General features: G+C 46.4%; 1 protein-coding gene and 1 long non-coding RNA gene across 2 annotated transcripts; one reads left to right on the top strand and one right to left on the bottom strand.

Moving 5' to 3' along the window:
• Positions 1 to 485: 485 nt before the first annotated feature.
• Positions 486 to 71,004, bottom strand: LOC311522250. Its single transcript, XR_014712088.1, has 6 exons — positions 70,860 to 71,004; positions 39,336 to 39,497; positions 38,694 to 38,771; positions 37,488 to 37,648; positions 33,776 to 34,015; positions 486 to 1,224 (listed from the first exon to the last, which is right to left on the bottom strand). It is a non-coding gene; the product is annotated as an uncharacterized lncRNA (long non-coding RNA).
• LOC311522249 (potassium channel, subfamily K, member 16-like) lies at positions 30,369 to 45,676 on the top strand. The gene is made up of 5 exons (XM_084631361.1): positions 30,369 to 30,580; positions 33,871 to 33,991; positions 37,506 to 37,672; positions 39,397 to 39,565; positions 45,340 to 45,676. Exons 1-5 carry the CDS (start codon positions 30,386 to 30,388, stop codon positions 45,663 to 45,665), a joined length of 978 nt encoding a protein of 325 aa, XP_084487487.1. The 5' UTR covers positions 30,369 to 30,385; the 3' UTR covers positions 45,666 to 45,676.
• Positions 71,005 to 139,012: the final 68,008 nt, after the last annotated feature.

Here is a 139,012-nt window from a genome sequence, read left to right on the forward strand (position 1 = left end):
AGTAACTGATGAACTTTGGTCATTTGTTCAAAGAACAATATTAAAAACAAAGATGTCTAGCATCACTTCATATCTAGAGCCTCTTCAGATACAGAGCTATTTCCAATAGGAATGATATTTATCTAACGAGCAGCAACACTGACACCTACTGGTTGGTAGAAGCATTTGATGGTTTCCTGCACAGTTTCTAAACGGATTACTTTGGTCCATAGGCCCAGCCTTTCAGAAGAGCTCAGGCCAGAGATGGCCCAACCCCAGGGATGACCATTAGATTTCATGGCAATTTATGAGGTTTCAAAATTTGTTTCTGTTCCACACTGGAATGAAACCCAAACCCCTGAGAGATGGAATGATGTCAAAATAGCCGTGGTTGGCTCGAAAAGCTCAGGTTTCCTCCTCTCTCTCTGCCAAAATGCCCGTGGCATGTCTCAGCTTCCATGAAATGGCATATTTTGACAAAAATACATTTCTATGAAAAGGTCCCAACCAGCTCTAGCTCAGGGCCAGATTATCAAGTGCTCTGTACCCAGAGTTGGAGCCAGATTTTCTTAAACTCTCCACACCCAGTGCTCTGCACACTTTTGAAAATCTGGCCCATACCGCGTCAGCCATCTCAGTTCTACCAGCCAGACCTATGCACTCAGCAATGATACTGGCACTGCTTAGCATCCCTCCCTTCCACTCCGCCAGCACCTTCTATGGTACAGCCATTGAAATATGGTACAGAAATTGAACTGTCCTAGGCTCCTCTTGTTTTAATAAAAGTGCAACAGTTCCCTAGCCTAGAGTTTTCAACCTACCGTAATGCACACGGGAGGTTTGAGACCATGTGACAGAGTTGCCATCCCAATGTGCCCCCCTCATGGAGTACAATGGTGATGCCTCAGTTTCCCCACATGGTCTTCAACCTACTTCCACCGTAGATGGGGCTTAGCCTCTGGTCAAATCACTTGAGAGAGTTCAACCTCTTCCAGGGTAACAGAGTCCATCAGTCAAAATCCAACAGACATACCAAATGAAATAATCTTCAGCCCAAATGGCTCAGCTTTCAGCCCCCTTCCTTGCAGGCAGAGTGACCTCTTCCAGCACAACGATCCTGAGCCTCAATCAAACCTATGATCCAGCCAGGCTCACTCTCCTACCCAGGGGCCTGGGCTAGATTAAGAACTCTCGAGGTCCTGGACACAGAATATTCTGAGGCAACCCCACACACAGCCACACATCCTGGTTTAAAAAAAAATAAAATAAAATAAATTTTCCCAATATGATTAAAAACGTGTTATTTAGAGAATGAACAGAATAAGGGAACACCACACACATTAAAACATTAAAAATTCATTTTAGCTCGCAAATAGCATTTCCAGCTAATAGGTTTCCACAGAAGTACTGCCGACTCAATACCACATGTCATCTTAGACACTGGCTACATTTAGCAATTCCATGCAAGCACCAAGAGAGAAAAAAAAGATAGAGGGGCAGAAAGAGAGTGCTTTGGTTTCATGTACAGACTTCTGCTGAAGCCAAATATAGTGGAAAATAGATACAAGACTGTTCACTAAAGTGAAATTTATGATCACTGAAAATTTACTACCCAACTTTTTCACCTTCCCAGTTCTTCTCCAAAACAGAAGACCAAAAATAGGCCTTGATATCAAAACAACTCTGGAACCCAGATAAGCACTATTCTATTGGCTGATATTGGATATAAATGTAATATTTCATATTAACACTCTGTGTGCAACACACAAATTGTAATTTAGCTTATCCTTCAAGCTTTTAACACATATTAAGATTATGTTAAATGATAAAGACATAACAGCAAACAATAGTTGTAGAGAAAAAGCAACTAGTTTTAAACACAAATAACTGTGAAATACAGTAACAAACCTACACAATAGTTAGCATAATGTAGCGAATGGCGTGTCTGATAGGTGCCTAAAACAAATGCTTTTTGCTATGGGCATTTTTCTGAATTTAAAACCAATACAACACCATTAATATCTTTTTATGCAACTGTTTTCTTCCTAATTTTAAGCAAACTAAAGTCAGGGATTAGGTTGTCAAAATTCATTTCTGGGGCCAACTCTGATTCTACTGCCAAGAAGGACAAAGCATTCAAGAGGCTTTGCTGCATTATGGATCTCAGTTCATTTTTTTATCCTCGAAAATGACTGCTGTACTTCACAGTTAGTCCCGGATATGGTAAGAAAAATTTGTAGGGCAAAGTCAACATGAGGAAACGGAGACTGAAGACGACTGTGCTGTAGCATCCCATCGAGCGCACGTGTAGGCTTATCGCTCTCGTTTTGTGCAAAGAACTGAAAGAATCTGTCAGGAAAGTATTTGTGGGTAAACTGCAGCAAGTCTTGCACAGCTGCAAACCTTACTGACATCCAGGGCACCCAGGTTTAAATAGGGCACCATATCAGATTTTGGTGGGGAGAGGACAACTTTAACCCGTGATTCCAGAGGCTACTTGGGCACCTGAAAACTCTTCGTTTTTCGCAGATAATAACTTAGATTCAGTGCTCCTGTCAGATAATAATTTCTAATTCCTATATAAAGAAAATTAAATAAATATTAGACCCACTCAGCTCTAATACTAACTTTTTTTGACATCTTGTGTCAAGTCACTTAAGGGGCACTGGTTAGGTTTAAAATTTTAATGTATATTCTTAATTTGTTACTAACGCTTGACTACAACAATTGAAACAACTGTAGAAAAATCTAGATTTACTTTCTATCACTTTTTTTGCAGTTCATCAAGCTTGGAATAGATCATTTAACTTTTGAAAGCATCCTGTTAGAGCAAGGCCCTGTGAGTTGATACTGCACCTGCCTGGGGCTCTAGGGCTGTTACCCCACTGCAAATAAGAGACTGGAAAATGACTTTAAACAGGAGTGAAACTGACACTTTCAAGTCACTTTCATAGTATTGCCAACCCCAAGTGTTCAAAAATCAAGAATCAGGCTGACCAAAAATCATGAGATTGGCTTTAAAATAATGAGATTATGTAAAAATTATAGATTTGGTGGGTTTTTTATTTACATTCTGCTTTTTGAGCCTTTAAGATGCACTGGCGTCACATTTTGAAGCCTTCTCCACAGCCACAAGAGCTAGAAACTTAATTTTTCTTTAAGAATGAAGGCTGAAATCATCACATATCACTTGACTCCAGGAGCTGGGGCTTTAAGGAAAACAATAATTATCATGAGACTCATGACAAAATCATGAGAGTTGGCAACACTGTTTTTACTTACATTTAAAGCAGGGGGAGGGCAAACTTTTTGGCCTGAAGGCCACATCGGATTTAGTAAATTGTATGGAGGACCGGTTAGGGGAGGGGGTCGTGGCCCAGCCCCCACCTCCTATCCACCCCCGCCCCAGGACTCGTGCCCTATCCACCCCCCTCATTCCCTGATGGCCTCCCCAGGACCCCTGCCCCTAACTGCCCCCCGCCGCCCCATCCAACCCCTCCTCTCATTCCTGACTGCCCCCCCCGGGACCCCTCACCCATCCAACCCCTGTTCCCACCCCAACCCCTATCCACACCCCCACCCTCTAACCACCACCCAACCCCTGTTCTCTATCCAACCCCCCTCCCCCCCGCTCCCTGCCCCCTTACTGCGCTGCCTGGAGCGCTGGTAGCAGTCGGCGCTACAGCCATGCCACCGGGCTGGAGCCGGGCCATGCTGCCAGTGCGCAGCACAGAGCATCGGGTCAGGCCAGGCTCTGCAGCTGTGTTGCCCCAGGAGCTCACAGCCCAGCTGCCCAGAGCATTGCGCCGGTGGCGAGGTGAGGCTGTGGGTGAGGGGCCAGGGGCTAGCCTCCCCAGCCAGGTGTTCAGGGGCCGGGCAGGAGGGTCCTGCGGGCCAGATGTGGCCCGTGAGCCGTCGTTTGCCCACCTCTGGTTTAAAGGCTAGTTACTTTGCAGAAGGTTCTTAAAAACAACACTACAGTGATCGAGTTGCTGTTTTCACAGGAGAATATTTGAAATCAAACACCAAGAAAATTCCATGTTTTAAAGTTGGGGGGGGAAAAATTGAGACTTCTGAGGTATCTCAGGGCCACTGCAGGCAGGAAAGGAAAACAGACAGACACAGGAGCTCTGGGCAGCTCTTCCTTTTGAAAGAAAGTTAGAGGGTCAAATCTTCTCGTCCTTAATCAAGTAAAACTTCTTTTGCCATCAGTGCCTCCACTCATAGATATAAACATCACCAATAACATGTGTTTTCAATAACTATACACTTCATACTTAAATATCTGAGCCATCTTATCCAGAGTGACACATCTTATACGCATTGGCTCAGGGATTACATTTTCTGGAATATTCTGAACAGTGCTGAGCACACAGATAGTGCCCAGTGAATAACACAAATCATGACAATAATCATTGACTTTATGGACTCTGTGGATACAATTTCTCTTCTTCGTTCTGGAATTGGTCTGAATACAGCTGAAACGCTATGGAATTGATGTATGAGTATCAGATGTGATTATATAACACTTTCTCATTCCTTCCTTTTCTCAAACTCAGAACAAAAAATGACAAAACAAAATGGTTTTCAGTTAAATCTAAAATTGCACAGCAGGCACTGCTGTACAACCCAGCCTCAGGCAGAACCTGCCACCCCTTGGCGGTTAAGTGCTCTCCTCTCATCTGACTCTCATTCTCTTTCTTTCTTCATCCTTCCTGATTTTTGTGTTGCTTTTCATACTGTCAACCATGACATCCTTCTCAATCACCTGGGACCAATTGCTGGAGTCTCAGAGAACTGGCCTTCTTGGTTTTTCTCCCATCCATCAGAGGCCTCCTTTTGCACCATTCAGCAGAGAGAAAGGCTGGTCTAGTAGATAGGAGCTAGCCCTGACAGACCTGGGTTCTCTCCCCTGCCCCCTCATGGACTTCCTATATGACCTCAGGTCAGTGCCTTAGGGACAGAGTTTCAAAGGTTTTTAGGCACCCAGAGATGCAGCTAAGCATCTAGTGGGGTTTACAAAGCACCTCACCTCCTATACACTTTTGAAAATCCAAATTGGCACCTAAATACCTTTGAAAACCTGCTTGTTAGTCTCGCTGTGCCTCAGTGCCCCATCTGTACAATGGGGATAACAGCACTGCTCGACCTCACCGAGGGGCTGTGATGTGAGGCGCTCAGATACTATGGTGATGGGGCCACATAAGTACCAGAGGCAGAATGGGAATTTCTCTATGCCACTGCTATCCCTTCCCTGGGTTTTGGCCCCTTCTTTTCACTTATACCCCTCACATCTTCCTCTTTTCTGAATGTAACCTTGGCTCAGAGGGCTTGGCTGTATTTCTTCTGAGTTGTCCCCCCCACCACCCCGTGTTCTCTCTTCAAACTCCCCCTCCCCACACCACCTGCAGAGGGATTCTTGTTTTACTGGTTAATCTAAGGACTTCCAGATCCTTAATTTAATTACCAGTCTTTTCTTATCTTAATCACTCAGGGGGGCGGAGAGGGGAGGCAGGCCTCCACCCTATCTAATTGGCGCCTTTGCACCAAAGCGTTCATACCACGCATTGTAAGCATCCAGTCAGTGATGTAGACAAGCTGTTAGTTTGTCAGTTATGACCAAAAATGTTTCAATGCAAAATTGATGGCTTCCTTCCAGTACTGGCTTGACCTCTTAAGACTCATCCTCAAACTGTTTTCTTTTACAAGGAGGATGCAATTTGTGTTGCTAGTACCGAGAAGTAGCACTGCACATTTTGCACTGAATTCAAAATCCTCAAACTGGTCACGCAACATTGTGACAAATGTTTCCAGGGAGCACAGTAAATTAACAGCAGTTCTTAGATCTATAGGCACCTTAGAGACTAACCAATTTATTTGAGCATAAGTTTTCGTGAGCTACAGCTCACTGCATCACTAGTACTCCTTTTCTTTTTGTGAATACAGACTAACACGGCTGCTACTCTGAAACTCACATCTATGTCCATTTTCTGTAGCTGGATGCTGGTCAGTTTGAGCTGCTGAAGCCCAGTGATCCAAAAGTATGCCATGAAATGGGTCTCCAGGTGGCCCGTTTTCTTCGGAAGAGAAGCTGCATTTAAATGAGTGTCAGGTGCCCAATTTGTATCTTCTGACACGTCTTCCAAGGCTTGTAGAATACTGCTCTAGTTTAGACACAAGGCCTAGGTAGAATCAGCATGACTACAGCATCGCATATCTGACAGAATTGTGAGAGTCAACAATCTCTGTCTAGCGTCAGGGTTTACATTGTGGAAAATAGCTTTCCCTGGACAGAAAGACTATAATGATTGCATAAGTTCCCAAAACTTATGCTTCCAAAACTGATTTCACCCCGGTTTGCACCTCTCTGGTATCTACAACCTGATGAATTGCTCAATTATTTGCCCATCTGAATTGAGAAATTGGAAGATAAATGAGAGATGTTCTACAAACACTACACCTGGCTCTGAATCGACAATACTGAGAAATAGTTAGCTTGCTCCAATTCTCCTGTGATGGTATTTTTAATTCAATTTAATTCAAATAAATTCAATTAATTTATCACATATAGTTGAGGACAAGTCAGAGGGCTTCCTTCCCCTTTGGTCCCAATTTAGCCAGGTGGTCAGACAGAAATTGATCAACCCTGTGATATTAGGTCCAAAATCCCCAAGTAGCTTCTGTTGCTTTTGGATCCTACTACTTCACCCTGGCCCCAGAAGCCAAGCCCATGGGAACTTAAAAAACCCTATAACTGCCATTGCACACTGAAGAACGACTCTCCAGTGTTGCTGCTTTGAATTAAGTTGGCATGCCAAATCAGTCAGGCCTACCAGATGGTGATTTTGTACGTGTTATCCAAGCCAGCTTGCAATTTCAGTGTTCAGTACCTGCCTTGTCTCAGAGAGTCATTCAGGATGTTTCCCATTACTAGTTGGGGTGCAGGTTGTGTTCCTGACTATCCTCCCAGTTGAGGGTAAGGGCCCAGGCAGGGACATGTGCATCCTGGAGATAAATGCACAGCTGTGCAGATGGTATCATTTGGAAAGCTCCGACTTCCTTGACCTAGTATAGCCATTCTTATGTTCTAAGCTACGTTCAAAGGGGGCAGGTGACAAAAACCCACAGGTAAGTATATAAAAGGCAACCTTAACAGAGGGCTAGTTGTTGGGGAGGGGGACGTGGAAAATTACAATAGGATCAAAGAAACAAGAGGGAAATCAGTGAGGGAATCTGTTCAACATCTTAGATGTTTATTTCCCATACTCCTTGAATTTGTGTATAAACAAGAGGAACTGGAAGTGTTAGTCCATAAGCTAAATTATTACTTAATTGGTTGTTCAGGAAGGACAGGCAGGGGAAAAAAAAAAAAAGACAAGATGTTGCGTTATGCATCAGAAAATATACACTTGTTCTGAGGTCCAGAAGGAGGTGGGGAGGCAGTCCAGTTGAAAGTGTCTGGGTAAAGATAAAAGGGGGGAAAATAGGGATGATACGGTAGGGGGCTAATATAGGCCATCAAGAGGTGACACAACCTCTCCCTGGTCTGAATTGCATCCCAAAATGTGACAACTATGTCCAGCTCTGGCACCCACAGTTCAAGAAGAATGTTAATAAATTGGAGAGGGTTCAGAGAAGAGTCATGAGAACGATTAAAGGATTAGAAAACATGCCTTAAAGTGATGCTCAAGGAGCTCAATTTATTTTAAACAAAGAGAAGATTAAGGGGTGACTTGATTGTAGTCTATAAGTATCTACATGGTAAATTAATATTTAATAATGGGCTCCTCAATCTAACAGGAAAAGGTGTAACATGATCCAATGGATGCAAGCTGAAGCTAGACAAATTAAGCCTGGAAAGAAGGCATACATTTTTAATTGTGAAAATCATTAACCATTGGAACAATTTACCAAAGCTCATGGTGGAGTCTCCATCACTGATGATTTTAAAATCAAGATTGGATATTTTCTAGAAGAGCTGCTCTAGGAATTATTTTGGGTACATTCTTGGGCTGGTGCTGTACAGGAGGTCAGACCGGACAATCACAAGATCGTTCTGGCCTGGCAATCTATCAGTCATTGGAGGTTTTTAAGAACAGTTTGGACAAACACCCGGCAAGGATGGTCTAGGCATACTTGGTCCTGCCTCAGCACAGGATGAGCTTGCAAGGTCCCTTTTAGTTCTACATTTCTATGATTCTGTTAAATACGTCTGTAAAAACAGGCCACGTGCCAGAGAACAGAGTGCAAAGCAGTACATGGTTCCAGTAGATGGAGAGTAAATAAGCCAATCATGTGCAACCACTTCCCGGTTGTGCAGATGAAATGAAAAAATTTCTTTAGAAAACATTCTTCTGTTCTCTGTAATTACCCATGCAGAAGTCAGGAAGTTTTCTACATCCATGTGTATACACACAGCTGAACCTTCAGCATCACAAAACTGCCTGTCAGTTTCATCAGGCTTTTCTCCACAGTGCAGGATCTGTAGACACTTGGTCACTGGAAGACAGTTCCCTTTTCTTCTTGCACAGCTTTGAATAGGCTGCTGTATTTCTCAAGTCTTTCCTTCTGCTGCAAATTTTCAACCATTATCAGCTCCAGATGGACCATGTTGTTCCCTTCCCTGTCATCTTTTCAGCTTCTTCATACGTTTTTTAAAACACGCCAAGCTTGAGCTTTGGAATTTTTTCTAGTAAAACTGCTTCTTTTAAAGATTTTTCTTTTTTCTTTCTGTTTCCAGTTAGCACCCTCCACTCAAGTAGCAGCGGTTGGCACACAAAGCCACGATTTGCAAAAGTAACATAGCAGGAACAGCTAGAATGCGTCTTTAACATCAGCATGCATGGCCTGGGCAAGCACACAGTGGTACACGCGTCAATGTGCATATTAACGTCACAGCTCAAGCACGTTGGCGTTCGTCTAAAACCAGTCAAGTCACGTGTCAGAAATACAAAACGGTTTCAAGAGGTATGTTGGGGGGGAGAGGGGGTCCAGTGTTATTAAAGAAAAATGTACAATTGTTCACAGAATTTCCTGCTCTCAGGATCCATGTGAATCTTAGGGCCCTGTACATAAAACAATGGAAGATGAAATATGTAAGATCTTAAGAGGCCCTTAGTCTTCTGAGGGCCTCTGGGACTGGGGCCAATAGGCCTATCTGTGATTATGACCCTGCCAGGGGCTCGGGCAGGCTGCAGACCAATCTCCAGCAGAACTTCTGGTCCCAACACAGGAGCAACCAGTCTGTTCTCCTTCCCTGTCAGGGCTCAGCTGCTGGGCTTCTCTCCTTTTAGGGCCACCTCTCAGGCCAGGTGTAGCAGGGTGGGGCTAATTGAGGCAATGCCTGCTCTTTAACCCCCTCCTGTGGGGTTTATACACACCATCACAGATCCTTACTGTAAAAGAGAGCAAGAGGGGATTGTTGATTTTTAATGAGGGTCCCTCTTTTAGGGTTTTTTTTTGGTCCTCCCCACTAATGTAATTTGCTCCAGAAGGATTGAGAATTCCTAGGTATTGCATCCCGTGCTACTACAAGAGAGAGGCCCCGAGCCAGCGAAGAATTTGAGCACAAGCTGAACTTTAAGCATGGGTTAAAAACCATCCTGATTCAGCACAGCGCAGTCTTGGCAACTGGGGGCTGCATCATTAGTGATACCAGTTGTGCTGTGGTACCAGAGGAGAGAAGTTTTGGAACTTTCATGTGCATGACAGGCGACACTTGGTGTGATCCACATTTGAGCTTCCCTTCCCCCATGGGTGCATGCCAAAAGAATTTCCCCCCTTCTACTAGTAGTCACCAAGTTCTGCCTGGGTCGTTCAGCCAGTCCTTCAATGCAAGTCTTTTCTCTTCCCGCCCAAGATGCTCAACTGCCCGTGCACTCACATTGCAGAATGCAAAACAGGGGAGCCTCCGAAGGCTTTCTCACCAGAAATAACCTAAAATGGTATGAGATGTGCCCTCTCTCAGTAAGATTACCATTATCACCTCACAGGCAGCCTTAGTTCTGGCATTTCCTAGCTTTTGAATGCTTGGCTTTGCAACCTGAAGTTTCCTTTAATATAGGATTTTTAATGTGATAATAATAAAGCAGGTTTAAGGGTACCGTATTAGTCTGTATCCGCAAACAAAAAAAAAAACCAAAAACACACCACACACAAAAAAAAACTACGGGAGTACTTGTGGCACCTTAGAGACTAACATTTATTAGAGCATAAGATTTCGTGCATTACAGCCCACTTCATTGGATACATTGAATAGAAGATATATATTACACACACACAGAAGGTGGAATTTGCCATACCAACTGTAAGAGGCTTATTAATTAAGATGAGCTATTATCAGCAGGAGGAAAAAAAAAAAAAACTTTAGTGATAATGAAGATGGCCCTTTTAGACAGTTGACAAGAAGGCGTGAGGATACTTAACATGGGGAAATAGATTCAATACATGTAGTGAGCTGGAGCTCATGAAAGCTTATGCTCAAATAAATTTGTTAGACTAAGGTGCCACAAGTCCTCCTTTTCTTTTTGCGAATGCCGACTAACACGGCTGCTACTCTGAACCCTGTAATGACCCAGCCACTCCCAGTCTCTAGTCAAACCCAAATTAATGGTATTTAGTTTGCATATTAATTCAAGATCAGCATTTTCTCATTGGAGTCTGTTTTTGAAGCTTTTCTGTTGCAGAATTGCCACCCTTAAATCTTTCACTGAGTGGCCAGGGAGGTTGAAGTGTTCTCCTACCGGTTGTTGAAGGTGATGATTCCTGATGTCAGATTTGAGTCCGTTTATTCCTTTGCGCAGAGACGGTCCGGTCTGGCCAACGTACATGGCAGAAGGGCATTGCTGGCACAGGATGGCATATGTTTAATGCACCAGTATCATTTTTTTTTTTTAATCTGTAGGATGTAAAATAGCAAATGTCCAGCAGGGGGCATGGAAGGAAATGATTCCTCCAACGATGCCAGTGTCAAATCAAGTGCAGGGACAGCACAATGTTTACATGTGCAACACCAAAGACAATTTAAAAAGGCAAGTGAAGAATTAAGAATGGGTTTGGTATTCTCAGCATTCAAAGATCACGTTGAATAAACCTGTTTTAATGAAAAGCTGCTTTCTAAATCCTTCTCTCTACTCAGTCTACTCCTCACTGTATTTTCCACTTTATGCATCCTATGCAGTGAGCTGTAGCTCACAAAAGCTTATGCTCAAATAAATTGGTTAGTCTCTAAGGTGCCACCAGTACTCCTTTTCTTTCAGTCTTTACTGGGACTATGTGAATTCCGGGTGAGGAGCAGATGCATATTTGTGAAGTCCTATTTCCTTTAAAACAGCCAAAAAAGTAATTATGTTTTTGATGCCCCAGTTACTATGGTGACTGGGGCTCTATGGATAACCCTGAACGGCTGCAAAGACTTGGTGCCCCTGAGACTAATTATTATTTTCATTTCAGTCTAACACAGAAAAACAATGTAATTGTTAAAATTTGAAAGCCACCCTCTTCCCCAATCACAGAGCATGTGATGTAGTGTATAGTAAATGTCCCTTGCAGGTCAGGGATGAGGGATGTTGGAGGGGAAGGATGGGGAATGTACCTAAGCAATGGATAAATAGAAGACTCCAGTCTCTAGCGCTGCAGTATGACACCTTTTGCAGAAATCCAAGAGCCACATTGCAAATGACCTACCATGAGGTAGTCACAGCCTCCACATTCCCACTGCTTCTTCCAGCCATCCTGAGGAGAACTCGTCATCCCAATGGACTGCATCTACTCCACGTCGGCCCACAAAGCCTCCATGTACTCCAGGAGGAGAGCATGCCTTCCCCAGGCATCACTCGAGCCGCCGTGGGGCTGCAGCACACTTACTCAGGAATGTGCCTTCAGTGGACAGCTAGACTCAAGGCTGCCACTACTCATGATTTCATCACAAATCTCACAATATTTAGTGGTTTTCTTGAAGGCCCAGCGCCTGGCCTCCTGTCAGGAGGGGAGAGGCTCAGCTTTCATTTTTAAACGGGTACATTTCTAGCCAGCCTGGTTACAGAGAAAAGCCCGAAAGCGTGAGCCATGAGCACTCAGAAACCAGGAAACACTTAGAAAGAACAGAATTATTTTTTGTAATCTCATGATTTTAAGCTGCTCTCCTGAATTGTGAAGACTGACTCAGGATATTTTGAACTCTGGGGACTGGCAGTCCTGCAGCCTGTGCTTAAAGCATTAGGGCTGGGATTTGCAAAGAGCTAAGGCAGTTCAGCACCCAAATACCTTTGAAAAGCCCAGCCTAAAAACTCACATACATACACCCACACACACATCATCATTAAAACATGTTGAATAGCTTGAGGTGCAGATGTGCTCCCTTGGGCGCTGTAACCAGGCTCAGACTCACCCGGCAGCGCCTCCTGCTGGTCGTCTCGGAGAATTAGAGTTCCAGCCTCCAGAGCCCCCTCTGCCGTCTGGTGATCCGCCTGTCACTGGCCCACCGTGTCCCTCCAAGACCTGGTGCCCTTTTGTCTGGGGTGCTGCCCCTCTGGCAGTAACCCCTCAGTCTTGGGGTCTCCCCACCCACAGGAACCCCCCACCCACTATCTCCACTTCACCTCAGTCTTGGCTACTGCCAGTCCTTACTTAGCCCCGCTCCCTGGGCAGACTGCAGTGTATCAGCCACTCATCACAGACGAAGAGGTTTGGACCTGCTGCCTCTGCCTACCCGTGGGCTTCCCCCTGCAATCCCAGGGCCTATCTGGCCTGCAGGGTTTCCAGGCCGGAGCTCCCCAGCCCCTCTGGCCTTCCCCCAGCCCAGCTCCACCTCAAGTACTCTCTCAAGCACCACAGCAGCCAGGCCCTATCTCCTCTAAAGGCAGAGAGAGTGTGAGTGTGTGTGTTACTACTCCTGGCTGCCCTGGCCTTCTTATACAGGGCAGCTGCGGCCCGATTGGGGCGTGGCCCAGCTGCGGCTACTCCCCCAATCAGCCCAGCTTCTAGCCCACAGACCCAGCCCACTCCAAGGGCTGGCTTTTGAGCCCTTCAGGGCAGGAGCGGGTGTCTACCCCGCTACACCTGCACTCCATGCATCAGCATGTGCAAAACACACCCCTTTGTGCTGAGCAGTGGTGAGCTGTATATGGTATAGGCACTGCAAACACAGTTACCTATTAATGCACACCGACAGAACGCCGCAGGTCCCTTTGCAGAAATGTACCCATTGTATGTACCCACTGGTGACACTTTTCAGGGTTAACCCAGGTCAGTTGCGACCACCTGCTCACCAAGGAAAACTCTCTCCACAGATTGCTGTAGGCCCGGCTTGACATGGGTGACTGGACATGGATGAGGCCTCACTTCTTGGGAGACAGAATTAGGGAGTAAAGGGAATCAGCAGACTGGAAACAGAATGTCTGGACTAGCAAAGACAAGGGGGGACACTCAGGGAACCATTTACAGTGGACAAGATAACAATGGATAAGATAAGCCCACAATATAAGATGAGGTAAAGAGGAAGTTGTGCGTGCTGCACAGCAATTGGTTCCTACAAAGTGACCAAGCCAATCACAGAGCGTGTGATGTAGTGTATAGTAAATGCAATGTCATGGGTAAGTGTGTATAAAGGAAAAGGTTTGCCATGTAACTTTGGACGTGCGGTACGTCCTATACCGATCCCCTATGTATGAGTCTGAGCAACTCAGTGTAGCTGTAACAGAGTTCTTGGTGGGTTAGGTAGCCTAGTGGTTAGTGTACATAGTGCCCCTTCTCAGTGGGTAGGTCTTGCAGTCCCGGTCTTCCTTTCATGAGTGTTCTGGTGAGATAGGCAGGTGGTTTGGGTCCCTCCTGTAGTGCCAGGGGATCCCGGGTCCACCCACTCCATCATATTCCGATCCAGGGCCCAAGGAGGGTTAACAGAGTCTGGTCCCCAAAGGTGCCCTGTGAGTGACGCTTCCTGGATCACTTCCTACTGCTGCTTTCCTCTCCCAGCATCCAGGCAAAGAAAAGAAAAGAAAAGATAAGGCAGCCAAACCATCAGCCCCAACTAGGTCCAGTATATAGTCGCATTCCTTCAAGGACACTCCTCCGGCACCCTTGTCAGGAGCCGTCAGGATAGGTCTTCCCACCTCCCCCTTCTGAGCTGGGCTGCTCCCTTTTCAACCTCTTTTCCAGCTGGAGCATGCTCTGCAGTGTTGCAGGGGCAGGGCTAGCTGGTCCCAGTACTGTTCTTTAATGCCCTACAGCCCAGCGTAGGGTTTATATAGGCCAACACGGTAGCTTTGCTGTGATGAACCTGAATCATAAGACTGGAGTCCAACTGAGTTCTTATGGAACCCCGTGGATGAGATCTCAGGGGAACGCCAACAGTTGACTGCTGGCAACACCTGTGCTCCACTCCAGGCTTTGTGAGTGCCGTTATTTCCCTTTACAGCCTGGCAATTAGCACACCTCTTCTTACACTTGAGTGCCCAGTCCCTGATCTCCCGGACATCCAAAATGTACACCTATCTCCTGCCTCCATGGAAACAGAGCACCCCAGCTTACTGGTTTGTTTCACCTCAGTGCAACTCTCTCCTGAGCACAAGGCACTTAGCTATGTCTATAGTAAAACCAAATTGAAATTTATTTAACAGAGCTTGAGAGAAAGATTCAAATAAAAGGAAGGATTTGGAAACAATGATATAGGTAAAAGAAAAATGTAACTCACAATCTGTAGCCTATATGCAGTGGTGAGCTGGAGCTGGTTCGCACCGGTTCACTAGAACCGGTTGTTAAATTTAGAAGCCCTTTTAGCACCGGTTGTTCCGCGAGGGACGACCGGTTCTAAAAGGGCTTCTAGCTTTAACTGGCCAAAAGTGGCGCCTTAGGCACCGACTCCACGGGTGCTGCAGCCCTGGAGTACCCAAGGGGAAAATTTGGTGGGTGCAGAGCACCCACCGGCAGCTCCCCGCCCCACCCCCGGCCCCACCTCACCTCCGCTCCGCCTCCTCCCCTGAACGCGCCGCCCCGCTCTGCTTCTCCGCCCCTGCAGGCTTCTCGCAAATCAGCTGTTCACGCAGGAAGCCGGGGTGGGCTGAGAAGCAAGCGGCAGCTTCCCACTCAGGCCCAGAGAGGCAGAGCGGAGGTGAGCTTGGGCGAGGGGGGGGTGAGGAGGGCTGCCCGCGCCGCAGCAGGTAACCTGGGGTGGGTGGGGCGCGCAGGGGAACCGCTCCCCACCCCAGCTCACCTCCGCCACCCTCGGCCTGAGCGGGAAGCCGCGGCCTGCTTCTCAGCTCTCCCCGGGTTCCCGTCAAACAGCTGATTCGTGGGAAGCCGGGGGAGGGGCGGAGAAGCAGAGCGGGGCGGTGAGTTCAGGGGAGAAAGTGGAGGCGGAGAGGAGATGAGGTGAGCTGGGGCCGGGGGTGGGGCAGGGAACTGCTGGTGGGTGCTCTGCACCCACCAATTTTCCCCATGGGTGCTCCAGTCCCAGAGCACCCAGGAAGTCAGCGCCTAAGGCGCCATTTTTGATGTGATCAGTGGGAGAGCGGCCACTCCCCCTGCTCCCCCCCCCAGCTATGCTCCCCCACCCCTAGGAGCCAGAAGGACCTGCCAGATGCTTCCTGGGAGCTTCCCCAGGTAAGCACCACCGGAACTCCCCACCTCGCCCCCCGGCAGGTGCCTCTGGCTCTTAGGGTAGGGTGGGCATCCACTACGGTGGCCCACGAGACCCTTCTGCCCAGTTCTGGGAGCAGTCAGGGGACAGGGGTGGATGGGGCAGGGGTCCTGGGGGCGGGTCAGTGAACACTGGGGGTTGGATGGGGCAGGAGTCCTGGGTGGCGGGGGTGGGCAATGACCCCCTTGTGGGGTGAGGAGGGAATGCATTAAGATTTTGGCAGCTCATCACTGCCTATATGTATTAACAAGTAGCTTTCCTGTCCAATAATGTATTTCTCACCCAGTGGTCAGACCTTTCAGTGCTTGTCCAGTCCAGAGAGCCGAGACACTCAAATTGGCAGAGTATGTCCTCCATAATGGGTAACATTTGTGCCCTCTTTTCTTTTACGTGTAATCCATCTGCCAGTTGGAGTCAGCAGCAACCAGGGCCGGGTTCAATACCTAGGGGTTCCTCTTCAGCACAGAACTGGCTCAAGCCCCCACCCAGTATCCTGGGACAATTACACACCACCCCTGGGTGCCTCTAAGAGGCAATACTTCCCCTCTTGCAAGCACTGAGTCTGAGTGTAGAAAGAAACTTTTAATAAAAGGAGGGAAGTCACCCGACATTAATTTGGGGAAATGCTGCAAGCAGGATTCATAAACATAAAACCACAAGCAAAAGACAACAGTCAACAGTGTGCCCTTGTGCCAAGAAGGCCAATGGCATTTTGGGATGTATAAGTAGGGGCAAAGCCAGCAGATTGAGGGACGTGATCGTTCCCCTCTATTCGACATTGGTGAGGCCTCATCTGGAGTACTGTGTCCAGTTTTGGGCCCCACACTACAAGAAGGATGTGGAAAAATTGGAGAGAGTTCAGCGAAGGGCAACAAAAATTATTAGGGGTCTGGAACACATGACTTATGAGAAGAGGCTGAGGGAACTGGGATTGTTCAGTCTGCAGAAGAGAAGAATGAGGGGGGATTTGATAGCTGCTTTCAACTACCTGAGAGGTGGTTCCAAAGAGGATGGTTCTAGACTATTCTCAGTGGTAGAAGATAACAGGACAAGAGTAATGGTTTCAAGTTGCAGTGGGGGAAGTTTAAGTTGGATATTAGGAAAAACTTTTTCACTAGGAGGGTGGTGAAACACTGGAATGCATTACCTAGGGAGGTGGTAGAATCTCCTTCCTTAGAAGTTTTTAAGGTCAGGCTTGACAAAGCCCTGGCTGGGATGATTTAATTGGGGATTGGTCCTGCTTTGAGCAGGGGGTTGGGCTAGATGACCTCCTGAGGTCCCTTCCAACCCTGATATTCTATGATTCTAAGACCCACCCCAGAGTAGGCTGGGTAGTATCCTTTTGCCTCAGGTTCTTAAGTCCAGCAACCAAAAGTTCCTTTAACATGCCCCTCCCTTCTCCCTCCACCCCACCTCACCCCACTCCACTCCACTCACAGTTGTTGTCCTTGGTCAATGAAGACCCAGAGTTCAGAGGTGCATCTGCGTGACCTCACCTCCCACCCACCTTGCTCACTTTGCTGTCCAGGTGCTCACTGTGGCATCAGTTGCCCTGCCAGCCACTCACGGCTCCACCCTATGGGATGTCTTGAGGTCCCACCACTTATCACAGCTGTCAGTAGGGAAGCCTCACTACTAGAGCAGACTGGGCAGCCTTATGCATCAGAGACACCGTCCCTAATGCTTACACCTGGTTATCCATGATTTCAGCTCTATAGTCATGTAACAAGACCCTCAACTGAGTCTTAATCAGCACTACTATTATACCATAGAGGGAGAGGAGAAAATAGATTAAACAGTACTTATGACCAAACCCACCACAGACAAACGCCTACCTCCACCCTCTCTCAACTTCACTGGGCTGTGGCACCCTTGTCCCCTACCTAGCAAGTGCTATTTAGTTGAGGGTGATTCCCTCAATCAGGGCATGCCAAGCAGAGTTCTGCTGCCCTTGATTCACATAACAAGGATAATAACCCTTTAGTACTCCTGCCCCAATAACAAAGTGATTTGTGATCCAACACCAGCCAAAAGTGATCATTTGGGCAAAGCAATCTCATCAGGCAGCGTGGGTGTGTCCATGCAAACAAGGTCGGCTCCTGCAGTCGTCTTCCCCAGCTCCTCACTAGATGTCAGGGGAAAGCTCATTCAGACCCTGCTTACATACAGTTACAGACTATTGTCTCTCAGCCCAGGGGGCCCCCCCGACTCAGAGACTTTTCTTCAGGTTCTTTTGACTTCGTAAATGCTCAAGTCTGCTTCTGCCCAAGACTATAAACACAGGGCTCCGCTGGGGCAAAGGATGTAGATTGTTCTCAGTGTTGACTGATTCAGCTTTGAGACTCGCCCATTTCAGGGGCCTATTTCACTTCTAACAGTTTTGGAACGCAATCACCTGCATGTTCCATGGCTCTAAAATTGTCTCGCCTACTACAGGTGCCGACTTTCTGATTTCTCTGGGGGTGCTCAACCCCTGCTCTGCCCCAGGTCCCGCTCACAGTCCACCCCTACCCACAAAGCCCCACCACACTTCTTCCCACCCCTACTCCACCCCCTCCCCTGAGCATGCCCCACCCTCACTCTGCCTCTTCCTGCCCCACTTCTCCCTCTCCCCCCACAGCACCTCCTGCCTGCTGCTGAACAGCTGATCAACAGCAGGCTGGAGGCACTGGGGAGGAGGGAGAGGAGCTGATCGGCGGGGCCCGCTTTTTTTTTGTGGGTGCTGCAGCCCTGGAGCACCCACAGAGTCGGCGCCCTTGTCGCCTACAACCGTCTTGCAATAACCGTCACAATCAGCTAGTCCTTAGCTTTCGGCAGAGACCACACACAGCCTCCTTCAGTGAAATGTTGAGAAGATGGTCAGACGCACGGGCTTGGGCATGTCTGTGCCACACCATTCTCTCTCAGTTAGTCTATTCTAAGGCTTCTCTCAGCAGCATGTAGCGTACATACATGGATAGTCCCCCAGCACAGGTATACATAGCGGTGTTGGCACTGTTTAGGCAAGTAAAGACACGCGTGAGGGACCTGCCTATGCAGCTCTCTACTAAGCGGTGCCTCTCCAGCCACACTGTTTTTAGCAGAGTCCCACTGCTTCCCGAGCCCATCCCCCATTGCAGGGAAAGGCTCCAGTGGGAGGAAAAGCTCTGGCAGGGGCTGAGCCTTTCCCTGCTGCCTCCCCCGTGCCAGAGCCTTTCACTAACACGTGGCTACACACTGCAGTATGGACGCAGCCTGCTTTCCACTGCAGCGGGTGGCGACGTGTACCCTACGCACCATTGCCAGGGGGGTCAGCTTAGACGTCCCCGATGTGTGTTCCAAGGCAGTAGGTCTGCTGATACCGTGCAATCCAATTTGGTTTAAACAAAGGTTGAAAGGCACAATGCTAGGCCCTCCTGGCCATAGCAGAGGAAAGGAGCACAGCCCAGCACGGTGAAAGTGACTCCAAAGTGTCTGAGAAACGTTTCCAAATAGCTGAGCAAGAAGGCAAAGTGGGGTTTTCCCTTCTCCCCACCCTCCAGCTTTCTTTTGTGATCATTACAGAGCTTCTAGGGGTGAGCCAATACTTTGCTGCCTCTCCACGATGACTTCTTTTTATTAGCAGACATCCCCCTCCCCATGTAAATGACGCGATGTTATTGGATGTAACATTGTGCCAAGCCAACGTTTTGCAGCTTTTAAAGAATCTCAGGCTGGTGTGAAGAAACATGCCGGGAAAGAATAATGCATCTGTACTATACATAATCTATTGCCAGAGCCGGGGGAGGATGAATGTCACATGCCATCAGGCTGCTCGTATTCCGGGGCTGCTCAATTTGCTTCTTCTACAGAGTCTCCTATACACACATTAGATCTGCTTTCTCAGCATCAGAGCTGGTGGTGACGAATTCCGTTAATCACCCAGAGAAAGGGAATCCATCCCTCAGTGGAAACAGCAAGGGAAAGATATGGTTTCCTGGGGCTTTAACCCCCAGGAGTGAAATCCTGACCCCATTGAAGTCAAAGACAAAACTCACAATTATCTTCAAGGCAGCCAGGATTTCACCCCATTCCTTTCTTCAGCCACTTTGAGGAAAAAAATCCATACAGACCTACTTGCGCTACACTGATGACATCTTCATCATCTGGACCCACGGAAAAGAAGCCCTTGAGGAATTCCACCATGATTTCAACAGTTTCCATCCCACCATCAACCTCAGCCTGGACCAGTCCACACAAGAGATCCACTTCCTGGACACTATGGTGCTAATAAGCAATGGTCACATAAACACCACCCTATACCGGAAACCTACTGACCGCTATTCCTACCTACATGCCTCCAGCTTTCATCCAAACCACACCACATGATCCATTGTCTACAGCCAAGCTCTACAATACAACTGCATTTGCTCCAACCCCCCAGACAGAGACAAACACCTACAAGATCTCTATCAAGCATTCTTAGAACTACAACACCCACCTGCTGAAGTGAAGAAACAGATTGACAGAGCCAGAAGAGTACCCAGATGTCACCTACTACAGGACAGGCCCGGCAAAGAAAATAACAGAACGCCACTAGCCATCACCTTCAGCCCCCAACTAAAACCTCTCCAACGCATCATCAAGGATCTACAACCTATCCTGAAGGATGAGCCATCACTCTCACGGATCTTGGGAGACAGGCCAGTCCTTGCTTACAGACAGCTCCCCAACCTGAAGCAAATACTCACGAGCAACCACACACCACACAACAGAACCACTAACCCAGGAACCTATCCTTGCAACAAAGCCCGTTGCCAACTGTGTCCACATATCTATTCAGGGGACACCATCATAGGGCTTAATCACATCAGCCACACTATCAGAGGCTCGTTCACCTGCACATCTACCAATGTGATATATGCCATCCTGTGCCAGCAATGGCCCTCTGCCATGTACATTGGCCAAACTGGACAGTCTCTACATAAAAGAATAAATGGACACAAATCAGATGTCAAGAATTATAACATTCAAAAACCAGTTGGAGAACACTTCAATCTTTTTGGTCCCTCGATTACAGACCTAAACGTGGCAATTCTTCAACAAAAAAACTTCAAAAACAGACTCCAAGGAGAGACTGCTGAATTGGAATTAATTTGCAAACTGGATACAATTAACATAGGCTTGAATAGAGACTGGGAGTGGATGGGTCATTACACAAAGTAAAACTGTTTCCCCCTTCCCCCCCCACTGTTCCTCAGACGTTCTTGTCAACTGCTGGAAATGACACACCTTGATTATCACTACAAAAGGTTTTTCCCCCCTCACCCGCTCTCCTGCTGGTAATAGCTCACCTTAAGTGATCACTCTCATTACAGTGTGTATGGTAACACCCATTGTTTCATGTTCTCTATGTATATAAATCTCCCCACTTATTTTCCACTTAATGCATCCGATGAAGTGAGCTGTAGCTCATGAAAGCTTATGCTCAAATAAATTTGTTAGTCTCTAAGGTGCCACAAGTACTCCTTTTCTTTTGCGAATACAGACTAACACGGCTGCTACTCTGAATACAGACCCATATTTATGATTTGTATGACATTGGTGTCTCAAAGCTCCAATCAAGATTGGGGCCCCACTGTGCAAGGGACCCCATTGGCAGCTTGTCTTCACAGATGGAAGGATAATGGGGGGTTCATCTGCACCCCAGATACAGTTCCAACAGTTCATTGTCTTACTCTGAGACAGGAACCCCCCTGCTGCTTTCTTTTCCTCTAGCCCCCACAATCAATTGATCAACATTTTACTCAGACCGTACTTGGGCATGCCTTGGGAACCATACAATCCTTAATTTGCACAGGACCAGCCAGAGAGAGGCAAATGTTTCTTCCCCTTTCTCTGCCAGAAGTATGTGGCTTGCCTTTTGGTGACCTGTCTGACCTCACAGATCTTAGAGAACATAATTTGTAGTATGTATACATAACTCTTCACATATTCTCCACCCATGCATCTCAAAATGATTGCGATGACCAGTGTGAAACAGGCTTTCATTAGAGACCTTACATGACCCTTTGGGTGGCTAGTATGTAGATACCAGACCCAGGGGATCCAGGTAACTCCTATGTACCCCCATGCCTTCTACCCAGTTGGCATAAGAGGTCCTTGGGTCACAGGGCTGTACACACACAGGGTAAGAGATACCCTTTCTCCCACAGAGCTCACCATCTAAGCTGAAAAGGCAGACGAAGGAAGTGCTATTATCCCCATTTTACAGAGACGGAAGTAAGGCACACAGAGACTAAGAGATTTGCTCAAAGATCATAGCAGGGAATTGAACGCAGATCCCCTGCGTCCAAGGCCAGCACCTTCACCACAACACCCTCATTAATACAGAATGGCTCACTTGTACAGTATACAAGTCAGCACCTGTCTGCTTCGATTATTGTTTGCATTTTTCATTGCTATTAGTTGTTGCCGTGATGGTCAAATGCACCCCACGTGTCTCCTCTCATCTGTTAGTTTAACCATTTTCAGACTGTCTCATGTGACAGATTTTGGACCGCTTTATTTGTGTTGTTCTCATCTATGTGGGACCAGATACTGAGTGCTCAACATCTCCTAGGATTTGGCATGGAGGCATTTTTGAAGCTACTTAGCAATGCTTCCTTGCTGGCATATGTCGGATTGGAATCAGGCCCTTGGTGGGTATGTCTGTGTATGTAAAAGCACGGTATTTGGGTGCAGATCAGAAACCTGCACCTGCTGGTCATTCAAAGTGCTTTAAAGCAGACCAGTAAAGGAAAAGAAAAATGGGTTTTCATCCCTGTGTCGTTTCTATATGATGGCTACAGAAGGCTACAAGGTTGGCTGACTAAATGGGTGCTTTGTTTTTTTCAAAGATTTTAGTTTTGGCTTGTTTTTTTACATGAGAAATCAGGCCTGTCTGGGCAGGAGGGAGCAGGTCTACAGCTGGCGTAATGCATTGCTATTGGAGGCAATGGAGCTAGGACAAGATACACCAGCTGACGATCCACCTCAGTGAAGACGAGTGGGCAAGTGAAGTGATGACATCACAAGAGCCGAAAGAGCGAAATCTGAGCAAATGAGAGAAGGGTTTTCTTAGTGAGTTTAAAAGAATGTTGGCTAAATTGTGGCTTTGCTAGGCTAGGTCCCATGCATGGAACAGATTGGGAAGAAAATCAAGACTCAGAGAATCACAATCTGTCTCTTGCCCCCCACCCTACAGCTTTCCATGTGGACTGTTCCTGGGCCATCCCTATAATTGGGGCAATGTACATTGGCCAGTGCACTGGTCCAGTTAAGAACATAAGAATGGCCACACTGGGTCAGACCAAAGGTCCATCCAGCCCAGTATCCTGTCTACCGACAGTGGCCAATGCCAGGTGCCCCAGAGGGAGTGAACTTAACAGGTAATGATCTAGTGATCTCTCTCCTGCCATCCACCTCCACTCTCTGACAAACAGAGGCTAGGGACACCATTTCTTAGCCATCCTGGCTAATAGCCATTAATGGACTTAACCTCCATGAATTTATCCAGTTCTCTTTTAAACCCTGTTATAGTCCCTAGCCTTCACAACCTCCTCAGGCAAGGAGTGCCACAGGTCGACTGTGCGCTGAGTGAAGAAGAACTGCCTTTTATTTGTTTTAAACCTGCTGCCCATTAATTTCATTTGGTGGCCCCTTGTTCTTATATTATGGGAACAAGTCAATAACTTTTCCTTATTTACTTTCTCTACACCACTCATGATTTTATATACCTCTACCATATCCCCCCCTTAGTCTCCTCTTTTCCAAGCTGAAAAGTCCTAGCCTCTTTAATCTCTCCTCATCTCTCCATTCCAAACCCCTAATCATTTTAGTTGTCCTTTTCTGAACCTTTTCTAATGCCAGTATATCTTTTTTGAGATGAGGGAACCATATCTGTACACAGTATTCAAGATGAGGGTGTACCAGGCATTTATATAAGGGCAATAAGATATTCTACGTCTTATTCTCTACCCTTTTTTGTGCTGGCCCAAATACTAGTAGGGGCTATGGGGAGCCCTAGCCTCTGCACACTCCTTATCCACCTGCATGGAAAGCTTTAGGCCTCTTTACTAATACCCCAGAGGTGGCCCTTAGCCTTTAGTTTACACTTATTAAACTCCAAGGCCTAATTAGCATTTTGGATAAAGAGAGTCTTTGTTCAAGATTTATCACCCATGCACCTTCAGTTAAAGTGTTAGAGTTTATCGCAAACATTGCTGAGACCTCCCAGAGAGGTCCCGGAAAAACCATGGAAGACTCAATTTGGCATTCCTGATACTAGGCTGCCAATGTGCAGAGCCCACTGCTGCTCAATATTGTCTCATTGTTTCTTGGTAAGCCTCTGTCAGTCTGTCTGTATCCATTTGCTGTCTCTTGTCTTGTACTTAGCTTGTAAGCTCATCAGGGGCAGGGACTGTCTTTGTGTGGTGCCTAGCACAATGGGGTCCTGCTCTGTGACTAGGGCCTCTGGGCACTTATCATAAATATAAAGGGAAAGGGTAACCACCTTTCCGTATACAGTGCTATAAAACCCTCTTGGCCAGAGGCAAAATCCTTTCACCTGTTAAGGGTTAAGAAGCTAAGGTAACCTCGCTGGCACCTGACCCAAAATGACCAACAAGGGGAAAAGATACTTTCAAATCTGGAGGGGGGGAAAAAGGCTTTTGTCTGTCTGTGTGATACCTTTGCCGGGAACAGATCAAGGATGCAAGCCCTCCAAATCCTGTAAAATTAGTAAGTAATCTAGCTAGAAAATGCATTAGGTTTTCTTTGTTTTGACTTGTAAATTCGCTGTGCTGGAGGAAATGTGTATTTCTGTTTTTGTTTCTTTTTGTAACTTAAGGTTTTGCCTAGAGGGATTCTCTATGTTTTGAATCTGACTGTCTGTGAGATTATCTTCCATTCTGATTTTACAGAGTGTTTCGTTTATCTTTGTTTTGTTCTTCTAATAAAGTTCTATTTTTTAAGAATTTGATTGGTTTTTTTGGGTCTTAAAAATCCAAGGCTGGTTTGTGCTCATCTTGTTTATTCTCAAGCCTCCCCAGGAAAGGGGATGTAAGGGCTTGGGGGGATATTTTGGGGGAAGACGTCTCCAAGTGGTCTCTTTCCAGATTCTTCGTTAAATCGCTTGGTGGTGGCAGCGTACCAGGTTTTAATCTAAGCTGGTTCCCAAGGCAAGGAAGAAATCTGTGCCTTGGGGAAGTTTTAACCTAAGCTGGTAAGAATAAGCTTAGGGGGTCTTTCATGTGGGTCCCCACATCTGTACCCTAGCATTCAGAGTGGGGAAGGAACCTTGACAGCACTACATTAATATAAATCAATAATTAATAATAATATTGCCAAGGTAAAAACAGAGGGGAAAATATCTGAAAAACAAAACCTCAGGCATTCTTTATACACCCTAAAGATGAAAAAGGTCAACTAGCCCTATGTTTTCCCTAATCCCTTACAGGCCACCTTTAAAAAACCATGGCATTTTGCAAGCCCTTCAAAGAAAGCCATCTCCATTCACAGTTTTCCTGTTTTTCTGTTCTGTCCAGAGTCAGCTGCAGGTTTCTGTGTTAAAGGACAATCAGCACTCCACAGACGATAGCCCGTCTGTCACTTCTTGTTTATCCCACTGAACTGGAAGCAAGCCCAGAGTCTTTGCATTTCTCAAATTCACTGAAAACATGGGGCCTTGGAGAGCAGAACCGGACAGCATGCTTAAATCCTTCATCAGCAGCTGATTTACTTTTATGATTTTAAGACAAAAACAGAACAGCCGCCTAGCAGCCAAAGAGCTTGTGCACACTCAGCCATCAAGGTTGTAAATCTTAAGACTCAGCAACTTCACTTGAAACGTCTCTAAGGATGTACATGATACATGGGTTGGCTTAGCCTAGCCAAATTCTCTTCTGTCCTGCTGTCCAAGGACAATGCCTGCCTTCAGGGGCTTTCCCCTCCCAGTCAGCAAGTTCTCAAGTACAGCAGAACTCCCAGTGACTTTGGTAGGAACAGATTCTGACCCTCTAAGCACAATTCCACATTCTTCACTTATGCTGGTGAGCACTGAATGCATGTGAATAGTCCCTCTGAAGTCAACAGAAACTCCTTGCATAACTGTGTGCTAATCAATGGGAGTACAGGTTACACAGTCAGGCCCTTATCATTTTTTCAAGGGAATCTAAGCTTATCTTCCATATGAGTGCTAAAGGATGGGGCAGGTGAGCAGAGGGTGAGTATATCAATGACCTCATAGAGACCTAGGGGGACAGTTAAGCAGCCCCACCAAATACAGGGGGTGACTATAGCAGTGACCTCACAGAGGCCATGGGGCAGCTAAGCAGCCCCACCTAATACAAAGGTGAAGGAGCAGTAGCCCAGCTGTCAGATACAAGGAGTGGAGCCGTGAGTGTAACAGAGGGGCCGCTCTGGACACAGGGAGAGGAACGGTGAGTGTGCGCCCAGGCAGAAGACTGCAAGGGTCAGTGAAATACCAATTCCACCCTTGCTTTAAAACAGAGAGGCCACTGAGTGCAGGGGGATGGGGGGAAATGAAGCAATGATCCCACTGCCAGATACACAGAGAGGGTCAGTTAATATGATGTGCAACAAGTGAGAAAGTACTAAAGAGGCTGCCAAGGTCTACATAACTGTCGGGCGGTACAGACGCTGCACAGAATGCTGTTGGGAGAAGCAAATCATCACACGTTTGGCTTTGGAAACATTGTTTTCCAGATCACTACTTATGAATCAATCACGTCCCACGTGAATATTGCTTTGCCAGCCAATAATAGTAGCAGCAGGATTAGCAACTAATTTTGTCCTTCATCTAATAATACACCATCTTCAGGAAACATTCCTCCTCTGATGGTGTAAAAAAAGAGCATCATGGGAGTGAAATGCATTAAGAAATAATAGGCCTAAAGCAAACCGTCAGGGCGACCAGATATCACTGGCTATTTAGAGAACACCTCGCCGGTTGTGTTAAGTGAATAAGTCTTTTGCCAAGCCAGCTCCGAGCTGGAGTACTTTCAAAACCTTAAAAACAGCTGCTATAATACTGTGGGTCTGATCTATTGAGAGAGAGAGAGATTCCCACTAAAATCAATGGGAGTTTTGCCTGCGTAAGGTCTGGAATTGGGCCCACAGACTCTGATTCAACAAAGAACTTAAGCTTAAGCACATGCAGAGTTCAAAGGGACTTCAATGTGTTTTAAAGCTAAGCCCCTGCTTAAGTGTTTTGCTGAATCGGGATGGATCTAGGCATGTGCTTAAAGCTGAGCATGTGCTGAAGTAGCTGAATCAGAGTCATCATAAAGCTGGGGTTCTGGGCAGGGTAGGAGAATAGGAAAGGTTGGTGAAAGAACCCAGCTAGAAGAGAATAGGGTGCAAGGTGAAGAGGGGATCCCCGGTAGGTTTTTAACAGAAGACGTTGTCTCCAGGAGGCCCAAAGGTCATCCGGCCATCTCTAACATGGGGAATGCACAGCACAGGTGCCCAGGTACTCGGGAACAGAGCAGGGCTGGATGAATCTTTTGTGGGCCTGGCGCCAAACATATTTGTGGGCCCCCCTGGGGGCAGTGGAGCATGGCGTGGGGAGGTCGGTCCCCAGAGCGAGGGGCCGTCCAGGGGAATGGGGCATGGCGTGGCGGGGGCAGTCCCACTCCGCCCAGCACGAGGGCACAGTTTACAAACTGGCAGATGCCAGATGGACACTGGCCCCCGGCCCTGTTCTGCGCATGTGCCCCTTCCCTTTGGGGTCGGGTCCATGCCACGCCACATAGGCCCCCCCCACCCAGCACCCCCCAGCCCTGCTATGTCCAGCACTCGCGCCCCACAAATGCACAGTGCCCTGCACACCAGCACCCCTGCCCAGAGCCTCCTGCCCACAGCTTCCCCACAACTGCCCAGAACCCCACACAGAACCTCCACTCCCTAGCACCCCAACGCACACAGATCTCCCCCACCCCCACTGCCCTTCCCCACAGCCCCACCACAACTACACAGCACCCCTCTAACAGACCCCTACCGCCTAGCATCCCAAAACACACAAACCTCCCCCACTGCCCAGCATACCCCGCCACAGACCCACTCCCCCATGCCCTGTCCCCTGGCCCTGCTGAGCCAGTGCAGAGCAGGGATCCCCCATCCCAGCACAGTGCGAGGGGGCAGGACAGCTGAAGCTCGGGACCACAGAGTGGCCCCGTCTCCCAGGGCCCCACCCAGCCCTACCCGCCTGGTGCTGGTGGTGCCCGTGACGGAGAAGGCATTTCCTTGCATGGGTGTGGGGGGAGGCAGGCGCCAACTTCCCCAGCCTGCTGCTCTTGCGCAAAGTGGCAGGGAGAGGACTGCCCCCGGGGAGCGGACGGTCACAGGTCTGCAGGGCTGGGGGCTCCTCTCTGCCCTCAGCTCCGCTGGCGGCTGCCTGTTGGTGATGGGGGCAGAGAGGAGCCCTCAGCTGGCTGCCATGCCGGCTGATAGGAGCAAGCAGTGGGCAGGCGGGAGCAGCCAAGGGGCAGGGAGGAGCCGGAGAGCGGGGCCGGGGGTTGAAAGGAGCCCTGGGCCAGCAGTCCAGCCGGCTAAAATGAGTGAGCAGTGGGGGTGGAGGAGTTGGGGGGTAGAGAGGAGCCAGCTGCTCCGAGCACAGCGCAAGTGGAGTGGGCCAGGCCAGGGCCTGTTTTGAGCGTGGGCCCAGCACCATGGTGCCATTGTAAACCCGGTACTGGAACGGAGTGCAATGAGAACGCTAGATACACTGATATGCAGAGCTAGGGTATGTCTACACTGCCTTGTAAATCTGGGGCTGTGGGAGCCGCACTTGTTTCTAAGCCCACGTTCGAGCATTCACAGTGCGTTGTAAACCTGGGCTTAAAATTGCTGGACCCAGGTCTCAGAGACATGCTAACACATTCATATTGCACTACACAGACCTCCTGAGTTGGGTCTGTGGCTTGAGCTACTTCCACACTGGGAAGCCCCACCCAGGCACAGACCCCTAAATTCTGCTGCTGTTCCCCCAAAAACCTTTCACAGAAGCACCATGACACATCACCAACTCTCACAATTTTATCATGAGTCCCATGCCATTTGGTGCTTTTCTTAAAGCCTCAGCTCCTGGAGCCATGTGATTACATGAGAATCTCAGCTTTCATTTGAAATAAAAATTTACGTTTCTAGCCCTCCAGGCTTCGGAAGAAAAGCCAGAAAATGTGACCCCTTAAAGGTTCAAAAACAAGATGACAAATAAAAAAGAGAGGGGCTTGGACCTTTGTCACACCAGGACTCGGACTCAACCCCCACCTCCTGCCCGCCTCCAGGTGGATCCATGGGTTCAGGTCCGAAGGGCTTTCTGACCCAGTCAGAAAGATTTGTGTGTGGATGGTCGGGCTTAAACTTGAGTCTGATCCTGAGTTACCAGTGCAGCGTGACCATGCCTTCACGTGGCACTCAGTCGAGTGCAAAAGGCAGGGCAGGGAGCACTCCGCTACGAGTTGGTGTGAATGTCTATGTACGGGGCTGAAACATCTTGTAGTTCTGTGGGGTAAAACATAAATGAAGGTGCTGCACAATAGCGAGATTAGAAGGGTTCAGAGGGACATAATTTCAAGGTCTTGTATGTGAACAAGACACACAGAGCAGCAGGGCCATCTGTGGCATTCCAGGAAGCCCACTGCTCTGGGGACAGGGCCACTGCCTCCTTCACCCCCCTTGTTGGGACTCTTCACCTGCCCCCAAGCCTCTGTGAAGTCACTGATGTAATCACCTACTGCTGGCAAGGCTGCGTAGCTAGGGAAGTGCTGGAGATTGGGCTTGTGGACATAATTTCTGAGGAGGTCTGACTGAGCTAACATCAATTGGCTGAGTGGAGACTCTGTTACATGCTAGTTCTCCTCGAAACAAATGGGGAGATGGCCAGGAGCACCGTGCGAACGTAGGGCAGGTCCTAATATGTAACACACGGGCAAAGTGCGTGTCATATCCCCCTCTAACAGATGGCCCACAGACAATAACAACCAGGTACTGCTCCCAATGAAAGGAATACCTGGTTTAGCTCATGTGGCAGAACCATGTCCTTTTGGGGATGAAGGCCCTACTTTCTTTTCCCCGCTCGGAGCCTGTGGTGGTGAGATCATTACAAAGTGACTGCCGGGCTGGGAATTTGAGCTCTGCTTGACTTCAGACAGTTGGAACGAGCTTCTCCTGACAGCCAGTTTGTTACCTCATGTCCAACAATCAGGCTTCCCCATCACCAAGCATCTCCCTTTGGCCACAGGGTCTGGTGTTGTGGAAACTCAGGCTTGTGCGGCAGTGTTTTGATCAACAGCTCACCGAACCGAAGTACGTGGAGTGAGAACCTTGTAGTCTCAACAAGGTCAAAGACAATTACCATGAGGTGCAACGCATTGATCTATTATTGTGGGTATTGTTTTCACCTGCTCCCTTTCCTCTCCATCCCCCGCACCTCCCCAGCACCATTTCAGCAGAAGGAGGTGGCATCCAGCCAGTCCGCTTCCTGCACTCTGACCCACTTTCTGAGAACTCAGCAAGGCAAAGTTTCACAGACTGCAGACTAGCGCTACATCAAGGGAGCTGGAGATTTTCTCTCCCCCTAAATGGTTTCAACAGCTTGCTGTCTGTGTCTGCGTGTGATCCCCAGGGAAACTCTCGCGGCTGGGCGGGGCCCGGACTCCCGGGCTCTGATCTACGGGGAGTTTACATTAGAGAGTTATGTGCAAATAGAGACCATTCCCCATCCTCCCTCACATTTGCCTGCAGAGTACCATGTGCGGTGGCAGAATCCACACCGGTTTGCTGGTGGTCAGCTACGCCACCTACCTACTCTTGGGTACAATCGGATTCTGGGCTCTGGAGAAGAATGCCGAGAAAGAACTGAAAATGGCAGTAATCCAAATGAAGGAGGCGTTCCTGCAGAACTTCACCCACCTCACTGTGGCAGAGGTTGAGCAGTTTGTGAAGGTAAGGGATGCTGCAGCAGCGTAGGCTGGTGGCCTTTCTGGCCGTCCATGCAACCCAGCCTCTGCTTTTCACTTACGTGGTGTTTTCTGTGCCGCATGCAGGTAACGAGTGTTGTGCCTTTTCTTGTGCATCCGTTGGGGAGATTTAATTTAACCACTGATGGGTGAATCCTGAGCCCAGCGTACAGTCTGCGTAGACAGGCCAGACACTGGGCAGCTGGCCAGAGCAGCAACGGCTCCCGTCCCCAGAAGGACTGGGGCATCTGCATAGCAGTGGCTTCTCTGACCCCATTCTTACAGGGGCCTGCTCCCACCCACCCCTGGGCATGCTGCCATGCACAAAAAGCTGGGCTCGCAGCCCCAGCATGGATCCCTAAATTCTGCTGCGGCTCCCCACAAAACCTTCCACAGAAGCACCACCCCGCATCACCAACTCTCACAATTTTATCATGAATCCCGTGCCATTTGGTGCATTTCTTAAAGCCCCAGACCTGGAGTCATGTGATTACATGAGAATCTCAGCTTTCATTTGAAATAAAAATGTAAGTTTCTAGCCCTCCAGGCTTGGGAAGAAAAGCCAGAAAATGTGACCCCTTAAAGGTTCAAAACCAAGACGACAAATAAAAACAAATAAAAACCACCTCTGCCATTCCTGACTCTTGGGGACAGGGGAGCGAAGCCATGGTGTGAGATCATTCTGGTGCAATTGATTGGATCTTGTGTCTAGCCTCTGGCCAGTCTCATCTCTGGAATGTATCTAGGCTTGTGTCTGTATCAAATCAGTCATAGAGCAAGTTGTCCAGCCCTGCTTCCCAAGGCTGCTAAGGGCAGGCTCAGCTAGAGGCAGCTTTTGTTTAAAGCTTTATCTTAAAAGATGCACCTCACTTAGCATTAGAACAGAGAAAGACGGAAGGTGTCAGAAAACTCATCTTTGAAAATATCCTGTGTGTGTTTCGCGGGGGGAGGGGGATATTCATGGAACCATAGAAATGTAGGGCTGGAGCTTTCTGGGACCTTAAGAGGTCATCTAAGCTATCCCTCTGCGCTGAGGCAGGATCAACTAAACCGCTTAGACCATCCCTGACAGGGGTTTGTCCAACCTGTTCTTCAAAAAACCCTCCAATGACAGGGATTCCACAGCCTCCATGGGAAACCTATTCTAGTACTTAACCATCGATACAGCTAGAAAGTTTTCCCTAATATCTAACCTAAAACTCTCTCGCTGCAGATTAAGCCCATTCCTTCTTGTCCTACCTTCAGCGGACATGGAGAACAATTAATAATGGGATAGTATGACACACTTTGGGCTAGTCTCCGATTGCGATCACACCACTGTACATCTAGATACATTTCACCAAAGTCAATGGCGTTCCTCTGGATTTATATTGGGGTAAAAAAGCAGAATCTGGCCCTTTGCCTTAAAATAAAATTTTGCTAAGTGGATATCATACAGAGCCAAATGTGTCCCTGATGTAAGCTCATGTATGTCAAAGTAGGAATTAAATTGAGCCTTTCTGTTGCTTTGTCAGGTAGGGGATTGCAAAATACATTTGAAGAGTGGTGTATATTGATTTGCATGAATACAGAGGTTACTAGCTTTCTATTTGTATGGATGCCCTAAGAATAAAGTATATTATTGTTGTTACTTTATGACTAGGAAAACCTTTTCCTTCCTAAGTATTTTTGAATGAACAAGAGATACAATTTCCATATTCTGCTCTCACACCCATGTCCGCACACAACTGAGTTCAGTGGGACTGCTTGGATATAACAGTGCACAGAATTTAACAGAGTGGCCCTGAGTCTCACTGATGATGCAGTGGTCTTATTTCATTCTGGTGGTGCACAGCAACCATAAAGCTGGCTTAGTTCTCCTTCAGATTCTCGGTGTACAATGGGAATCCCTAAATGATATAGGCCTAGCAGAACAGCTCTGCACTTCCTAGCATAGAATTGTGGCTGGATGAGAGGAGCAAGGCCAGAGAGTTTGCTCTGGCAATCCTGGGTTGCTGGAACTGCCCTTTTGGGCCACTGGCAGCTAGGCATAACTTAGAGCAGTTTTGAGGCTGTTCTAAGTTTCGCCATGGCCTGAATTGGACATAAGCTGGGACCATGATCAGGGATCCACAAACGTGGCATAAAGCCACCTTTATTTCTGGTCCTGCCCTGAGAGCAGCTCAGCTGGATCAGAAAATCGGAGACAGTATATTTTGCATCTGCCTGTGTTGTTTTGCATTGGCCCAGGATATTTTACAGGCCCAAAGTGAGGATTTCTCGTTACATGTTGTTTCGTTTTAAATGATCAGGGTTGGTGTTTGAAAACCTGGCTGTACACTTAAAGGATTCACAGTGTTCAAATTTATCTTCACAAAATAGAGTATGTTTGCAGGCAGGTTATTTACAAATAGTAAGTAAAATGTAAACCTGGGAGATCACATGAAAAAAACCTCACGTTCAGGAGAAATCCCATGTGATAAATTCTCTCCCTTTATTTTTCTAGTGTGAAAGTCAACAAGGTTTCCAAAGCGCTGGTGAGCCTTGAACCATAATTGTCATCACCCTATGGTTTTAACAACTGCTGTCTCCATTTCTTTTGGCAGACTAGCTACAATCCCTAATGAGTACTGAACAGTTAGAATCTGGAAGGGAGGGAAAACATACAGCTAGTAGGCCATCAATTTTTTTTTTTTTTTTGCTTTGGTCTCCTAAAATAAAGTCAAAGAATTCAGAGGAATGATTGAGGTGCTGGGGAGTGTTCCTTACAATTGCACCATGGAGAACCATATCTCCCAAACTGCCAGGGCCCAGCTATGGGACACAAGGAGGAAGAACCAACCAAAGAGACCAAGGGATGGAAAATAACAGGGCAGTAATGTAAAAATGCAGCAGGTTGAATTGCTTTAGCCTACACAAGCCTTTTACATGATTCTGCATTTCTGATGCAAATAATTTAGGATAAAACACTATAATGCTAGGTCAGTGGCAGTAAACTTAGTTCTAAAAAACCCAAGTGATCTCTCATAGGGCCCATTCCAGCTCCCACCTAAACGATCAGGTAAGTACATGGCACTATCTGAAATGCTGATTGGTTGCTGGTGAGTCGGTGGCCTCCTTGGAAGCAGGAGTGCTACTCGTACTGGCAGCAGAGTTTGCCTATAACTTTGCATACTGATGCATACGATCTATGGATACTCACAGGAAAAGGGTCGTGGCGGGCTGATTCCTCTGTTTTATCACAATGGACTGTGAGAACAGGGAGGTGTTCATATCAAACGTGGGTTTCGCTCGCAGAACCTGACTGACGCTGTGCAGAGAGGAATATATCCCGTCGGAAACGAATCACAGACTGAGGTCAGCAACTGGGATTTGAGTAACTCCTTCTTCTTTGTGGGCGCAGTGGTATCCACCATAGGTAGGTTTGGTGCTTTTTTCCCCTCTGCCAAATATTGTTATTATTGCTCTAAGTGACTGTGCTTTAGACGAATTCAGACTGGAAATAAAACATATGTTTTTAACAGTGAGAGTAATTAATCATTGGAACAATTTACCCAGGGTGGCGGTGGATTCTCCATCAGTGACAATTTTACAATCAAAACGGGATGTTTTTCTAAAAGCTCTGCTCTAGGGATTATTTTGGGGACGTTCTCTGGCCTATGCTACACAGGCAGATGATCACGATAGATTATCATGGCCTTGCAAGCCATGGCTATGAATTACCACTTTTCATGGGCCAGGATGAGAAGCAGCAACTGACTTGGCCTTGAGGCCTTACAGCTGCACAATTCATCGTTCACAGTATTATTTTAGTTTATAACGTGACAACGACCTTTTACATCTCAACCTCCCCTTCCCTCTCTGTCTGTTTCTTTCTAGCCATAGAATCATCTGTTAAAACCTTAGCTGAGCCGCCAGTCATAGGACTTGACTTTCCCTGGTTTTCATTGTTAGGTCAAACTAACTGTAAATCTTTTCCAAGGCAGCTGTAAGGCAACAAAGAATGATAGGAAACAACTGAACGCAGCTGGGCTGTAGAAGGCCATTACTATAGTACATACTGCACCAGCATACTCACAATTTTCACTGCTGCCAGGAGAAAAGATGGGGGAGGGACAAGGTGAATACCATCATGGCCAATTCAAGCACAGTGTTGTCCTTAAAGCTAACAGAAATTGAGGCTGCTGGACTTGGAGACAAAAAACAAATAGTGTCCAAAATCGCATGTGGCCAAGAGGTTTCCACCAACCTGGTAGAACCATCTTGTGACCCAGGATATCACAGACAGTTAGAGAGAGAGGCCTGGTCAGTGCTTAACTAGGAAGTAGGGATGTAAAAGGTTAAACGGTTAACCGGGTAAGCATTAGGCTTACTGTTAATGGACCTTAACGGTTAACCCGGCCGGAGGGGCCCCAGCCCCGGTTGCACTGGGCTGGCAGGAGGAACCCTGGCCGTACTGGTCGGCTAGAGGAACTCCAGCCCTGTCCACGCTGGGCCAGCCAGCCAGCAGGACCCCAGCCTCAGCCAGGCCAGAGCAGCCCAGGCACCAGCTGGCCACAGGGACCCCAGCCCTGGCTGCCCTGAGCTGGCTGGCCGGAGGGTCCCCAGCCCCAACCTCTGCCCTGCCAGGCTGGCTGGAGTGACCTTGGTTAACAGTTAACCAGTTAAACAATACAATTTTAATCGTTTAACTGGTTAACTTTTTTAACCGATGTTTACATCCTTATTATGAAGGTGTTTGATCTGGATGAAAGAGGCCAAAAGTGCAGTGAGATGAAGACAAATAGCTCTGTCTCATCCAAACGGAGAATGCAACAACCTTCTGGTAACACAGGCAGACAATAGTGAAAGTTCCCATGGCCTAAAGGCCAATGAACTAGGGCACTGTCTTATTTTCTTTCCCCCGTAAATAGGACCATTGTATTATCAGTCAGAGATTGACTTGTGCTGGAACAGCGCCACTTCTCAGGGACACTGACACACTAAGGACACAAACAAAACCTGGGACTATCCCTATATGACACACGCCTTGCAGCAGCTGAATGGCTATGGGGGAGGGGACATGCTACAGTAAATTCTTAGAGTTATGCAGCCATTGTCTCATTTTTCAGGTATTGCTCCCCTTTAAAAACACCTGATAGCAAATTCAACCCTGGTGTAAATAAATTCTTTATCTTTAAAGGCCTGGTCTACACACCGATTTCATACCGCTACAACTATGTCAGGAAGGTGTGGGTTTTTTTTTTTAAACGGATGTAGTTATAGCAGTACAAACCCTCGTGTGGATGCATTTATACTGGCATAACAATGCCTTTCACCTGCAGAGCTTATTCTCCTTCCCGCATAGACCTGCACCGCTGTAGCGTTTCTAGTGTAGACATACCCTCATGCTGATATAACTGTGTCCACAGTAGAGGGATTGTACCACTGTAACTCAGCTGCTCAGGCCGTAGTTCATTGGATCTGAGTTAACTGGGTGGGTTTGATGCGTGGCTACGTTTGTCCACTCTTCCCCATTAAAATGGTGCTGCATTCTCGGTGACGTCAGCGGAACACCAGGAACATGTTGGATCCCAGGTGTTGCTCGCTTGTTTATATTAATGGCTGTGTGTTTATTCCCAGCAGCCCATTCCATTCCAGGCTTCGGTTCATCAGATCTCACAAGCTGAGCACGGTCCCCTTTCCCTCAAGGAAAACCCACTGTGCTACAGAATGGGATGCTGTACATTCCCTAGGTGGCATGCTTCCCTCCGACCTGTACTTGAGCCAGTACTTTAGTATGGTGCTATTGTAACCCACACACCTCCTGGGTGTGGGGTTCTGTCCCATCTAGTGGCACCGAGACCACTTAGAGAGAGAAAATGAGTCTGCTCTACAACCTTAGCTAAGAGGCTTTTAGCTCACGCGGTAGAGGCTCATGCACTAAGCTCTAGAAGCCCCAGGTTCGATCCCGCCTGCAGAAGGCTGGGGTCTGTCGGCCTTACACTCAGGCGGGGGTGGGAGGAGGCCTGTGATGTTGGAATGTCCCATTTTTCTAATGAAACTTAAGGTTAAAGTCCTGGCCATTTATAACCATTAAGGTTCTTTTGCAGAGGGTTATTAGCCCCGGTGTCCTGGCCAAATTCCACTTTCTGCCTATGTAATTGATCTCTGTGTTTTCAATTGGATACAAGAGGTGGCTGCACTTCAGTGGTGGGGGGAAGTGACACCTATACATGGCATGTTTACAATCCCTTGGGATGAAGGGCGTTGTTATAAGGTGATACTATATTATGTACAGCTGTTAAAGAGTTGGGATTCCCAGAGCCATTGAAATAAGAGGGAAGTTGTGGGACTGCAAATTTTAGAGTCACTAAATTAAGAGAAGGCACAGGATTTTGATGCCAGTTCCACATATTCCAAAATTATCAGTGGGTTTCTTAGTGCAGTGCTGTACGCTGATCCTTGAGGGATGGCGTGACAAGAAATTAGATGGGAGTTAAGATTCAGGAATGGGGCTTATCTGATCCTTGAGCGGCAAACAGCCCAAACTCCAGCCTTGACATCTTCCAGATCCCCTAACTTCTGGTTTCTCTCTTTCCATGTTGTATCTACTTGCATACTTGTAGCAGTGGATAGTGTGTTTTTGTAGATTGCTTTCAGATTATAATGTAGTTCAAATGAAGGCCAGGCTGGAGCCAAACACAGCACTCTCTGAACCCTAAGAATATGCAGAACATGTCATTTAATCAGTCTCTCTGCTTTGATTGGAAAGAGCGTGAGTCTGACTTTGGAGCACGAGGAATGCTCGTGATGTGCTAAAGCTGTGTTGGCATGAATGCAAGAAGTGGGACACGTGTGAATGTGTCTATATGTGTGACCTGATTAGAAGCCCAAGCTCTAAGGACAAGGCTCACTGGAATGCTCCCTGTCACCTTTTTGTCTTTCAATAGGCTATGGTACCCTGTGTCCTAAAACGTCTGCTGGCCAGATCTTCTGTGTCTTTTTTGCTTCATTTGGAATCCCTTTTAATATCGTTTTCCTGCACCGGGTCAGTAAGATGCTTTCTCTGCTGTGTGAAAGGCTTGGGAGATGGCTGTATGAGAAAGGAATGAAAAAGGTAATCAGTTTCATTCTCTCCAGGATTGTTTGTATGCTGGCTATTGGGTTTTCTTCCAGATATATCTGAGTTACTTTATATGCTACTTATGCACCCAAGCGGTGTTAGGCACTGTACAAATGCATATGAAGAGAGAGTCCCTGCTTTAAACATTTTATACTCTAAAGAGATGAGACAAGGGTGTGGGGAAAAAGACATACATGCAAAATATCTTCCACACCTACAAAAATATGAGAAATTTGAGCAAAATATCTGGGGTGATGCAAGGTGCACTGCACGGCTTGTTAGTTCCAAGATTCCAAGTACCCCACCCCTCTCCTCCTGTATCCTAATGGCCTAAACTGCCTGCTGCCACACCACGAGCCAGCCGCTCCACGGGGTCAGAGACAAAGAACGAACAGCCCACCAGAAGAGGGCCATTCTAGTCAACGTGTTGAAAGATGGGAATGGGTCTCTCGGAGTTGGAGGCAAGGGCTCTCAAGGCTGATTGTGCCCCAGAGGATAAGTCTGCATTGCAGCCGGGTGCGAGCCTTCCACTCCAGGCAGACAGGCTTGTCCTAGCAGGGCTCACACTACAGCACTACAAAGAGCTGCCTGGTGGTTGTGGCACCCCAGTGGAGGCTCAGGCTAGCCACCCGGGCTCAAGCCTGCCCCACCCCCCTCGTCAGAGCTCAGGTGGCCAGCCTGAGCCTCTGCCGGGGCAGCAATGCCCACCCAGTGATTTTAGCATGTTAGCCCAAGCTCCGTTACCACAAGGAGGCTCGATCCCAGCTGCAGTGTAGACATACCCTGAGTCTCTAGCAGCTCCTATTGCTCTCCCCGCTGCTTTTGAGGTGGTGGGAGTTATTCTTCTGGGGCTAATGAGTAATCTGAGTTCTTCCATAAAAAGCGGTATCAGCACTAAAGCCAATTCCCTTCATCCTTCAAACAGATACACCTCCCTCCCCAGGCCTGCAAAAATTCCATAGACATGGAATGGAAGGATTGCACCAACCAGGGATCTGGGGAGTACACAGCTCACCTCGCTCTCTCCAGTGTGGGTACCACGGTTGTCCGGTTTCCTTTCCTTTAGCCCAATTTCTACTTGTAAATGTCATACCTACAAAAAGAAAAGAGAAATTTTAGCATATACCAAACCCAGCGAGGCCCCCCCATTCTTGACTGCAAAGAGAAGGGATGGTGCCGAAGCTGCTGCACTGTCTCTCCACCACCAGAAGTTCCCCCAGCCTTGGGGTGCTCCCCCAATGGAAAGCCAGCGCCACCCAGCCCAGGGTCTGGGCCTTAATGACAGTTATTTGGGCTGGTTGGAAATTTTCCATGGAAAATTTAAATTTTTTTGGGTCAAACAACTGAACACCCAGAATCCAACTAAATCTGAAATATTTTGGCTGAAAACAAACATTTTGATTCTGAAATGTCAGCACGATGCCTCATGGGAGTTGTAGTTCAAGTGTTTCATGCTGTCATTCATCTCTGGGGCTGGACTTCATCTCCCATGATGCACCGTGGCTATGAAATGGCTATAATAGGTGACCTCTCCTCACCACAGAGTGAGGCCATGGTGCCTCATGGGAAATATAGTCCTTTTGTGTGACTGTGTCAACCTTTAACTCCTGCAGACCTGGGAGAAATTCCTGTCCAGCTATTCATCCAAAATACTCACGTTGTGTAGGATTTCCTCATGTGTCCAAGTGGACCGCAATTTGTGTTGGTTTATTTTTCAGAAGAAGATCAAGTTTCTGACCCTTCTCTTCTTCCTGGTGATGGGCATTCTAGTGTTCCTGTGTCTGCCGTCATTTGTCTTCCAGGTGGTGGAGGGCTGGTCCTACAGTGAAGGAGTTTATTTTGCATTTATCACCCTGAGCACCATTGGCTTTGGAGACTACGTAGTAGGTAAAGACAACAGTACTTCTCTCTGAATTAAAAGGTGGCAGAATTACCATGGTCGTGACTAAAAGGAGATGGGACAAAGCACAAGCGAACGCACTTTAGGAAGCAATGCTGCATTCAGTGGTCTTTCCCAGCTCTAGCTTTTGTAATTCTAGGAGGAATGACCAGTTTCCTGGGGGTAGCCCAGAATGGCTCAGGGTGCCCAAATGCCTAGACACTATGAAACATGGTGCTTTATCCATGGTTGGCGGGGGGAGGAAGTTGGGGAGCAAGAAAGGAGACTCGGGGGTGTCCCAACTACAAAATCTTATGTGCATATCTGACTCATGTGTTTTAGTTAGTGAAGAAATAATCAGGGCTTGTTTTAAAATGCCTAATTTTTAAGCAACGTTCTTCACAGCTTCAGTTTTTGATGAAGAGTGAGCAATAGAAAGCTTATCCTGGGGATGGAGACCTATTCCTCCACTAACATGAGTCACCATAGAAATTAACTCCTGGGATCCCCTATGTGTCATTAGACCCTCCTGGACATCACACAAGTTCAAAAGTTCTCCTGAAGTTAAACCCTATAAAACACAGCCTAGCTAGGCAAAGTCATTCTACAAACACCTTCAGGTATTTCTCACCAAAATATTCTCTCTCTGTTTGCTTTTGGAATGAACCCCTCAAGAGGCCCCGCACAAGAGAACTCCAGAGTCCAAACCACTGTCAGCAGAAATGATCCAATATTTGGATTTTGTCAAAGTGAACAGATTCCTCCACAGTGCCTGTCCTGGTAATATGTTGGCAACCAGACGTCCTCTCCACAGAGAAATGACAAGTAAACAGCATTTGCATTGGTACTAGAAGATCTGTGGCTTAAGTGCATTGAGTCTGGAGGTCTCACTCCAGTTCTCAGTGGACAGGCCATTCACAGCACAAAAAGACCACCTCTGCCGGCAAGCTTAAATTCAGCCAAGAACTGAAGGGCATGGAGACTGACTGTCTTTCCTTCTCACCCATTGTGAGGACTCCCTCCAGGTCAGGGCTGAGGTGTGTTGGCAGAATGGTGTGGGGAAACTTGCACTGACATTGCCTATATTCTACCTCTTTTGTGAGTAAATAAACTCCTGTCTCTGGGGCTGACAATCCAGCTTCTTTCACAAGCCCTTAATTCCGCCCCCACCCCCAAAATAAAAAAAAAAAAGAGAGAGAGGGAGAGGAAGAGAGAGAGAGAATTCTGATTGGAACATCAAAGTCAGTGTGGGGTTGAGAATATTCCGCACCTCACAAGATAAAGGGCTAAGGCACAGGCAGCAACAGAACTGGCTGTGACATCTGCCCCGGTCCAAATTAAATGGGTACTTTAAAATAACTGAATGCCTGGTCGAAAACGGACCCTGGCAGCTCTGGTTGGCTCCGCTGACTGGGGCATTAAAAGTCTGGTCAGCGGCGAAGTGGGGACCCGGGGCTAAGGTAGACTCCCTACCTGCCCTGCCTCTGTGCAGCTCCCGGAAGCAGCCGCCAGGTCTATGCGGCCCCTAGGCACAGGGTGGCTCCGTGCTCTGCCCCCACCCTGTACTGGCTCCGCAGCTCCCATTGGCTGGGAACCGTGACGAATGGGAGCTGTGAAGGCAGTGCCTGCAGGTGTGAGGGCAGCGTGCGGAGCCTCCCTGGCTGTCCATGCAACTTGGGGCTGCAGGGACCTGGCAGCTGCTTCCTGGGAGTTGTGGTTAGTCGGGACCCCACACCCCAAACACCCTCCCACACCCCAACCCCCTCCCAGAGCCTGTACCCTACACCTCCCCACCCAACTCCCTGCCCCAGCCCTGAGCCTCCTCCTGCATCCCAAACCACTCATCTCCTGCCCCAGAGGCCGCACCCCCAGTCGGAGCCCTCACACACACCCCCGCACCCCAACCCCCTGCTCCAGCCCAGAGCCCTCTCTTGCACCCTGAACCCCTCATTTCTGGCCCTACCCCAGAGCCCACACCCGCAGCTGGAGCCCTCACCCCACCCTGTACCCCAACCCTCTGCCCCAGCCCGGAGTCCCCTCCCGCACCCAAACTCTCTCCTGGAGCTTGCACCCCCAACCCCCTGCCCCAACCCTGAGCCCCCTCCTGCACCCCAAACCCCTCATTTCTGGTCCCACCCCAGAGGCCACACCCCCAGTCGGAGCCCTCACACACACCCCCGCACCCCAACCCCCTGCTCCAGCCCGGAGCCCTCTCCCGCACCTTGAACCCCTCATTTCTGGCCCTACCCCAGAGCCTACACCCTCAGTCAGAGCCCTTATGCCCCCCCAACCCAGCCCTGAGCCCCCTCCTGCACCCCAAACCCCTCATCCCTGCCACACCAAAGCCCTCACCCCCTCTCCCCCGCATCCCAACCCCCTGCCCCAGCCCGGAGTCCCCTCCCGCACCCAAACTCTCTCCTGGAGCTTGCACCCCCAACCCCCTTCCCCAGCCCTGAGCCCCCTCCTGCACCCCAAACCCCTCATTTCTGGTCCCACCCCAGAGGCCACACCCCCAGTCGGAGCCCTCACACTCACCCCCACACCCCAACCCCCTGCTCCAGCCCAGAGCCCTCTCCCGCACCTTGAACCCCTCATTTCTGGCCCTACCCCAGAGCCTACACCCTCAGCCAGAGCCCTTATGCCCCCCTCTGCCCCAGCCCTGAGCCCCCTCCTGCACCCCAAACCCCTCATCCCTGCCACACCAAAGCCCTCAGCCCCCCTCCCCCGCACCCCAACCCCCTGCCCCAGCCCGGAGTCCCCCTCCCGCACCCAAACTCTCTCCTGGAGCTTGCACCCCCAACCCCCTGCCCCAGCCCTGAGCCCCCTCCTTCACCCCAAATCCCTCATCCCTGCCACACCAAAGCCCTCACCCCCCCCTCCCCCACACCCCAACCCCTTGCCCCAGCCCAGTGAAAGTGAGTGAGGGTGGGGGAGAGCGAGCGACTGAGGGAAGGGGGATGGAGCGAGTGGGGGCGAGAAGAAGCATGACAGGGGCAGGGCCTCAAGGAAGGTTCCCTCCATCCTGCCCCTCTCCAGTTTCATAATGGTTAGGGCTCCTCCACACCCATGCAGGCTTCCACTCCAGGGGCTACTCTTACTCTCTCCATTCCACCCACATGGAATTATCCATGAAAAATGATCCTCGGAGTAAATCCCAGTACTCAGAGCTACACTTCCCTTCTGAACAATGTTTTCAGGCAGACATCAGGGCCATAACTGCACAGCTACTTAGGACCTGGGACAAGAACAGAAAGGCAAACTTTTGCACGTTTCTCCTGCTTTGTCACATGTCTGCAGGGCCATATTTGTCCCAGAGAAAAGATAAACAGAAACTGCGATGGGCCTCCCAGGGTGCAACCTGGAACTGGGGTACTGCTGAACCCTCTGTTTTACCAATCTGGGTTCCCTCTCACATTTTGCCCTCTGAACTCTCCAGCCTGGGCTGTCTCTCACAATGCCTTACTAGTGACAAGCAGCAAGCCCCTCCAGGTGCGGTGATCACTCAGCACAACAACATGTGGAGCCCCACACCCGGCTAGATTGCATGAATGCTCCCAGAGCCACTCATGAACTAACAAGAGAGAGGCTTCAACCAAAATACCCCCAGCTCCCCAGCCGAGGACCCTGGAGCTGTACTGTCCTGACCAATATGGATTTATTACCTAGTCCACCACTTCTACAAAGGAAAGTGGACATGCACCAACTCTCATTGCTGAGCTGAGATTTCTCGCCAAGCACGTCACTCAAACCACACTGTTTTAGGTAAAATAAAGAGCAGATTTATTAACTACAGAAAGATAGATTTTTAGTGATTATAAGGGATAGCAAACAGATCGAAGTAGATTACCTAGCAAATAAATAAAAACTCAATCTAAGCCTAATATACTAGATAGGATTTGAATTAAGCAGTGTCTCACCCTGTTACATAGTGTAAACAGTCCACATACACAGACTTCCTTCTTTCCTGCCTGGGACCAGCAATTCATCCAGTTCAGTCTTTGTTCCTCAGGTGTTTCCAGGTGTTCTCTTGTGTGGGGAGTGAGGCCAATTGGTGATCTCACATCCCCCTTTTATAGCTTCTTCCATGTGGCGGGAACCCCTTTGTTCCAAGCCAAGTTCCTAGTCCAGTTTGTGGAAAAATACAGGAACCAAAATGGAGTTCAGTATCATGTGATCTAGTCAAATGCCCTTGCATGCTTTGGTGAGTCATGGTAGCTATTATGCAGAGGCTGACTGAAGCGTCCCCAGGACAGTTCATCAGGCGAAGATAAGCTTTCCCCATGACTCATTGTCTTTGTTGATAGGCCATTCAACTAGAATAGGCCATTCACACTGCACTGGCAGACGGCAGCGCTTTAATGTGGCTGTATAATCACACCCCCACCCCCACAAGGGGAGTAGCTACCAGTGCTGGGAACGCGGTTCCCAGGGCTGGTGCACCATCTACCCTGCCACTTTACAGCGCTGAAACTTGCATCACTCAGGGAGGCGTTTTTTCACACCCCTGAGCGCGAAGGTTTCAGTGCTGTAAAGTGGCAGTGTAAACAAGGCCTAAAAATTTGCGAGTGTTACCCAAGTGCAAGTACATTTGAAATACAAATACAGTCAATACTGATAACTCCAGATACAAAAATGATACATTCATACAAATAGGATAATCATAGTCAGCAAACCATAACTTCTATAGACACCTCACATGACATACCTCGTACAAGATGCATCATAATTATATAATAATCATATCATAATCGTATTACTATGGTGAATATGGGGTGCAGAGTGTCACAGATACCCAAACCCCTACCCAAATCCACCCCCTTTAATTTTGCTACAAAAATGTAGCAAAACAGCAGAGTTTTGAGTGCCAAGGTTTTGGATTCACACAATGTAAACTGCACACGGTGCAGTTACACTTACAGAGTCGAGGCCTGTTACTCTGAAGATTCCATGCTGATGTTTTGACCTTATGTGTTAGCCAAGCAGAAGTTTACATTTCAGTGAGCCGTCTTGGCTGCATTGTACTATTAAGGTTACACGTGACTAAACAGAGTGGGAACAAAGCTTCACTTGTTGGAGGATTGCTTATGTCTGAGAAGCCAAACTAAATGACCTGTGTAGAACAGCAGGTGGAGAACTCCCAGTGATGTTAAAAGGTTTAGACTGCATGAAATACACATCAATCCAGTGGTTTCAAATGCGGAAAGTTGTGCCTTCAGTTTTCAGTATGTGGTAGAGAGTTTTCAACAGTTGCTTTCATTGCATTTCATTCTTTTTTAGCGGAGTAGGCCCTGCAGCAAGTAACGTATGAATTATAGGTTTCTCCTATACATGCAAGGTTGTCTGCTATTTGTGACAGCTATTTATTAGGTCACAATCACACTTTGCTCGGTAAGTCTATGGAGATGGCATAAGTTGGTAGACATGGTACATTTCAGCTTCACTCCTCCAGTTGCACTCTGTCCTTGTGCTTGCTACTAAAACATATCCTGGAGTATCTTAATTCTAATATAATATGGTTACATTGTGGTATATCACTGCAAATTATTGGGTTTGCCTGTGTTAGCTCCTACACACCAATCCAGTAAAGCATTTCTCCAGTGGAAAATGTAGCACAGTTCCATTCCTTTTGGAAAGATGAGGCAACGCACTACATCTTAGTGTCCTTTTCAAAGTATTCAACATGAAATATTCTGACCAATACACTAGCTCAACCAATTGTAGTCAGGCAAATTGAATTCAACTTCTTAATTGATTCTTCTCTATTTTTTCTCCTTGTATTCAGGTAAACAGCCTGACAGGAATTATCCTTCCTATTACCGATCTTTGGTTGCCATTTGGATTATCTTTGGCCTGGCCTGGATTGCTCTTCTGTTCAATTTATTGACAACATTATTGGAAGACACTGAAAAAAAAATTGCTCGGGATCTTCACAAAATGAGAAAGGCAGGTAAAGACAACGAGGAAAACCAGAAAAGATATCAGCCCACTGGATTTGTTTCTGCAGAAGAACCATCATTACTGGGTTCTGGAGGAGATGCACAGAAGACAATGTCTCTAGCAACACATCTTGGAGATGCTAAACAAGGGGAAACTATTTTTTCCTTATAGCAAAATATTATAATCACCCACTGGGATCAGAGTTGTTTATTGCAGATTACACTGGTCCAGTATTGTAAGAACTAGACCGAAAGGAGAAAGTCCTGTGGAAATATCATTTCTCTTGCATCCCACACTGAGATGTGATTTTCCCTACACTCTAGCTCAAAAGTGATACAAACCAGGAGTAACAGTGATGATAAAACTGCTCTCCCAGCTGTTTTATCTGCAGCAGACCCACGATGACATGATTTACATCATATCCCCCGCCACACATACTGTTGGCAAAATTCTGCCTGTCCCAAGTGTCAAACATTCTCTAGCTTCTTTGAGTCACTGCTAGCTGATGTAGTGCCTTTGGATAAAGATCACAAATGGCTAGATTTCAGTGGCTGCCTGATATGAACCAAAATGCCATAATGAGCTGGCTGACTTTAAAAAAGGAGTGACAAGATCAAAGGTCACATAAGAAGCAAATCACTGGGGTAGGAGAACATTATATGAGCAGGATTAGAAAAGGTGTTGGTCCTGTTTGAAAATGGGTTATTCTACCTGTCTCATGCAAAGCTGGGGGCGGTTCCTCCTCCCAACCCTTTGGTTTAGGAGAGCTTTACAGTTCTGGCTTACTGAGTACATCACCACTGATTTGATTCAGTTTCTTGCTGTAAAAGGAAGTGGGTGGCTTTTCATGAGGAAACGTTGCTGTTTGAAATGGAGGTGTCATCAAGCACCATGCATGCTAGATGTACACGTGGGCCTACCTGGCCCATTTAGGTTCTGCAGAAGCATTTGTGCCCCTCCTGGGTGCCAGGAGAACCTTCCAAATTTGATCTGAGTCTACAGGATGCAGCCTGGTCCTCTCAAGCCTGCAAGCAAACAGTGAAAACACTGTCTTGGTGGAGTCTGGACTCCCTAACCTGCCCCGATTGAGAACAGCCACCAGACTGATTAGAAGGCCTGTCTTCCAATTTTTTAATGTTTGAGCTCCTTGAGTCTATCGGCTTAGCTTAACAAAGAGAATTGTTAAGGGATGGTGATCACAGTCCATAAGTATTGATACGGGGCACAGGAATTTGATAACAGAGGGCTCTTCAATCTAGCAGACAAAGGTATAACAAGATCCAATGGCTTGAAGTTGAACCTAGACAAATTCAGACTAGAAATAGGGGGCAAGTTCCCTCTGTTGTGTTTACCTTGTTGTGGTGGAGGGGCTTGCATGTTCCGACGAACCCACTATGCCACCTGGAGCCTAGTGCACCTGGTAGGGTCACCCGAGGCAAATAGTTTGGGGAAGGTTCCAGCCTAAAAAGGATCCACCTCAAGACCCTCATGAAAGCCCAAAAATGACCATGCAAACCTTGCCTGGACTAGCAATACTGGGACCTTCTCCTGGGGGTGGTGTCAGGCGAGCGTCTGGTGTTCAGGCTACTCACGTAACCTGGCTGGGCCAAGCCCGAAAAGGTGATCCTCTGGATCGAGAGGAGCCAGTTGGAGGTGGTTTGGGCATCTGGTTAGGATGCCCCCTGGGATGCTTCTGTTGGAATGCTACTGGGCACATCCCACTGGGCGGAGGCCCTGAGGCCGACCCAGGAAAATACTGGAGGGATTATATCCCCCAGCTGGCCTGGGAACACTGGGAAATCCCCCAGGAGGAGCTGGAACCTGTTGCGGAGGAAAGGGCGGTCTGATTCTCCCTACTCTCCATGCTGCCGCTGCGACCCTCACCAGGAAAAGCGGCATAAAGGAAGAAGAAGAAATAGGGTACAAGTTTTTAACAGTGATGGTGGTCAACCACTGGAAAAACTCACCAAGCTTTGTGGTAGATTCTCTGTCACTGGCAATTTTAGGTTTGGAAGTTTTTTTCCCTAAAAAATATACTTTTGTTAAAATAAGAACTAATTCAGGGGAGTCCTACAGCCTGTATTATCAGGCTAGATGATCACAAGGTCTCTTTTGGCTTTATAATCTATGCATTATTTGTTGACCCTAAAGCCCAACGATGACAGTTATGATGTCAACATTAACTATTTAATTGCTGTGTGCGTTTTTGCAGCTGAAAAGGGGAAGGGGGAGGAGTCAAGTGTCTGGAAGATGGATGGGTGGGAATAGCTGCAAGGAAGAAACTGCTCTTTTCCTCCCTGTGCATTAAGGCAGACAGAGAAGAGAGAGAAATGAGGATGGGGAGGAAAGAGAAATAAAGGGCAGAAACAGCAGAGGTATAAAAAGGGATGCTGAATGAGACAGTGAAATACTGAGAGTTTACTTACGGCACTAAGACTTTTTACCCTTGCTCTTTGTGCAAACACCTCTGTGAGCTCATGGGAGTTCCACTGGGGCTGAATGGGAATGTGGAGTTTGACGTGTACAGCTCAACCCACAGGCTGTGATTGACAGCAGAGTTCGGCCCACTCTGTAGAATCAGTGTGACTCTGCTGGTTTAAAACAAGAAAAGAAAAACCCTCCAAACCACACGACACAGCCAAAGCCCTGGGTCAGGAGAGCCCATTTCAGGGAATTTCACAGCTAGTTGAACTTTGTGGGTTCAAAGCGCTTGTCAACAGAAGCAAAACTTTGGGTAGTTTTTGTTCATTTAAGCTACACATCCCCTGGGTACAGGGGATGGCCAGGGCCTCAGGAACTTCAAACTTTTGGGAGCCTTGAACTGGGTTTTTGTCTTTAGTGAGGCCTGGTCAACGCTTAGAAGTTAGGTCAACATTCATAGAATAGAATCATAGAATATCAGGGTTGGAAGGGACCTCAGGAGGTCATCTAGTCCAACCCCCTGCTCAAAGCAGGGCCAATCCCCAATTTTTGCCCCAGATCCCTAAATGGCCCCCTCAAGGATTGAACTCACAACCCTGGGTTTAGCAGGCCAATGCTCAAACCACTGAGCACCCCTCCCGCCCGACTGATGTAGCAATGCCAACCTAACCCGCAGTGTAGACACAGCTATATAACAGAAGAATGCTTCTGTCAACCTAGCTACCATCGTATGGGGGAGGCGGCGTTCTGACACTGATCGAAAAACCCCTTCTGTTGGTGAGGCTGCATCTGAATGATGGGATTATGCCAGCATTACTACGGCAACACAGCTATGCCGGCATAGCCTCTGTAGTGCAGCCATACCCTAAGAACGGGCTTGTTACCACACATACTAGTTGTGCCACTTTAATAATAGCAGTCAAGTTAAAGCAGTAGGAACCCCCACCCCTGCAGTGCGGATGCAGTTGTGTGGGTATAAATATCCTTTAGAAGTGTTACGAGCTCTAGCTGTACAAGGCACCCTTATACTAGTATTACTGTGTCCACACTAGGGATTGTACAGTGTGACCACTTCAGTTAAAAAAAAAATCACACCCCTAACCCAAGTAATTATACTGGTTCAAAACCTGTGCGTAGACTAGGCTACAAATGGAGTTTGTCTCTCCCCCGAATGCCCCCCCCTCAGTAAATTAAATCACTATTTAGCCCCCAAGTATGACTGAAGTTTAAAAAAACATTTTGCATTTCTAATGGGAAGTCTGTGCTATGTATTAGAGAAAGAAATACCCTCAGAACCTTGGATCTCTACATCTCTCTGCTCTATTTCCCAAGTCTTTCCTCTGTGGAACATTGCCAGTGCAGCTGGGTTAATCATGCTATACTTATTACCATGATTGCTATTAGCCCCATTTTACAGATGGGGAACTGGTGCACAGAGAGATTAAGTGACTTGGTGGAAGTCACTCAAGAAGCCTGTAACAGAGCAGAGAATTGAACATGGGTCTCCTAAGTCCTAAGGAAGCCCTCTAACCAATAGACCATCCTTCCTCCCTTGGGCCATGTTTATTTAGGTGACGTTGCTGAATGTTTATTCCTTTCTGCTTATCATTGGATTCCCCCAAATCCTGGCCTGCTCAGGATGTTATCTGACAAAAAGATTGCTGTGGGCATAATAAGAATTTCTCAAAAGGGAATTATAACAAATATCTCAGAAAAATGTAGTTCTCATAAGCCACTATAGGGCTGTACTGTGGCTTCTTTGAGCTACCTCTTGGTATTTCATCCTCCCCCCCTTGCACCTTCTTGTGGCTGTGTGCTGCTAGTCCCACAGTACCTTTATCATCAGGAAATTACCCCTCTTCCCTGTTTCTATCCAGGTAAATTATACTGCCCTCATCCCCTCACAGTCATTAATGGATTTCATCCTCATAACACCCCTGGGAGATGGGAGGACCTGACCCCTATCTTGCAGTTGGGTAACAGACCCATCTGCCCTTCCGCTGTTCAGGAATCAAGTGGATCACAATAAATAGCCCTTGGAGTCTTGCGATATTTCCTTCTGACAGCAAATCTTACTCAAAATCAAAACTAGACCTAGGCTTCGCCTCAGTGCCACAGGCTTTTTGAAACAGTCCTGAAATATTAAACAAATGCAATCCAGATTCCACTATTAAAGCAGCTTCTACTGAAGGGACCTACCTGCCCAAAGCCCGGAAAGCAGGAATCAAATCCATCCTAAAAACCAATCATGCGAGGCAGCAGGAGTTCCCCAGGCGACCAGTAGAGTGGTTTCTCCACTGAGGGATCTCTGCTGGCTGGAGTGGTGGCAAAGAACAGTTCAAAAATCTCCTTACCAACCCGATGCCCCAGCACAGCTAATGGAATCCAATTTTCATAGGCAAGCCTCCCATGCAATTTCCAGCTCTCCCACTGCTGCTCAGTTTCAAAGGGAAGCATTTCTAACTACTTCCCCATCCATGAAATCAGTTCCAGCAATACCCTAGGAGAAGGATCATGAACAATATTATCACAGAGTAAATGGCAACAAGGTCTCACGGCATTGAGTCTATGCTGCAATTACAATTCCCATCTGCCCACCAAGTCTTTGCTGTGTGCTAACACAAACACACTGTGTAATACCTGCACTTGGAAATAAACAAACAGTCCAGACAATACAGTTCCCTGCACATTTTGGAAGCAGCCACCATGTTTTGTTTAATAGATCTTCCTCCTGAGAGACCCAGACCTGCACTTTGAGCAGTTGTAATTAGTACATGGCAGACAAACAGGTGATTGTTTGGGGATCTCATGAGGTCTCATTCAATTAATAGCCTGTTAATTGCTGAGGATTTATTTTCACGTGGAATGGAAGGACTGTTTAAAGCAGTGAAACAGCTGAGATGTGTTCTTTGCTAATGCAACATCACACTCCAAATAGCCAGGGGTATCATTTTTTAACTCCAGGCATTGCGGTTATTTCCAAGTTGAGGCCACACACTCCATCACACTGAGATGTGCATTCTCTGCTGGACTCATGTTAGAAAACATGGAATTCAAAGAGGAAAATCTTTTTTACTTTGGTTTAAAAAACAAACGATATATAAACCCAGCATCCAAGATACCTGCTCCTCATGCCTTTAGGTCACAACCAAAGACATTGAAGGGCCAGATCCTTGGCCTACATTAAGTCCTCCTTGCACCAGTCCAACAGGGCTTAAAGCTGTCCCAGAAATTCCCCTGTTGGCTTTAGGTCAACTGCTCCCAACCCTAAAGAGGCTATTCCAGTGTGGGTCAGTTGTAGGAGCCGGGGGCCTGGCTGGCGCAAAATCGCACTGATCTCCAACTGGCAGAATGGTGCCTATGGGGCTGGCTTAAATTAGAGCAACCTTGGAGCTGCTCCAGTTTGCACCAGCTGGGACTGATCCCTCTGGAACCAAGTTTATCTGTCATCTTCCTTGCAAGTGAAATGTTATATAAAGCGATTGTCCCATCCACAGTTTTACTGCTTGCTATTTTTACATCGAGCTATTGCATGCACGCAATTCATCCATTCAACAGGGCTATTTGCTTCACACCCTGAGACACACTGAATACAGTAGGTTTATCCTTCAGTGGGTTTGAACGGATTTGGGGCTGCTCTTAGTAGGTTCTGAGCACTCAGCTCCCCCTGAAGTCTGGAGGTGAAGATTCCGTCTCGGGTGGATGGACCCACGCTAGCTTTGATTAATCTAGAGCGCTGTGGTGGCGTGGGCTAGCCACTCAAGTACATACTCAGAGTCTCAGATAGGATCATACTCAGGTGCTTAGCCCACCCTACCGTGGTTACACTGCTAGTTTAGGTGCGGTTACTTGATCAAAGCTAGCGCAAGTACCTTTGCAGCTGGAGATGTAATTTCCAGGCGGGTAGTGTAGATGTACCCTCGGGGACGGTCAGCAGCCTGCAGGCTCATGCTCTTAATACTTTGTTTGGCTTAAAAGAATCATTGGCATGAGTGCTTTGATTCGACCAGAAGAAACACGTGGCTGCTGAAATATATTTCACAGTTCGCTCTGGTTTTACTTTGCGACAAGCTTCTCCATTAAACCGAACCACAGCTGGAACAGAGCCTGGGATATTAGAAACACCAAGCAGAGTCATTGCCATCAGCGAAAAAAACTAGAACCAGTCGCCTGCACCCTGGCTATGTTTAGAGATGGGTGCAAACTGTCCGGGGCCTGTTTGCAAAAGAAACCCCTTCTTCAGGGTTAGGGCCCCACTGTTCAAACTTCCATCTGTATCAGGAGGCTACTATATGGCTATCATTATAATTATCATGTACCTTGGCCCTACATGCGGCTCTATTAGGTGGATGCTAAATCTCAGACAATATGTTTGTAATGATCATTTGGGGAAGTCTCACCTGCAGGTTATTCCCCCTGAGAGGGGCTAGAAAACCCAGGAGTTTGAGCTTGCAGAGCATCTATGTGAGAGAGACAAGGTGAGTGAGAAGAAGACGACTTGACCTGAAGAAGAGCTCTGTGGAACTCGAAAGCTTCTCTCTTCCACCAATAGAAGTTGGTCCAATAAAAGACATTACCACACCCACCTTGTCTCTCTCATATCCTGGGACCCACACAACTACAACAACTCTGCAAACAGCAGTTCTACATGGCTGCTCCATTAGATGGCTGCACTCAGCACAGGGCCATGGGAAATCTGCAAAAGATGATGTCTCCACCTGTTTTCTCAACCCCCGACCTATCCCCTCTCAGGGCAGCAAGAGTCAGGTTGCCACTGTGAGTATCCACCTTGTGCAGCAGAGGATTTCTCTGCAATGAGGGAAATTTCATAGGTTAATGATGGCAAGTGTAAGTATTAACTTATGTTTGGATCCCTTGAAGAGTTTGGGGTCACCCTGGAGATCAGGTGTCCCTTTGGCCCCAGCCCTGCCTGCCCCTCACCCACTTACAGAGCCCCTATGGAGGGACAGGTTAATGCAGTTTGGAATTGGCCCTGGCAACTTTGGTACATTACAGGGTTTTAAGATGATTATCGATTCTAGCTTCTGAAATATACTCTTGCCAGAATCTAATCCCGGTGGTTAACTGCACCTTTAACATGGAATGTGAACCAGAACAAATCCATTTAGAAATTCTGAAGCTTTTCTTTCCTGGAGGGTTCTGGACAGTACTGTAGGAATCCTTTACCAAAAACTTCAGAGTGGCTCATTTGAGTTAAAAATCAAGGCAATTACTGCATTCATTTAATTGCCAGTTCAATACAATTTGGGAGCCATGTTTCCTGCAAAATCCTGATTTTTCTTCCAATTGCTCTCACAAATGTGGTTAGAAGACATGGAAGTAGTTTTGCAGCAAGGCAACAGAGCATGAAATAACACCCCCCCCCCTCAGAAAGAGAGCCAATACATTAATTAAGTAGAATGATAAGGAGTAAAAATCACATGCCATTGAAAACTGACGGGAGGTACGACCCATGATTCAGATAACATCTTACATAAGAAGGATTAGACGGAAAGGATGCCAAAAATCGCAGAGAGAACAAATGTTGCTTGAGATGAACCTTGAGTCCCAGACAAAGTAAAGGCTGGTTGTTTGCCAGAGCAAAAGGTTGGAAAAACCATGGCTTTGCTATGGCAAAACACAAAAGTCAGCATTTTAGCTGAAACCCCCTCAAAAGTCACACCACATTTCCCTTCCCTGCCCCAATATATTAGGTTTTTTAAATTTTAAAACTATACTAAAAATAGGAAATTCAACCAATTAGGAGACCTCCATATTAGCTATCTAGCTTAGGGTTTTATACTGCAGCCTATCACTGTAGTGCTGGAGTGTCTTCCGTGTAGTCGATAGCAATAGGACTTCATGGAGACGCTGGCTGTTCTCCCTTTCAGGGGTCAAAATTCTGCTGGGGTAGGAGTTTGGGATTTTTTTTTTTTTTGGGGTGGGGGGGCGGGACTTGTTAAGGTTTTGGAAGTAGAAGAGATTGATTGAATTGGGAGTGTCCCTTATAGTGGAAAGGCTTTTTCAAAGAGGAAGGCTTGGCAATAATTCCTAGAGATGGTCAGATTCTGACTTCATTGGATCTCCAGAAGCCTGTTCCATGGCTGGATCTCCTTGACAGAGCATACTTTGCTCCCAGCTCTCCCAAGTTTCATCCTGAGCTTTGAGATCCGCATCGTCCCAGAGAGCTCAGAGGTTCACATATCAAAATTTGGTCTTTGGCATAGCTGGGGCTTGATCTATTAATTGCTTTGAAAGTGAGGATCAGTGTCAAATTGGGAACAGAAGCTGACTGGGAACCAGTGAAGGGACATGAGCACAGGCCTGCTCCAACCTAAACCATGGAATAGGTGGGTGGTCACATTCTGTACCAGCAAGAGCCTACGCATCATCTTTACATTCAGCTTCAACCACCACCACCACCTCAAACCCCCTCCTAGCACCCTGGGAAAAACTAAATACCTTCCCTGGGCCATACTTAACAGGCCATACTTCCCTGCCCACAAGCATCATGTATGCATATAAAACAAAGACAGATTTATTAGGGGACAAAGGCAATCAGAATTCACTAAGACCGGGAAGCAGAAGAACTAGCCCGAGGAAATGCCCCAGCAGAGAATGGGGAGAGAGGTGTATTCAGCTAAGAGGACGTTTCTGAACACAGGCCGAAAGGGAAAGGTTCAGCCATACTCTGTGCCTGAGAAGTTACTCAAGGACAGACCTGTGAGGTGCAGGAAAGCATCCATCAATCTCCAAAATACCAGGTGAGTTGGGGTCACTTGTACAGATCAAGGGCTCAGTCCAACACCCATTAAAGTCAATGGGAATTGGATCCACACCTCTGGTTAGTTGTTTTAGCATGGGAGCTTGGAAACCAGGCTTGGCAGGGTGCAAGCTCTTTATTTTAAATCCCACTCTAGGGGTGCATACTTTTCTGTGCAAGGAAACTAGTGTGTCAACAGTTGATCATGTGTGAACATACATTGTACACTGTCAGGGTAAACAAGGCTATTGCTATGTCCGGAACATTGTTATGCTTACTTGTGTGATGTGAAATGTGCAATTGGAAGTTTCCACCCCAGCACCTCTCCCTCAGCTAAAGGTGCTTCTGCACCGAATACTGAGAATGGATGGAAGTAGTTTCAATGACTTAATGCTCTGAAACTGTCACCACAAGGATCCCAGGGAGAAACTCCCAGGTTGCAAGTTGAAAGACCATCACACAGTCACCAGAGCTATCTATCAATCAGAGTGATGGAGGGGTGAACAAAGGTTATGTGGAACTGCAATCTGCAAAATCAGTTGAGGAGATGCAGTCTTCCTGAAGTGAATATTGACAGCAGTACACGTCTGTCCTGGGGTCTTTACTGATAAGACATATCCACAGTACAGTGAGCTGCCTTTCAGAGGTGAATGCCGGTGACCCCTCCAAATTTTCATAAGCTCATAACAGGCTGGGTCAGGGGAGCAGTGAGGGTCAGGCAAAGATAGGCAAGCACTAGAGAGGAAAAGTAAGGAATAGGGAGATGAGGAAACCAGAAGAGATCAGGAGAAACTTGAGAGATCTAGATGACATATCAGAGAGGGCCAGAATAGAAACCTTCCATCAGTATTAACCCTAGGTATTTTAGATAAATTTCAGCCCCTACTCTGTGCACCATTCTGTTCCCCTCACCCACTTCCCCCATTTTGGGGCTCATTCTCCTTCCCCTTTTGCCTTCCCTTCCCCCAAGAGTAGGTCTCTCTTTCCTTCTCTCATCCTTTCCCCTCCCCCATCCCAACTGCTTTCTCTGTCCCCCACTGAAGGGCTCACCTCCCATTGCCCCATTTGTGATTTCTCTCTTCTCTGATGGTGCCGATGCTGGTATCACTGTTAAGCAAAAGAGATGTTGTGAGGTAATAGGGGGCAGGGCTGGGTCAGTAAGGAGGAGGGGGAAATCAGGCATTTAAATACTTCAAATCCTCACCCCCTCTGTAGAAATGGAACCCATTTTCCCTGGCATTGGGGCCTGTTTCCATTGATACTGAAAATAATTTTGTCATTGCCTTCAAGGAGCAACAGGCTTGTCCCAGTGTGGAGGATTCTGTATCTAGTTCCACCCATGTATGGTTTGATATAGCACATTTGCTTCTTAGGTATGGTGACCAGATAGCAAGTGTGAAAAATCAGGACGGGGAGTAGAGGGTAATAGGTGCCTATATAAGACAATGCCCCAAATATCAGGACTGTCCCTAGAAAATCGGGACATCTGGTCACCCTATTCTAATGTCTCTTCCAGACAACAAGAGTGATGTAGTCGTGGGAGTCTGCTGTAGACCACCGGACCAGGGGGATGAGGTGGATGAGGCTTTCTTCCGGCAACTCGCAGAAGCTACTAGATCGCACGCCCTGGTTCTCATGGGTGACTTTAATTTTCCTGATATCTGCTGGGAGAGCAATACAGCGGTGCATGGACAATCCAGGAAGTTTTTGGAAAGTGTAGGGGACAATTTCCTGGTGCAAGTGTTAGAGGAGCCAACTACGGAGGGAGCTTTTCTTGACCTGCTGCTCACAAACCGGGAAGAATTAGTGGGGGAAGCAAAAGTGGATGGGAATCTGGGAGGCAGTGACCATGAGTTGGTTGAGTTCAGGATCCTGACACAGGGAAGAAAGGTAAGCAGCAGGATACGGACCCTGGACTTCAGGAAAGCAGACTTCGACTCCCTCAGGGAACGGATGGGTAGGATCCCCTGGGGGACTAACATGAAGGGGAAAGGAGTCCAGGAGAGCTGGCTGTATTTCAAGGAATCCCTGTTGAGGTTACAGGGACAAACCATCCCGATGAGTCGAAAGAATAGTAAATATGGCAGGCGACCAGCTTGGCTTAACGGTGAAATCCTATCGGATCTTAAACATAAAAAAGAAGCTTACAAGAAGTGGAAGGTTGGACATATGACCAGGGAAGAGTATAAAAATATTGCTCGGGCATGTAGGAATGAAATCAGGAGGGCCAAATCGCACCTGGAGCTGCTGCTAGCAAGAGATGTCAAGAGTAACAAGAAGGGTTTCTTCAGGTATGTTGGCAACAAGAAGAAAGCCAAGGGAAGTGTAGGCCCCTTACTGAATGAGGGAGGCAACCTAGTGACAGAGATGGCCAGCCCTCTGTGGAGATAGAGGTGGTTAGGGACTATTTAGAAAAGCTGGACGTGCACAAGTCCATGGGGCCGGACGAGTTGCATCCGAGTGCGCTGAAGGAATTGGCGGCTGTGATTGCAGAGCCATTGACCATTATCTTTGAAAACTCGTGGCGAACCGGGGAAGTCCCAGATGACTGGAAAAAGGCTAATGTAGTGCCAATCTTTAAAAAAGGGAAGAAGGAGGATCCTGGGAACTACAGGCCAGTCAGCCTCACCTCAGTCCCTGGAAAAATCATGGAGCAGGTCCTCAAAGAATCAATCCTGAAGCACTTGCATGAGAGGAAAGTGATCAGGAACAGCCAGCATGGATTCACCAAGGGAAGGTCATGCCTGACTAATCTAATCGCCTTTTATGATGAGATTACTGGTTCTGTGGATGAAGGGAAAGCAGTGGATGTATTGTTTCTTGACTTTAGCAAAGCTTTTGACACGGTCTCCCACAGTATTCTTGTCAGCAAGTTAAGGAAGTATGGGCTGGATGAATGCACTATAAGGTGAGTAGAAAGCTGGCTAGATTGTCGGGCTCAACGGGTAGTGATCAATGGCTCCATATCTAGTTGGCAGCCGGTATCAAGTGGAGTGCCCCAAGGGTTGGTCCTGGGGCCGGTTTTGTTCAATATCTTCATAAATGATCTGGAGGATGGTGTGGATTGCACTCTCAGCAAATTTGCGGATGATACTAAACTGGGAGGAGTGGTAGATACGCTGGAGGGGAGGGATAGGATACAGAAGGACCTAGACAAATTGGAGGATTGGGCCAAAAGAAATCTGATGAGGTTCAATAAGGATAAGTGCAGGGTCCTGCACTTAGGACGGAAGAACCCAATGCACAGCTACAGACTAGGGACCGAATGGCTAGGCAGCAGTTCTGCGGAAAAGGACCTAGGGGTGACAGTGGACGAGAAGCTGGATATGAGTCAGCAGTGTGCCCTTGTTGCCAAGAAGGCCAATGGCATTTTGGGATGTATAAGTAGGGGCATAGCAAGCAGATCGAGGGACGTGATCGTTCCCCTCTATTCGACATTGGTGAGGCCTCATCTGGAGTACTGTGTCCAGTTTTGGGCCCCACACTTCAAGAAGGATGTGGATAAATTGGAGAGAGTCCAGCGAAGGGCAACAAAAATGATTAGGGGACTGGAACACATGAGTTATGAGGAGAGGCTGAGGGAGCTGGGATTGTTTAGCCTGCAGAAGGAAGAGTGAGGGGGGATTTGATAGCTGCTTTCAACTACCTGAAAGGGGGTTCCAAAGAGGATGGCTCTAGACTGTTCTCAGTGGTAGCAGATGACAGAACGAGGAGTAATGGTCTCAAGTTGCAGTGGGGGAGGTTTAGATTGGATATTAGGAAAAACTTTTCACTAAGAGGGTGGTGAAACACTGGAATGCGTTACCTACGGAGGTGGTAGAATCTCCTTCCTTAGAGGTTTTTAAGGTCAGGTTTGACAAAGCCCTGGCTGGGATGATTTAACTGGGAATTGGTCCTGCTTCGAGCAGGGGGTTGGACTAGATGACCTTCTGGGGTCCCTTCCAACCCTGATATTCTATGATTCTATGACAGAGGATGTGGAAAAAGCTAATGTACTCAATGCTTTTTTTGCCTCTGTCTTCACGAACAAGGTCAGCTCCCAGACTGCTGCGCTGGGCATCACAGCATGGGGAGTAGATGGCCAGCCCTCTGTGGAGAAAGAGGTGGTTAGGGACTATTTAGAAAAGCTGGACGTGCACAAGTCCATGGGGCCGGACGAGTTGCATCCGAGAGTGCTAAAGGAATTGGCGGCTGTGATTGCAGAGCCATTGGCCATTATCTTTGAAAACTTGTGGCGAACGGGGGAAATCCCAGATGACTGGAAAAAGGCTAATGTAGTGCCAATCTTTAAAAAAGGGAAGAAGGAGGATCCTGGGAACTACAGGCTAGTCAGCCTCACCTCAGTGCCAAGAAAAATCATGGAGCAGGTCCTCAAAGAATCAATCCTGAAGCACTTACATGAGAGGAAAGTGATCAGGAACAGTCAGCATGGATTCACCAAGGGAAGGTCATGTCTGACTAATCTAATCGCCTTCTATGATGAGATTACTGGTTCTGTGGATGAAGGGAAAGCAGTGGATGTATTGTTTCTTGACTTTAGCAAGCTTTTGACACCGTCTCCCACAGTATTCTCGTCAGCAAGTTAAAGAAGTATGGGCTGGATGAATGGACGATAAGGTGGGTAGAAAGTTGGCTAGATTGTCGGGCTCAACGGGTAGTGATCAATGGCTCCATGTCTAGTTGGCAGCCGGTGTCAAGTGGAGTGCCCCAGGGGTCGGTCCTGAGGCCGGTTTTGTTCAATATCTTCATAAATGATCTGGAGGATGGTGTGGATTGCACTCTCAGCAAATTTGCGGATGATACTAAACTAGGAGGAGTGGTAGATACGCTGGAGGGCAGGAATAGGATACAGAGGGACCTAGACAAATTGGAGGATTGGGCCAAAAGAAATCTGATGAGGTTCAATAAGGATAAGTGCAGGGTCCTGCACTTAGGACGGAAGAACCCAATGCACCGCTACAGACTAGGGACTGAATGGCTAGGTAGCAGTTCTGCGGAAAAGGACCTAGGGGCGACAGTGGACGAGAAGCTGGATATGAGTCAGCAGTGTGCCCTTGATGCCAAGAAGGCCAATGGCATTTTGGGATGTATATGTAGGGGCATAGCAAGCAGATCGAGGGACGTGATTGTCCCCCTCTATTCGACATTGGTGAGGCCTCATCTGGAGTACTGTGTCCAGTTTTGGGCCCCACACTACAAGAAGGATGTGGATAAATTGGAGAGAGTCCAGCGAAGGGCAACAAAAATGATTAGGGGTCTGGAACACATGACTTCTGAGGAGAGGCTGAGGGAACTGGGATTGTTTAGTCTGCAGAAGAGAAGAATGAGGGGGGATTTGATAGCTGCTTTCAACTACCTGAGAGGTGTTTCCAGAGAGGATGGTTCTAGACTATTCTCAGTGGTAGAAGAGGACAGAACAAGGAGTAATGGTCTCAAGTTGCAGTGGGGGAGGTTTAGGTTCGATATTAGGAAAAACTTTTTCACTAGGAGGCTGGTGAAACACTGGAATGCGTTACCTAGGGAGGTGGTAGAATCTCCTTCCTTAGAAGTTTTTAAGGTCAGGCTTGACAAAGCCCTGGCTGGGATGATTTAATTGGGGATTGGTCCTGCTTTGAGCAGGGGGTTGGACTAGATGACCTCCTGAGGTCTCTTCCAACCCTGATATTCTATGATTCTGTGATATGACTTCTAGAGAAAAGAGGGAATTACTGGTTGAGAGAAGGGGGATAATGGTGCTACTTGAATCACTAACAGCTCACACTGGTTCCATTGGAAATCGATCTTGATTACTATGTCTGCCTTAGAGTTGAGTAATAAAAAGGAATACCAGATGGAGTTAAAGTGGCTGCGTCAAAAAGTGACATAACTTTGTGCAAAAAGAAAAGGAGTACTTGTGGCACCTTAGAGACTAACCAATTTATTTGAGCATAAGCTTTCATGAGCTACAGCTCACTTCATCGGATGCATACCATGGAAACTGCAGCAGACTTTATATATACACAGAGAATATGAAACAATACCTCCTCCCACCCCACTGTCCTGCTGGTAATAGCTTATCTAAAGTGATCATCAGGTGGGCCATTTCCAGCACAAATCCAGGTTTTCTCACACTCCACCCCCCCACACAAATTCACTCTCCTGCTGGTGATAGCCCATCCAAAGTGACAACTCTTTACACAATGTGTATGACAATCAAGTTGGGCTATTTCCTGCACAAATCCAGGTTTTCTCACATCCCCCCACCCCCATACACACACAAACTCACTCTCCTGCTGGTAATAGCTCATCCAAACTGACCACTCTCCAAGTTTAAATCCAAGTTAAACCAGAACATCTCTGGGGGGGGGGGTTGGAAAAAACAAGAGGACACAGGCTACCTTGCATAATGACTTAGCCACTCCCAGTCTCTATTTAAGCCTAAATTAATAGTATCCAATTTGCAAATGAATTCCAATTCAGCAGTTTCTCGCTGGAGTCTGGATTTGAAGTTTTTTTGTTTTAAGATAGCGACCTTCATGTCTGTGATTGCGTGACCAGAGAGATTGAAGTGTTCTCGGACTGGTTTATGAATGTTATAATTCTTGACATCTGATTTGTGTCCATTTATTCTTTTACGTAGAGACTGTCCAGTTTGACCAATGTACATGGCAGAGGGGCATTGCTGGCACATGATGGCATATATCACATTGGTGGATGTGCAGGTGAACGAGCCTCTGATAGTGTGGCTGATGTTATTAGGCCCTGTGATGGTGTCCCCTGAATAGATGTGGACACAGTTGGCAACAGGCTTTGTTGCAAGGATAAGTTCCTGGGTTAGTGGTTCTGTTGTGTGGTATGTGGTTGTTGGTGAGTATTTGCTTCAGGTTGCGGGGCTGTCTGTAGGCAAGGACTGGCCTGTCTCCCAAGATTTGTGAGAGTGCTGGGTCATCCTTTAGGATAGGTTGTAGATCCTTAATAATGCGTTGGAGGGGTTTTAGTTGGGGGCTGAAGGTGACGGCTAGTGGCGTTCTGTTATTTTCTTTGTTAGGCCTGTCCTGTAGTAGGTAACTTCTGGGAACTCTTCTGGCTCTATCAATCTGTTTCTTTACTTCTGCAGGTGGGTATTGTAGTTGTAAGAAAGCTTGACAGAGATCTTGTAGGTGTTTGTCTCTGTCTGAGGGGTTGGAGCAAATGCGGTTGTATCGCAGAGCTTGGCTGTAGACGATGGATCGTGTGGTGTGGTCAGGGTGAAAGCTGGAGCCATGCAGGTAGGAATAGCGGTCAGTAGGTTTCCGGTATAGGGTGGTGTTTATGTGACCATTGTTTATTAGCACTGTAGTGTCTAGGAAGTGGATCTCTTGTGTGGACTGGACCAGGCTGAGGTTGGTGGTGGGATGGAAATTGTTGAAATCATGGTGGAATTCCTCAAGGGCTTCTTTTCCATGGGTCCAGATGATGAAGATGTCATCAATATAGCGCGAGTAGAGTAGGGGCTTTAGGGGACGAGAGCTGAGGAAGCGTTGTTCTAAATCAGCCATAAAAATGTTGGCATACTGTGGGGCCATGCGGGTACCCATAGCAGTGCCGCTGATCTGAAGGTATACATTGTCCCCAAATGTGTAATAGTTATGGGTAAGGACAAAGTCACAAAGTTCAGCCACCAGGTTAGCCGTGACATTATCGGGGATAGTGTTCTTGACGGCTTGTAGTCCATCTTTGTGTGGAATGTTGGTGTAGAGGGCTTCTACATCCATAGTGGCCAGGATGGTGTTATCAGGAAGATCACCGATGGATTGAAGTTTCCTCAGGAAGTCAGTGGTGTCTCGAAGGTAGCTGGGAGTGCTGGTAGCGTAGGGCCTGAGGAGGGAGTCTACATAGCCAGACAATCCTGCTCTCAGGGTGCCAATGCCTGAGATGATGGGGCGCCCAGGATTTCCAGGTTTATGGATCTTGGGTAGTAGATAGAATATCCCAGGTCGGGGTTCCAGGGGTGTGTCTGTGCGGATTTGATCTTGTGCTTTTTCAGGAAGTTTCTTGAGCAAATGCTGTAGTTGCTTTTGGTAACTCTCAGTGGGATCATAGGGTAATGGCTTGTAGAAAGTGGTGTTGGAGAGCTGCCGAGCAGCCTCTTGTTCATATTCCGACCTATTCATGATGACGACAGCACCTCCTTTGTCAGCCTTTTTGATTATGATGTCAGAGTTGTTTCTGAGGCTGTGGATGGCATTGCGTTCCGCATGGCTGAGGTTATGGGGCAAGTGATGCTAACAATTTCCATCCCACCACCAACCTCAGCCTGGTCCAGTCCACACAAGAGATCCACTTCCTGGACACTACAGTGCTAATAAACAATGGTCACATAAACACTACCCTATACCGGAAACCTACTGACCGCTATTCCTACCTGCATGCCTCCAGCTTTCACCCTGACCACACCACACGATCCATCGTCTACAGCCAAGCTCTGTGATACAACTGCATTTGCTCCAACCCCTCAGACAGAGACAAACACCTACAAGATCTCTGTCAAGCTTTCTTACAACTACAATATCCACCTGCAGAAGTAAAGAAACAGATTGATAGAGCCAGAAGAGTTCCCAGAAGTTACCTACTACAGGACAGGCCTAACAAAGAAAATAACAGAACGCCACTAGCCGTCACCTTCAGCCCCCAACTAAAACCCCTCCAACGCATTATTAAGGATCTACAACCTATCCTAAAGGATGACCCAGCACTCTCACAAATCTTGGGAGACAGGCCAGTCCTTGCCTACAGACAGCCCCGCAACCTGAAGCAAATACTCACCAACAACCACATACCACACAACAGAACCACTAACCCAGGAACTTATCCTTGCAACAAAGCCCGTTGCCAACTGTGTCCACATATCTATTCAGGGGACACCATCATAGGGCCTAATAACATCAGCCACACTGTCAGAGGCTCGTTCACCTACACATCCACCAATGTGATATATGCCATCATGTGCCAGCAATGCCCCTCTGCCATGTACATTGGTCAAACTGGACAGTCTCTACGTAAAAGAATAAATGGACACAAATCAGATGTCAAGAATTATAACATTCATAAACCAGTCCGAGAACACTTCAATCTCTCTGGTCACGCAATCACAGACATGAAGGTTGCTATCTTAAAACAAAAAAACTTCAAATCCAGACTCCAGCGAGAAACTGCTGAATTGGAATTCATTTGCAAATTGGATACTATTAATTTAGGCTTAAATAGAGACTGGGAGTGGCTAAGTCATTATGCAAGGTAGCCTGTGTCCTCTTGTTTTTTCCTACCCCCCCCCCAGATGTTCTGGTTTAACTTGGATTTAAACTTGGAGAGTGGTCAGTTTGGATGAGCTATTACCAGCAGGAGAGTGAGTTTGTGTGTGTATGGGGGTGGGGGGGATGTGAGAAAACCTGGATTTGTGCAGGAAACAGCCCAACTTGATTGTCATGCACATTGTGTAAAGAGTTGTCACTTTGGATGGGCTATCACCAGCAGGAGAGTGAATTTGTGTGTGGGGGGGTGGAGTGTGAGAAAACCTGGATTTGTGCTGGAAATGGCCCACCTGATGATCACTTTAGATAAGCTATTACCAGCAGGACAGTGGGGTGGGAGGAGGTATTGTTTCATATTCTCTGTGTATATATAAAGTCTGCTGCAGTTTCCACGGTATGCATCCGATGAAGTGAGCTGTAGCTCACGAAAGCTTATGCTCAAATAAATTGGTTAGTCTCTAAGGTGCCACAAATACTCCTTTTCTTTTTGCGAATACAGACTAACACGGCTGTTACTCTGAAACATAACTTTGTGCAGAGACTGGTTTGTTCAACACCCCCATTCACAGATCAGCTGGGATTCAGTTGCACAATGCCACTGCTTTGCCTCTAGATGTCAGTACAGACAAGTAATTGAGAATGAATGTTCTGACATGTAGAATAATTAGACCCCTTTGACTTTTTCTTCTTAAAATTATGCATTACAATTATTGCTATCTGGTTTTGTAATTAATAAATAGATGGCTTCTGATTAACCCAGAAACAATGTTCAGTTCAGACAAAACCATATGGGATACAAGCACACATGCTTTGCTCTGGCTTTTCAGCATAGAAGAACAAGGATATTTTCCAGCAGCCTTACAGGAAAGTGTTTCTAGGCTTTTATAGTTTCAAGCCCCATTTCCAGCTCCATACATTTCTCCCAACACTCACTCCTATTGTGCCATTTAAGAGATGGAGGATGAGCCCAGGGGATAAAGGATTTTAAAGCACAGGGGGAAATATTCTGGGCCAGATCCTCAGCTGGTGCACAGCAGCATAGCTGCGCCGACAGCAATGTAACAATGCCTATTGTCAGCAGCAGATGAACTGGCCTGCTTCTATTTTTACATTTAATCTGGCAAATTTTCACTTTTCATTATTTTTTTTAATGGTAGTGTCAATGTGCATGTTGAAAAGACAAAATCCAAACCTTCCTCCTCCCCCAGGGGTACTGGAATGTGGAGGGGGGGGACTATGCCCTCCCTCTGTTTACTGGGGAGACTGATGGGGGGAGAGGAGAGAAGAGCGAGCTGGGGGCAGGATCTTGGGGGGGGGGTGAGAGGCAGCTTAGGAGTGGGGCCTTGGGATGGAAGGGGTGATGGGAGGGTGGTGCCATGGTTCAGGTGCCAGTGCCCTCCCCCACTTTTAGGGTGTTTCTTCCACCCGTCCTCCCACCCAGTTTTTGGAGGCATTCAAAATTCATTCCAAAAAGTTTATGCAAAATGGGGCTCTTGAGATGAAGGAGCCACTGGTCAAATGGTGAGTACTCCTAGCACCAGGTCTCAATTTACTCGTTTACAATGTGGGAACGTCAGTTCTCTACCTGTCAGGAGAGCTAGGAAGTTAAATTAAATGATATTTGTATGTTTACCTACTTTGTAAAAAGCTTTGAGATTTACTGATGAAAAGTGTGTGATAAGAGCTATATATTTATTATTATAGTAAAAGCTGAGATTTTTATATGAAAAGCTCTGTGAAACTGCAACATGTTATTCTTGGCCCTTTTGGCCCAAGGGTTAGCCTTGCAGGCTTGGTTTCATCAGGATGAGAAATCATGGATACAGTAGAACCTCCGAGTTACAAACACCATAGTTACAAACTGACCAGTCAACCACAAACTGCATTTGGAACCAAAAGTACACAATCAGGCAGCAACAGAGGGTGTGGGGTGGTGGTGGTGGGAATAAAGCAAATACAGTACAGTACTGTGTTAAACGTAAACTACTAAAAAAATTAAGGTAAAGTTTAAAATTTTTTTGATAAGGTAAAGAAACTGTTTCTGTGCTTGTTTCATTTAAATTCAGATGTTTAAAAGCAACATATTCTTCTTCATAGTAAAGTTTCAAAGCTGTATTAAGTCAATGTTCAGTTGTAAGCTTTTGAAAGAACCACCACAACATTTTGTTCAGAGTTACAAACATTTCAGAGTTATGAACAACCTCCATTCGAGGCGTTCGTAACTCTGGGGTTCTACTGTATGTCAGATATATCCTTGGTGTCATCTTGTTTGTTTACAAAAAGTCCACAAAGTCCTCTTTCCCTGAGCACAGCAAAAACAAGCAACAGCCTGGCTCAGAAATCTCTAGGTCTGCCACTCCTGTTCTGTGCCCAAGAAGCAGTGTCCCTGTGCTTCCTCTTAGGGTCACACTCACAACTCCTGCTACTGGCTTTCTGCCTTCATCAACCAGCCCCCTCACTGTGTTTGCAACTAGGGAAACCCGCAAGTCTGCATGACTCAGTTCTGACCCGCCATAGAACCTAATGCCATAGGCAGTCCCCCCAAGGGATGCAGCTGTTTCTATTACATAAAAGGGTTTGATTGCTTCTTCTGTTGAGGCTGCAAAAGAGTGCTTGGCACCCATTGGCGTTAAATGTGGTCTGTGATTAGTCTTTGGATCAGACACATCTGCTGTCAGCCATTAGCACCTTTCGGCATAACATTATTATTGGACCTGCTGATATAAGCAGCAAAGCAATTCAGGAAAATCAGAGGCCATTTGCTGAAATCTCACCGCTCCATTGGAGCATTTTTCACTCAAAAGAAATGAACCACAAAACGTTACACATTTGTACTGGTTTATTAAAGTGCTGGTCCAGACCCACCTAAGAGAATTCCGTTTAGCAAGGCTCAGGCTTTCCAACGGCGACGGGACTGGGAGTGTTAGCTGCGCCACAGCACAAAAGATGAATTGATCCATTTCACCCACAGGTTTTCTGTCACGTCAAGCATTAGTAGCGCCGGATGCTGTCCTAAGAGCACTATTAGCACCAGGATGGAGCTGTTTTTAAGTCCTCTGTGTAAAAGGCCTAATCCTTATATGCCAACGGATCATATCTTCAAGATTCCCTCGAGACGCGGGGAAAAGTGGAAATAAAGAGAAAGAAAATCCCTTATTTCATAATGGTGCAAACAGACGTGTCAGGAGCATTACATCAACATGCAGGGGATGTGAAATTTAATACCGTGCCTAATGCATTTAGAGGAGGCAGAATGCAGAGTCTGTACTGCATCTGGGACTAGTACAGGGAGGAAGCTTTCACCACCAAGAAAGAAGGACTTTCTGCTCATTATGGAATTCGAGCTTTTGTTTTCAAAGCCTTCCTGAGAGAGTCTAAAAAGCTAGTGGTTAAAGTGTGTGTTCCTGGACACAGAGCTATTTTTCCAGAAGGATAGGTCCAATTCTTTTGGTTACGACTGTAAACCAGGAGTAACTCTACTGAAATCAGTGGGGGTTCCTGGGTGTTAAACTGAGGGAAGTGAGAGGAGAATCAGGTCCAGTGTGTCTCAAAAGCCCAGGCTACACAAACAAATATATGCAGGCCAAGAGGTATAGCTCCCTGAGCATCGGTGGAGCTGCACTGTGTCACACCAGCTGAGGATTGGGCCTGTCAGTCTCTCAAAGCACAGAGGTATCTTTGCAGACAGGAAGCCCGACATCTTCTGGCATTGTGTCTGTCAGGCCAAAGATGGAACGTCAGTGAAGCTGAGGGCAGGTTAGGATTTAGTGGAGACGTGGCTCGGATTCAGATGCTAGACAAAGTGCTGACTTTTTTCCTCGTTGCAAATGATCCATGTATGATGCATGAAGCTATCACCAGGCACAGATGGGCTGGGAGTAGAAGTGTTAGTCGGCAGTGACATCAGCCCAGCTCTGGTGGAAAGAACTCAGCAACTCGTTTGCATATTTGACAGAATCTGCATATAATATGCATTAGAGACAGGCCATGATTGAAGGGCCCAACCTGCTCAGCTGCCACTACAATAGCCAGATGTGGCCAAGTAACACGGCCATCCTAGTTTCTAAAAGCTGCAGGCTGGGAGCATGGCGTGCAGAGATCCAGTAGGACGACTGGGCGTTGATCAGGGACTGCCTCCTGCAGAGTTCAGAAGCAGTGTCATAGCTGTGCTGAGGACTTTGATCCAAAGCCCAGTGAAACCAATAGGAATCTTTTCATTGACTGGAATGGGCTGTGGATCAGGCCCTGGTACTCTAACACTCTGGATCTGATTCTGCATTTGCATGCTGGGTTTAGAGGGGTGGAATTCCACTGGCTGCCGTGGAGTTGCTCCTGGCTTACACAGGTGTAAACTAGAGGAGTATTAAGCCCACCAAATTCAGCGATTAGCACATGGCATGGGCTGGAGAAGGATCAGGGGGGTCTCATCCAGCACTGTGTTATAAGAGGGCATTAGCAGATACACCATCCGTTCAGGACACGGATTCATTTTGAATGGCAGCAGGGCTTAAATTAAGCCAGAGCTGTCCGGAGTGGAGCTCTGGTAAATATTTTCAAAGCAGAAGCCCTGAGCCCCGGTGGCGCACTCCTTTCCCCCCACCCCCTCAGGGCAGAAGCCCTGAGCCCTGGCAGCCCACCCCCACAGAAACCCTAATCCCCGGGGGCTTACCCCCCCAGCTCATCTCTCCCACCCCCACCCTGCAGGGCTAAAGCCCTGAGACCCCCAGCCCTGCAGCTGAAGCCCAGAGCTCTGAATGCAGAAGATGTTGGAGGCTCCGGGAAATAATCTCTGAGAATTTAAGCCCCGAGGGGCAGCATTCAAAAGAGAGTAAATTCCACTCATTGAGAACCAGTTATCCTCCTGGCCCTCTGGATGATCCATTGCAGGAGCAGATGTACACTGTAAAAACACTCAATCTGCAACCAGGATATTAAGAGGAATCGTTATGTTTCTTACAAAGCCTGCATGCAGAAGAACAGGTCTCTCTTGGAGTACATGCTCGCTATGTTTCTTGCAGAGCACCATGCACCAGTCTTTGTCAAATTTGACCAGAGTTGCCTGCTCCATCCCTAATATGGTGCAAGACCCTTTGCTGTCCCTGCTGACCCTTGAATAAACGTAGAACCGAACTGAATTAGTCTGGATAGCCACTGTCCCACTGTGAGGCAATGAGGAAAGGCAGAGTGGGCTCAGTACAATTAGCAATACTGCAGGCAGGTCTCAGGCTGTGGGTAGGGTTGCCAACTTTCTACTGACACAAACCAAACCCCTTGCCCCAAGGCCATGCCCCTCCTCTGAGGCCCCGCCCCTGCTCACTCTATCCCCCCTCTCTCTGTCACTCGCTCTCCCCCCCCCACTCACTCGCTCATTTTCACTGGGCTGGCTCATGTGGTTGGGGTCTGGGAGGGGGTGAGGGCTGGAGCCAGAAAAGCCCATCAAGTGTACGAACAGGAACAAATGGAAGCTCACCTGAGCACCTGCCACTCAAGGCTCTTTGATTGCTTCCACCCTCTTCTCCTATCCTAGCCAATTTGTATCTGATACAGGTTCGAACTCCGCGCTCATCACCGGAGTCTCTCCTCAGACTAAGCTCCACCACCGTTCTTTTCCCACTGGCAGGAAAAGACCATCTGCAATCTGCCAATCCCGTCTTCGGTTGCCCATGTTTGAAGAAGGCGAGGAAAAGGTGGCTCCAAACCCTCTTTCTACCTTCCTCAATCCTGGGGCTGCATAGGGGGCAGACCAGCCCCCAGCCAAACTTAGAATAACCTAAGTGTTGCTGTATCTTCCTCTGACCTGTAGGGCCAGGCAATTAGGTGATTATGCCAGTAAGCCAGGCTGTGCTCTCTGATGCTGCCCCCTCCACTCCTGACATGTGCCCTCCCAGCCCTATAACAGGGAGGACCAGGAGTGGCCTGCGTAGAATTAGCTATTCTTACCTTTACTCCAAGCCAAGGATGGCCTCTTGCCAGTGGCATCCTTTGCTGATCATTGAAGGCAGCTTTAAAATCAGTGTGCCATGCCAGTGACACAGCGTGACCTTAGCACGGGCCAGAATCCGGCCCAAGTCTGCCTAACTGTGAGCATTGACAACGCAGTCATCACTCTAGTTATCTTAGGCATTTTAAAGCAGCTCAGCACATCCTATGTAGGAGGTCGGAGCTAACCAATAATACTGGATGCATTCTTCCCTTTTGCTTTCATGGAATGATAACCTTCAACAGGAAGCAGCAACAGGCTATACTCCAATGCCAGGCCGGAACGTCACTGCTAAGGATTCATTATGCTTATTTAATCTCTTGTATCACCCTAGTATCTATGTCTGCTGCAGAGGACATACTTGAACCCACATGCCCCTAACCATTGGGCCCTCCTCCCTCTAAATGGCTACACTGTTTTCTCCGACTTATTCACCGTCTCGGTCATTTAAGCTGAAGAGAGGACGCTCTGCTCTGACTTGCCACCCTCAGAAACGGGGAGAAAAATGGAAGCTGGATCCCAGCCACCCCTAGCTTTGGTTTTGTAAAAACCAGACCTTGACCCCCTCCCCGCCACCCCCACTGCAAGATTTTGCTAAACCAAAATGCAGCCTCCGCAGCCCATTTCTAACGCAAACATTCTCCCCTGGAGAGAACACGTTTGTTTCCTGCAGCATTGAAGTGTACGGCCTCTTCCTCCCTGGTGCTGCAGCTGCGGTGTGCATAGGCCCACGCAGCCCCGCCAGTATTTTTTACAGGCAGCGGGGTTAGGAATATAATGGCGATATTTTATGAATGCTGCCCAGAGCAACATTGCCACTGGGGGTGGACTGTAAAGCTGAGATGAAATGGATCAGAAAGGAGCAGATGGTAAAATGATTAAGATTCCATTTCAGCGTGGAAAGAAAAAGACACACACACACACACCCCTACCTTCATTTCCACCACAGCTCTCTGGAGCTCTGCCACAATGCGCCTGTTCCTCTGTTCATTTCCACAGCTACAGACTCCCAGGCTGGGAGACAAGCGAAAAAAAAAACCCCTGCTCCGGGTCACAGCTTAGGGAAGGGAAAACAAAGCTGGCTTGCTACAAAGCAGAGCAAGCTGCATGCCTCGGACGTAGGCGCTGCAGAGCAAGGCCCTTGCAGGAGCCTGCCTCACAGAGCTATGGCTCGGGAGAGTCAGGGTGTGAAGGGCTACCAGCCCCTGAAATGCCAGCATTGAGGCTTGTCCCCTAGCACAGGCTGAGCACCAAGGCAGGTCGGGTAAATCAATGCAGGGAGGGGGAAACCAGTCAACTGGGAGAAGCCAAATTGCAAAGTGCCGTTCACAACCTCTCCTGGGCTTCCAAACTGCAGCTCCATTAGACAAGCATGACAGCCCAGCTGAGCTATGGGGGCACTCAGACTGCATCTCTGTCCAGGGGGGAGGGGGGGCTGCCCTGGGACTCCCAACCATAGAGACACCAAGGAGTCCCCTCGAACTATGGAGTTTAGCTCCCAATTTTCCTACAGACAGGTGCCATTAGAGCACTGGACACTGTGATGGATAGAGTGGCGCTATGTAGGAAGTCACTCTAGCCATATCTCTATGGCCACAGGGGGCTGGGGGCCATGCTGTAGAGTATCTGTGGTCAGGGAAAACTCAAGGAAGGGTGAGCCAGTTAGAGGGATGGGGTATGGGGCAACTCCAGGAGAGAAACCAGAGAGAAAGAGGGGAAGAATAGGAGAAATCTCTGGGGCACAGACAGAGAGAGGATATATGCCTTGACTTATTTGCAGGGGGTTGGACTAGATGACCTCCTGAGGTCTCTTCCAAACCTAAAATTCTATGAGTCTATTCTAAATATGCACATGAGTGCATTATATCATTTGCACAAACTCTAGAGTTTTGGCCCTACAGGTGTGCTAAGGGTGATGTCGTGTTTCTGGATCCTGAACTCCCCCTCATTCTGGGCCAGCCTGGAGCAGTGCAGCCCAAAGAAATCCCAGAGCCAAGTCAGACTTGTCCGCAGGCTCTGAGGCTTAATTGCAGCCCCTCCAAGCAGGCATCAGGTTCTCCAAACACGCACATCCCAGAACCGATCACTGGCCATTTGAAGAATTCCAGTGTCACCCAAGGAAAGAGCATGCGGTGAGGCACTGAAATAATTTGATCGCTACGTCTGTAAACTGACAAGGGGGTGCAAGAAGTTCAAGGCCAAACATAGAAGCAAATGCAGAAAGCCATTTAGTCTCACACAAAAGGGGCACTAAACACAAGAGCACATTGGCTAAGCTGTAAAGAAAGAACTCCACGTGATCCCTGAATTAGGACGTTTTCCAGCTGATAGCCAGGAAACTAGGGTGGACTCAGTCAAAATACAAAAACAAGGCTCTTCTTCACAAGGAAATTCATGCCAGGGGCCACAGGGAGCAGGCAAAGTGGCACAGGAAGGGTCTAACCTACTCAGAATGTCTAGGAAGAATAATTAAAATCAAAAAGGAGAAGGAAACGTTAATACAAGCCACCCCAAACTGGCCAAGGCGGCACTGCCTCTCGGGCCCAAGTGGAGCTCCGATCTACCTTCCCAGCACACAGGGTCTCCTGTCACAGGATCTTTACTTGCATCTGACAGCTTGGCAACTGAAAGGCAAGGCCTAATCAAGATGGGATATTTTGCCAAGGTTACAAATTCTCCTGGAATGTCGCAGGCCTTCCATTATTTCAGTATATGAAAAGATATGGATCAGATTCTCATTGTTGTTAGGACACAGATCAACCCCAGGAAGTCAGGCATTCCAGCTCTACGATTTCTTCCAAGTTGGCCTAGACCTGGGTCCAAGACCTCCACTATCCTGTTTCAGCTCTGTGTAGCATTATAAAACAAGGTTATCCAAATCTCTGGTAGATCATCCAGCAATATCTCTAACTTCCTTAGTGTAGTACATCTAACCACTCCTTATTCACCGGGAGTTTGATTTAAAAAAAAAAAAAAAAAATCACAATGCTGAACGTAAAACACATGTCAAAGCTGCGTATCATTTCTGTAGCATGACCGTTTTGCTTTTGAAAGCAGTCATGAATATTAATTTCCTCTCTGTGACTAATTTATTTTGTTTGGGTCCTTTATTACTGCGCTGAACTCAAGCACTTAGCACTGTAGTATTGATTTTCAAGTGAACTCATACAGCACAACAGACAAGCCCACAGCATTGGCCATGGCTTTAGATCTAATTGAAAAGGAAGTTTCCTATCCCCAGCCATTGGCTGTAGAGATCACAAAGAGTTTTCAAATCCCTGTTTAAACTGATTAAAGCAATGCGTGTACTACATTAGCACAGAGATCAGATGGCAGATTTGGTCCGTTCTTCTTATGTAGCTGTGTAACCCTTCTGCCCGTCAGAGTTGGCAGCAACAAGGGCCGGGTTCAATATCTAGGGGTTCCATTCCAATAACACAATGCAAACCGGCTCGAGCCCCCACCCAGTGACCTGGGACCAATATATACCACCCCCGCTGGGCGCCTCCAAGAGGCAATACTTCCCCTCTCGCAAGCACCTAGTCTGAGTGTAGCAAAAGTCTTTTAATAACAGAGAGAAACAATGTGGCATTATGTTGGGGAAACACCACCAACAGGATTCATAACACAACCCATGAGCAAAAACAACCCCACCCCAGGCAAATTGGGGCATGCCCTTTTCCCTTTGGTTCTTGAGTCCAGCAACCCCAAATCACCCAAAGTCCCAAAAGTCCAATGCCCCAAAAGTCTCTGTCCCTGGTCAGGGCAGCCCCAGAGTTCGAAAGTTTATCGGCGGAGCTTTACCTCCCAATCTGGGTGGAAATGGGACAGGGGTAAGAGGCACCTTACGTGATCTGAAGCTGACCGCCCCATAGCTCCATAGCGGCGCTCCGCTCCGCCAGCCGCCCCACGAACTCCTTCGCTCAGCTGCGCTCCGCTCCGCCAGCCGCCCCACGAACTCCTTCGCTCAGCTGCGCTCCGCTCCGCCAGCCGCCCCACGAACTCCTTCACTCAGCTCCACAGCCCACAAGCAGCTCCTGCCATCCACACACTGCTCCGCGTCGAACTGCTTCACCAGCCGTCCCGCAAATTGCTCCACAATATATCTTCAGGCTCCCCCACTACTTAACACAACACTCAGTGATTTCAGCTCTTAGGTGAATTCAGCTTATAGTAGGGGAGCCCCAGTGCTGGTGCACTGTCAGCCCAAAGTGAGCTCAGCAGCCTATAACTAGACTTCTAATGAAATCAAAATTAGCTCTGATATTCCACAGTGGAGAGAGGAGGAAGTGCAATCAGCATGTAAGGCCCTCACCAAGGGGCCCATGCTACCAAGTATTAATACTTGTCCCCAGCCTCTCTCCATTCACACAGTTTTGGAACCCATGACCCTTGCCTAGCGAGTGCTACTTAGTTGATGGTGAATCCCTCCATCATAACAAAAGGCCACGTACAGTTCCAAGCACAGTTCCCATAATCAGGGTAATAGCAATTTATTCTTCCTGCCCCAATAACAGAGACACTGGGGATCCCACAGCAGCCAAAGTGACCATTTGGGCAGCTATGGTCTCATTCTAGGCGTGGTGGGTGTGCCTATGCAAATGAGATCGGCCCCTGAAGTTCTTTTCCACAACTTGCCACACCTCACCACCAGATGTCAGGGTGGAGCTCATCCTGACACGGCTTACATCCTCCCCCCAGCCGAGACTTTGTCGTCCCGACAAATCACACTCCCTTTATACCAACTCATTGGTTTCCTCCAAAGGGCCTCAGGAAGCCCACTTTAGCTTCCAGAAGCCTGTGTGCTAAATGTATTGGCTCCTCACTAGTCACCCCAGGTGCATCATAAGTTAACCGTTTCACTGGTCTTATCACCCTGTCTCGTCTATTGAGAATCTCTGTTGCCGAAGTAAGGGGAACATCCTCTTGAGTGACGGATGGAGAGGCTTCCCTGGAGGGTCCCTCGGCTACTGGCGTAGGCCCCTGCACTCCTAGTTCTAACGCTGGAGGGTCCAAGGTGCCCAGGACATCCTCTACCTGACTGTCCCCATTGTCCAATAACCTGTGTTTGTCATCACAGGGGGGTCTCATCAGCAGCACCGGGGTATCAGAAAGGGGCCTAAATAGTTCCGCCAATGGGTTTAGGGCGGAAAAGGGAGAACTCTCGTTTGGTTCAGCTGATCGAGACTGAAATCTTGTCTCCATCCCAGGATACACCAGGGTTGTGTCTTCCTCCTCAGACTCACTCTCAGATGTGCAGAATAGGGGTAAGTTAGCTGCAGGGGGCCCACTGTCTGTGTTGGATGGCGGCTTTGGTCTAGCACCTCTGTTCTGCCCGGCGGCCCTGCCGTGGCCCATCTCACAAGGGGTGCTTACCAATTCCCCCACAGGGAGCAAAAGGTTTCTATGCACCGTCTTTATTTGCCCTGGACCGTCTTCAGGTTTGATCTTGTAGACCGGCAGATCTCCCAGCTTTTCCATCACCAGGTAAGGTATTGCCTTCCATCTGTCAGCTATCTTGTGTTTGCCAGCAATACCCAAATTTCGCAGCAGGACTCTGTCCCCCGGCTGGAGCTCCTGCGAACGCACTCTAGCATCATATCGATGTTTGTTGCGGTCTGCGTTCTTCCGAGCCGCAGCGGTAGCTAAGCGATAAGCATCCCGCAGCTTTTCTCTTAGTCGGGATACATATTGCTGATGAGTTTCATAGCTATCTCCATCCTCTGATACACCAAAGCACAAGTCTATGGGTAATCTTGGTTCTCGCCCAAACATCAAGAGATATGGGGTGACTCCCGTAGCATCGTTCTTTGTGGCATTGTAGGCATGCACCAGAAATGCGACATGCTGGCTCCAGGTTGTCTTCTGCTCTGGTCGCAAAGTTCCCAACATATCTAATAGGGTTCGATTGAACCTCTCTGGCTGAGGATCACCTTGGGGGTGATAAGGCGTTGTCCTAGACTTTTTAATTCCTGCTATCTTCAGCACCTCCTTCAGAAGGTGACTCTCAAAATCCCGCCCCTGATCAGAGTGTATCCGAGCCGGGAATCCATAGACTGAGAAATATTTGTCCCACAATACTCGAGCAACGGTGGTGGCCCTCTGATCACGTGTGGGATATGCTTGTGCATACCGTGTAAAATGGTCAGTCACTACTAGAATGTTTCCAACATTCCTCTTGTCTACCTCTACAGACAAGAAATCAATGCATACCAACTCCAAAGGTTTGTTGCTGGTGATGTTCTTGAGATATGCAGCCCTCGTGGGCAGAGTTTTCCTTTGAACACATCGAGCGCAAGTCTCACATTTCCTGCGAACATCTTCAGCCATTCGGGGCCAATAGAACCTACTACGAATAAGTTCCAGGGTCCTCTCCATCCCTAAATGCCCAAAGTCATCATGCAGGGCCCTCATGGCCAGGGCTCTGTACTTTTTTGGCAGTACTAGTTGTGCTCGTTGTTTTTGTAAAGGGTCAGTGGTCATTCGGTGTAGCACTCCCTGAATCAGTTTTAGTTTGGTCCATTCTCTCAATAGTAGTTTACCCTCCGGGTTAGGTGGGACAACCGCAGTTGGGCTTCGCCCCTCCCTTTTGGCAAGTAGTGTATCACGAATGTCAATATCTTGCCGCTGGGCTTCTTGCCAGTCAGCCGCATTGAGCATGGGCAAAGGAGATTGGTCTAATGCAATATAGTTCACCGAAGCAGAAGGCATGCATTCAGGGGGCAGGCCCAAAGCTTCTGCAACACATCCCTGAAAGTCTTCACGGGCCTCTGGCTCTCGGCGACTCACACTGCAAATAGCTCTCACTCCATCTGTGGGTATCACAGCAACTTCTGGAGCCTGCGGACGCCTGGACAATGCATCTGCATCTACATTGCTTCTCCCTGATCGGTACTGAATGCTGAACTCATAGCTAGCCAAGGCGGCCACCCATCTCTGCCCTGTAGCATCCAGCTTAGCACTTGTTAACACATAAGTCAGTGGATTGTTATCTGTCCACACCTGGAACTGAGCACCATACAAGTAGTCTCGAAATTTCTCAGTGATGGCCCATTTCAAGGCCAAAAACTCCAGCTTGTGGGTGGGATAGCGAGTTTCACTATCAGACAATCCTCGGCTGGCAAAGGCTACAGGTTTACATTTGCCTTCCACTTCCTGGTACAGGACTGCTCCCAGACCCTCCAAACTGGCATCAGTATGCAGGATAAATGGTTTGCTTGGGTCAGCAAAAACTAGGACTGGAGCATGAGTTAGGCAAGTAATGATTTCTTGAAAAGCCCTTTCACATCTCTCATCCCACCGTGGCCCAAATGGTGCAAAGGGGCCATTGTGTCTCTGCACAGGAGGCTTTGGGGACCTCCCCTTATTCTTGGACTTAGATTTGTTCTTGCTGAACTGATGTCCCCTGGTAAGATCATTCAGAGGCTTTACAATCGTAGCATAGTTTTTCACAAATCTGCGGTAGTAGCCACTAAATCCAAGGAAGGTCTTGAGTTCTCTGTAGTTACTTGGACGTGGCCATGTAGTGAGTGCTTCTATTTTATCAGGATCAGTACTCACACCTTCTTGGGACACAATGTGACCCACATACTTCACTGAGGTTCTGCAGAACTGGCATTTGTCAATTGAAAGCTTCAGACCATAATCCTCCAACCTATCAAGCACTTTAAGAAGTCTTTCTTCATGCTCCTCTAAGGTTCTTCCAAACACAATCAGGTCATCCAAATAAACTAACACTTGCAGTAAATTCATGTCTCCCACAACTTTCTCCATGAGACGTTGAAAGGTGGCAGGTGCTCCAGAAATCCCTTGGGGCATGCGTTCAAACTCATAAAACCCTAATGGGCAGATGAAGGCTGTCTTCTCCTTATCTTCTTCTCCCAGAGGGATCTGGTAGTATCCACTTCGAAGATCCAACACAGAGAACCACTGGCTTCCCAGCAAACAGTCTAAGGCGTCTTGCACTCGAGGCATAGTGTACTGGTCGACCACAGTACGGCTGTTTAGGGTGCGGTAGTCAATACACATCCGGATTTTCCCATTCTTTTTGCGGACTACCACAATGGGTGAGGCGTATGGGCTGCGGGACTCTGTAATGATGCCATTCGCAGCCAGCTCCTGAAGATGATGTCGCACATCTTCCATCTCAGAGAGAGCAATCTTCCTAGATCTCTCCCTGAAAGGTCGAGAGTCATGTAGTCTGATATTGTGCTCTACTCCTTTTGCACATCCCACATCCCACTCATGCAGTGAGAACACCTTGGATCTTTCACAAAGTTTCTTCCTCAGGCGATCTTTCCAGTCCTCGGACACTGGTGAATCTCCAAAGTCAAACTTTGCTGGGTCTATTGCCGAAACTGGAGTTTCATACTGGGGTTTTACAATCGACTCAGGCTCAAAGAGGTCTGCTATCTTTTGTCCTTGCTTCACAAAAATATCACGACTCGTTTCATTAGCAATCAATATAGTCACCCTTTCCTGGGCTTCAGCAGGTAGGGTTATGACTCCACTGGGGACCAGCACTCCTTCAGGGAGCTCTCCTCCCATCGGCTGCTCTATCATTGCTAACGTCCCTTTACTGCCTTTCAGACAGGTACTCATGACAAGCACTTCTTGCTCCGTCCTTGCAGGCACTACTAAGGGGGTTGTGCCCGCGTACTTCAGTGCCCCAAGCGGTAGCTCAGATGTGTCCCTTTTAGCGCTCTCAATTTTCCTATAGGCTTCAGCACAAAGCGTATGGATCATCAGGGTATTCAGGTACTGGTCCCCAGCCCGCCTTCTGCAGTAATCCGCGAGTACCTTGAAGAGACTGGAGTTGGTCCCTATCAGCACAGACACATCAGAAGTCCCTTTAGGGTCAGGGCATATTAAGGCAGCTGTGTCTACCTCTTCTCTTACCCCAGCAACCTCCTCTGGGAATTCCAGGTGCACTATGACATACCCTTGATAGGGGTATTCATCCATGCTGAGGCCACATAGGCCAAGGCCAGTCAGTGGCTGTATAGGCAGGTGCCTAAGCATCTGTTGGTAGAATGACTGAAATATAATAGTCACTTGAGATCCAGTGTCAAGCACTGCTTTACACTCCACCCCTTCGATCCTCACCATGACCTCTGCTCGAGGCCCTATCAGTCCTGCAGGGATCCCAGCTGGACAGTCTTTTCTGGGGGAATCTTCAAATCCTGCAGACCTGGGGGGTCCCCGTCCCCAGACCCTCTGGCAGCTACCGGATCTCTCCCAACTGATCCTCAGCTTTCCATACACTAAGGAGGGGTTTTCTTCATTACGGCACTTGGCAGCACTGTGTCCATCCTGACCACATCGGTAGCAGAAGAATTGACCTTTCCCCCTTCGCCTGGGGGGGATGGTGGCTCTAAGTGCGGGCTTCTCAATCGCCACAGTTTGAGGCTTCTTATTCCTAGAAGTCTTAACTCGGTCAACGGTACTTTGCAGCTCAGCTATCCGTTCCGTCAGGACCTGCATTTGTTGGGCAAGTTCCTCTCTGGTGCTCACCATCAGTACACTGGCCATTTGCAGTGGTGTTGTGCTGGCTGGCTCCGATGTTTGGGCTTCCCAAAACTCACTGGCAGCCTGCCTTTCTTCCTCCTCTCGGACCTCTTTTATCAGCTGGGAGTAACTTGGGGGATGTTCCCGTCGTTCTCTTAGCCGGAGATGAAGTAGAATCGGGTTCTGATACTGAGTTCCTCTTACAATTTGAGCCAGTCTGGTCTGATCCATCTGCTCAGCAGTCACTGCTCCCCTCATGACAGCTCTCTGAAGCAGTCTCTCCAGTCTCTGTATGTAGGCTGAAGCCTTCTCGCCCTTTTGTTGTCGGGAATTAAGGAACTTACAGTAGCTGTCTTCAGGGCCCTCTACGCTCCCAAAGTTGTGTTCAAGGGCCTCTAGGCAGTCCTTCACACTGACCCCAGGGTCAATGAGCTTCAGGGTGCGAATCACATCTAATGCTGGGCCGCCAAGGCTCTCTATAAGGCATCTTCGCTTTTCTGCATCTGGTACGGCCCACTCTTGCAGCATTTCAGTGGTATGCTCTAACCAGGGTTCAAACTCCTCCTCCCCAGCAAATAATCTTAACTTACGACAAGAGTCTGACTCAGCATGGGGAAGCACAACCTTTTCCAATATTTGCCCCAGAGCTTTTGTCCAATCATCAGCCGAGGCTGCAGCCTCTGAGCTAGAAGCTGCTGAGCCAGGGCCCAACAAACCTGACATATTAGCCATTATACAAACAGTAATTTCCTCAAAATATAAGCACAAACAAAAAAAAATATAAATTGTTTCCCAATGTAGTGGATCACTCAACAGGTGCTTGCGAGGGGTACTGACCCAGGCGATCCCGGACGAGCCCCCAAAAATGTAACCCTTCTGCCCGTCAGAGTTGGCAGCAACAAGGGCCGGGTTCAATATCTAGGGGTTCCATTCCAATAACACAATGCAAACCGGCTCGAGCCCCCACCCAGTGACCTGGGACCAATATATACCACCCCCGCTGGGCGCCTCCAAGAGGCAATACTTCCCCTCTCGCAAGCACCTAGTCTGAGTGTAGCAAAAGTCTTTTAATAACAGAGAGAAACAATGTGGCATTATGTTGGGGAAACACCACCAACAGGATTCATAACACAACCCATGAGCAAAAACAACCCCACCCCAGGCAAATTGGGGCATGCCCTTTTCCCTTTGGTTCTTGAGTCCAGCAACCCCAAATCACCCAAAGTCCCAAAAGTCCAATGCCCCAAAAGTCTCTGTCCCTGGTCAGGGCAGCCCCAGAGTTCGAAAGTTTATCGGCGGAGCTTTACCTCCCAATCTGGGTGGAAATGGGACAGGGGTAAGAGGCACCTTACGTGATCTGAAGCTGACCGCCCCATAGCTCCATAGCGGCGCTCCGCTCCGCCAGCCGCCCCACGAACTCCTTCGCTCAGCTGCGCTCCGCTCCGCCAGCCGCCCCACGAACTCCTTCGCTCAGCTGCGCTCCGCTCCGCCAGCCGCCCCACGAACTCCTTCACTCAGCTCCACAGCCCACAAGCAGCTCCTGCCATCCACACACTGCTCCGCGTCGAACTGCTTCACCAGCCGTCCCGCAAATTGCTCCACAATATATCTTCAGGCTCCCCCACTACTTAACACAACACTCAGTGATTTCAGCTCTTAGGTGAATTCAGCTTATAGTAGGGGAGCCCCAGTGCTGGTGCACTGTCAGCCCAAAGTGAGCTCAGCAGCCTATAACTAGACTTCTAATGAAATCAAAATTAGCTCTGATATTCCACAGTGGAGAGAGGAGGAAGTGCAATCAGCATGTAAGGCCCTCACCAAGGGGCCCATGCTACCAAGTATTAATACTTGTCCCCAGCCTCTCTCCATTCACACAGTTTTGGAACCCATGACCCTTGCCTAGCGAGTGCTACTTAGTTGATGGTGAATCCCTCCATCATAACAAAAGGCCACGTACAGTTCCAAGCACAGTTCCCATAATCAGGGTAATAGCAATTTATTCTTCCTGCCCCAATAACAGAGACACTGGGGATCCCACAGCAGCCAAAGTGACCATTTGGGCAGCTATGGTCTCATTCTAGGCGTGGTGGGTGTGCCTATGCAAATGAGATCGGCCCCTGAAGTTCTTTTCCACAACTTGCCACACCTCACCACCAGATGTCAGGGTGGAGCTCATCCTGACACTGCTTACAGCTGTAAAACCCATAATGGCCTTGAGCATTTGGGAAATGTGAACTGAGAGAACACTAGGGATTTTGAGAGGACGTGGATGGGGTACTTACTGTCTGGAAGAGTGAGTCCAGAAAATTTCCCCACTCAAACAGTCTGATGCTAGATCTTATCTCCCTATGACAAACAGAACTCAGCAGAAGCACTCTCTTGCTTTTCCAAAAAGCTCCCATTTGTCTACATCATCTCACATTTATTTTTAGCTTTGTGTATTTGGTTAGCAAGGTCAGTGGAGACCAGGCTTAAACATGTTTCAAGCAAATGTTACCCAGATCTGCCAGCGATCTGACTTGCCTTTGGCTATGGAGAGCCTGACGTAGCGTAATAGTCTCTCCCACGATTAGTTATGTTAGCATTTTATGTGAAGAGTTCAAACAACGATGTAACCTAATTTGCTGCGATATATTTTGGGGGCACAAAGAATGTAAAAACAACAATTTTCAATAGGTTGATCCAAAACCATTTGATGAAACTATTTGCCGGCTGAGGCAGCCCATTGCCTTCTCCATTAATTCTGCAATCGGGATTTTATTTACAAAGTTCAGGGCCAAAAAAATAATCTTACTTTTCAGTTCTTAAAAAAAAAAAAAAAAAGATACAGCATTGCAAAGCATTTCTCTGAAACACTGAATCACCAAGTGACTGATTTTTGGAGTACCAAACCCTATCTGCTCCCACTGATTTTGGCCTCTTCTCCATTAGAAAAGGTTTGCCTGTTCAGCTACACCAGCAAATCCTTTTAATGTAGAGGCACCTTATGCTGACCAAAAAAGTGCTTTTGCTGTTATCACTTATACCAGTTCCCTAGTGAAATAAGCTACACCAGCACAAGCACTTTTATGTCAGTTAACCCCCCCCACCCCCCCAGGGCTTTTCTTGATATAAACTGTTGCAAAACAATCACCTCTTTAACCAGCGCTGCTCTAGCAGCAAAAGTTCCCAGCGTACACCTGATTCGACTGCAGCTGAGGATGCTCAGCATTTCTGAAAAGCCCAAACTACTCAGAAGCCGCTAAAATCGAATGCAGCTTTTGTTTACGCCCATAGTGTCGAAAGCTCCTACAAGCTTCATTAGCGCAAAGTCCACGCTTACTGCAGTACAGCCGACAGCATAAGTCCAACAGACTAAATACTGGAAAAAACAGTGTTCATGAACTTTCACTTGAATTCTGAATGGTTCTGAGGTTCAACCATTGTTTGTACCGCCTTTACTATTTGCTAATATGCATATAAATGGAATTTTACGAGGTGTCAATGCTTGGAGAATGGCTGCCCACGGTGCAAATATATTAATTTTGCATGTAAACATGACACCCATGTGTGATCTATGGTACTTGCTAATCATATTCATAATTTACTATTGGTCATTTGTTATTCTCCTCTTAAAAGTTTCAGGCACCAATCAGAAAGCAGAACCTGAGACATGTGACCTAAATTATGATGAGTCCACACACCGCAAATAGTAAAAGATCACCCCACACAGTGAAAAGCTATTCTTCCAAACTGTTCAACAAATACAGAGTCACAGAAATCAGGATTAGTCTGAATGGTCTGGGAACAGAAAAAAAAATGAATAAAATCATCAGACAATTTGACTAGCTCTAATCACAGCAAATCCCTGTATCTGTGGAAAGATGAAATACACATAAAGCCTTCAAGGTCACAGCTTCCTGAGTCTTTAAATCTACATTACTGAAGGCAGGAGGACAGGGTGTAGGTAACCCATACCAACCATCACTTTTAAATATCTTTAAACAGGGATCAGCCAGACCTAATGGAAAGGTGACCAGGAGCAACCAGGCTCTAGAAAGACTTATAGTAGACAGAAAGACAGTGGAGCAAATATAGAACGACTGAAGTGATACAGGATCCAATTTTCAAACATGGGCACTTCAATTGGAGATTCAAAACCCAGAAGGCAAAGAAAAACAACCCAATGTATTATTTTTCAAAACTTACGATTTTTAAAGGCAATCTCATGATCTGCAGGGCCTGACTCATGATCTTTGCATGCTTGGGGTTGGCTATATTTCAGTTTTGTCCTTTTAGTGCTGATTAATGAAGGTGATATTATAACGTTATGCTTGAATAGTGATGCTGTTGCTAGTAAAATACTAGTTAGGCCAAGCAAAGACAAAGACCTATCCCAAAACTTGGGATTTTGAAGTACTGAGGGTGTCTTTCTCTGAGCAGACAGTCAGGACAGATACACCGCAGAAGTTCAGATGCCTGTGTGAACTTCTGAAACTTAGCAGTTTGACCTTCACTACTTCAGTTACTGTCATCATGTAACAGTCAGGAACTGGAGGGAATCTGTCCTGTGCTGGGTTGTGTGCCCTGCAATTTTGTCTACTAGAGATGTTGTTGTTGTGGCTTTTGTTGTTGTTGTGGCTTTTAGCAGCACAGGCAACTTTTGTAAACAGATTCGAAAATTCCCTTTATCATTTTGCTTTATTTCCTGTATGGAAAATATAGGCATCAGTATCACAAGTGCCTATGTTACATCACAATCATCAGGAGACCTCCTTTTGGCAGACTCACTGTTAAACGCACCCACTAAATCACTGCCTCACAATTGCTGCCATCCACATTAGAACTGATCATTTCTTTCATTTTATGTATCTATATTTCAATCGTAATTGAGCCCCTTTTCCCCAGGCCTTATTTAATGCACATCATCCCTTGACTGAACTTTTCTCTGTCTTCTCATTGTTGGGTCTGAGTCCTTCATAGAATCATAGAAAATTAGGGTTGGAAGAGGCTTCAAGAGGTCATCTAGTCCAACCCACGGCTCAAAGCAGGACCAATCCCCAACTAAATTATCCTAGCCAGGGCTTTGTCAAGCCTGACCTTAAAAACCTCTAAGGATGGAGAGTCCACCGCCTCCCTAGGTAACCCATTCTAGTGCTTCACCACCCTCCTAGTGAAATAGTTTTTCCTAATATCCAACCTAAACCTCCCCCACTGCAACATGAGACCATTACTCCTCGTTCTGTCATCTGCTACCACTGAGAACAGCTTAGCTCCATCCTCTTTGGAACCCCCTTTCAGGTAGTTGAAGGCTGCTATTAAATCCCCCCTCACTCTTCTCTTCTGCAGACTAAATAACCCCAGTTTCCTCTCCTCATAAGTCACGTGCTCCAGCCCCCTAATAATTTTCGTTGCCCTCCACTGGACTCTCTCCAGTTTGTCCACATCCTTTCTGTAGTGGGGGCCCCAAAACTGGATGCAGTACTCCAGACGTAGCCTCACTAGTGCTGAACATGAAAGGATTGAATACCTCTGTGATGCAAGGATGGTATTATCTCCATGTTAGAAGATGGGGAACAGAAGCACAGAAAGGATCCAGTTCTCCAGGGTAGTGTTCTAATTCCTTACCCACAGGAGTGCTGGAACAATGTTGATAGTGGAGGTGCCAGTGATGGAAACCATATGTTGGTGTTTGTTACTACTTCAGGCCAGGGGGTGCAGCAGCACCCCCATCACCCCTAGTTCCAGCACCACGGCGTAACCATGTCACCAGCCTTTCTCTTCCTACAATCCTTGCCTCATTTCGCACACACCTTCCAACTTGGGCAACAAATGAGACAGGGGTCCTACAAACAACAGCCTCCTTCTCTACACAATCCAATGTGGTGTTCAGTGATCACGGTGCTTGCAAGAAACTTCCGCATTCTGTGGCTGGTCCCCCCGCGAAGCTCGGCCCTTAAAGACACATCCCCTAATACCACAACCAGAGCCAGCGCTACAAGCCACATTCTTTCTCTCTCTCTCTCTCTTCAAAATTGCTGCTCCCGTGCCCTCAATTCAGGGCCGTCCCTAGGGCGGGTGCAGGGTCCAGGACAAATCAGCCTCCCTGCTAGTCTCCTTGCTGTCCGCCTGGCATGCCTGCCTGGCCACCACTCACCTCCTCACCTTCCCCACTCCCACCCACTCCCCCGCCGCTCTCCTTCTCCGTCCGCCTACCCACCTGCCGCTCGCCTCCCCGTTCGCCTGAATATTGGGACAAATGGGGTCCCGATCGTACATAGGTTGGGACGCGGGACAAAGGGCTAAATATCAGGACCGTTCCAATTTTATCAAAGTGCGGGGCCCCCCAAAGCACAGGGCCCAGGGCAGTTGCTCCGATTCGCCGTACTCAAGGGACAGCTCTGCCTAAACGAATAACTTTTATTCTAAAGCAAGCAACTTTGTACCATCCTCAGTGTCTGATCCCAAAAGTGGTGACTAGATGAAGCAATGTTTTTTAGTTGACCAACCCCCGCCCACAACCCCACAAAAAATCACATGCTTCTACGCAATTAATAAGAAAATAAGAAATACATGTACTTGACTTTTAGTTACAGACGGTACTTGAGCCATCAGAAAAGAGTAAGGACTTCATTTCACACTCAGATCATCAGTCATATCTATTAGTGGTGGGAATCTCCTTCCTTAGATATTTTTAAGGTCAGGCTTGACAAAACCCTGGCTGGGATGATTTAGTTGGGGACTGGTCCTGCTTTGAGCAGGGGATTGGACTAGATGACCTCCTGAGGTCCCTTCCAACCCTGATATTCTATGATTCTATGACTCTATGAAATTGGCAGGCAGTTGAAAGATTGCTGGTTTTGTGGAATTACTAACATGATAGCCTGTTACTCACATCCCCAGAGAAATCATAATAAGAGACACAGACTTTACCACCTTCAGGCAGGAAATTGCTGCCTTTCTAATGCTTCCTAATTGCTTCACGTAAAATTGCTTTGATTTCTTGGCACCGAAACAGTATTTTCAACCTGAATTATTACAGAAAACTTTCCTTTCACCTACTGAGAGCCCAAATTATTCAACATTTGCACCAAAAGGTCTCTCTGAGTACAGTGGAGAATGGAGTGCCATTCGTCTCCAGGTAAATGATATTACAATGCTCATTATGGTGGGACCAATAATAACTTGACGGACCTGCCCCAGTTGACATTAAAATGCTGAGCTCATTCTTTACTTGCAGAAAGCTAATTGTTTTATGACTGTAGGTGCAGCAATCATTCTCGTTAGAACTGACTTGTCCACATCAGCCTTTACAGCAGGAAAGAAATTTCTACTTGATAGGGAATAATTCAAGAAACCTTCCACAGCTACAATGTAACCAAGATTGTTTAAATTATAGCCTTTAAAATGGAACTTGAATCTAAATACATCATCATCAATAAGCTACGGTACTTAAATTGGATAGGATAGAATTGAACTGTATTTTACAGCCACATATTTGCTTCACATTTTGCTTCTTCAGCTACTTCTAAGTGATTCTACAGCTAAACCAGCCCTAAAACTTCTTTTCCTGAATCTTTTTCTGAAATACTCTTCCTGAAACCATAAAACACAACTGTTCTGGTAAGTAATGTTTCATAATCCACAGTCCCTTCTGAGGATTATGAACCACTACAATCCAAGTCTCAGAAGTTCTTTCTCAGCATTAAATCTACATAGGGGAAGGATGTCCTGTGGTCAAGACACTGGAACGGGAATCAAGGGTTGACTACTTACATGAGTGAAGTTACACAAGAGCATAAGGGTGGGATTTGCAAATATGTTCAGTATTGGTGTAGCTCTGACTCTCCCCGCAGCCAATGGGAATTCTCTTTAATCAATCGCTTTCTGGGCTCATTTGGTAGAGAAGCTTTTTCCAAAATTGCACGACAAATTTTGTCCCTTGTGAAGTGAAACAGTCGGGGCCAGAGGCTCCGACTCCATGGGCACTCCGGGGTTGGAGCACCCACAGAAGAAAAAAAGAAGTGGGTGCTCAGCACCCACCAGCCACCCGCCGATCAGCTCTTTGGCGGCAGGTGGGAGGTGTTGGGGGGGGGGGTGGAATGGAGGTGGGAAGAGGCGAAGCAAAGGCGAGGCACTGGGGAGATGGGGGGGAGCAACCCCCCAGAAAAATGAAAGTTGGTGCCTGTGGTCAGGGCTTCCTTCCTCTGCTTGACATGCAAGAGTCAGGAACATGTGCACCATCCTACAATTTGGCTCTGAGGAATATCAGCCGACGAAGTCGTTGAGGCAGTGGCCTTTCCTTAGAAAATAGCTGAAGTATCGAAATGTGAAGCAAATATGTTGATATAAAATAAGTTCCATTCTATTGTATCCAACTTAAATTGTTTCCTAGCAATTAACTGTAACTTCTGGATGGACTGGTGGTGGTTTGGTTTTGTTTTTTAAAAGCCACATCACTTTTTGTTTTTAAAGAAAAATACTCCAAGGGTTACTTCTTAAAAAGTATACGGATTTGCTCATGTAACTTGTTCGAAAAGAAATGGCCTTCCTATGTTCAGAGTCCGAGAGCTATGCTACATACTCACTAAAACCTTATAGTGATGTATAGATATAAATAATTTGTGTGTATTTGTGAACCAAGTACAAGCACACACACACACAAATGATCATGAACACCCTGCCTGTTGCCCTGCTTACACTGCCCCCTCTAGTAATAAACTAGAGAACAATTCTAGAGCAGTAATGGCATTAAGGAAATGTATTCAGAGTCGTCTAACTAAGACCTTGTCTCACTTGATATAAATGCAGGAAATCACAACCAAAGATGTGATAGGGGATCAGTGGGGGAAGAACCCTAGATTTCTTCATGTTAGGGTAAATTTTCAAAGTGTTAAGCAGGAAATGCACGGACAGAAAGCATGCCAGTCTTTGCAGGACCTGGGCAATGTTTTGGAAAACATGCCTGTACTATATTATCTAAAGCAAAAGAAAATGAAATTAAGGGCCAGGTCTTCAGCTGGCATACACTAGTGAACCTCCATTGAAGTCAATGGAGCTATGCTGATCTACCTCAGCTGAGGATCTGGACACTTATCTCTAAAGAAAATGAAATCTGAACAAGAGAATTATCACCGAGTAATCCCAATTCTGATTTAAAGCCTGGACAAAGTTAAAGAAATTCCTTTATGGCAAGATTGTCCTTCATTGAGCCATGGTCTTGGCACAATAAAATGAGAGCACTAAAGAAGTCACCATTATAAAGTCAGACTCCCTCACTCCTATGTTTGGACCCCTTTGGATGCTCATTGTGGTGCCCAGTGATTTAACAGTGAAACTTCCATTCATGGTCGAACAAGTCTCCTGACCAGACCCCACAATCTGTGCATGTTGAGTTTCAACTGAATCATGTTTTTATACATGTGTTATAGGCTCTCGGAAATGGGGATTTGTTAAGGAAATGCTGACTTTGAAGTTCCTGTAGGCGCTGTCTTTAAAGAGAGTGTTAAAATGGGATTGCCTCATTTTTAAAATATATTCCCTCTGATTAGCAGGATTTAGAATTCCCTCTAATCTTGTTTCCTTTGAATTAGTGCTTAAATGACATTAATTGAATACAGTTCAGGAACCCAAATCGGGGAGCAGAGATGGTGTGGAAGTTGAGAGAGAGGGAGAGAGAGAGGAAAAAAAAAAGTCATGGAAAAACAATGGTAAGGTTTGATAAAACAGAAATTATCCTTTGTAAGCATATGGAGCCCAAGTTGCAAAGTTTGGCTCCAAATCTGTATCGAGAGCAAAATGTCCCCTGAGTTGAGAAGATGTTTCAGTTTTGACCCTCAGCTCTAATGGAAATTGCCCCAGATTCTTCTTCCAATAGCTGAGAGTTGAGAACAACAGCTCTTGAGCTATTGCTAAGGAGGTGGAAAGGTAAAAACCAACAAAACCAAACATTAACTAACTTTCTGAATGCTAACACATAGAAATCTTATTCTGACATGTACTGACTTATTTTCTAGACTGTGTCATAAGATGACCCATTAGCTTGTTATGTATATATATGAAAAAAAAATCAACCCCATCCCTTCACAATAAACATTGGCATCTTTCTGATCTTTTCTCCTCTTCATCTCACTTCCTTGACCCTTTACCAGTCTTGTAAGCACTTGATGAAAGACATACATGGTTCATGGCAGGAACTGAAACTTTAAGTTTTGCTTTCAAGCTTCAGAATATTCCCCAAAGATCTCATATCCCTCTCCAGGAAATCCCTTTAAAAACAATCTCTAGTGGGTAATAAAGGAGTCAAACCATCACACATCCGATCTCAAATTTCTGCTAGTAGTTAATGACTGGATCAAATATCTGAGAGGAGGGTAACTTTTATCATCTCTAGATAAATGCGAAGAAGACTGGATATTTCCAGTTTAGAGCCACCTTAATAAAAATATCAATTAGACTGCATTTTAACAGTCTGCTTTTCATTCCCTCTTCAGCTGTTTCCCGCCTCCCCAACTACTGCTAATATGTTCTTTCATGACAATTAGTGCACTATCACTAGAGTTGAGGTTGTCTCAAACACTTAAGTTACAAACTATAGGCCTGGTCTACGCTACAGAGTTAGGCTGACACAAGGCAGTTTACACTGACCTCAGTATGTTAGTGTAGACACTAAAAATTTTATTCCTGCCGACGTAACTGCTTGGCTATGCCAAGTTAACTCCACCTCCACGAGAGGCATAGGGTTTAGGTCAATGTAGTTAGGGCGATGCAGTGTCAGTGTAGACACTGCATTACTTTAGGGTTGCCAATTATCTAATCACACAAACCCAAACACCCTTGCCCTGCTCCCTTCCCTGAGGCCCCTACCCTTCAAATGGCAGCTCACAGCAGACTTGGATGGGATCTGCTCAGAATCTTGGTGCTACCCAACCAGACCACTGGGAAAAGGAGATGATGATGAAGGCTGGTATATTCTAAACAGATAATACAAGTGCAAATGCAACAGAGCAGGGGATTCATCCAGACCTGGGAATTTCCATTTCTCCCAGGAGGCACTGTACACCAATGCAGAGAGTATGTATATGAAGACCCTAAATCAATTTGTGACCGGATACTAGACAAAGCAACTTCAGAGAGAAATGCCACAAGAAGGTAATGTTGGATGTGGGTGTTATTAGAATTTTTATATTTCTGCCTAGTAATAGCAAAAGTAATATTACAACTCCAAAAGTACAACAAATCTAATGCGTGGCGTATAATGGATGGAAGTAATTTAGCATGAGTGCTCTTTAATGTCTCTCTTGTGAGAGAAAGATCTCTATTGTGAAAAATCCAAGTTAATGATCTGGAGGGTTGTTTTAAAAATCAGATCTTTTCAAATCCAGATGGAGGAGCAGGGTTATTGCAGCTGAGCTGGAAGGAGGATATTGATATTTTGAACTATGTGGACATTATTAAAATCCAGAATCTGCTTTAAAATGATTTTTGATGTCATCTTGCCTAAAGGGACATTGTCAGTTTGATTCACATTTGTGTCTGAAAATTGTGTGCCTACTATTAGTACAAATAGCACCTAAGGGACTGGAAGGGAAAGAAGCTAGTGGGGGAAATCATTATATTTTTAATTTGTTTTCATAATATATTTGACAACATTTAACATGGAATTTTCAAAAGCACTGAGCATTGGCCAAGTGTGAAAATCATACCATTGTTGTATACTCATGTTCACATTTCCCCCAGCATAGCTGGATAGGCCTAGATCCTGCAATCAGATTTGCGAAGGTAGACCCTTGTGCTAGCATGAAGCCTCACTGACTTTCAATTTCAGGATTAAGACCTTAGCCAGCTGCTTTCTTCCTTGTTTATAAGGTTTTTTTCAACATCAACAGGAAAGCAGAAAAAACCCTTACATTTGTTTTTAAAGACTTTTTTAAAATTCTAGGACATGCTATTACAGGCAAATAGCGTTCTGTTGACATCGAAATACTTCATGAAACAGTGTTTATTTAGCAAAATTTCATTTCAGGAAATCAATGAAAGTGCTGACAATGTAGAAAGGACCCATTTCAACTTTTTGGAATGAAATGTTTGGCTTTTTAATTTTGAAATGACATATCCGCTTGAATTTTTTAAAATTTTGTATTATAGAATATAAACCAAAAAAGTTGAAATTAAGAGGTTTCAATTTTGTCAAAAATGAAACAGTTCGATCAATCCCAAATTAAATTATTTTTGGAATTGCCCTTCACATAGAATTTTGAAATTTTCAGGCTTTGTTCTGATTTGAAGCAAAGCCAAACTCTGAAATCCTTCAGAAGAACCGGAGCGATCATCCTTTGGCCAGCTCTAATTATTAACTGAATTAAAACCTTCTTGGATTTTTTTTTAAAACTTCCCTCAGTGCTCAGAAAGCAGAGGTGCAGATTCTTGGGGCTGATGAGCAAGAGATAAAATCCTGGAATGGAGGGCAGAACAGTGTCATATTTTTAAAAGAAGACTGGAAGGTCCGGGTTGTATTTCTAACTTAGCCACAGACCTCCTGTGTGCCCTTGGGCAAGTCACTTATATCCACATTTTCAAAAGTGGCTACTATTTTTGGAGGCTGCAAAATTGTGGGTGCCCAGATTTAGTCAGCTCTGGTCTGATTTTCTAAGGTGCTGAGCCTCACGGTTCCTATTTAATTCAACAGGAGCTGTGGTTGCTCGGTACCCATAGGCGCTGGAACTAGGGGAGCTGGGGGTGCTGCCGCAACCCCTGACTTGAAGTGGTTTCCATCACATGCAGGATTTACAGCTTGGTTCAATGGCTCTCAGCACCCCTACTGTACAAATTGTTCCAGCACCTTTGAACTTCAGGCACTAAACCCAACATTCTACAAAAGTGGCCACAGATCTGGGATACCTCAATAGTTGGATGTCTAACTTGAGACACCTTGGGGCTGATTCAAAGAGCCACTGAGCACTTGAATGTCGCCGTAGAAGAATGTATTTACATGGGAAATGTATTAGGATTTGGAGACTTGGAGTGACACTACTATTTCAAGAAAAGGCAGAAGAGCTGCCAGCAACCTAGAGTCAACTTCCTCCTTTCCCATTACAATACTGGGCAAAACACTTCAGGGAATTCAAAGAGACATTTCACCTTCTATGTGGAAGAAACAAAGACCAAGAGTAGATTGTCAACACGCTTTACAGACCCACAAAACTTGTGGGTTATACGCAATGGCCACACCACCTATTACTAAGGCTGCCCAAAGTTTTCCATAAGTCCCTGTCTTCAGTTGTTTATAACTTTACCAAGCTTTAAGTGTTTTGGCTGAAGTTTGCCATACTGTGTCTGCCTCCAGTTGCATGTTTTGAGAAAATCTCAGCCAAAAACAGTTCAGCCATTTCCAAGGTGGTGGCTAGGGAAAAATACTTTGTTTTGCCAGGTAAAAAAGTTCTAATGCCCCCATGTTTTGGATCAGGAGCTTGGGGGCAAGGGGTGGCCTTTGAGTCAGGCTGTGCTTTTTGCCATCCCCATGAAAATCCACCAGCATTTGGCCAAGTTATGAGCCTTTGGGGGGAAAAAAATCACATATCTCACATATTTGGTAAGGACTTCTAAGGTTTTAGCAGCTAAATTCCCCTTAGAGTCTAGCTGCACTGGGCATGCTCCAGCCTGGGACTGAGCAGGACTTTTCCCTGCAATTTCAACTCAAGACTACTCTGGGACATGCATGCTAGGTCCTTGCACCAGAACTGAGATCCTCTCCCTCCTGTGCTCTTAAGTGTCTGCCCCTTGCCCCACATTGGGCCAACTCAAATGCAGAGGGAACAAGAGCCAGACCTGAGGAACAGTGGAGAGTAGAAGCTGGGACTGAAGGCTGGTGGGAAAGGGAAATTGGGATTGGGAGTTGTGGGGAGACTGGCATGGGAAATGGGGGGAGGGACTGACTGGGAGCCAGCCGATGCGGCAGAGACTTGGATGGGATGAGGAGCCATAAGGGACACAAGACTCTGTGCCACAGAGTTCCTGTGGGATACAGGGCAGGTCACTGAAATGGATCTTTTTCCTAGGTGGTCTCACTCTCAGTGGGTGTCCACCTTCAGACCCTGGGGTCTGATTTTCAGAAGTGCCTAGCACTGACAGCTGTAAATGAACCCAGTAGGAGCTGTCCCTGAATCCAGAAAGTGCTATGTCATGCTAAGTACTCGTGGGGAAAAAAATAAATCAGGTTTTAGGCAAATTGAGCATGCAAAATTAGTGGACACTGCTGACTTTAATCTCTCCGTAATTCAGCTCTCCATCCGTCAAATGGGGCTAACATCCCCTCATCTCACAGGTGTTCTGTGGATACGTTTATGGGTGTTTCTGAAGCACTCAAATATTATAGCAAGGAGCACCATAGAAAAGCGATTATGGAAATTAGTCATCCTGTCCTCAGAACAGGGTTTGGACAGTGCACAGTAAATAAGGCCTGGGGTCACACATTGAACATGGAGGAAAAAACAAAATATGTTGCAGTAACTGGTGCACCAGCTGCAGGGAGTTTGGCAGATGATTGCTAAGGTGACTTGGCCCTTCAGCTAAGCCCCAACTTCTGTCACCAAGCCATTGCCTGGTGAGCCACGATAATCTGACCACTGCAGGGGGGACAGGGGGAGGAAGGATGCTAGAGAGATTGTAGGAATATTTATAAAAGGTGTGCCTCAGTATTCAGTTTATCATTATCTATACCCATAGTTATTGTCCCATTTCCCCAGGCGTTCCCTTACCTCTCAGGCAAGCCCACAGTTTCCTGGGGAGGCAGACCCAAGCTGGTGCCCAACTTTCCCCAAACTCAGTACCTCCCCCGATAGGCATTTACTTCTCATTCTGCCACTTTCTGGAACTGCTTCTCCCTCCAACCCCAGCACTCCTTCAGCATACAGACTCTGGGGTTTGGGTGTGGATGCCCACCCCCACTCCCTGAAATGGGGCAGGTCTGGCTTATATAGACCCCAGACCTCTCCCACTCCCAGCAGGCTCTGAGAGGAGTGGTTAATAGGAGTCAGCTGCTTGGGTTTTTTTGTTTTTTTTCTCCTCTCCTCTCCATATAACATTTCACACTGTCAGATGCTCATTGCTCAGTTAATGTCCATTCTGTGTGCTGAATGAGGCAAGGGTCCTTTGGGAGGAAAAGTAGAATGTGATCATGTAATTAAAGACTGTATTATAATGCATATGCACATGGGGGCCAAATTAAAGTTACGCATGCAGCCTAAATTCTGGCATTTCCTAACTTTTGAGAGCTTGACGCTGGAACCTTAATAGGGCTCTTTTAACATGGCTTGTGTGTTTAATATATAAATATGTCACCTATGGGAACATGAACAACAATGCTTCCTAAAGACATGGGGAAAATACATTAACAGAGATATACACATTAAGGAATGCTCATCAACATGGCTTTATGAGTAAGCTTCTCCTGTATTTGCCATTATAAGAGGAAAACTTTTTTTAAGACGTGGTGTCAATACAATAGTTTTTGTACCTAATATTTTACAATGGACTATTGCTGCAGTAAACAGTGAAAATATATCTATATGTGAGCAATACTGGAGAGGTGGAAATCTAAGAAGCTTTTTAATTAATCTGTAATGAGATTGCCACAAGATTATTGTGATAAGTGTGGATCAAATCAGGTGGATAACTGGCTTTAGTCTTCCTACTTATATTTTTTTAGGTTCTCAGTGACGTTGCCTTCCAAGAATGTCTCTCTTTAATAACACATTTATTAGTGACAGTTCAGCTCTTGTCAGCAGTAATTGGGAAAAGGAAGCATCCTGCTCTAACACTTGATACGACAGAGTTTCTGAAATAGTGGGAATAACAACAGTAGACACAGCAATTTAAAACTCACAAGTGACACACAAAATTAAAGGTCACTAAATATAAAGTTTACACTTATAAATAGCTTATAGAGGGTTAAAATGATTAGAGGTTAAAAGCATGTTATAGTCATAAATAGCATATGTTATAGATTATAACACTTCCTACGGATAGGCTCGTAACAGATGGTTCCAAGTTACAGCTACAGACAATATTGTTGGATTCTAACAATTGATTGACCATTTATCAAGACATCCATTACTCCGTTATTAACCATTGAGAAACTGCTTCTAAATGTACTCTTACTGTAAAGTAAAATCCAACTAACAAATACGTAGCTATCTGGCTTCCTTTTATTGCATGTTCAGATACGGCATTCACCAGGTTAAGAAAAAAAGTGGTTTTATAGCTAATTATTAAACAAGATGTTGTCTGGGTTAAATGTTTCCAGAGAAAGCGATCGTTGATAATAGCAAGAAATACAGAAAACACACACAGCAATCTCTCCTTGGAAAAAGAAGAAAGAAAACTAACTCAAGACTGTAGCCAATGACTGTATCCAAAACCTGGACCTTTCAGACCCTGAAATACAACACAGGAACGTAAGTTTGACAAGAGTAACTTCAAAACCTTTCACAGTGGAAAATTCACACATACATACGTTGCATGAACACTTTTTATATTTTTAAATTTTCACTCTCATGTAGGTCCAAAAAATAAAATAAAATATTATTAAAATATAATTCACTTCTTCCTCCCCTCATCTCCAGAACAACATTAAAAAGAAGGAGGGGAAAGGTGTCTTTGCATTGAAATCCTTTAGTTTAGTTCTTGTCACTTTTCATCACCTTCTTTCTCCTCAAGTAAGGTTTTGAAACTTGCTATCACTTTAGCGGTTTTCCTCTCACCTTTTTAAGGACAATAGGCGCCTTTCTGATATTGGGTGTTCTTTGCTGGACAAAGGACATTCAGCAGCTGGTTATCACTGAACCTAGGCAACATGGAAGTGATGTGAGTGGGAAGAGGAAGACCTTCGGAAGAATTTGCCTAATCAGCAACATCTCCCTCTATCAAGGTCATCTGCCCTTGGATTGTTAAATCAATCCGCACCCTGGGTTTTTTGCTTAGATTTCCCATTGCTATCAGAAGTCTAGATAGCCACAGCAGCCAAAACTGCCCACTTCCAGCTGGAAAACCACATCCCATCCTCTTGGGCACAGTCAGTCATGCAGATCCATGCACATGTGACCTCCAGGATTGTTTCCAGACAGGAGTGCCAATGAAATCACATATTCTAAAAAAAAGCTCCGGTCTGTCTGCTTAACAACACAGGTCACCAGTAAACACATCACCCCAGTGCTCTACTCTCTGCATTGGCTCCTGTGGAGTAGAGTGCAGCCTAAGGCCTAGTCCTGATTTTTGACAGGATTGGCCCTATATCTCCCTCCCCAACCATGGCCTCTCATGTTAGCTACACTCCATGGGCTAAGTGAAATGGTCATCTCTCCAGCATGCTCTCCATGAGTGCATGAGACAGGGCCTTCACAGAAGTGAGACCTAAACTACTAGAAGAAGTCTGGTTACTACTCTCACTGGGTTCAGACCCAAATGCAAGACTCATGTCTGACCTAGCTTTTCCCACAAGCACTATAGAGGTCTTTTAAAAAAAAATACATAGGAGGTATTAGATACTGATGGTGCTAGTGTAAACTGCCCAGATAGACAACCAGACAATATCAGGAGTTAAGCTAAGGGAGTGAGGTCAGGAAGCTGCTGAAAAGGACAGAAGGGATCCCCTTCCTCTCTTTGGGTTAGATAAGCAGCCCTCTCCCTCCTTATTGGCTGGTGTAGTTAGAGCTCCTCTTCTTTTTTCATTCTATTTTAACTGCTGGACAATGCCCCCACCCCCCTCCTTTGGAACTTCTCCAGCACCACATCCTTGCTTCTTTCACTATTTCCTTTGTTTGCATCGCTCCACAGGGTGGAAGTTCCAGGCCTTTCTGCAGTAGCTCCCAGCTTCACAAAGAGCAGCTGACTTGGTGCACACCTCATCCCCCTTTGCTTAAGCAGCAAGAGAAAATGCAATTCAATTCAACCTCTTCTACTAGTCAACGTAAGGCTGGTTTTGAATGCTCCCTAGAAGGTTACATAATATTCCCTGCTCTCCCTGCATTTTGGAATGGGTTTTGCAGACATGTCAACTCTCACAAATTGCTTGAGAGAGTCGCGATTTCTGAGTAAACTTAAGCCTTGCTCACGATAGAACTCAAATGTCAGGTAATTCCCCAGCCGCGGCACAGTCTTAAAATGTACTTCCTGTCAAATCTCACCCTAAATAAAGGAATGTGATTTCTCCACCAGACAGTTACTTCCAAAGTACTTTGAAAGACAATGAAAATTCATCTACATGTCAGATAAACAAAGCTATTGAGCTAACAAGGGGGGTGGAGGGGAGAGAAGAGACAGCATGGCTACATCCCAGTAGGAAAGAGAAACTTCATCTGAGATATAAAGAAGGGAGGGAGGGTCTGGTAAACCTCAAAAAAGCAATTGAATAAACTGGAAAAAAATCCTGACATTTGAGAGTTCTAAAAGTGAGGCTTAATTTTACTCAGAAATTCTGTCAGCTCCCCCGGCTGTGGCCAGGTCTCCAGCTGTCAGCCCGTGGCAACTGCTCCCCTGCTAGCCTGAGAAGTGGGAGAGGGGACCCCACTGCAGCCCCCTCAGGAGGGTTGCAACCCTCCAGGATTGGCCTGGAGTCTCCCAGAATCAGCCTTGATCTCCCAGTGACTATTGAAAGCAATCCTGGAGATTTTAATAGGATATTTGCAGAAAATGACTTACGTCACGTTGGGGGGAAAAAAATCTCCCGGTATAGCTTCAGTCAGAGTTGGCAACCCTACCCCTCAGGCCTGGCAAGGGGGAAGAACCCTATGGAGCAGAGGTGAGGCTGGGGGCTGCAGTGAGAAGGGTGATGGCCGATTGGGTAGGGGGGCTGTATTGATGGTGGGTTCTGAGCAGATGGGGTGTGGGAACTGAGGGCGGTGGGGTTCAATGGGGTAGGGGGCTGAACTGGTGGGGGTTGGGGGACTGAACTGAGCAGGGTCTGAATTGAAGGGGGTTGGGTGAAGAGAGAACTGATACGGGTCTGGGGGACAGGGGGACTGGGCCGGATACAGGCAGATGTGGGGGTGAGAGCTCCTGCAGCGGGGGCCAAAATCACCTTATCTAGTTCAGGTGGGAGAGCGGGTGTCACTAATTGTCACATGCACACACCCTGGGATGGGTTAGGGGGAGACTGATCTAAAAATCAAGAGATTGACCTAAAAGCACAATATAATTTTTTTTTAAATGTCATGGTTTTGTGGGGGGGTCCAGCTCATGACTTTTGATCTCTTGAAGCATCCGAGAGTGCTAAAGGAGTTGGCGGATGTGATTGCAGAGCCATTGGCCATTATCTCTGAAAACTCATGGCGATTGGGGGAGGTCCCGGATGACTGGAAAAAGGCTAATGTAGTGCCCATCTTTAAAAAAGGGAAGAAGGAGGATCCTGGGAACTACAGGCCAGTCAGCCTCGCCTCAGTCCCTGGAAAAATCATGGAGCAGATCCTCAAGGAATCAATTCTGAAGCACTTAGAGGAGAGGAAAGTGATCAGGAACAGTCAGCATGGATTCACCAAGGGAAGGTCATGCCTGACTAATCTAATCGCCTACTATGATGAGATTACTGGTTCTGTGGATGAAGGGAAAGCAGTGGATGTATTGTTTCTTGACTTTAGCAAAGCTTTTGACACCGTCTCCCACAGTGTTCTTGCCAGCAAGTGAAAGTAGTATGGGCTGGATAAATGGACTGTAACGTGGATAGAAAGCTGGCTAGATTGTCGGGATCAATGGGTAGTGATAAATGGCTCCATGTCTAGCTGGCAGCCGGTATCAAGTGGAGTGCCCCAAGGGTCGGTCCTGGGGCTGGTTTTGTTCAATATCTTCATTAATGATCTGGAGGATGGTGTGGATTGCACCCTCAGCAAGTTTGCAGATGACACTAAACTGGGAGGAGAGGAAGATATGCTGGAGGGTTAGGATAGGATACAGAGGATCCTAGACAAATTAGAGGATTGGGCCAAAAGAAATCTGATGAGGTTCAACAAGGACAAGTGCAGAGTCCTGCACTTAGGACGGAAGAATCCCATGCACCGCTACAGACTAGGGACTGAATGGCTAGGCAGCAAATTTGCAGAAAAGGACCTAGGGGTTACAGTGGACGAGAAGCTGGATATGAGTCAGCAGTGTGCCCTTGATGCCAAGAAGGCCAATGGCATTTTGGGATGCATAAGTAGGGGCATTGCCAGCAGATCGAGGGACGTGATCATTCCCCTCTATTCGACATTGGTGAGGCCTCATCTGGAGTACTGTGTCCAGTTTTGGGCCCCACACTACAAGAAGGCTGTGAAAAAATTGGAAAGAGTCCAGTGGAGGGCAACAAAAATGATTAGGGGACTGGAACACTTCTGAGGAGAGGCTGAGGGAACTGGGATTGTTTAGTCTGCAGAAGAGAAGAATGAGGGGGGATTTGATAGCTGCTTTCAACTACCTGAAAGGGGGTTCCAAAGAGGATGGAGCTAGACTGTTCTCAGTGGTTGCAGATTACAGAACGAGGAGTAATGGTCTCAAGTTGCAGTGGGGGAGGTTTAGGTTGGATATTAGGAAAAACTTTTTCACTAGGAGGGTGGTGAAGCACTGGAATGCGTTACCTAGGGAGGTGGTGCAGTCTCCTTCCTTTGAGGTTTTTAAGGTCAGGCTTGACAAAGTCCTGGCTGGGATAATTTAGTTGGGGTTGGTCCTGCTTTGAGCAGGGGTTGGACTAGATGACCTCCTTAAGTCCCTTCCAACCCTGATATTCTATGATTCTATGAAGTTGGCAATACTGGTTTTGTGACTAACTAGGGGACAGGAAACATATTAGAGCCATTTGTTCCAGCCAATTTTGACTTTGCTTTGGTGATCTCTGTGTAATCTCATTTAGTAATGCAAACACACTATGCCTTCTTGCACTGGCCCATCACGACAATTATCACAATTCAGAAGCTTTTACAGCACTGATCTTTGTAAATGATTATGGAAAAAAAACGACCTAAAACCTCTTGTATTAGGAATTTTTATTTGGATTTACTTTCATGTATTGTTTTTCCAAACACAAGTTTTCTTGTTGGTGATGCCACAAAACCAGATTGAGTGACCAGTTCATTACTGTTGATTATATCTCATTATTTGATCTAGGTTTCAATTAAACACATCACTGATAAGAAAAATAACCCCACGAAAGCAAGAGATGCATCCAAGCAACACTACATTCTGTACTGTGTCCAACTAGTCTAACACCCAGAAACAAAGGGGGGATTTTTATTACTGTTAACACAATAAAGGAAGGCAAAGTGACCAATTATGGTAATATAATTTAGCAAAATAATGCAGGATTATTAGACTTTCCAGAAAGACTCCAGTTCGCTGTTCCTACCCCACATTCATCTGGGCTATTTTCCCTTTTCCTTTGGGCAAGTATTGCTATGATAGATTTAAAAAAAAAAAAATCACACTTTTCCTTCTGTAAATGAAGCCCTTGTTTGCAACTGCCCTAGGTGCTCATAATTTTATTGGTTCTATACTAAGAAGCTGGGTTTACTCTGAATTCCTGCCTTGTGGCTATCTGGTTTACAAAAGTAAATACATTTCCTGAGCCAGCTAGGCCTCACGGTGCCCAGAATCCCATGTGGAATAAGACAGCCTATAGGAGGAAGCTTTGAAACTCTAGTTTAAAAAAAAATACAAAAAACAGAAAACACGCTTCTGAGGGCAGCAAAACACAAATGTGCTTTTGTGTCATATTTACTGTACATGCTGGACCCAATGCATAAAAGCTGCATTGAACATTTGCTGAGGGGGACGGTCTCCCCCTTAATATGTGTAGGATGCAATGGAAAGTAGATGTGGTTTCTATTTACTAAATCCCTCCATACAGGTGGCTACATAAAGACTAAACACTCAAGGGCAAAGGGAGAAGCAGCCAAGAAAGTAACTTTCCTGGCTCAGATGCACTTATTAAAAAAAAAAAAAAATAAAAATAACATTGCTTGACAGCCCAGCCCCCACCTTCCACACCCCCACTTTCCTGTGTGTTTCAGTCAACTGCTGATCATTAAAAGTCACTGCAGTGTTTAGCATAGCAACCATGGCCAGATACTCTACAGATGTGTCCTCTGACACACAGCTTGTTCTTCTGAAGAGTTTACTTTCTTAAGCAAACACACAGTCATTCTTTAAAGGATTTCTAACATTGTTTCTTAGACACATTTTATTCATTTTTTTTAAAAAAAAATTCAAGTAGAGATGGACCCAAACTAGAACAATAGATCCTGAATCCAGAACTTTGGGGTTCAAATTTAAAGTGCCCCCTAGCTCCAGGAGTCCAGCTGGCTTAAAGTCCTAAGCACTGAGGTTTTGCCCAAGTGAAGCCATCATCCATAGTTCGGCCATACTCTCCCCACCCCCTTCTTGTTCTCTCTGGAAGTCCCCAGAGCAGAAGAGACCCTCAAAGAGACCAGGAGAGGCCACAAGTGTTTCCTGAACAATCCTTCTCTCCCCCCTGATGGAAGAGAAACAAAGAACGGTTTGAAACCCCCCCCTACAACAGGATGTCCTCAGATTTTTGAGGAATTCACCCACCGCTCAGGGCACCCACAGAGAAAAGTGGAAGGTTGCCCAAAGACTTAGCACCTCCACACCACTTACCTGACCCCACCCTCAACAGCCTAACCAGTGGCTGCTCCCCTATACCCAACACCCCCATGTTATCAAGGGGGAAACATAAGAGCAGATGATAACATGGACAGTAGCCATCTCCCCTCCGCCACCACCCTGCCTTCATCCTCACGCTCTGGCAAGCTACCATGGAGAGGGGATGGAGACACTGTCACAGAATCAGGGGAAGGAAAGGAACTACACCGCACCCTTGCTAGAAGGCAGGATTCGGGGATTATTTGGGGAGTATTAAAGCGGGGACTGCGTTAAAATGAATTCCAATTAAAGTAATTAAATTTGGGATCCATGGCCACGACCGCATTATATGCAGATTCACGCTATATAGACATGTGTTCTAGCGAGGGTCCGGTGTATTCTCCTCCTTTGTACCCGTCAGACGGTTTGCAGCAGGTTTGGCTCCTCTCTGCTTTGGAGCGATGTGGCCCAGTAGATCGAACACTGCAGTGGGAGTCAAGATCGGGATTCTCTCCCCAGCTCTGCCAATGACTTGCTGTGACACCAGGAAGCCACGTGCCCTCTATGCTGCAGTTGCCGCATCTGTAAAATGGCTCTAGTGAGGCTAGGAAAAATTTGTGACGTGCTTTGAGATACAGAGTTGAAACCCAAAAAGTTTTTACATGCTGCTCTTCATCACCACAGCTGAGCAACCGTTCTGATGTCTTAGCAGCAAAATACCCTGTTTCTTAAGGTCATTCTAATGAGCTTTCATTTTCTATATATCTCAAGCATTTATTTTTACCATGAGCACCTCAATCTTTATCATATGTATTTAGCCTCATAATACCAATGTGGGGTAGGGAAATACTCATTCCCATTTTATAAAGGGGGAACTAAAGCACACAGTGTAGAGATATTTGTAGAATATAATTTAGAAATGCTCCCCCATAAGGGATGGTATTATGAATGTAGAAATTTGGAGATGTACCCAAATTTGGAGGTGGGGGTTGGAAACACCACATGGCTGTATGCAGCATTTCACCAGAGATGCTCCCCAGTTTGTTTTCGTAAAGTTTTATTCGTTTCTCATTCACCGGTTTGTTATTAATGAACCCCAAGGTCATCACATGGTGTCAGAATTGCTGAATGGGAGGGAAACTGCAGTCATTTTGAAGTTAACTCCTGTGTTTGCAACTGAAAGCAGAGACCAAGGGAGGCACCAGAGAAGCACATGGCAGACCAGGCACAGAGGCTTTTGCATGTATTTAGTGAGCACAATAGTAGTTTGACTAGCTTAAGAAGGGGAAAAAAGCCAAAGATATGTTGCAACCTCCATCCAATCTGCAATTGTCAGGCAATGTTGCAGAGAACTGGAAGACATTCAGACAGATTTGAATTGTATTTAGCAGCTATAGGGGTAGAGAAGAAAAAATGATAAAGTGAAATCATCAATCTTCTTGCATGTTGTTGGGGAGGAAGCACTGGATATTTATAACAACTTTAAGTTTGAAGAAGGTGAAAGCATGAAGTTAAGTAAAATACTGACTAAATTTGAGGACCATTGTATGCCATAAAGGAATGAAACCAGAGAAGACTTTAGAAACAGAGATACATGCCTACATAGTTTTGATTGTAAAGTCAATTCCCATAGCTAACAGGAAACTGCAACAAATAAGAAAGGAAACAGAGAAAGATGAATCACTGGGAATCATTAAAGAAGTGAAAATTAAAGAGAGTACTCACAGCACCCCTCCGGTTTCAGCTCCTTGGCCCCTCTACTTCGTGAATCAGGGACACTTCAGTCTGGTGCCACACCCGTGTTCTTTATTTGTGATCATAGAATCATAGAATATCAGGGTTGGAAGGGACCTCAGGAGATCATCTAGTCCAACCCCCTGCTCAAAGCAGGACCAATCCCCAACTAAATCATCCCAGCCAGGGCTTTGTCAAGCCTGACCTTAAAAATATCTAAGGGAGAAGATTCCACTACCTCCTTAGGTAACGCATTCCAGTATTTCACCACCCTCCTAGTGAAAAAGTTTTTCCTAATATCCAACCTAAACCTCCCCCACTGCAACTTGAGACCATTACTCCTCGTTCTGTCATCTGCTACCACTGAGAACAGTCTAGATCCATCCTCTTTGGAACCCCCTTTCAGGTAGTTGAAAGCAGCTATCAAATCCCCCCTCATTCTTCTCTTCCGCAGACTAAACAATCCCAGTTCCCTCAGCTTCTCCTCAGAAGTCATGTGTTCCAGTGCCCTAATCATTTTTGTTGCCGTCCGCTGGACGTTTTCCAATTTTTCCACATCCTTCTTGTAGTGTGGGGCCCAAAACTGGACACAGTACTCCAGATGAGGCCTCACCAATGTTGAATAAAGGGGAACGATCACGTCCCTCGATCTGCTGGCAATGCCCCTACTTATGCATCCCAAAATGCCATTGGCCTTCTTGGCAACAAGGGCACACTGTTGACTCATTCCAGCTTCTTGTCCACTGTAACGCCTAGGTCCTTTTCTGCAGAACTGCTGCCGAGCCATTCGGTCCCTAGTTTGTAGCGGTGCATGGGGTTCTTCCTTCCTAAGTGCAGGACTCTGCACTTGTCCTTGTTGAACCTCATCAGATTTCTTTTGGCCCAATCCTCTAATTTGTCTAGGTCCCTCTGTATCCTATCCCTACCCTCCAGTGTATCTACCTCTCCTCCCAGTTTAGTGTCATCTGCAAACTTGCTGAGGGTGCAATCCACACTATCCTCCAGATCATTTATGAAGATATTGAACAAAACCGGCCCCAGGACCGACCCTTGGGGCACTCCACTTGATACCGGCTGCCAACTAGACATGGAGCCACTGATCACTACCAGTTCACTATCAGTTTCCCACCACCAGTTTATAACTAGATACAGGCTTTAGAACTGCTTGGCCTACCACAAACCTGGCCAGCAACAGACTAGACGACTCCTACTCCCTCTGAGCTTGACCTCCCACTCTTAGTTTCTGCACCCCTTTCTCTCACTTCCTTCGAGCCTTTATAGCTCCTGCTAATGAGGCTGGCAGGTGCAATCAGTTACCAGGCAAACATAGGGCGGTTCACTCAGCCCCAATCAGGGAGAATGGATTGAGGCTGGAGTGGCAGGAGCTGATTAAGGGATTCTCCAGCAGAACCCTGCCCCCGTGGCCTGAAGAAATAAGCAGTTACTGTCCAAGTATGAGAGACTACTGTAACTGAGACAAGATCTTACTGTGATTTTTCAAGGGCAGTAAGGTTTTAATTCCAACGAGCCTCTGAAAAGAAATGCAACAGAAGATCCATGAGGGTCATTTAGGAATTGAGAAGTGCAAACAATGAGCACGAGAGGTGCTGTATTGGCCATGGATCAATCACAACATTACTAATATGGTAGGAAACTGCTTTTCATGCTTGAAATACAAACCATGCCAACAGGCAGAGCAACTGAGACCTCATCCAGTTCCACAAAGGTCTTATGAGAAGGTCAGCACTGACTTGTTTACAAGGCAATCAAAGGCTTATTTAATAGTCACAGATTATTATTCTCTGTATCCAGAAATTTGCATGCTGCACAGTACTAACAGTAAGTTAGTGATACCCGGCACGAAGGAAATCTTCTCCAGATGTGGAATTCCAGATGAAGTGATAATGGGCCACAATTTTTCAGTGCAGATTTTAGGCAATTTGCCATAGATTGGGATTTTCATCACAAAACATCAAGTCCAAATTACCCCCAATCAAATGGACTTGTGGGAAAGTCGATATAGACAGTAAAGAACCTTACGAAAAAGACTTTTTACAGTGAGGGTGATTTGTATAAAGCGTTACTGATTTACGGAAGTACGCCTTTGGAGAATGGCTTTTCTCCAGCTCAGCTGTTAATGGGAAGAAGGATCAGATCTAATTTACCAATTACTGAGAACCTGCTGAAATTTCATAACAATGAAGCCATACAGAAGATGAAAGAAAATCAGAAGTGGAAATAGAAATATTATTTTGACCAAAGGGCCGGTGATCTTCCATTTCTCAACCTTGGTGAGCGTGCCTGAAGAATCACACCTCTAATACTTGGGACCAAAGGGGTACCACTAAAGAACAGCTATCTCCAAGGTCTTATGTACAGTGGAGTTGCATCTTACGTGGGGTTAGGTTCTAAAGTCAGCGCGTAAGGTTAAAATCGCGTATAGTCAAAATTAACCTTAAAAATCCCTTAAATCGCCCATAAAGTACAGTATACTGTACATGGTTTTGTGTATACAACCCTGTACAGTAATATGTATAAATGTATAATGTATACAGTAATGTACAGTATATAATAAAGAGTACATATGCAAAATATAATTTTACAGTACTGCATTTTTAATTACAGGGGGTAATTACAGAGGGATAATTACAGGGGGTGGGGGTGTCAGGGCTTGATGTCAATCCAGGAGACAGAGGTGACAGAGAGCTTGGGTGACAGATTGCGAGTCATAGACGAAGTGGTTGACTCTGGTTCAGCTCAAGAAGTCGATTGCATAGGCTCATCTGCTGCTGGTTTGTTTTTTTCCTGGAAAAACATGGTGATTGGCAACTGTTGCTGTTGTCTCTTGAGCTGCTCAAACATTTCTTGATATGGTCTCAAATCATCCTTAATACTACGTGTGATTCTGAGGCTTCGTTCCATAGAGGGATCGTATTCAGAAATTAAATCATTCACGTGTTTCGCTGCTTGGAACACTTCAGCAAATTGGGCTTGTCTTTCTGATTTTGAAGTGTAAGTGCGGTTGGGCATTTTTTTCCAGATGACCCCAGTCTCGTCAGCATTAAAAACTTGTTCCAGAAGATAGCCTCCGGAAGATAGCCCTTTTCTTCTAGGATTTTCTGTAACTGTTCGGAGTAGGCTTTTGCTGCCTCTTCATTGGCAGATGCAGCTTCACCAGTAGTCTGCACATTTTTGAGGTTGAAGCGGTTCCTAAAACTGTTAAGCCAACCTTGGCTGGCTTTGAATTCCTTCTCATCAGAAGGCTGTCCCTCTTCGGAGGGAGGTTTGAACAACGCGTAGAGGCTAAGAGCCTTTTCTCGCAACATATTGCCATCGATAGGCACACGTTTACGGTTCATGTCTTCCAGCCATAAGTTTAGTGCCTTTTCAGTCTTCACTAAAGTCTTATCACGTACCTGGCTCGTCACCTTAGCAGTTATTGGAGCACTTGATGCCATGGCTTGACGAATTTCTCTCTCTCGAATCTTGATGGCACAGATGCTAGATTTGTTGCAGCCACATTTACACGCCACGTTGGAGACCGACATACCGTCTCTCATAAATCCAGCACAGCCAGTTTTATCTCCAGCATTGGAACAGATCGCTGTTTCTTCGGTTGAGCACCAGATGAAGTAGTTGGCTTGCGTTTTGGGGCCATGTTGTATGAAAAATATGTACAGTATCTTTAAACACTAGAATCACACTCAGTGCGGCAAGATGCTCGCACTATCAGAGGCACGCAAGAACTGAGACTGACTGAGGGAACAGCAGATTCACGTCTCCCATCTCACGCTCACTCCGGGGCATACGCTCATTGAGTGGAATGGTGGGTGGAACTATTTACAGGTATCTTGTTATTTTTCTTTATTTTTGCCGAGCACATATACTTGAATTAGCGTAAGTTAAATGCGCGTATAATACGACTCACCTGTAGTCCAGACAGACGTAGTCAAAGGGACCTACGAGTAATCCCAGAAAGTTCCAACACATTGACAGTAGATGTGGACTCTCATTTCCCGTCTGACTGATCCTTTATCATCAAAGCACAAAGGAGAAACGGTCAAGGAACAAGAGAACAACTCAGACTCTAATGAAAGGCTGATACTGAGAAGATCAGAGCGTGAGATTACATATCCTGAAAGTCTCATAGAAACCTGTTGACCTGGCTGGAGAAGGGGTATTTGAGGAAAGTGAGTGGGAAAGATTCACTCGAGAGTGATGTGCAGGTAACCTCTCCTCTCTAGGTAGTTGACAGATTGCTTTTATGGAAATGTACTATATGGGTTGAGAATTTAATGCATGTGTTATTAGATAGTTGTTAGCTGTTTATAGATAAAGAGTTAATTTGTTTTTTTAAAGAAGGAAGATGTAGAGATATGTTTGTAGAAGATTATAATTTAGAGATGATCCCTCATAAGGGACGGTATTATGAATATAGGAATTTGGAGATGGGAACACCACATGGCTGTATGCAGCAGTTCACCAGAGATGCTCTCCCGTTTGTTTGATTACTTTCACATTCAGTGGTTTGTTATTTAATGAACCCCCGAGACTGTGACACGCAGTGGCTAAGTGACTTGCCCAGTGTCACACAGGAAGGCTGTGGCAGATTAGGGTATTGAACCCAAGGCTCCTAGAGTGCAATGATGAGGCCCTAACCACTAGACTGTCCTTCCCATCCTTTCAGTTAAAGGTGCTTGTACTACTCAGGTGGCTGTGGCAAGCATTCTAGACAGTGGAGCCTGATTATAAGAAGATTTTTTAAGAATGTGCTTTCCGTGCCATCATTTCATCATTGCTGTGGGAAAGCAGCAACGCTGACATGATTGTCAACACAACAGTTATTACTGTTGCTCTTTCTCTTCTGGAATTTTGCATGTGCTCAAGACACTTCCCAGCTGTTTATACGTTTCTCTATTGTTAGATTTACCAGTTATGCTTATAAGTGCGTGTGCACAGAGAGAGAGAGAGAGAGAGTGCGCCAGGCAGCATAATCAACCCACTATTTTCTGATGTATAATGAAAAGTCCCTGCTGTTTCAGGCTTCTAGAGCTGAAATTAAATTACACATTAGCCACAGCAGAGTGCTGATCAGGACCTGCTGTAAGCTGCAGAACAAATCAAAGCACAGAAAGCTTTGAAATGTACTCTTCATCACCAATGCTCACACCCCGGAAGTTCTCATTTTTTAAAGGCATGAATCCATTTTAACAATAAACAAATGTTCTTCAGATTACAGGGTTATACTGAACTGCTGCAAATGGAATCCTGTTACACTGGGCAAAAATCTATTAATGTGGTGTAGAGAGCAGTCATCTGCATGGCAAGAAGTTAGACTTGGTGACCTAGTTCAGTGGTTCTCAACCAGGGATATGCGTACTCCTGCGGATACGCAGAGGTCTTCCAGGGGGTACATCAACTCATCACTTAATCTCTAATTTGCCTAGTTTTACAACAGGCTACAGAAAAACCACTAGCGAAGTCAGTACAAACAAAAATTTCATACAGACAGTGACTTGTTCATACTGCTTTATATACTATACACTGAAAAATAAGTACAATATTTATATCCAATTGATGTATTTTATAATGACATGGTAAAAATGAGAAAGCAAGCAATTTGTCAGTAATAGCGTACTGTGACACTTGTATTTTTATGGCTAGTTTTGCAAGCAAGTAGTTTTTAAGTGAGGTGAAACTTGGGGGTACGCAAGACAAATCAGACTCCTGAAAGGGGTACAGTAATCTGGAAAGGTTGAGAGCCACTGATCTAGTTTATCTTTTCCACCCCCAGTAGCTGGGACAGTGAATTAAGGTCCTGATCCTGCAAACTCTTAAGCACATACTTAACTTTAAAGAAGTGAACAGTCCCACTATAATCAGGGACTGAAGTCAATGGGGCCAGGATATAATCCATAGGGTATATTTTATAGTGATTTTTCCATTTAAATTACCAAAGACGCTTCAACAATTTCCCTTTGGAGGTGATTGTGCAGTTTTATAGTTCTCACTATTAGTTACCTATATGGATATTTGTTCACTGATATAGTGGAAATTGAACAAATAGAATCTGTTTTCAAGCTTGCTTGAACTAGAGGACCAATGCCTACCTAAATATTTGAATTAGTATTTTATTTTTACCGTTTCCTAGCAAATGCTGGGATTATCCTCCTTGTTTCAAGCACCCTATGGCTAGTAGGAAAAAATTATGACCAATGTGTGCTTGGACTATGTCATTATTGAATTATTTTTAAACACGTAATTTGGCACATGAGGACAGAGGTTTGCTCTGCAACCACTGTAATTCTGCCATAGACCCAGGAACCTCCAAAGGCCATGGGAAAGAAGAGATATTAGTTATCAGCTCTCTCACATTGCTGTTGTAATTATGTCCCTTATGAGCTTACCCAGCACAACAACCAGACCTTTCCAAACACCACTGCAAGTATTACTCATAGTCAGGAGTCAACACTCCTGCTGAGGTTCTTCCTTGGGCCATATTACTGTCTGGGAAGTGTGCAAATGCAATACGAGTTGAGTTTCATGGAGATTATCAATCTAGTCCAGCTGTCTGGCTCTTTATTGTACACTGGGGGAATAGAGCAGTGATCCTATAGCTATGGCCAGAGTCACACATGCTTGGAGAGTCAGACCCTCAGGATGTTCCAGCCGGAGATTTATAGATCTTTGCAAAGAATTATGGTTCTCACTGATGAGCTAAGGCAGCTACAGTAAAACCACTAACTCTACAATGAAAGGGCCTTTATATGCTTAATAACGGTGGCAGTTATGGCTGCCAATTTTGCACAATTCGCTTTCAAGCAGGGGAGCAGCACAAACTGGTTTAAGATGATTTCTGAATGATGAATGGCAATTTGAAAGGTTTCCAGTGCAACATAATTATATTGCATTAATGTGCAATACACAATGGTCTATATGTATCTCAGTAGGGATTTGCGGGCATCATTCCAAGTAGACTCCAATGGGAGCCATGCTCACAAATCCCAGCAGCCTGAAATGCAAATAGATCCCATATTCATTCCTGAATTACTAGCGTACGGAATTGTGTGTCGGAGATTTGGGGTCACATTCACCACTGGCATAAGGCAGAGTAATTGTATTGACTTCAGTGAATAAGGCCCATCTTCTTCTTCCCCTCATTGGTCCACTGTATTTTGCTCTTGCTAATGTAGGCACACCTTAACCTTTAGTTTGCCTCTGGGTGACTAACGAGCTTCCTACAGCTTTATATGAAGACAGCATATTGAATAAAAAAAGAAAAAAATCCACCTTTTTGTTTTAAGCAAGATAGGAGAGCAGAAATGGTGATCAAGAGAAGATTTAATTCAGTTGTGCCAAGCCAAGCCCTGTTCAGTGGCCTCAGGTTTTTTTTCCAACATAAGTCAATCTCATTCGACCCACCAATTCATTGTATTCCTCCAGAATGATTCTTTCTCTGCCTGGACTGCTCTGGCACCTTTACTAAGCAGAGAATCCAACTATTTTTAGTAATAACATCTGAAATAGCAGAGTTAAAATTCACATAATTTTGACCAGTGTTTAACATCCCAAAAATTTAGGGATGTTTGTAAATATTAGACACCCAGACCCCATATTTACGGGCACATTATATGGTGAGATAATTGTACAGTTGTGAGAAATTGTACAGTTCCACAGCCTGGGTCAGATTTCAAACATTGGCCAAAGTTCAATGACATTTGGACCTGCGATTTTCATTTGGGTTCATCTTTAATTTATAGCAAGATTTATACTCGCTCTGTACCAGAGCAATGCTTTTAGGCCTTGTATCATGTCAATCGGCTAGAATTCTCCTCCTGTCAAAGAACATAGACATTGTTATTAAAAATAGCAATAATCTTCTCCTGCTTATGAATGAGGAATACAGATGGCATTTTATTATTGCAGAATCTCTCCCAATTCTTTTAATTCCAGGTTTTATTTCCTATTTCAAATTGTTTCACTGTTTACTAAAGTCCCACTCCGGCTATAAAATTGACTGAACCTCCCCTCCCCGCCCCATAAGATGGTGGAATGCCTGGGCAAAAGAAAGAAAAAGCCAACTGCAGTCAGCAAAGTTTCTTCTTCAAGGGCTAGCACTTATAGCATCCAAGTAAAACAAGTTATGGTAAGAACCAAGTAAGGGATGGTTGTCAGTGACAAGGATGTGGATAGTCATACAAAGTGGTCAGTGCAGGAGTCAGTGTTCAGAAATCAGAGTCAGTGGCCAGCTGCCTGAGCCAAGAGTCAGAGCCAAAGTCACATATCAGAGCGGAGGATCATAGCATGTTACCTGGAATGAAGTAAGGCTGGATCGGAGGCAAGAACAGGGCTAGGAACAAAACAGGAGCAATCCCAGCTGTGGTCAAATGCTTTGAGCAGCCACAGAACTGCTGCTGCTGCTGCACTTGGGTTGAAGAGCTGGTCTGCTGACTCTTCCCACAGGCAGACAGTATAGCCAATCAGGCAGCTTACGACAGGCCAGCTGGGCTCGTTAGGTTGTCCGGAGACTGGCTCTGCTGCAGGCCCTGATGTGACATTCTGTACCTTGGGGGAGCACCCTGTAACTCCCATAGTCCTCATTTTTCTATATAATTGTGATCTTGCATGTAAAGCAGGTCATGTGAGGTATCAGGGGAAAGGTTATGATCTGCTGAAAGTCATTTCTCTATCCATATTTGTATATCCTTAATGCATATGAAGTTATGAGAAGTGTGTTGTACGGTTGTCACTAAAACATGCTGTAAATTTGGGAATCAGCCCAGATATTAGCTCCCCAGAGAGACCAGCAAGGAGAGTAACCAACGCCCAAGCGGGCTGTCAAACAACCCATCAACAGCCATTGTCCAGCAAGGGAGCTACAATGCAGTGACTCACCCGCATGAGGCCACACGAGGGGAATTGCTCAACCTTGCCTGGGGACTCAGCAATGGCCACCAGACATGGACTTGTGTTCTCCAAACACATGGGACTGAGGGTATAAAACAGAACACAGGAGCCCCATGCTTGGTCTTTCTCCTGCCCCCACTTATGCTGCAAGCAACAAGGACACTGAGAAGACTTAACACTCCAACAGAGGGGACTGGCCCAGGTTTCAAGGGTGAAATCTGCGTTCTATGAACTGCAATATCCAGTGGGTAACAAAAACTGCTTAAGCTAGATGTTGCCCAGTCTAATAGGGTTGAAAGTTTAGACTACGGGCTTATATTTTATTTTCCTTTGATAACTAACTCTGACTTCTTGCCTTATAATCCTTAAAATTTATCTTTTGTAGTCAATAAATTTGTTTAACTGTTTGTCATTACCAGTGAGTTTGCCTGAAGTGTTTGGTAATCTTCTCAGTTTTGCAAAAGCTGGTGTATAATCCACTTCCCACTGATGAAGTGGCAAACCAATTAATAAATTTGCACGGCTCAAGATGAGCCGTGCAAAATGGTGTAGCCCTGAGGTACCGTGCTGGGAGCTGGGGGGATTTGGCTGGTGCCTTTCCCTGTGTGATTCATGAGTGGCTCTGGGAGCATTCATGCAATCTATCTGGGAGAGGGGCACCACATGCTGTTGTGCTGAGTGATCACAGCACCTGGAGTGGAGGGGCTTGCTGATTGTCACTAGCAAGGCATTGTGAGAGGCAGCCCAGGCTGGAGAAAGTTAAGGGGGTACAGCGGTCCCACGGTCCCAGGCTGCACCCTGGGGATCCCGTCACACCTAATTCCTGACACTAGTGCCAGTTTTGGAGGAAGACAGATTCATGGCCCAGTTCTCCCTGCCCACTCCCATTGGGGAGTATCGGGTACACACCTCCTGCGCTCACCTGCCCCCGTGACTGCGACGAGGAGGATAGGACAGTGGTTAGAGTGCTAGCCTTTGATGTGGGAGACATGTTAGGGACAAGCTGGCCCCTGGGAAACATGAAAAATGCCCTGTTTGGGGTTCATCCCAGTACTATAACTCCAAGGTGTGGTGCCCAAAGTAGGTAAACTGTGCCTACAGCCCTTCCCCTGAGTACCTGTGGAAGGGAAGGAGGAAGTTGAGCTGGCATTAATCCCTTGTTTACTGGGGACCAAGTTCGTATCCCTGCACCTTCTCTCAAACATTGTGAGTCAGCACCATGTCCTGCTTGCCTTGGTCACATGAGTAGTCCTTCTGGCTTCACTGAGACTGTTTGCCGAGGACAAGCAGCAAGTAGCCTTTGGGTGGTAACAGAACTTATTACTCCTGAAGGATTCTTTTCACAGCCTGTCTCCACTCCATGTTTTGTTTAAAACAATCTCCACCAGGCACTTATTTTCCAGACTGGTCAGAACCCCACCACTGAGACACTGGCCTGAATCGGGGGGTGGGAGGGAGGGTCACACTGGGTTAGCTTGTCTCTCAATGGAATTGATAAGGTAAGGTGACACTGAATTAAAAACAACTTAAAAAAATAATTCCCAAATTCACTCTGAATAGTGCAAAAAACCAATGGTGTTTTTAATCTCTCCACATTTGGGACCAGGAACCACCATCCTCCCTTTTATTTGTCTGCAGAAGAACCAATCAGTATTTCCCAAGTGAGAGTCATCCTGGGAGATGTTAAACCAAGTCCCTGTAGCATCTCTCTGATGGCTGGCCAAAGAAAAGTTAGATATTCCATGGCACTGTGACAAGAAGAGGTAATCTATAATCCTAGTCTTCTGGCCAATATTCTTCCTCTCAATTAAAAAGCTTCTAGTATCCAAAGCTATGAACTACCACTCAGGATATAATGACTACCACATTTGTTTTATATAGCTACTCTAGGCCTAATATTAACTCATTGCTTTGTGAAGTGCTTCAGGATAAAGGGTAGTCTTGATGTTAAGGCAGTGGAGGTCTGAGTTCAATTTCTACCTCTGCACCAGACTTCCTTATGACAGTGGGCGGGTCACTTAATCTCTCTTTGCCTGAGGTCCACACTGAAAATGGAAAAGATAATACTTCCTTTCCCCATCCTTTGCCTGTCTATTTATAGTGTAAGCTCTACAGGGACCATCTCTTACTATGTGTAGGTACAGAATGTAGTACACAATGGGGCCCAGCTCTTAACAGAGGGCTCCTGGAGCTATGGTAATATTAATATCATGTGCGTGCAAGGAGATTTGATTACATTTTCCCTATGATGTTTGTATTGAGCAAAGTAACATAAGCCACTTTGCTCAATACAAACATCATAATAGTAACATAAGCCACTTTTGAGATATTCCTACATCAGTAACACACCATGGCCTTGCTCATGCATCTTTGAACAGTGTTCTGCAAATTTAGTTCCTTGATAGTGATAAAGCCATTCCTTTTAAATGGAGTTCATTCTGCATCAGGCTCACACATACAGGTATGCTTCTGGCTTGTTTAACTCTACAAACTAGTGCTTCCAGGAGGGTAGCGAGGATTAGCAATACACTACAAGAGCTTTGTACTGCCAGCTCACTGCTTCAAATCCTACCCAGGTCACCAGTGACTGTTGGTTACCATCTAATGGCTGTTTGGTGATGTATAGAGGTGGGTGAGTTGGTGGACTCTGACCATGTTTTGTGTGGAGAAGTGCCCACATCACACAAAAAATTGTCATGTTTGGTGCCACTGCTGGAAGACCAAGCAGAGAAGCCGAGGCTTAAATAGGCATGGAGCCTGAAGGCCTTCTCCTTGTGTGCCCTTGTTGCCAAGAAGGCCAATGGCATTTTGGGATGTATAAGTAGGGGCATTGCTAGCAGATCGAGGGACGTGATCGTTCCCCTCTATTCGACATTGGTGAGGCCTCATCTGGAGTACTGTGTCCAGTTTTGGGCCCCACACTACAAGAAGGATGTGGATAAATTGGAGAGAGTCCAGCGAAGGGCAACAAAAATGATTAGGGGTCTAGAACACATGACTTATGAGGAGAAGCTGAGGGAGCTGGGATTGTTTAGTCTGCAGAAGAGAAGAATGAGGGGGGATTTGATAGCTGCTTTCAACTACCTGAAAGGGGGTTCCAAAGAGGATGGCTCTAGACTGTTCTCAATGGTAGCAGATGACAGAACAAGGAGTAATGGTCTCAAGTTGCAGTGGGGGAGGTTTAGGTTGGATATTAGGAAAAACTTTTTCACTAGGAGGGTGGTGAAACACTGGAATGCGTTACCTAGGGAGGTGGTAGAATCTCCTTCCTTAGAAGTTTTTAAGGTCAGGCTTGACAAAGCCCTGGCTGGGATGATTTAACTGGGAATTGGTCCTGCTTCGAGCAGGGGTTGGACTAGATGACCTTCTGGGGTCCCTTCCAACCCTGATATTCTATGATTCTATGATTCCTGCCTAGCAATAGTCCCTTCAGGGCAAGAGTGAGGCACAGTAGTGAAGCTGTCTGGGAAAAACAATTGCTATTGGCCAGACTCTCCTTGTTCTGGAGACGCAGAGAGGACTTCAGGTACCTGTGTTGTCAATCGGGCCCTTCTTACCAGCACAGGACCCATGCTGAGCAACATTTTACTCTGAGTGTAGTGAATGGAACTGCGCCTGGAGTAAAGTACCACTCAACATGAGTTACGGGTAGCAGAATCTGGCCTTAATTTTAAACGCAGAATATAGACTCAAATGCCAAAGACTTGTCATGCCTCAAAGTGTCCTCCACAAGGATAGAGTCTCTATATGGAGTTAAAACAGATGCAGTTTTGGAAAGTCTGCCAACAATGGCTGTGTATTTATCTACCACTGCCAGGAAGCAGCTAAAAAACCCCACATTCAAGAGTCTAAAAAACATTATGCAAGGAAAAATAAATTGCTTTTGGCATGTGCATATCTATGGAGGGCAACAGAGGAAGAGGCTCCTATCGTAGTGGCATGTTAGTGACATGTTTATGTGGACTATTTGGTTACTCAGCTCTTCCCTCCAAACAAACAAACACAACCCTGGATTTGGGGCCAGATGCAATCAATATGAAATTTGGAAAACAGAGCACTCTCTGTTTGAAAAATTGCATTGTGCTTTATTATCTATAATTACACCTCCACCTCTGCCTTGTTAAAAGAGTCCATCTCAAGCATACTAATTCTGCATTTTAAGTCATTAACTATTTTTCACCATGTCTTACATGTCACATGTCTTACATATTTTTGTTTTGCAAACAATGAGTTCATATAAACCGCAATGCAAAAACCTAGGTCAGAGTCTGTCCTCAGCTGCACCTGCATAAATACAGACTAATGCCAGTTAAGTCAATGGAGTTAAATCGGGATTTATACATCAGTATAGTTGAGCTGAATTTGGCCCTTTAACATTTGGTTCCTTAGAAGCAACCCACAAAGGGGAAATTACGTTTGGGTTTGTGCCCTTTTTGTTGTTCTTCTTATAATGTAGGTGGACTTTTTTAAAAAAAAAATACCCTAGCTATGTTATTTTTCTAATATGTCAGAAATATTACATTCTAGCTTGCTGAAAGACTATACAGATTGATGGTTTTTTCAGCCCTTAATTGATTTGGGTACTGCAGCTTTAACGAAGAGGTTTTCTCCCAAAAAAACCAGGAGTACTTGTGGCACCGCAGAGACTAACACATTTATTTGAGCATTAGCTTTTGTGGGCTAAAACCCACTTCATCAGATGCATGCAGTGGAAAATACAGTAGGAAGATTTTATATACACAGAGAACATGAAACAATGGGTGTTACCATACACACTATAATGAGAGTGATCAGTTAAGGTGAGCTATTACTAACAGGAGAGAAAAAAAACCTTTTGTAGTGATAATCAAGGTGAGCCATTTCCAGCAATTGACAAGAACGTGTAAGGAACAGTAGGGGGGAAAAATAAACATGGGGAAATAGTTTTACTTTGTGTAATGACACAAGTATTCTTGCTGTTAACAATCACGCAAACAGTCTGAATAAAAATATTTTCTCCTTGCTTGGCATTTCTGAGGTAATAAAACTACTAGCTGTCCAGTTGTCTATAGAATCTTCCAGGCAACACTGTGTCGAAAAATAATTGAACCTCTAATGACAGGTTTCAGGGTAGCAGCTGTGTTAGTCTGTAGCCGCAAAAAGAACAGGAGGACTTGTGGCACCTTAGAGACTAACCAATTTATTTGAGCATAAGCTTTCGTGAGCTACAGCTCACTTCATCGGATCATGCAGTGGAAAATACAGTGGGGAGATTTATATACATAGAGAACATGAAACAATGAGTGTTACCATACACACTGTAACGAGAGTGATCACTTAAGGTGGGCTATTACAGTGTGTATGGTAACACCCATTGTTTCATGTTCTCTGTGTATATAAATCTTCCCACTGTATTTTCCACGGAATGCATCTGATGAAGTGAGCTGTAGCTCACGAAAGCTTATGCTCAAATAAATTTGTTAGTCTCTAAGGTGCCACAAGTCCTCTTGTTCTTTTTGTGAATCTCTAACGTAAAACCCAAGCAGAAATAAAAGGTGGGCAGGGCCAGGTATAAATAATTTATGGTATAAATCAGCATAGCTCAATTAAAAATCAATCAATATATGCAGGCTTCCCTCCACCCCACCCCCCTCTTTGGTTTTTAGAAAAACTTTTCAGGCCTTCTATATACATCATAAACAAACAAAGACAAGGCCATTCTTTTTCTTTGCAAGTCACCTTTAAGGAATGTTTTCACTCTCACAAATGTGATGTTCACTGCCCATCTGATTACTAAGGTGCTTGTGTCTCCAGTCAAAGGTCATTTTCAACTGCACTCCACTCTAGAGGTCTGATTTTTCAAAGAAACACACCCATTTAATACAACCAGGGCAAAGCCATAAAAGGACAGATTCCCATAGTGCGCTGCAAGGAGGAAGTTTTCTGCATTTTTATATATATATCAGCCCTCTCGCTTTGGTTTAGTGATGTATTTTGAAGTTTTGTCTCCAGCATACACATAGGTGTCAAAGTAACTTTGGATATATAGGAGATATATTCCAAGAATAAGATTTCTCTCCAGTTAGACTGTCTGCAGACAACTCAGACCTCCCACTTACAAAAGATGTGCAGTCTGTTCCAAGTCACACAGCAGTTCAGATCAGAGCATAAGCTATCTGCATAAATTATGGGATCTTGGCATCCGTCAGAAATGTCCAGCACACATGTGGTGACTCTGCTCATTCAAAGGCAGGCGAGGCACACCTGGGATATACTCCGCACACTATGCATTTGCAGAGTGTGTGGAAAGCATTTTGAATTTCACATGCATTCCACAGAGTTCCCTAGGGTCCTGAATGCTTTAATTTACTCACTTTGCAACATGTGCATGTTGTTCTTAAATAACTACACTGTATTACTTTTCCTTTCTTACGTCCAACTGGCTGTGTTCTCAGCTAGCTATCCAGAATCCAGTATAATCTCCTTTAGTTTTCATATCACCTACCAGTTTAGGATCTTTGATCAATTCTCAGTAAAGCCTCTGGACGTAGCCTGCCCAGGTAATTAACCAGGTACTTTTGTACTCCTGGGGGAATTCTGTGGTAAAAAATTTAAAATTTTGCAAAATTCTGCATATTTTAATCAAAATAACACAAAATAATCATGCCAGTTTCGATTATTTTGGAAATTTCAAAACACCTGTGAGCAAGTAGATCTGTAACAACATAGACAACAAAAACTCTACCCCAGGGGTACAGAGTTAAAGAAACCCCTATGCCCACATGGATCAAGGTATGAATTACTGCAGGATCAAGGTATGAATTACCCTAAAGTAGGACAAATGAGGAAGAAGGCAGAAAGCAGTTTAGCCAGTTGAGAGAATGCACTAGCTTAGTAGGGTCTGTCCCCAGTCTTTTCCCAGTGAGAGGGGAAGGTGCTCCCTGCTTCTCAGAGGACAAACGGACCCCAAGACCCATTTAGCTGCTCCTAGCCCCCCACCCTTCTTCAGCTCCCCCTCCCTCAGGATCCTTCCCCCAGGGACTGTTCCCCCTCAGCTGCTCCTCCCGCACTCACTGCCCCCTCCCTCAGGGCACAGCCCTAGGCCCTCAACTCTCCCTTTGCTGGGAGATTAACTCCCCTTTCCCACCCCACTGACACCCCCTCCCACCACTGGGAACCCTCTGCTTCTTCCTCCCACCCCAACCGGGTCCCCTCTGCTCCCGCCCATCTTCACCACGTGGTACCCTATGCTCCCACCACCACCACTGGAGACTCTGTGCTCCCCCCTCACACCCTGACTGACCCCTTCCTTGCTGCTCCACCCCCAGAGGCCCTAGTGCTGCAGAAGAAACTGACCACATGAGCCACAGCCAGAGAACCCCGACTCCTGGAGGAGGGGACCTAGCTGCGCAAAGCTACAGGTAAGAGCTGGGGCTGGGCCGTGCACCACGAGCAGACCTCCAGTGCAAAACCGGGGGTGTGGTCGGGGGGGCAGGCAGGTGCAGTGACAGGGGCAAGGGGCACACACGGGGCCTGCCTCCCAGTGGAGAGCACAGGTCTCTGGCTACACAGAGATGGAGGATCCCCCTGCAACCCGCACACCGCCCGCCAGGACATGGACTCGGTGTGAGGCTGCAACCGACCTTGACGCAGCACAAGGGTCAGGCCTATACCCCATGCTTGCCCCAGAAACACCCTGGGACCCTGTCGTTCCATGCCAGGCAAACCACGATAATGAGTGAGAGGGACAGAGTCTAGTACGCATGCCCAGCCCCCTCACCCGAATTTATGTCTCTCCCGGCTGCTCCTGACACCCGAACCGATGCATCCACTCAGGACCTCTTCCAGGGAGGGGTTCGTGATCCCTTTTGTGGTGACCCTTTGCTTCCCTGTCAGAATCTATTATTCTGCGGGGAAACAAACAAAAAAATCTTCAAGGGACATGAATTCTGCCTGTGTGCAGTATCCCCCCAGGAATACTAGGGGCACCACAGCAGGTCAGGTTGTAACCATCAGGGTGCAATATGCATCTCTGAAAACACCTCTTGTACAAAGGGGTACTTTGGGCTGGCCTAAGGTTCAGTGGAACCTTAAACAGAGTGAAACATGCAGATTCCCGTCTAGCTACCTGCCTGTGACCTAGGCCTCCAATTGCTGCAGGATATTCATGGTGGCTGAATGAAGACTTGATCCTGCTCCCATTAAGGTCAATGACAAAGCTCCTATTTACTAAAAGTGGTGTAGGATGAAAGGCTACTGTAGCGTATGCAAACATTCACCTGGCATTGGCCACTGTCAGAAGACAGGATACTGGGCTAGATGGACCTTTGGTCTGACCCAATAGGGCCATTCTTATGTTCTTATTCCAAGAATGCACCAAAAGAAATGGAGATAGGAGGTATTAGGAACCCTGCAGCACTAGTGCCCACGGATGGACAGGCAAGATGCAGGGTCGATGAGTAAAGAGAAGGGCCTATCACGGGCTGCTGAGAGAGTGGGTGGTCTGACAGCTGCTCTGTTTCTGCTGATGCTCAGCACCTAAACTAGGCAGGGGCCTGGTATGCACAGGACTCTGTGACCACAGAAAGCTATGTCTAAGGCTGCCATTATGAATAGCTCTCATTAAAGGAGGTGTCCTACCCATTCCAAAATCAACAGGAGCAAAGTAGCAGTGCAAGCAGGATCTGTTGCCTCTACAAACAGGCAGGTAAAGCATTTTAAGTTCCCAGCTAGCCAAGAAGTGAGCTGTAGCTCACGAAAGCTCATGCTCAAATAAATTGGTTAGTCTCTAAGGTGCCACAAGTCCTCCTTTTCTTTTTGCGAATACAGACTAACACGGCTGTTACTCTGAAACAACAAAAAGGTCTTTCCTGTTCTGCAGAAAATCACAAATGAGCCGGAACTGGTTTTCCTGTGTGTTGTGGAGAGGAACAAGTTTGGCTTCTCATTTGCTGGCACTGTGTCAGCAAAGGCTGTGCTTGATGTTGCTTCTGTAGAATAGCATTCAATGGAGGTACCTTCAAAACTGCACCCATAATAATGAGCAGCATATGTAATCTCAACAGGTTTGCACTCCCCCTCCACAGGAACCAAGCATCCACAAATAACCAGATGCTTTAAAGAAGAAGTAACAAACAATGTGAAGTCTACTTTTCTCTCCGGCCGAGACGCTGACCTTGCTAAATCAAATGAGTGCCTCAGGGCTCCTGCCACAGGCTTACCATGTAGAGAGAAAAAGGGTTTTCTGCAGCAAGCCGTAGTGGAAACTGGAGACGGTTTAGCAGATCACAAGTCTGCTGTGTTTGAAAAAAGACAGGGAAAGACCTCAGAGGACTTAGCAGTGATTGACATACCCTGAATCTACGAATACTGCAGACATACGCAGACTGACACTGTGTTACTGAAAGGAAAGGACTCTTGGGGAACAGTGGAAGGGGCTGAATAAAAATTGCAGTCTGATGGAACAGGGCCTCGGGGCAGATGGTGGCTGGCCTTGCACGGCTGCATAAGTAGGGGAGAGGGTAAAAGCTGCATCCGCCCATTCAGACTTTTTTTATCTCAGTACAGGGACAAGCCAGAATCCCAGGTCTTGCCTTCTTGGGACCTTATTTCCCCCACTGCAGGATGTGAAGAGCTCCACTGAAGTCAATGAAAGCTACTTGTATCCTATGCCGGGAGATTTGGGTCCCCAAGGACTCAGTATGCCAGTGCCCCCATGAAGGAGCAGTACGGTGAGGGCACGAACTGGACCCCTTTGGGAGGGTTGCCACCTGTCGGGTTTTCACCCGGACACTCTGAGTTTAGATTTGTGTGTCTGGGTGCCATTTGACAAGCCCTGATGTCCATTTATTTTGGTCTGGGGGAAAAGTGGCAACCCTAAGCGGAAGGAAGGGGGCAATGCAGCAGCAACCACAGCAGCCGCCTCTGGGGCTAGGCTGTTTGTGCAGCTCAAGGCAGTGTGTGGCCCTGCGCAGCCCAGTGGCTTCGGCCATGCTGACGAAGACCCTGTGAGCAATGGGGGCGGGGCCTTGGGAAGAGGTGGAGCGGGGTTGGGGCTGCGGGGATCCGGTTACCAGCCATTGGAAAGATGGCAACCCTGCCCCACTGGACACGTGATGAGCAGGGGGTAAGTACACCCTGTTAAAGTGTGTCAACATCGCCCACCCCGGAGTGCATGACCCTCGTGCCCCCTAGAATCATTAGGACTGACTCAGCCAAAATGCTGCCAGGGATACGGCTGGCACACGGCCTCCCAGCACCCCCCATACCCACCACACTGCTTCCAGAATTAACCCCCATTACCCACTAGCTCAGCCCTCGCTGCTCCCAGGCATGGGCTCCAACCTCCCCCTGCACCCAGCAAACCGACCCAGACCCCTTCAATGGAACTCATATCTCCCCCTTGAACCAGGGGGCCAACCCACACAACATTGCTCACTTCTTTTACTTCACAGTCCCCTCTCCCCCAAGTTGCTCACTGCATCGCTTGGAGGACAGGGTCAATGGCCACTACCCACCTCTCCTCTTGAAGTTTTCCTGGCCTGACCAGCCAGACTCCTCCATAGCTTTTCAGGTGGCAGCCATCTTGCCTGCTTCCGCTCCTCCCCTCCCACATCCAACCCCTGTGGGGCTATCAGCATGGTCTGGGCCGCTGCACTTCAAGAAAAGGATCTGTTGGGTTGTGTGGCCTGGTCTCCCTATTCATCTTTCCCCTCCCCCAAGCCTAGATCTCAGAAAAGCCTAACAAACACCTAGTGGACAAGGTTCATTGCCCTACATGGTACTGGACAGCGTTATCCTGGAAAATCCACCTCTCCCGCCCCTTCCCCCTCCAGGGGAAACACTACCCATCACCGTCTATGCCACACAGTGCATCTTGTAGGCAAGCTCCAACGCAGTATGCAGGCTGGCCAGGAGCCCAGGCCCATTTAACTCCTCCCCATCCCTGTTCAGAGTCTCCATGATGAAGAGAAAGCAGCCCAGGCAATTAGTTAAATCATCATTTGAAGATGAAGCTCTATCCATGGCACCGGACGCTGACAAAATTTACCTTCCTGTCAAAAATGGAACAAGGCCTGAGGAAGGGGCGAGGAGGTGGAGCAGGCAGGGGGGACTTAAAAGCTGAAGATGAGGAAGTTAGAAACAAACTACAGGAGAACTATCTGCCAAGAAGCATGGACACTGATGCACAAAGTGCCTGGAGCGTGAGAGAGAAGAGAGCACAGTGATGATATCAAACAGAGCAAGAGAGGAATAAGCAGGAAAACAGGGGGAAAGCCCAGAAGTGCCTCAACCACGAGACCATCCTTCCTCTGTTCCTGCTTCTTGCCTGCCAAGTTTGCAACGGAAGAGGAGCTGGAGACCAGCCTTTAAGTCCCTTTGTCTAGCTGATCAGCCAGCCAAGCGAGAGGGACACTTGCAGCGATTACAATCACCGGAGTATAAAACAGAAGGCTGTGTATAAACACGTGCAGTCAGATGGTGCAGGGCACCAAGTGCAAAGCGACCGAGTTCGGCTGGTGCGTACCGCTGAGCCATTCTCAGAAAGCTGTGGAGTGGAATTGGGATTAGCTTTCAGAGCTCCAGTCACCTGCTTAAGCCCTCTGACTGCACTTGCAAAGAGCGATTAGTTTGAGGGACAGTTTTTCCCATTTCATGCCCTTGACTCACACTGCAAAGAATCAGCATTTCACATCCCAGCCGCACACGGCTTTCTTTTCTAACTAACCCCTCTGTGTTCCCCCTGAAAAGCTACATACTGTGGATGTAAATTTAATGAGACACTCAGTGCCCCATGATGATGAACTGACTGTTTCAAGAAACTATAAACTGATCCGAGATTATTGCGTCTCTAAACCATTTATTTTCAACAACATTGCATATTTTCAATAGCTGTTTGCCACATCCTTACCTTTAAACACAGAGCTTCTTTCAGCAGCTCAGGGGTGGGCGGGAGAAGCAGGAATTCAGATATTATTTCTGAGGGAAATTTCTGACTTGGCTCCAGGGTAACCCAGCTTTTCCTTATTTTTAACCAGCTTTTAAAGTCCATCCAGTGAGTCTATACCAAACCCAGCAATGCTCCATACCATCATAGCATGGTTAGAAGGGTATGCGCACAGTCACTGAATGTGCTGACAAATAATAATCAGTAATAATAATACCCAACTCTTATACAATGCTTCCCCCCTCCCCATAGATCTCAAATGAAAAGGAACAATCCTATAAACTCACTCTGGCCCAAAGGAAAAAAAAAAGAAACTTTCCTTATACATTCTGATAGCTCTCCTTTTGCAACAATGGCCCTCTTCTCTTGTCTCACATTGTACCTCTTCTGCTCCAACCAAGGAGGTCAGCCATGTCTGGTTCTGAGTGGGCTTGACTGCTCCATGTCTTTTTCCACACTACCCCTTAGGTGTTGAACATTCATCTTATCTATCTAAGATATTTATGTGGCCCCCATCACCATAGTATCCATGTGCCTCACAATCTTTAATAGATTTATCTTCGCAACATCCCTGTGAGGTAGGACAGTGCTATTGTTCCCATTTTACAAATGGGGAACTGAAGTGCAGAGAGACTAAGTGAATTGCCCAAAGTCTTCCTGAATGGATCAGTAAAGCCTCTTTCCTCCTTCAAATCCCTCCTCAAGTCCAAACTCTGACCAATCCCATGGTTCCCAACCTGTGTGGGAAATCCTTTGTTTTCGAAAGTGGCCTGTAATTCCAGGTGCCCCAATTAAAGATACCTAGAGTTATTGCCAAGTGTCACTGTTTTATCACAAAGGCAGCAGGAAGTGGTTTTATTCTTACAGCCCCAGCTGCAGGAGTACTGTGAATGTGTGAGAATCCTAACTTTCATTATTTAAAAAGTAAATGTCTAGCCCTTGTTGTGGTGAAAAACATGAACATGAGACCCAAGTGCACTCAAAAGGCTCAAAAACCAGTAGGCAAAGAAGAAGGAACCTAAACAGACAGATATAATTGCTTGATTTTTGCAGCAACACCGCACCAACCATGAGATTTTCATCCCTCTCTTTAAGCAGCCAGGTTAAATAGAGCAGGCTGAATAATGGCAGAACTTAATGTAATGGCTGATGACCAAAGGCCACCATCATGAGGTGTGACAGTACACATAACACTTTGGTGGTGTACGTAGCTTGTAGACATTTGTTGTACCTTTCAATTGAGAGAAGTTGCTCTCCCTGCCAGCAGAGCTGGATGCCATTTTGTGTAGTGATACAGCATGCCACACGGGAGAGACACACAAACACCATGCTCTCTTTTGGAGACCTTCCTTTTGTTCTTCCTTGTTTTGTTCTCCTCAATATAAAATAAAGGTCATTCTCACTGGAAAGGCATGGTTGCCCTGTTTATATGGAAAGACATCATAATAATTTCCTTGAGTTGGAGTAGGTGTCTTACAGGAATTATAAAAAGATCCAGGACAAACATGAACTGAAAAACAAACATTAATATTATTCATCTCAGGTAATGCAAACATTCAATTTTCTAGTAAAAGAAATTAAAAAGCACCTTTAGTAAACATATTTCCTGCTCGATTAATATTCCCCAATGTGATTTTTATTCTCTTCTCTTAAATGATCATCTCTTTCTGAGCAGCAGTGAGAAAAATGAACCTGCCCAATGAGGACACTTGCAGCATTTTCATATACCACAGCAAAATAGAATAGAAGTTCATGTGGCAAGCTAGTATGATACATGCTAAAACATGTAATTCACTTGAACACCAATGCTAGAAACAAAGGCATTCGAAAAATTGCTTTTTCAAAAGCTCAATGGTGCTACAGCACCACGTATACAGAAACAGCTGTCATACTTATTTTTTAAAAAAGGAAAGCAGTAATTTACCACCACATTACTTCATTGTCCGCAGATGCATCTAAGAACCACTTCTTTAAGAGAAGCAGAATTAAAGCAGATTACTTGACCAGCTTGCATTTGCAGCAGGGAATGTAGCGTCAATCTGGTATTTTATTAATATGAAAACGGACCCAGCATATTGTGACAACGAAGGCAATCGCTTTTGCAAAAAAGTGTCACCGAACGTGAGCAGAATTCAGGTGCTAGTTTACAGCGCAAGCCCTTTCATCTCACACTGCCTGGATGTGAAGGTCCCCAGAGAGGTTAGGTGGCTGTAGCCTAATCAGAGTCATCTATGTGTTTCCAAGTGCAAGGACTTTTTTCTGTTAGAGCCTTCAACAAGGTCATTGTTCTGTGCCTGTAATGCATGAATGCACAGCAGCCCCATCAGACCGCTCATTAGTATTCTATACATTACAGGGGCTAAATTTGCCATTTCATTTACAATGCTTCTGTTTGCAATTTTTTCCCCTCTATATCATAGGCCTCCTCAGAAAAACAGGTGCCATTGATAAGATCCGACAGGCATTTAAACATATATTGCAACATATTTACAGTAAAATGGCAGAAAGTGCCTCTTATTAACCTATTAACTTTCCACCAAGCGGTTTATTCTATGTATGGAAAAAATGAAAGGTGAATTTGAAATTAATGCTGCAAAGACATGCAGGAGGATGGAACATCAGAAACAAACATGTTTCTGAAAGGCTGTATCATGTCACATCCATGGGTGGGAAAGAGCAGCTTTGGAGCCAGGCCCAGTTTTATACTCTGACTTCAGTGAATTAGTGCAGACATCCAGTTCATTAGGACTTTACTTTAGCTTACTCTACGGTCAGTTCATTAGGGCCCTGATTCAGCAAAGTAATAAACACACGCTTAAAACCATTCCTATTCAGAAAAGCACTTAAATCATTTCCTAAAAATTTTCTGTTACTTCAGTGGGAGCAGGATCACTCCGCTAGGCCATAATTCAGCAAAGTACTTAAGTATGTCCTTAAATTTAAACACCCCTATTCCTGTTCAGCAAAGCATGCTGCACATGCTTGCACTAAGGTTGCCAGGCGTCCAGTCTTGGTCGAAAATGGATCCTGTCGGTTCTGGTCAACACCGCTGACTAGGCTGTTAAAAGTCTGGTTGGCGGCGTAGCGGGGCTAAGTCAGGCTCCCTGGCTGCCCTGGCTCCACGCAGCTCCCCGAAGCGGCTGGCATGTCCGGCCCCTAGGCGCAGGGATGATCAGGGAAGCTCCAAGTGCTGCCCATGCTCCCAGTGCTGGCTCCACAGCTCCCATTGGCCGGGAACCGTGCCCAATGGGAGCTGTGGGGATGGCGCCTGCATGTGTGAGCAACATACACAGTCACCTGACCGCACCTCCATCTAGCGGCCGGACATGCCGGCTGCTTCTGGGAGTAGTGCGGAGCCAGGGCAGACAGGGAGCCTGCCTTAGCCCTGCTGCGCCACCAACTGGGAGCCGCCTGAGGTAAGTGCTGCCGAGCTGGAGCCCACATCCCAAACCCCCTGCCCCAGGTCGGAGCCCTGTCCCGCACCCTAACTCCCTCCCAGACCCCTCACCCCAACCCCCTGCCCCTGGTTGGAACCCCCTCCTGCACCCTAACTCCCTCCCAGACCCCAGACCCCAACCCCCTGACCCAGGTTGGAGCCCCCTCCCGCACCCTAACTCCCTCCCAGACCCCAGACCCCAACCCCCTGCCCCTGGTTGGAACCTCCTCCCACACCACAACTCCCTTCCCCAGCCCTGAGCCTCCTCCTGCATGCAAATTCCTTCCTGGAGCCCAGAGCCCCCTCCTGCACCCCAAACCTCTCATCCCCAGCCCCACCCCAGAGCCTATACCCCCAGCTGGACCCCTCACGCCCTCCCACACCCAAACCCCCCTATCCCAGCAAAAGCGAGTGAGCGGGGGGAGAGCGAGCGACGGATTGAGGGTACTGGAGTGAGGGGGTGGGGCCTCAGAGAAGGGGCGGGGCAAGGCAAGGGTGTTTGGTTCTGTGCAATTAGAAAGTTACCAACCCTAGCTTGCACATGATTAAGTGCATTGCTGAATTGGAGTTTAGGGGATTCATCTTATTCCCACTGAAGTCCAGGGGAAAAATTAGCATTGATCTGAGCGGTACAAGATCCAGCTGTAGCCGCTTACTCTGGAGCTTATTGGTGATTTTATTGAGGCTTTTATTGACAATATTTAATTGCCGTAGAACCACATCCATTTCGCTATGAGTCCAGTCCTGCAGGATTGGGCTGTCAGACTGCTTTGCTGTTCTTTGTCTTTTCTGGCAGCAAAATTTAATCCATGGTCATATGGAAGTTATTAGAAGGCAGTCTCTTATGTTCCTAGATTATTGTAATAACAGAGAAAATATCTTTCCACACATCAGATATGTTGGGGAGGTAATTACCCATTGGCTGGATTGGTTTTAATAATAAACGTTTTTCTAGTATTTTTAAAATAAAATTCCATGAAAACAAATTCTGATCCCACCACATAAAAAAAAAAAAAAAGAAAAAGAAAAAGAGAGAGAGCGCAAGAGTCTCAAAGCCTCTGAGCATTTCTTACAGTGAACTCCATCAAAAAGCATTCTATGAAAAATAAAGGCAACCAGCTCAGAACACTTTTCCACATAAATGTTGTGGATTGTAACTGGCCTTTAGAGAAGCACAAGTACATGAGAGCTCTCTCTGTAATGCTGAGCACTGATTACAGATCACGCAGCATTTTCAAAATTGTAGCTTTTCATATTGTAGCATTTAAAATTTACATCAAGTGACTGGATCATGTTGTCTCCTACATGGACTGTATCATGCCAAGGAAATTTGCCCTCTCATGGAAGTAGCAGGGGATTCAGCCCCCAAAACAACTGGATCTCAAGGAAAGGATTCCTGCCTTGGCTCTTGCATCTCCTAAATTATACTTCCTGCAGTTTTCATGGAAGCCCTCCTCCTAGATTAGATTAGAACAGGGTATGTCTCTACAAACTGAGGGTACATCCAGACTCTACACTGCAAACAAAGGTGTGTTCTTAACTCAGATTAGCTCATTGGAGTTAGCTAATTTGGGTTAAAATAGCAGTGAAGACACAGTGATGGGGATCCACGCTCCACACTGGCGCCTCCTGCTGGCCATTTTGGGGATTAGCTCCACAGAGCAGTACAGCCTTTCCTGATGGTGCCTCGCCCGCCATCATGTCTGCTCTCAGACCCATGTCACTCCAAGGACCGCAGGGTCCTCTTCATGACACAGCCCTCTGCCCATGTTACACTCTGTGCTCTCCCCTTCCAGAGGCCCTGCAGTCAACTGTCTGGTCACTTCCTCCAATGGTGAGTGGGGGGACCCAGGCCTGCCCACTACTCCTGGTCCCAGCCCAGGGACGCTGTAGGTGTCAACCACGTGCTGTGTCCCCGCCAACCACTCAGTATATTTTCCTGGGCCACTTCCCCGCAGCCCCAATACCTTCTTCGCCCTTACCTCACGGCCTCAGCATGCCAGTCCTAGCAGCCAGCCAGGAGCTCTCTCTTGCTCCACTGCTCTGTCCAGGGTGCTAGCTTCCCTCCACCTGCAAGGCACCCAGTTCTCCCTCCTTGAGCTCTAGGGAGTAACTGCCCCTGCTCTGCCCTGCCCTGCCCATCCCAGATTGGCTGTTCCTTACAGCCTCTCTCCTATTAGCTGCTTCCTGTGCAGTCTCCCTAGGGCTCTATTAATCCCTTATATGTCAGTACAGGGCGAATGCCCCATCACAGACACAACAACTTGGCTTTTAATTTGGCTGAGCAGCTCGAGTTCAACCCCAGACTCCTTTACAGGCTTTGACTCAAAGTAGCTAACCCCAGTTAAAAGCCCAGTTGTGTCTTCACTGCTATTTTAACCCAAGTTGGCTATGTTAGTTAAGAACACATTTTTTCCAGTGCTTTATTCTGCTAAATAGAAGAGTAAAGTATACCGTATGGAATCATTTTCTTTTGGAGTCAAAAAATCAGACCTATGATCATGCAACTGGATCTGTGAACCCACACAGAGGCTCTGTGACTTCACTGGGTCTCTGCACAGGCATAATGGTCCAACCATATAGATTGATCTTTGGATTGGGGCCTGGAAGAGGTTTCTTGACGAGAGGACTTAACCCTCCCCCTCAAAAAAACTGACTGTCCTGTTTGTGGCCCCTGTAATGCAGCTGTAGAACAAATGCATTATCAATCCTGCTACTCCACCAAGACTTGTTTTATGTGCTTGCACCACTGCATAGAAAATAAATACAGTAGAACCTCAGCGTTATGAGCACCTCGGGAATGGAGGTTGTTTGTAACTCTGAAATGTTCATAACTCTGAACAAAATGTTAGGGTTGTTCTTTCAAAAATTTACAACTGAACATCGACTTATACTGCTTTGAAACTTTACTATGCAGAATTAAAAACTGGCCGTTTTTAACCATCTTAATTTAAATGAAATAAGCCCCGAAACAGTTTCCTTACCTTGTCCAATCTTTTTTAAAAAACTTTCCCTTTATTTATTGATTTATTTTGATCTCTGCTGCTGCCTGATTGTGTACTTCCGGTTACCAATGAGGTCTGTGGTTGACTGGTCAGTTCATAACGCTGGTGTTCGTAACTCTGAGGTTCTACTGTAATTTAAAAGGAATCCTTGTGCCAAATCCAAAGGAAATGTTTGTTATGCACCATTTAAAATAAAGGCTGTGACAGCATTGACCTCTGAAGAAAGATTGAACCACAAACACAAAGCTAGCCAGTGCAAATTTTTCCTATTGTTGTGCTCCTGCAAACCACTGAGACCAGCACCTTGCACTATCCAAGCTTAAAGCCCCATTCTGTGAGGTGTGGAGAACCCTCATCTCCTATGTGGACATTAAGGATGGTCACCACCACACAGGGGGCATTCAACTTCCCAGAAGCTTGAGCCCATAGGCATCAAACTGGAATACAAAGGGCCTGATTCTGCTTTCTCTTTTACCAGTGAGAATCAGGAATAACTCTGCTGAAGTCAATGGACTTACACTACCTTAAAACTGATTTAAGTGAGATCAGAACTGGTATCAGAAGCCCAGCAAGAATCTATCTCAACCTGATCTTTGGGTTTTATTTTTTTGATGAGTCCTTCTTTCCAGAATCCTTTTCTTCTATGATGCTTAGACTCAGTTGTTTCACCATCTCAGGGGTCTAGATTCCTCTTGGCTCATATGTATAACAGCTCTTAAGGTTAAGAGAGGAATAATTGCCCACAGTCTTATGCAACCTGCTTTCTTCTGCTATAATTACTTCCTTCCTGTCCAAAGACTTACACTTCATTAACATAGCAGGAGTGATGTTTATGAACTCTACAAAGTAGTTCTTGGATTGTGTGCCTAACCCAAGAAATTAAGCAACAGAGTTATAAAAATAAGGTCCCAAGGATGTGCCCATCTTTAACCATATGAGTAATTCCACTGATGTCAATAAGACTAGGAACTTTGCTGGATTATGGGGTACATGTAAGTCGGCATACCAGGGCCACTGAAAAAGATATGCAACAAAATTCACACATAGAAGTCAAGAGCAAAATTACCCTTGATTTTAACCAGAGGAAAAGTAGGCCCTAAATTCATGTTGAGTACAGAATTAATAGGGTATAGTTCTAAAAAAAGACAAAGAATTTGACTAAGGCAAGAAATTTACCTTTGAATGGAAGTGTGAAGAATGCACTTTATTTGAAGTCTGTTTCTTTGAAGAAGCAGCTATTTAAAAGACTTAGTTTTCCTATAGCCAATATCCAAAATTAAATAGCTTCTACGTGTGTCAATAAAAAGGCATGTGCTTCATTATTTGTCATCTATCTCCCAAAGATAAATTCAGTTCCTGCTTGATAAATGCAATTATCCTTCCAGACATTCGTATGAATTACTGATAAAATGTACACAGCAGGCAAAGAAAATTGTGATGGAATGATATTTGCTAATGCAATATGCATATCCGTGAGAGTGGGAATAAATAAAGGCAGCTTGGATCACTCTTTCTCGGAATCTCTTCATTCTTAAAGTTCAGGATATAGATGGCAGACATTTTTGCAGAACTAACAGGGCTCAGAACAAAATTAAATTCTGTTTGTCTTGCAAATACGAGCTGTAAATGACACCATTTCCTATTCAGCAGTGTTTAATGTCTGTCCTCTAGTATGTACCCTGTGCCATTTCAATTAAAATACTCAGTTCTAGGACTTGATTCAAAGCCCATGAAAAATCAGTGGGGACTGGTTAAGGGTTTTGGCGAGTTCTGGTTGTAATAAACTTGCCCTCTGGCTGATGACTTTCTACATTTTCCATAACAATTTCAGACTCTTTTCAGCTGTTCTCTCCCTTGGTCTGCACAGTTGGCACAAATATCCCCCTCTTTGTTCTCTAAGAAGTTAGAAATGTTATCTATGGGTAACCTTGGAGACTGTTCATGCAGCAAGAAAAATGGAGATCAACTAGTTGTTTCATGCTTGGCGCAGTTATAAGCATGCATTTCTTGGTTAACTTTAGGCAGTCCGTCCAATTTGACTTTTGTTTCTCACTCAATCTTCATAATGTAATAGTTGTTTTTAATTTACTAATAGTGTTCTGTTGAATCCTTCAAATGTCTTTTCATGCTAATGACAGGACAAGAGTCTGAGGACAAAGTCTCAAACAGATGATTGCCACATTCCTATGCGAGTTACGATGGGTCTTTTCCAGAGAGAATGGAAGACCAGACTCTCTGAATACAAAGGCAGTTGCTAGGCCTAGTTTACTGGTTGTTGGATAAACCTCTCTAAGGCCTGGTCTACATTGCCGGGGGTGGTGGGGGGAGGAAGAATCGATCTATGTTACGCAACTTCGGCTATGTGAATAACGTAGCTGAAGTCGACGTACTTAGATCTACTTACCATGGTGTCTTCACTGTGATAAGTCGACAGCTGATGCTCCGCCATTGACTCTGCCTGTGCCTCTCACCCCGGTGGAGTACCGGAGTTGACGGGAGAGCGCTCGGCAGTCGATTAATTGCATCTAGACTAGACATGATAAATCGACCTCCGCTGGATTGATCACTGCCTGTCGATCCAACGGGTAATGTAGTCAAGCCCTAAGTTTAGTGAACTGGTTTATTCTCATCTAAGTCCCTTTAAAAAGTCATAAGGTTTAGCAACGTCAGAGGAGTCCCTAATGAACCCACAACAGTATCCCAGGAAGCTTGTTGGCTTTTAAACCTCTTGAATGGTTTCTCTTCTCCTTTCTTCAAATTTTGAATGGTGGTCACATCTTGAGACCCAGCTCAATACCCTTAGTTTGTTATCACCCTTCCTAGATATCAGATTGCTCACACAGACACACAGATGTCACACAGACCAGGTTTTAATTTGACCCCACTCATGAGCCACTGGTGATAAGCTTTACATTGATCACATACAGTATATGATGAGTTTCCCCAAACTGTCTAGCAGGTCTTGGATCTAGGCTACCCAATGTGGGTCTAGAACATTACGGTTTAATCTTCTGTAACCAAAACAGTCAATAGCCAATCCTCTTTCCATACCACTGGTGAAGCATCCTGGGAACACTTTCTTCCTGTAAGGATCTCGGATGGAGCTTTTGACCTCTCCACAGGAATGGAGTGATCAGTTTGGTGAATGGGGGTGATACCTGTAAGTATCACGTCCATTCACAAACTTGGGACGCACTGTAAGTCCGACTTATCCTTGACAAAATGAACACTCTTCTTGAAGCATTTTGCACAACTTTCCCTGCTGATCCAGTGTCACACAAGTTCATTCTTTCATGGGCCTACACAGCTGGGATGAAAGGCACTGGTACATACACAATGGTGATGAGATGGGGGAGGGCAGAGTGGAGTTTTGACCCAAAACAATGGACGGATCTTTAGCCTTACAAAATTCAGTGCCCACACACAATGGAGAAGGCCTCCATATTGTTTTTAAAATGGCTCTTTTTCAGGGTCTGACACTCAGAATGCGCCATTTATCTACTTCGGAGGGTGAGGTGGAAGGTGGTTAGTTCAGTTCCAAGAGAACAAATTGTGATCTGTGTTAATTGCAGATTTATATAAATGAATTCTGAAGTGGGCGGTTGTATTGGGCCATTGAGGTTGTCAATTGATATGCGACATTGACAATGGCATAATGTTCTATAGAACTTCATGAAACTAGCCATGTTTGCACAGTAAGGAAAGGTGCAAGGCAATTCATTTGGTCCCATTCTGATCTCATTTTCTCCAGTGTGACCCCACTAGAGTGAATTTTCCCAAATTTTCACTTGTGTACCTTAGAACAGAACCAGGCCTGGTATCTTCTGCAGCAATGAGAGAATTAGATTGGAGGAGAAAGGGGGCGGAAAAGTGATGGCTGACAGGGCAATTGATGAGAAACATAAGCATGACAAGCATCCAAAAATCAGGCCTATTTTCAAGGCATGTTAAGAAGTTACTATTACTGTAAAATATTAAGTATCTTCCACCCAAGGAGTTTAAAGCACATTACGGACACTGAGGAATTATAGCTATCTGGGGTTATTCCCATTTTACAGATGAAGAGAACACAGCACAGAGGGAGTAAGACCAGATTTTTCAAAAGCATCCTTGGATGCTGGGTGCTTCCATTGCTTGAGTTGTTTAGGGCCTGATATTTCAGGAGTGCTCAACACCCACAATTCTAGTTGATGCCAATGGGAGCGATGGGTGCTCAGCAGCTCTGAAGATCAGGTCTGAAGTGTTTCAAGTTGGGCACCCAAAAACTGAGTCATCCTAAAACATATCCTCTGAGTATGCTGTCCCTGGACCCACAGGATGTCTGTGACAGCGCTGGGAATGAAGGCCCACTCGGCTGCCTTTGCATAGGTGTAGTAAACTCTATAGAACTTTGCTGGAGGAGCATAGGTTGCAAGAGGGAAGAGTTTGGAAATGGTATAAGGAAATCAGTTTGTGTTAGGGTTGCCAACCCTCCAGGATTGATCTGGCGTCTCCAGGAATTAATGATGAATCTTTAATTAAAGATCATGCCATGTGATGAAGCCTCCAGGAATACATCCAAACAAAACTGGCAACCCTGTTTTGTGTGCACATGTCTAGAAATGCTAAACTGCAGTGAGAGCAGTTCTGTAAGTAGCTGCTTTACTAAAGAGCAAATTTGGTTCAATAGGAATGAAGTCATCTCATGTTATTATCCAGCTCCCAGTCCACAAAACAGTACAAAAGGAAAGGAACAAACTCCTTCTGTAGAAGATTCACTGCTGGCTCCTGTGCAGTATTCCCTGCAGCCAGTAGGGAATACAGGCTCTACAGGGACCAGTTACTGCACAATACATTAGTGTGCTTTAAAAATCATAATTCTGTAGGGTGCACTGCTATTGTATGTAGAAAAGCCCTTATATCAGGACTGGGCGAACTTTTTGGCCTGAGGGCCACATCGGGGTTCCAAAACTGTATGGAGGGCCGGGTAGGGAAGGCTGTGCCTCCCCAAACAGCCTGGCCCCTGCCCCCATCCGACCCCTCCCACTTCCCGCCCCTGACTGACCCCCTCAGAACCCCTGACCCATCCAACCCCCGCCCCCGCTCCTTGTCCCCTGACCACCCCCCCCAGGACCCCCACCCTAATTATTCCCCCTGGGATCCCACCCCCTATCCAAACCCCCCTGCTCCCTGTCCCCTGACTGCCCTGCCCCCTATCCACACCCCTGCCCCCTGACAGGCCCCTTGGGACCCCCACGCCTATCCAACCACCCCGTTCCCCATCCTCTGACACCGCCCCCACCAAACCTCTGCCCCATCCAACCGCCCCCTGCTCTCTGTTCCCTGACTGCCCTCCTGGACCCTCTGCCCCTTATCCAACCCCCTGGCCCCTTTACCATGCTGCTCAGAGCAGTATGTCTGGCAGCCACGCCGTCCGGCCGGAGCCAGACAAACCACTGTGCCGCCCTACATGAGTGTGTAGCCCAGCTGCCCAGAGCGCTTCCCGCGTAGCTACAGGGGAGGGGGGACAGCAGGGGAGGGGCAGGGGGCTAGCCTCCTGGGCCAGGAGCTCAGGGTCCAGGCAGGACAATCCTGCAGGTGGGATGTGGCCCATGGGCTGTAGTTTTCCCACTTCTGCCTTATATCTATACACCTGGATCTAAGATCTGGGTAGTTCATGTAGGGGGCAGTTCTGACTCCCTTTAAGTCCCTACATGGACACTTAGACCTTGTCTACACTACGAAATTAGGTTGAATTTGTAGAAGTTGGTTTTGTAGAAAGCGTTTTTATACAGTCGATTGTGTGTGTCCCCACACAAATGCTCTAAGTGCATGTAGTCGGCGGAGTGTGTCCACAGTACCGAGACAACCGTAGACTTCCAGAGCGTTGCACTGTGGGTAGCTAACCCACAGTTCCCGCAGTCTCCGCCGCCCATTTGAATTCTGGGTAGAACTCCCAATGCCTGATGGGGCTAAAACATTGTTGCGGGTGGTTCTGGGTACATATCGTCAGGCTCCCGTTCCCTCCCTCCCTCCGTGAAAGCAAGGGCAGACAATTGTTTTGCACCTTTTTTCTTGAGTTACCTGTGCGGACACCATACCACGGCAAGCATGGAGCCCGCTCAGCTCGCTGTCACCATACGTCTCCTGGGTGCTGGCAGACATGGTACTGCATTGTTACACAGCAGCAGTTTATTGCCTTTTGGCAGCAGACAGTGCAGTATGACTGGTAGCCATCTTTGACGTAGTCCTGGGTGTTCTTTTAACCGACCTCGATGAGGTCAGGGGCGACTGGGCAAACATGGGAGTGACTCAGCCAGGTCATTTCCCTTTTAAGTTTCATCTCATGGTGATTCAGCCCTACTGGCAGTGCACTGTCTTTTAATCTGCAGCCAGCGGAAGATGATGGCCAGCAGTCACACTGCACCGTCTTCTGCCGAGCACCCAGGAGATGACGATGGCTAGCGGTAGTACTGCACAGTCTGCTGCCAGCAAGATGTATAAAGATAGATGAAGTGGATCAAAACAAAAAATAGACCAGCTTTGTTTTGTATTCTTTTTCTCCTCTCTCCCTCTGTGAAATCAACGGCCTGCTAAACCCAGTTTTGAGTCCTATCCTTGAGGGGGTCATTTTGTTTCTTGCAAAGCCACCCCCTTTGTTGATTTTAATTCCCTGTAAGCCAACCCTGTAAGCCATGTTGTCAGTCGCCCCTCCCTCCGCCAGACAATCGTTTCGCGCCCTTTTCCCTTGATTGCCCGAGCAGGAGCAGACGCCATAGCACAGCAAGCATGGAGCCCGTTCAGCTCACCCCAGCAGTTATGACCATTGTAAACACCTCGTGCATTATCATGCAGTTTATGCAGAACCAGCACCTGAAAAAACAGGCGAGGAGGTGACGGCAACACGGTGATGAGGCCCTGAACACACTTTTCTCTAAAACCGCGTTCCCCCACAATTTGGAGATCATGGTGTTAATGGGCAGGCTCATGCCGTGGAACGCCAATTCTGGGCCCGGGAAACAAGCACAGACTGGTGGGACCACATAGTGTTGCAGGTCTGGGATGATTCCCAGTGGCTGCGAAACTTTCGCATGCGTAAGGGCACTTTAATGGAATTTTGTGACTTGCTTTCCCCTGCCCTGAAGCGCAAGAATACCAAGATGAGAGCAGCCCTCACAGTTCACAAGCGAGTGGCAATAGCCCTGTGGAAGCTTGCAATGCCAGACAGCTACTGGTCAGTCGGGAATCAATTTGGAGAGGGCAAATCTACTGTGTGGGTTGCTGTGATGCAAGTAACCAACGCAATCACTGAGCTGCTGCTATCAAAGGTAGTGACTCTGGGAAATGTGCAGGTCATCCTAGATGGCTTTGCTGCAAATGGGATTCCCTAACTGTGGTGGGGCTATAGACAGAACCCATATCCCTATCTTGGGACCGGACCACCAGGGCAGCCAGTTCATAAACCGCAAGGGGTACTTTTCAATGGTGCTGCAAGCACTGGTGGATCACAAGGGACGTTTCACTGATATCAGCGTGGGATGGCCAGGAAAGGTTCATGACGCTCGCATCTTCAGGAACTCTGGTCTGTTTAAACAGCTGCAGGAAGGGATTTACTTCCCAGACCAGAAAATAACTGTTGGGGATGTTGAAATGCTAATAGTTATCCTTGGGGACCCAGCCTACCCCTTAATGCCCTGGCTCATGAAGCTGTACACAGGCACCCTCGACAGTAGTCAGGAGCTGTTCAACTATAGGCTGAGCAAGTGCAGAATGGTGGTAGTGTTGCATTTGGACATTTAAAGGGTCGCTGGCGCAGTTTACTGACTCGCTCAGACCTCAGCAAAACCAGTATTCCCATTGTTATTGCTGCTTGTTGTGTGCTCCACAATCTTTGTGAGAGAAAGGGGGAGAAGTTTATGGAGGGGTGGGAGATTGATGCAAATCGCCTGGCCGCTGAATATGCACAGCCAGACACCAGGGCAGTTAGAA

The sequence above is a fragment of the Lepidochelys olivacea genome (assembly GCF_965140295.1).
Source record: "Lepidochelys olivacea isolate rLepOli2 genome assembly, chromosome: 6".
In the NCBI taxonomy this organism is placed as follows: Eukaryota; Metazoa; Chordata; order Testudines; family Cheloniidae; genus Lepidochelys; species Lepidochelys olivacea.

Coding starts and splice junctions, on each gene's coding strand:
- LOC311522249 (XM_084631361.1), top strand. CDS start 30,386: ATGTGCGGTGGCAGAATCCACACCGGTTTGCTGGTGGTCAGCTACGCC. Junction 30,581..33,870: donor AGGTTGAGCAGTTTGTGAAG/GTAAGGGATGCT, acceptor TTTCGCTCGCAG/AACCTGACTGACGCTGTGCA. Junction 33,992..37,505: donor CGCAGTGGTATCCACCATAG/GTAGGTTTGGTG, acceptor GTCTTTCAATAG/GCTATGGTACCCTGTGTCCT.